The 137,493-nt window shown below is 55.5% G+C and overlaps 5 protein-coding genes across 7 annotated transcripts in view; 3 read left to right on the plus strand and 2 right to left on the minus strand.

The window, feature by feature from the left end:
* EIF3L (eukaryotic translation initiation factor 3 subunit L) overlaps positions 1 to 20,038 on the plus strand; it is a 26,844-nt gene extending 6,806 nt beyond the window's left edge. For both annotated transcript variants that reach the window (XM_047065818.1, XM_047065819.1), the window contains 9 exons: positions 2,692 to 2,753; positions 6,368 to 6,437; positions 6,650 to 6,723; positions 9,199 to 9,370; positions 11,232 to 11,386; positions 12,136 to 12,306; positions 13,055 to 13,552; positions 18,603 to 18,683; positions 19,822 to 20,038. In XM_047065818.1, coding sequence (XP_046921774.1) covers positions 2,692 to 2,753; positions 6,368 to 6,437; positions 6,650 to 6,723; positions 9,199 to 9,370; positions 11,232 to 11,386; positions 12,136 to 12,306; positions 13,055 to 13,552; positions 18,603 to 18,683; positions 19,822 to 19,860 — 1,322 coding nt within the window. In that variant the 3' untranslated portion in view covers positions 19,861 to 20,038. The remainder of the gene's footprint in view (positions 1 to 2,691; positions 2,754 to 6,367; positions 6,438 to 6,649; positions 6,724 to 9,198; positions 9,371 to 11,231; positions 11,387 to 12,135; positions 12,307 to 13,054; positions 13,553 to 18,602; positions 18,684 to 19,821) is intronic.
* Positions 20,039 to 34,355: 14,317 nt separating this feature from the next.
* On the plus strand, positions 34,356 to 60,054 carry MICALL1 (MICAL like 1). 2 transcript variants are annotated; one of them, XM_047065395.1, is made up of 16 exons: positions 34,356 to 34,575; positions 38,905 to 38,953; positions 39,440 to 39,581; positions 44,064 to 44,152; positions 45,495 to 45,637; positions 47,011 to 47,456; positions 48,082 to 48,139; positions 49,040 to 49,431; positions 50,860 to 51,269; positions 53,302 to 53,436; positions 54,060 to 54,186; positions 54,326 to 54,416; positions 54,581 to 54,654; positions 57,318 to 57,432; positions 57,618 to 57,664; positions 58,628 to 60,054. In XM_047065395.1, exons 1-16 carry the CDS (start codon positions 34,430 to 34,432, stop codon positions 58,747 to 58,749), a joined length of 2,586 nt encoding a protein of 861 aa, XP_046921351.1. In that variant the 5' UTR covers positions 34,356 to 34,429; the 3' UTR covers positions 58,750 to 60,054. The 2 variants fall into 2 exon arrangements, with proteins under 2 accessions (XP_046921351.1, XP_046921350.1); XM_047065394.1 differs by having other exon boundaries at positions 34,357 to 34,575; positions 50,860 to 51,275.
* A 1,504-nt stretch (positions 60,055 to 61,558) lies between these two features.
* On the minus strand, positions 61,559 to 68,504 carry CUNH22orf23 (chromosome unknown C22orf23 homolog). The gene is made up of 6 exons (XM_047065396.1): positions 68,402 to 68,504; positions 67,259 to 67,321; positions 63,528 to 63,710; positions 62,752 to 62,883; positions 62,435 to 62,535; positions 61,559 to 62,290 (listed from the first exon to the last, which is right to left on the minus strand). Exons 1-6 carry the CDS (start codon positions 68,502 to 68,504, stop codon positions 62,219 to 62,221), a joined length of 654 nt encoding a protein of 217 aa, XP_046921352.1. The 3' UTR covers positions 61,559 to 62,218.
* Positions 68,505 to 69,102: 598 nt separating this feature from the next.
* POLR2F (RNA polymerase II, I and III subunit F) lies at positions 69,103 to 78,495 on the plus strand. Its single transcript, XM_047066875.1, has 5 exons — positions 69,103 to 69,216; positions 70,834 to 70,903; positions 73,579 to 73,709; positions 77,756 to 77,827; positions 78,319 to 78,495. Exons 1-5 carry the CDS (start codon positions 69,197 to 69,199, stop codon positions 78,407 to 78,409), a joined length of 384 nt encoding a protein of 127 aa, XP_046922831.1. The 5' UTR covers positions 69,103 to 69,196; the 3' UTR covers positions 78,410 to 78,495.
* Positions 78,496 to 83,242: 4,747 nt separating this feature from the next.
* On the minus strand, positions 83,243 to 91,625 carry SOX10 (SRY-box transcription factor 10). Its single transcript, XM_047066874.1, has 3 exons — positions 91,159 to 91,625; positions 86,241 to 86,509; positions 83,243 to 83,946 (listed from the first exon to the last, which is right to left on the minus strand). The coding sequence occupies exons 1-3, from the start codon at positions 91,608 to 91,610 to the stop codon at positions 83,243 to 83,245; spliced, it is 1,425 nt and encodes a 474-aa protein (XP_046922830.1). The 5' UTR covers positions 91,611 to 91,625.
* Between the last annotated feature and the right edge of the window lie 45,868 nt (positions 91,626 to 137,493).

Raw genomic sequence — 137,493 nt, forward strand, 5'->3', positions numbered from 1 at the left:
CAGTTCTTGCCCCTAACCCCTACATTGTTCAAGGGTCAGCTGTGTATAATTTTATAGGAAAGTAATCACAGGACCTAATAGTGAAAAAAGAGATTTGGTATAAAAATCACCCCCCTCCCCTTCCATCCTCAAGTCTTCAGTTTCTCTAGAGCCGTCTAGTGCTACCACTTTCTTTTCTTATCCTTCCCATGATGGTCTATGCATACATAAGCAAATAGGAATACCTCTTTTGTTTCTTTTTTACATAGACTAAATGCCATTTCTTTCCCTTGAAAAAAAATTAAAAAAAAAAATTTTTTTTTAACGTTTATTTATTTTTGAGACAGAGAGAGACAGAGCATGAATGGGGGAGGGTCAGAGAGAGGGAGACACAGAATCTGAAACAGGCTCCAGGTTCTGAGCTGTCAGCACAGAGCCCGACGTGGGGCTCGAACTCACGGATCGTGAGATCATGACCTGAGCCGAAGTTGGCCGCTTAACCGACTGAGCCACCCAGGCGACCCGAAAAAAATTTTTTTTTTTTAAATTTTTTTTTTTCAACGTTTATTTATTTTTGGGACAGAGAGAGACAGAGCACGAACGGGGGAGGGGCAGAGAGAGAGGGAGACACAGAATGGGAAACAGGCTCCAGGCTCTGAGCCATCAGCCCAGAGCCTGACGCGGGGCTCGAACTCACGCACCGCGAGATCGTGACCTGGCCGAAGTCGGACGCTTAACCGACTGCGCCACCCAGGCGCCCCGAAAAAATTTTTTTAAAAATCATTTTTTTAGTTTTTTTTTTTTGAGAGAGAATGAGAATGAGTGGGGGAAGTGCAGAGGGAAGGAAAGAGAATCCCAAGCAGGCTCTGCACTGTTAGTTTGGAGCCCGACACGGGGCTTGAACTCACAAACCGTGAGACCATGACCTGAGCCGAAACCAAGAGTCAGATGCTTAACCCACTAAACCACCCAGGTGCCCCTCCCTTTTTTTTTTTTTTAATGTTTATTTATTTTTGAGAGAGAATATGTGTGTGAGTGGGGGAGGGGCAGAGAGAGGTGTAGACAGAGGATCAGAAGCAGGCTCTGTGCTGATAGCAGAGAGCCCAGTGCAGGGCTTGAACTTTGTGCTGATAGCAGAGAGCCCAGTGCAGGGCTTGAACTCATGAACCACGAGATCCGTGACCTGAGCTGAAGTTGGATGCTTAACTGCCTGAGCCACCCAGGGGCCCCTTTTTTCCTTTTTAAAGTTAATTATATTTTTGGAGTGTATTCTGTATCTCCAGGATTTCTTTTTTTTTCCTTTAATTTTTTTTTTTAAATGTTTATTTTTGAGAGGGGCAGAGAGAGAGGGAGACACAGAATCCGAAGCAGGTTCCAGGCTCTGAGCTGTCAGTACAGAGCCCGACACGGAGCTCGAACTCACAGACCACGAGATCATGACCTGAGCTGAAGTCGGACGCTTAACCGACTGAGCTACCCAGGTGCCCCTGTATCTCCAGGATTTATAAGACCACCCCCAGGTTTGGTGGTTGGTATAGCTGTATCCACAGCTATGAAGGTTTACAGCAAATGGATACAGAGCAAAATCAGCAAGGGGAAAGAAGACATAGACAGGAATCTAACGGAAACCAGGTGCATGTTACCAGCAGTCCCTTCCCCTGGAGTCACATGGGATGTGCTGTTCCTCAAGCAAGCAGGGAATTGTGACATGTGAAAAGTTGTCTGTCAGAGAGGCTACTTACAGACTTGGTGTCCAAGGATTTTATTGGGTGTTGGTTATGTGGGCACATCCTCTGCCTAGCACGTACCAAAATTGCAGACCCCCAGAAGGAAAGCAGGAGTTCAGCATGAACCACTGTTGCACAGTTTAGGCATAGCAGACCACTCTTATCAGGGTGGTGAGGACCTTCCTGAAATCCAGGTTCCCAGATGCCAGCCAAGGACCAGCTTTACTAGCCAAAGGATAGAAGTCTCACGCCTGCTTTGTTAGCTCTTTTCTGCTCAGTGTCAGTATCCAAAGAACCCTTCCTTCCTTCCTTCCTTCCTTCCTTCCTTCCTTCCTTCCTCCCTCCCTCCCTCCCTCCCTCCCTCCCTCCCTCCCTCCAGTGTTCTAGTGGTTAATAAGGTAAGTTCTTTAAAATAGGATTTGTGGCTCAGTCAGTTAAGCATCCAACTCTTGATTTTGGCTCAGGTCACAATCTCGGTCATGGGATTGAGCCCTGAGTCAGGCTCTGCACTGGGCGTGGAGCCTGCTTGGGATTCCCTCCTGCCCCCCTTTTTCTTCGTCTCCTTCTCCTCCCCCCTCCCCATGTGTTCTCTTTCTTTCAAAAAAAAATAAATATAAAAAAATTAAATAGGATTTCTAAATAAAAGATACCCATATATTTCCGATTTTGATAATGTGACATTGCTTTCTTGGGAGCTGTTACTATTTATTTATGTGTTGGTTTATTAAACAACTGGATGGCAAAATATCTTAAATGATGACAGGAAATGAGTCTGAATGAGATGAAGATGAGATTGAAAGATAAAACAAGGTGAATTTTCTTGTTGCACGTATTCTTGGGGTGTAAGTGTTAAAATTTAAAATGTAGATGTCGTTTAGTCTTTTAAATCATGTTTATCCCTTTACTCCCTTCAAAGGGGCTAGAACTGCCTGAGGACCCTGGTTGTTTGTGGATTACTAAAGCACCCCTTTGCCATCTCTTTCAGATGCTGTCTTCCTGATTTTGTACAAAGAATTATACTACAGGCACATATATGCCAAAGTCAGTGTGAGTATCTGAGTGTTGTTGGCGTTGTTTTAAACTGTGTGTCGTTTTTGCGTTTGGAACACAACCGCTGGTTTATATTGGTTCGGTGTCCGAGAGTGGTTGGCATGTGTTCTCAGCCTTCTTTTAAGACATAAGGCGGAGGGGGGGGGGGTGCCTAGGTGGTTGAGTAAGTTAAACGTCTGACTTTGGCTCAGGTCCTGATCTCACAGTACGTGGGTTCGAGCCCTGCGTCACAGTCTGGAGCCTGCTTCGGATTTCTGTCTCCCTCTCCCTTTGCCCTTCCCCTTGTTCACGCTCTGTCTCTCTCTGTCTCTCAAAAAAAATAAACACTAAAAAAATAGTAATAATAATAACAGAGGGAATGATTGAATCTAGCAAGCTGGGTATCTATTCCAGACAAACTGTAATAGGTGATAGCTTTGCTGTCCGTTTTAATGTCTCCATCCCCACAGTTTCTGACTTGCACTCATCACATTGATTGGGTTGTAGGATGCCATCCTAATAGTGTGTTCCTGAGCGCCTTCTTAATTTTTTTTTTTATGTTTGTTTATTTTTGAGAGAGAGAGAGAGCACAAGCAGGGGAGGGGCAGAGAGAGAGGGAGACACAGAAGCTGAAGCAGTTTCCAGGCTCTGAGCTGTCAGCACAGAGCCTGACACGGGGCTCAAACTCATGAACTGTGAGATCATGACCTGAGCTGAAGTTGGATGCTTAACCGACTGAGCCACCCTGGGGCCCCCTGAGCACCTTCTTTTGTCCCTGCCTGTGATGTCCTTGCTTTTTTAACTCCAGTGCATTGCCGTGGAGTCTTCGACTCTGAAACATAATGTGAAATTGTCACCGTGTGTCAAGCATAATACTTGGCACTTGACATGCGTCTATATTCTAATCCTCACCGTAATCCTGCAGAGCAGGCAAACTGAGGTGGTTTTTCTCAAATTCATACAACTAGTAAGTGGCCAGACTCCTTGAACTCAGGCCTGTCTTGTTGGAGTACCAGTGTTCTCCCCCTACTTTGGGCACCTGTTTGATTCTTCTCTGATTTCTGAATTTTAGAATGACCTAAGTCTCTTAAAATACGATCTGTACTATTTATACACACGATGACTAAAAATCTCTATTATTAGCCCCAGTGTCTCTAAATCCATACTTGCATATCCAGCTACCTATTCCACGTCTCCAGTTGGTTGTCTTTCTGGTCATCTCATCTCAAGTGTAACATACCCCAAACTGAAGTTTTCTTTTCCCTTTAAACCTGTTCTTCCCATGTCAGCCAACTCGCAAATAATACCACCGTGCATCCAGGTGACTTGGACTGAAAACCTTGGCCTCTTTCTTGACTTTTGTCTCACTTGACTTCTAGCCTTTCAGCAAATCCTGTTCAGCTCTATCTTCAACATACTTCTTGAAACCACCCACTTATCACCGCCACCACTGCTGCTATCCTAGTTCAACGCATTATCGTCTCTTGCCTGGACTGTGTAGCTGCTTACCTGGTGTCCATTTCCACTCTTCTACTAGAGTTTATTCTCAGCCTGGTAACCAGCATGATCCTTTTGAAACATAGTCTCACCAAGTCACACCCTGCCTCCCAATCCTACCGTGACTTGCTATCATACTTAGAATAAAATCCCAAGTCTTACTCATAGTTCTGCTTGATCTGGCTTCCCCTCCTTTCCTGGGCTCCTGGCCATCCTCGGGCCATCCTCCTGGCCACACTTCAGAGCGTATGTACATCACTAGCTGACATCGTATTATTTGTTTACTAGGTTTTTGTTTGCTACCCCCGCTAGAGGGTAAAACTCCGCCAGGGCATGGACTTGATCTTGTTCACGGCTGTAATCCCGTGCCTCGTCACTGATGGTGACAGGCTAATTGTTGGAGCATGCGTGTGCACGTGTAAATGAAGGAAACTGGCACCGTGATCTCTCCTTAGAGTATATCTGCCTGGTCACAGCTAACTCCGTTCTCGTCCCCCTGAGGGGTCAGCTTGACCTGACTAGCGAGCTCTTGCTTTGCCGTGGGAGCCACCATGAGTGCCAGCTGGAGGCGTTCCCGTTGTCAGAGTACTGCAGGGGCTGTGCTTTTCTGGCATCCCAGTGAGAGCTCTCACTACTTTGAGAGAGAGTGAAGATGCCCTCCTACACTTGATGCTTTGACTCAGGTACTGTGTGGGCCATGCTGAGTCTAGCTAGCCTACATAACACGGCTTTCTTGGGAAGACCATGGCATCAGAACCCATAGTACAAGTGGTTCTACCATGTCCAGTCTTACCTTTGGTCTGTAATAAAGATTCAGCAGAAGCTTATTGATCTTGTAACCTCTTCATTAGGTACCACATGGGGTACATTCACATATGTGGCCAGTGTTAAATCTTGTGGGGGCGTTTCATTGAAAGAACACTTCACTATATTGGGCACTTTTACGACATAGTCTCATTCTACAGAGACATTGAGTACCTTGTCAGAAGCTCAGTAAGCAGTGGGGCTAAAACTCCAGGGCTGTGTTCTTTCTCCCCCATTACAGATAGCATCGTGTTATTCCCCAGCTCAGAAGCCTTCAGTGGTTCTCCGTTCCCAGCAACATGAAGTCTAGATTGGGGGTCAGCAGCCTTCACTATAAAGGGCCAGATAGGTTTTTTTTGGCTTTGAGGCCATCATGGTCTCTGCTGAATGTGTTCAACACTGCCTTTGTAACAGCCGTAGACAGTGAGTGCAGGGCTCTGTTCCAGTTGAACTTTTTATTGACAAAAACAGGCGATGGTGGACTTACTGACCCCTCTGGCCTAGATTTCTGTTGACCTGAAAGACCTCTACATTCCTGGCCTCTTCTAGTCTCGTGTAGCCTAGTGTAGTGTTATCTGCTTTCACCATTCTTTGAGCACTGTGACCTTACCTTTTTGCTCTTGTTAGTACTTCTTTCTTTCCTTCTTTTTTTTTAATGTTTGTTTTTGAGAGGGAGAGAGGGAGACACAGAATCTGTAGCAGGCTTTATCTAGGCTCTGAGCTACCAGCACAGAGCCTGATGCTGGGCTCAAACTCATGAACTGTGAGATCATGACCTGAGCCAAAGTTGGGACGTTTAACCAACTGAGCCACCCAGGCGCCCCAGTACTTCTGTCTTTCTGCTTCACTAGATCTGCATGCTTGTTCTTTAATGGTCAGTTGGGGTTGTTGCCGTAAAACCTGAACATTACGGTCTGATATTCAGTGCCCCTTTGAACTGCTCTAGCTCTTACGGTCTTCCCTCTGACTTGAGTGCTCTTTGCATCCTCAGAAGGAGAGAGTCACCGTCAGTTCTCATGGGTCTTTAGCCGTCATGGTAGACCATGAGTAAAATACATATATTTTATTTCTTAATATTTATTTTCAGAGAAAGCACTCATGCAAGGGAGGCAGAGGGGCACAGAGAAAGGGAGGGAGGGAGGGAGGGAGAGAATCCCAAGTAGGTTCCATGCTGTCAACACTGAGCCCAGTGTAGGGCTCAGACTCACCGTGAGATCATGACCTGAGCTGAAATCAAGAGTCTGATGCTAAAGCAACTGAGCCACCCAGGGGCCCCGAGTAAAACACATTTAAATTAAACATCTGTGCTGATGTCTCCTTTCTTTTTACAGGGAGGGCCCTCCTTGGAGCAGAGATTTGAATCCTACTACAACTACTGCAATCTCTTCAACTACATTCTTAGTGAGTTTGAGTTTGGTTAAGGGTGTGAGGCTGTGATGAGGCCCAGTGCTGGCCTCTAGCTTTTTGTTAGCAGAATTTTAATATGCAAGTGGAAGGGGGGATGTCCTGTTATTCATGGTCTTTTTAAGAGAAAAATTAGAAAATGTATTCTATATATAGCCTTACCAAGTGGGCATAGTTTGCATCTGACTTTGCTGTGATCTCCCACGCAGATGCCGATGGTCCTGCTCCCCTTGAACTACCCAACCAGTGGCTCTGGGATATCATTGATGAGTTCATCTATCAGGTATTTGGCCAGCCGTGATCTCATTTGAAATAACTAGTCCAACAAAGGAGCAGCAGTTACCATTGTTTGCGTTGTTAAAAAGATGCTTGGGATAAAAATGTCCCCATCATGGTTGGGGATATCCCCTGGTGGCGGTCCTCAGTGTCATGGTTTTCTGAAGAGTCAGTGATGCATAAGAGCTCTGGGTATCAATTTGGTAGTCGAGCTGACTTTCACCAAGCTCTTACCTGACCTTGAGAGTTGGTCTGATAGGGAGAATAAAGGCTTCCTAGGCTTTGGAGTCAGGTAGAAGTGAGTGGGTGCTGGTGTGGGGGCTCCCACCTGGTAGTCTGTAACGTGGACATGTTGTTTAAGCTCTCCCAAGTTTTACTTTCCTCTCCTAGGAAACAAATGTTGTATGCCTTGACTGTGATAGTGGTTATATGCTAGACAAGAATAAAGTAGAACATTAGCATCAAGGCGGAAACATTGCCTGTCTTGGAGTGCTCCTATGGAGGCTCCACCAAGAACTGGGTCAGATGTCAAGTACAGCAGCTGTGTAGCCCAGGGGTACACTTTTCAAGTCTTGCTGTTCACTAACCTGGGACCCTGGGCAAGTTACTTAACCACATTGCCTTGGTTTCTCTAAAAGCGGGATCTGGGGGGTAATTACTGGAAATGACATCTAAAGTGCTTAGTGCAGTGCCTGTCACAGAAGAATTACTCAATAAATGTTGCCTGGTTGTTGTGATGGTCAATATTATCATTATTCTTTTCCACCTTTTTTTAGGTCAGTTTTATTCTTTAAAAATAGAATATAGACTTAAAAAACACAGAATAATTGAATTTGGAGATACTTGTTTCCTGTGAGTTTTATGAGGACTGGATAACTCTCACTGGGAATTTCCGGAGAAATCAGATTCTTAATAAAGCCGTTATTTGAGCTGCACAGACCAGAGACTTAGAAAGTGTTGGCAAGTTGTGATTGGTGGGCTGAGAAAGCCCTCCCAGGGCCCTTTGGGAGAGGCTTTCTGCTTAAGATGAGGCTTTGGTGCCTTTTGTGCAGTGAGGGCCACAAACCACACTGGCCTGGTTTGCCCTTTCTGGCTTCTTGGCTTGTGTCAGCCCCTTCTTTGGCATATTTTAGAAGGTTGGTGGTCCTGTTGACTCACAGCAGGTCAAGGAGGATCATCTGTGCTAAGGTTCTTCATCCTTCTTAAGATTATCATAATCCCTTGGGTTTAGCTGGTGCTCTCTTAAGGGGCTTAAAGTGCTCTCACCGGTAACAAAGCCTGGCCAGTGAGGGCCAGGTGGGATTCTGCCTGGCCAGGTAGATGTCACACGGGTAAGTGGCTCTTTCCCGCCACTCTGCTTTCATTTACTTTTATCAGTACAAGTAATACATCTATATATTGTTACTGTTTAAAAACTTTGTCTATTTCAGATTGCAGATAAAGTGTCTTCCTCGCCTTTGTGGAGGCATCAGTTATTGTCTGGAAAGATAGACACTATGTTAATGTTTCCCAGGGTTATATACATACAAAAGTACTCCATTTAGAAATGGTTTAATAATATATTTATGTAATTTGTTACGATATGGAACACTTAACATGTCTACATAGAGACAGCTTTGTTTTTTTCTGCTTACTACAAGATCTGTGTAAACTACCTTTTTGGTGATGAACATTTATGTTTTCAGTTTCTACTGCTACAGACAGTGAGTTAGTAAATATCCTCATTTATGTCACACATAGGTTCATCTCTAGAGATCACTAGAGGTAGAATTGTTGGTTGAAGGATATTTGCTTTTTACGTTTTTTTAAATCAGCTTTATTGAGTCAAAATTTGCATACAGTAAAATACCAATTTTAAGTGCACTGTTGATGAGATTTGACAAATGTGTACACCGCCACTGTAGAGATCTAGAACGTGCAATCCCTTTGGATTTTAAGAAATAGTAACATCTTGCCCTCCCCGAGGGCTGTGTCAAATTACACTGCTGTCAGCAGTATTTGAGAATTTCTGTGCTGTGGATGTTACTGGTCTAATTTTTGTCTGTTTGATGGGAAAGAAATGGTGATCTCATTTTAATTTGCATTTCTCTGATATCTGAAGAGATCAAGCGTTTTCCCTGTTAATTGACCAATCTTATTTTTCTTTGAAGTGATCATCAGTGTCCTTTGTCCATTTTTCCATTGGATTATCTTGTTCTTACTGACATAGAATCTGTTCAGTATTCTGGATAGTCTTCTGTTAATTGTAAATCTGGAAACATTTTCCTACATTCTTAGAGGAAGATGATATTTTGGAGTTGAAGCTCAGTAACGAACAAAGTTCAATTTAAACCAAGATGGCTTTGCAAAAACAGGTAGCGCACAGAACAGTTTGGCATGAGCAGTGGTAGCCCCGGCCCTCCCCTCCCAGTCCAGAGCCCCCCGCCACGGCCTCATGTTCTGCACCGGGCGCCACTCTGTCTCTCTCCCTTCTTCCCGACAGTTTCAGTCGTTCAGTCAGTACCGCTGTAAGACCGCCAAGAAGTCAGAGGAGGAGATTGACTTCCTTCGTTCCAATCCCAAAATCTGGAACGTTCACAGCGTCCTCAATGTCCTTCACTCCCTAGTAGACAAGTCGAACATTAACCGGCAGCTGGAGGTGTACACGAGCGGAGGTGAGTGCTGCTTGCCATCTGTTCCCGGGGAAGAGAGGCCGCAGAGGGGTCGCTGCGGCTTAGGGAACCGGCTGCTCCCGTTTGGTGTTGGACGTGGGCAGTAGCCAAGTGCTGATGTCGGGGGCTGTGCGGCTTGGCAGCCTGTCGCCGACAGACTGAACCGGCACTCGTGAGACCAGCATTTGCAGGCACTTGTACTGTCTCCAGGGCCTTTGTTTAGATCAGCGATTCTCCCAAGTTTTTGGTGTTGGGACCACTTTGCAGTCTTTGAAGATTGAGAATCAGCAAGTTGAGCTGTATAAATTTTGCCCCTGTGAGAAGAGTATCATTTTCTCAAATCACTTTGGCACCGGGTTTCATGGAAGAGAGCTCCGTGTGCTTCTGCCTTCTGTCTGTTGCAGTTACAGTCTGTTTTAGTTGCAGTAGATGAGGGAGACCGGGCCTCATCCAGACATGGAGACGGGAAAGGGAGGAGTATCTCAGCAGCCTTTTCAGTCTTTGCGTTCTTTGCTGCTACATCAAAACTTGACAGCGAGGGGTTCATACCCGTTAACTGCATGAGGATTCTGAAAACGTTAGCAGTGAACTTTTACTTTCTCATACTAAAGTTCATAGGTTTATCCTGCAGCTTGAATGGATCTTTTTTTTTTTTTTTTCTTACTGCTGCATGGTTTTGTAGAATACTGGTTCATGGAGTTATAAAGATTTTCTGTTGACAGATTTTATTATATAATTAAAAAAAAGTATTTTTAAACGTTTATTTTTGAGAAAGAAGGAGACAGAGTGCAAGCTGGGGAGGGGCAGAGAGAGAGGGAGACACAGAATCCGAAGCGGGCTCCGGGCTCTGAGCTGTCAGCACAGAGCCCAGCGCGGGACTCGAACTCACAAACCGTGAGATCATGATCTGAGCTGAAGTCAGATGCTTAACGGACTGAGCCATCCAGGCGCCCTTTTATTAGACAGTTTTTAAAGACCACATCTGTTACTTTTGTCACAGTCCCATCAGACAAGGCTTTATGTGGAAGGCGTTGAACTCATAGTGGCAGATACAAGTTCTTTAAGACTACAGTTTTTGCTTAAAAGCTCATATTTTCATTGGCAGTGAAGTGAGCACTGTCCATTTTGTTGTTGAAATGTAACAGGTTCACTTCATTCAGTTTTGGAACGTGTCTGCTAAACACCCCAATCTGAATTTATGGGCCATACTTTCAAGTAAAAATAGTATTTTGTGAAAAAAGTGGCTGGTTCTTTTCCTGCATGTGGTGGGAAAGAATACAGTAATTGCAGTGCCACTGCCTGATTTATGCTGAGTTGTTGGTAGTTTTACCCATGTTCTCGGGTGTTCGGTGCAAGTGTCAGTTCAGTGAGAAAGACAAATCGCATCTTAGTGTTATTAGGAAAATAGCTTTGACCTCAAGAACTTCCTGAAAGCAGTGGCCTTGGTGAGTAAACTGCTCCTGATAAAAAGGGCCATCTCTTGGTGTCTTGGGACCAAAAAAAACAAAAACAAAACAAAAACAAAAAAACTGTCACCCCACTCAGGCAACTCTTGTTGGTAAATTTAAGATTAGTTTAAGGCCAGGGAGGCCTAGCTGGCTCATTCGGTGACGCATGTGATTCTTGATCTCAAAGTCATGAGTTCAAGCCCACGTTGGGCATAGGGATTACTTTAAAAAAGAAAAGGTTAGCATCAGGTCAAGTGTGCTGCTTCTTGGTATTTCTTTGAGGGCAGTGAATCTCTGTTGCGGGAAGCTTTAGAGGCCGCTGGTAGGTGAAGAGGTCACCGAGTGACGTTCAGGGCTCAGGCTTACCTTCTTTCACCTGCCCCTGCGGAAGTGTTCACGGTATCTGTTTCTCTCAGGTGACCCCGAGAGTGTGGCCGGGGAGTATGGACGGCACTCCCTTTACAAGATGCTTGGGTATTTCAGCCTGGTGGGGCTCCTGCGTCTGCACTCCCTGTTGGGGGATTACTACCAGGCCATCAAGGTGCTGGAGAATATCGAACTGAATAAGAAGGTGATTACCTGCACCTCCCTCCCCTCCCCACCCCCTTCCCGAGCCAGAGGGTCTGCTTCAAGAGACACTCTGATCTATTAGGATACATTTCAGGGAGAAGAAAGGATTCATCCCCAGGCCAGTTGAAAATTGAGAACTGGGGAACCACTGTACTGAAAATCTGAGCCTGGGCAAGGTGCTTTCTCTGTGTTAGTTAGTAACACTTGAACTATTCAGCAGTCTTTGATTCTGTTTTCAAAACAGAATGACAATGGCAGATTTTTACCATTCAGGTTTCACTTGTTAAGGAATTAACAGAAGATTTAGTTCTAAGATGGTTAGATAATGGTTATTAGCTGTGGTGGTTTTTCTTAGCCACAGAAAAATTGGTGCCTTTTTGACATGTGTGTATCTTCCAGTCTTTGTTTATCTGTTCCTTTATCAAGTTTATCTGGAAAAGCAAGGAGTAGAAAGCAAGGAGGAATATGTGACTGAGGTATAGAGGGATTTGGATCTGAAAGAAATTTTAAGGTTACCTGATTCAGGCCCCCCCGCCCCCTTTAAAATATCTAACAAAATGAGGTTCTCAGGTCACATAACTTAATCGGTGAATGGTATGGTGTGTACTCAGAACCTCTGACTTGACCTGGGGCTTCCCCTGGGTGGTCCAGGGCTTCTGCCTCAGCTGACACTGGGCCCTGCCAACCTCCAGACTCTCTCTGGGGTGGATCGGTTCTGGGACTCATGGGTGCTTCTCCCTTCTTCCGCAGAGCATGTACTCTCGTGTGCCCGAGTGCCAGGTGACCACTTACTACTATGTCGGTTTTGCCTATCTGATGATGCGTCGCTACCAGGATGCCATCCGGGTCTTTGCCAACATCCTCCTCTACATCCAGAGGACCAAGAGCATGTTCCAGAGGACCACATACAAGTATGAGATGGTGAGGAAGCCTCCGACCGGCCTGACCCCTTGGCACCTATGCCAGCAGTTTTGGGGAAACGCCATCCAAAATGTTACTCTTTGTATGCCTTTTCAAGCTGGCATGCTCTAAGTTTCTTTTCTTTGTGTCTCTTATCTCAGATCATCAACTCCTTAACAATAGGGACGATATCTTCCATTTTACTTTTGTCCCGCAAGCGTTCACTGGGCTGTCAGTGTTTAAAAAGGAGTTAGATGTGGGTACCGCCCTCACGCAGTTTGCCGTGGAGGAGGGTGGGTCCAAGACGTGCACAGCATTGAGGTTTCTAGGCAGAGAAAAGGTGTCGAGACTTAGAAGTATGGTGATGTGGCACCACGATAGACTCTCTTGTCGGGGCGGGGGGGCAGGAGAGTAGTCAGATTGGGGTGTCAGGTTCTGGAGTGGCCTTCACCACCCAGCTAAGCTGTTTGATCGTTACAGGCATTACGGCGCCATCCAAGTTTCTGGGTGACTCGGTCGTAAGTGGTGTGGGAGGATTGATCTGGTGGCGTGTGGGGTGATCCAGGGAGAAGGAGGCCCCAGTAGAGAATGCAGGAGCCAGCTAAGGAGGACCTGGAAGTGGGCTGGGGAGGTTCACTGGAGCTAGAGGGCACATTGGGAGAGACTGTGGGAAAGCGAACGGACCCGGGAGGGTGTTGGGGCGACGGCGGCAGGGACTTCCAAAAGTCCGTGGCATTTGACCCTGCGGCGATTTCTCTCCCACCCCCAGATTAACAAGCAGAACGAGCAGATGCACGCGCTGCTGGCCATCGCGCTCACCATGTACCCCATGCGAATTGACGAGAGCATTCACCTCCAGCTGCGGGAGAAATACGGGGACAAGATGCTGCGCATGCAGAAAGGTGACCCACAGGTCTATGAGGAGCTCTTCAGCTACTCGTGCCCCAAATTCCTGTCGCCTGTGGTGCCCAACTACGACAACGTGCACCCGAACTACCACAAGGAGCCCTTCCTGCAGCAGCTGAAGGTGTTCGCCGATGAAGTGCAGCAGCAGGCCCAGCTCTCAACCATCCGCAGCTTCCTCAAGCTCTACACCACCATGCCTGTGGCCAAGCTGGCTGGCTTCCTGGACCTCACGGAACAGGAGTTCCGTATCCAGCTCCTCGTCTTCAAACACAAGATGAAGAACCTGGTGTGGACCAGTGGCATCTCTGCCCTGGACGGCGAGTTTCAGTCGGCCTCTGAGGTGGACTTCTACATTGATAAGGTACGGCTGCCCCCCGGCCTGGGTCTCTGGGGCCCTCTGTTCACACACCCCGCGATAAACACTGACCGGGCGCCCACCGCGCCGAGCATTTGGGACTTGGCGGTGAACAAAATCCACAAGGATTTCTGCCCTAGTGCTGATGTACTAATTTTAAGAAAATAGACACTAAGTGTTCTGATGCAGCGAATCAGGTAGTAGGTGTCGATGCGAAATGAACAAACCCACTTAATTTTTTAAGAAAAAAAGTTCTGTTCGAGTCCGCGTTAAGACAGCTGCCTGAGATGCACAGTCTCCACAACGTAGAGAATGCTCCAGGGAACGAATGTTTGGTGTGAGAGTTCTATATGGTTTTGTTTTGTTGAGTTACAAGTCGCAGTGAATGACCTTCCAGAGAGTTACAGACTTTATGTTACGTGCAGGGCTGTATGACTTTAATCTTACAGGAATCCGGGAGTTTTTTTTTCTATTTCTTCAGCCCACATTCTTTTTTTTTTTTTTAACTATTTTTTTTCTATTTCTTATCTTTATGTTTGGAATGCTTCTCTCTCTCTCTTTTTTTTTTAAATGAAGTAGATGTACAGAGTTTGCTTGGGGCAGAAATAGAACCCGTGCTTTGAGGTTTTGCCAGGTCATTTTGACCTTAGGTAAGGGTTAAAGTATAGCTTTCCTGAGAGCCCAGGAGCAGGGCCCACAAACACGGAGAGGTGAAATTTTTCCTTTATTTTGTGGTAGGTTAGAATCAAGTGCTACCCAGTTACCGGTAGTGGTGGTGGGAGGCAGGGGTCGCAGGACTGAATAAGGTGCTCGGGACAGCCTGTGCTGAGGAAGGGAAATCGAAGCTAAGACTTGAGGGAGGTAAAGACATTAGCCAGACGCACATCTGGGGGAACAGCCGTCCACGTAGAGGGAGCAGAGGCCCTGGGCAGGAGCGAGGGGACAGCTTCGGTGTGGCTGGAGCGGCCCGTGAGAGGAGGCTGTGGCCGAGGGAAGGCTGGAGAGGGAAGAGGGTGGGTGCTGTGTCACATCTTCCATCTTTTTTTTCCCCTCTGTTCTTAATTTCCTTTGGATATATTGTTCTGTCCCTGTTCGTGTCTTCAGCTCTGCTTTTGCTTTCTCTGATTTTTTTTTTCACGGTTCAGTGTTTCCTTAGATGCCTTTTTTGTTTTTTAAACCTAGGACAACCGTTCATTCTCCTAGAGGGGATTTGCTTTTGCCTCTTCAAGGTGCCTAGGGAGATTACTGGTCCGGGACCACCGTAGACCAAAGCCTCAGGTTTTCTGGGTGGGACCAGGTAGCAAGCCCAGGCTGCAGCTGCAGATTGTCAGAAGAATCACCTCGTGTTTATAGTATGTTGGGGATGGGTCTCTTTCTGTTACGCTCCTTGGCCAATTTGGTGAGCTTTGCTTGATGTCTGGAGCAGGCAGTTTTGTCCGTGTCCGCCTTTAGCTTCAGGGTGTAGCCCTTCAGGGTCCCAGCAGTGCAGGGAGGGGTTTCTGTAAGACGCCCCAGCCTTGGTTTGTCCCCTCTGTGCAGGTCTTCTAGGATTGATTAGCGAATGTCTTCAGTGCAGAGGGGGCTTCTGTGTTTTACTTAGGATGGTTTATTTTCTCTTAAGTAGCTCCGTATTCTCTTGTCAGCTCTTTGATGTTATGAGGAGGTTTAAAAAAATTATTTTGTTTAACATTTACTCATTTTTGAGAGCACGCAAGCGGGTTGGGGCAGAGAGAGAGGGAGACACAGAATCAGAAGCAGGCTCCAGGTTCTGAGCTGTCAGCACAGAGCCTGACGTGGCGCTGGAACTCACGAACCATGAGATCATGACCCGAGCCGAAGTCAGACGCTTAACCGACTGAGCCACCCAGGCGCCCTGATGTTATGAGGAGGTTTTTAAATTTTTTTTTTTTTTCAACGTTTATTTATTTTTGGGACAGAGAGAGACAGAGCATGAACGGGGGAGGGGCAGAGAGAGAGGGAGACACAGAACCGGAAACAGGCTCCAGGCTCTGAGCCATCAGCCCAGAGCCTGACGCGGGGCTCGAACTCACGCACCGCGAGATCGTGACCTGGCTGAAGTCGGACGCTTAACCGACTGCGCCACCCAGGCGCCCCGAGGAGGTTTTTAAAAATCATTCTGTATTTTGGTTGTTTTAAGAAAGTGTGCTGGTCTAAACATACTGTTTTTTGGGGAGTTTTTTTAAGGTATAATTTGTATAACAAACTTCACTGTTTTTTTTTAAGTGTTTTATTTATTTTTGAGACAGAGACAGAGCATGAGCAGGGGAGGGGCAGAGAGAGAGGGAGACACAGAATCCAAAGCAGGCTCCAGGCTCTGAGCTGTCAGCACAGAGCCTGACACGGGGCTCGAACTCACAAACCGAGAGATCATGACCTGAGCCGAAGTCGGACGCTTAACTGACTGAGCCACCCAGGCGCCCCAAACTTCACTGTTTTAAAGGGTATAATTCCAGGGGTGCCTGCGTGGCTCTTGATTTTGGTTCAGGCCACGATCTCACAGTTTGGAACTTTGAGCTCGAGTCCCGTGTCTGGCTCTGCACTGACAGCATGGAGTCTGCCTGGGATTCTCTCTCCCTCTGTCTCTGTCCTTCCATTTGCTCATGTGTACGAGCTTGCACGCTCTCTCTCTCTCTCTCTCAAATAAATAAACTTTTTTTTTAAAAGGGTATAATTCCATGGTTATTAGTATATTCATAGTGTCACACAACCATTTCCACTGTCTAATTCTGCAACATTTCCCACATCCCCCAAAGAAGCTCCTACTCATTAGTGGTCATTCCCAGTTCCCCTTGTACCCTAGTCCCTGGGAAACCAGTAGTCTGCTTTCTGTCTCTGTGGACTTATCTCTCTCTCACTTTTTTTTTAAAGTTTATTTGAGCGTGAGAGAGCACGCATGCAAACAAGGGAGGGTCAAAGAGAGGGAGAGAGAATCACAGGTGCCCAACCAACCGAGCCCCCCAGGTGCCCCTGGATTTGTCTATTTTTTGACATTTCCTATACATGGAATCATAAAATATGTGGCCTTTTGTGTTTGACTTGTTTCACTGAGTGTGTTTTCAAGTTGTATCCAGATTGTAGCATGTATTAGTACTTTATTCCTTTTCAAGGCCGAAAAATACTCTACCGTATGGATATACCGCTTTATTCATCCATTCATCAGTTGATGGACATTGAATCGTTTTCGCCTTTTGGGTATTGTGGATATAGCACTGCTGTGAATTTTTGTGTGCACATAATCTCTTGGGTGTATACCTACTTGTGGAATTGCTGGGTCAGTTTGGGTAGTTTGTTTTGAAAGCTCATCTTGCTAAACAAACCGTGTCATTCGGAGTTTATGACTTTTGGAAGACTTAATGTTTGGCAGAACTTAGCTATCTCTGACGTGAACCAAAAGTAGAAACATCGGAAGTGGAAGTTTTCCAGTGTTTTATTCGTGCTTTTAAAAGTCAAAACTGTCCCTTGCAGCATTACATCAACTACCTAAGGTCCTTTTTGAGTTTATTCCCAGTACCTGACACATACACATTCTTTGGCAATGTCAGTAACCTGGTCCATCCCTCTGTCGTCTCTTTGTGACCCAGCTGAACTAGTCCCAACTATCTGGATGGTCCTTAATAAAATACTTCTCCCGGGGCGTCTGGCTGGCTCAGTCAGTAGAATATACAACTCTTGGGATCAGGGTTGTGAGTTCAAGTTCCACGTAGGGCATGGAGATTTCTTTTCTTTATATAAATGTGTGTGTGTGTAAAGAAATATATGTATGTAGATATATATGGTAATGTATATATATACATACACAGATACAAGTAAACGCTTCTCCCAAGAATTAGCCATTTAGTTATTACAGATAAAATTTTGTCATGATTTGTTATATTCATATTGTAAGTTAATACTGATTAATAAGTCCGTATGTGAAAAAAATTTCGGGGATATTTTTCTTTTATTATTGTTCCTCTTACTGGTTCAGGTTCATCTTTGGCAAAACGCTGCTTTCTGTTTTGTTCTCAGTAAAGATTTTATTTTTGAGTAATCTGTACACCCCTCCGGGGCCCGAACTCATAACCCAGGATCAAGAGGTGCATGTTCCACTGACTGAACCAGTGAGGCACCCCTGCTTTCTGTTTTTCGGGCTTTTCTTTTTTCATCCTTGACTTGAAAAAGTCCTCTCAAAGAGATTCAGAAGGTTCTTGGGTCTTAACCTAGATTATGTAGGAATTTACAAGTAAATTGGTGTTCAGCCACATTTGAGCTAAAACACACAATTTAAAATCTGGACTAATTTGAAACATTACCCTCCCAAACAGTGTTGAGAATAAAATGTGGAGGATGCCTGGCTGGGTCAGTCAGTGGAGCACGGGACTCTTCATATCAGGCTTGTAGGTTCAAGCCCTTGTTGGGTATAGAGATCACTAAAATAACAAATCTTAAAAAAAAAAAAAAAAAAAAAAGAATAAAATACTGTCTTAAATGTTTTTATTGCCGAAAGAGTCCTATTCATTAAAAAAATAAAAACAATAAAAATAAAATTTAAAAAATCTTGAAAGTAAAAATAAATGGGGTGCCTGGGTGGCTCAGTCATTTGAGTGTCCAACTCTTGATTTTGGCTCAGGTCATGATCCTAGCGTTGTGGGATTGAGCCCTGCGTGCTGAGCATGGAGCCCGCTTAGAATTCTGTCCCTGTCGGTCTCCCTCTCTCTGGCTCTTGCTCTCCTTTCCCTCTCCCCTCCCCACCCCACCCCCAGCTCATGGGCGCGCAGGCCCTCTCTCACACTCTCTCTCTCTCTCTGAAATAAAAAAAATTAAAAAGGAGAAAATAAAAATAAATGAATTAACAGGAAGAAAATAAAAATCAACCGTTTAGAAAGAAAGAAAGCTGCTATCAACTGGTTACGCTCCCCTATAGGCTCCCCCCCCCCAAACACACACCTATTTGCTTTTGAAAAGCACGGTAGGGGGTTATTCAGCAGCATGGTTACTTGCGAGTCCATTAGTGGCTCTACCTCACTGCCCCTCTCTGATTCTACTTCTTCCGCAGGACATGATCCACATCGCAGACACCAAGGTTGCCAGGCGCTATGGGGATTTCTTCATCCGGCAGATTCACAAATTTGAGGAGGTGAGAAATCTGAGAGAGTGTGGTGTGTGGGCTGGGGACCGAGGTTAGGACCTTGGTCGGGGAGTTAGGAAGTTTTTAAATTTTTCATTTCAGCAAAGCCCCAAGTTGGCCCTTGAAGTTTCTGAGCTAGACTGGCTGGCTGCTTGGGGTTTGGGGAGCGGGGCTGGGCCTGTAGCAGTTGCTGTGTCAGCCTTCTCCAGAGCATCTCTTTCCAAGATCCCTCTCTGCGGGTGGCCGGCTCTCCTCTCTCTGCCTCCCTGGTATTTCCTAATATGGGCGGATTCACTGCCTACTCTTACCCATCCCTCCCCATGTGGCAGTAACTCTCTTAGACAGGTCTGGCCGGTTTCTGCAGGCAGGGGACAGGAAGCTGTGTTTTGACAGACTGGGTGCATTCCACATCTTGCCCTGGGAGAGGTCTTGTGGGTCAGGCCAAACACTGGGAGGGTGCAGGGTGCAACGGCGTGGGGGTCTCTTTGTGGCCATAGCTGGAGCCACTTCGTCCTGGTGTTCTGAGTCCTCCAGCAGAGGTCACTGTTAAACGCTCTGGTCCGTGTCACCTGGCTCCTCCTGCAGGAGGCCCTGGCAGGCTTAGCCTCTCTGAGGCCTAGAAAATGGGCCAAGCCATGTATGGGGTGTGTGTGTGTGTGTGTGCGCGCGTGCATGTGTGTGCGCACGCGCGCATTCTGTGTGAAGGACAGGTAGAAGAACAGTCTGCATGAAATTTTTTTAAGTTTATTTACTTATTTTGAGAGACACCACAAGCAGGGGAGGGGCAGAGAGAGAGGGAGAGAGAAACCCAAGCAGGCTCCGTGCTGTCAGCTTAGAGCCTGATGTGGGACTCGAACTCACGAAACATGAGATATGACCTGAGCTGAAAGCGAGCCGGACGCTGAACTGGCTGAGCCACCCAGGAGCCCCCAGTCTGCATGAATTAATTGCGCACGGCCACAGGTGTCAGGATTGGAGCCCCTAACTGAGGCTGTATACACACACAGCCGACACCTACGCCCGCATCAGAGACGCCCTCCCTGACTTCAGAAGGGCGGCCCAGGGGCTGGGCCTGGTGATCGTGTGCCCTGCAGGAACAGGGTTGGTGAAATCTCCATAGCTAACTTTGCTTTTCTCTTTCTTCTAGCTCAATCGAACTCTGAAGAAGATGGGACAGAGACCCTGAGTATTTTCGCATTGTTCTTAGTCAGGAACCTACTCTGATGTCTTTGTAGGTGGGGTGTATTTTTGTCACCGTGAAGCCTTTACCTGGATCGGCCATCAGCTGTTCAGCTGAGTTGAAGTTTATTTGAATTCAGGACTGAAATGTTTTAAATAGGCCTCAGTAAAAGATCTTCTTTGGAGCCAGATTTGTCATCTAATCATTTTTGGGGGGAATCTGTGGTTGAGGGCAACGGTATGTGATTTCCTCTGATTTTCTCCTGATGCGTCGGTTACTGGTGTTTAAATTGAACTCACAGTTTGTGGGACGTTTTCACGGTTGGTATCTGATTGACCCCTCTCAAGAATCCTGTGAGCGTTAGTGACCTGTCACAATTCGCATGCATGAAAGCTGAAGTGCTGCGTCTTGGGGAGAAACTCGGAGCCCTCCTACTGGCCTGAACCTGAACCGTGCTAAGAGGAAGCTGTGTATGCTGCTCACGCCTTACAGCGCGGGTTCAGCAATAGTATCCTCACTTCGCTGGTGAGGAAACAGACTCGGGTTGTAAAGTGCCTTGATCAAGGTCATATAGTTATAAAAAAGCCAAGACTCGGCTCCAGACTACTTTTTTCTGCCATCTTCTGCCATGTCTTTGATTCCTCCCACTGAAAACCTTGACCTGTGTTGTGTGCAGCCTCTCCTACCCTCCGTGAGTTTGAAACGGCTGCCTGTCAGCACCTTTATGGCCAGTCACGACTGAGTTGGGTCTGTTTTTCACTCTCTCTGCCATTTCTTCCTTACACGCCCACGTGGGATCTGCCATCTCGGGGGCTTCTCTGAGAAGAGCTACCTCCAAACCTAGCAGTCTACACTGTTTTCAGAACCAATTTCTAATCTTCTAACAGCACAGATAATACAGATCTAGGATTATTGAAAATTTCACTGAAGATGGTTATCTCTGGCATCTCACCTGACCTAGTCGTCAAAGATCAGATGTGCTTTAAGTCTTTTTTTAAAAAAATGTTTATTTTGAGAGAGAGAGCACGCACGCGTTGGGGAGAAGCAGAGAGAGAGGGAGAGGGAATCCCAAGCAGACTTGTGCAGAGCTTTACACGCGGCTCGATCTTAGGACCATGAGATCATGACCTGAGCCTAAATCAAGAGTCAGACACTTAACCGACTGAGCCACCCAGGCGCCCCGAAAGATCAGGGGTTCTTGTTGCTGCAGAAACTTTGTATTCATGAGTAAATCCTCAGGTCTGTATAAAATTTATGCATTATCTTACTTTTTCCGGAGCCAGGTATCTTGATTTTATTGTTGAGGAAAGAGACTTGGGGTAACTAAATAGTTTGTCCGAGATCAGTCCAAACTAAATAGTATGTCCAAGATAGTTTGTCCAAACTAAATAGTTTGGGTAGTGAAAACAGATCTTTTGTGTCGCACACCTACTTTGACTTTAGAAAGTCCTACCCTGAGGCCGGCAGGGAGAGGTCTGAAACAGCAATAGACCAGCCATAAAAATCTACATGGCGCATAAGCCCTAAAGTGAAGGCGTATTTCCTGGAACTTGGAAGGACACAAATAGTGAGGCTGCTCCATGTGTCTGGTGACTGGGTTGCTAGGAATTCTCGAGCTAGACTGCACTCACCTGGTGTGTGATTGGTTCTGTTTGAGTTTTCAGATGGTGAGGGAGCTTAACATGGAAAGAGCCATTGACACCTGGGTTCAAGTGTGAATTGTGTCCTTGGTGTATGCTGTGTGACCCCTCTGGGCCGGTAGCCTTGTCTGGAAATGAAGCTGTCTTCCCAGGTCGTGCGATGGAACGGCTGTGGGAGTGCCAGGTCACCCTGAGGTGGGCACCAGTATGGCCTTCAGGGCGGAAGCCCTTCCTTGAGAGTCAAAGATAGGAGTTGGCGTTTTGAATAGGATTCGATAGAAAAGATCCCGCTGCCGGGTGTCATTTGGGCAGAGACCTGAAGGGGGCGAGGAGGCAAACGTTGAGCCACCTGTGGGAGGAGTGTACCAGGAAGAGGAAGCTGCGAGCCCACAGGCCACGAGGCCAGAGCGTGTTTTGTGTGTTGAGAGAATGTGGTGAAAAGGCCGGTTGGAGCAGGGTGAGCCAGGGGGCCGGAGGAAGGGAGGCCGGAGGCGGCCGAGGCTCCCGGTCAGGTATAGGCTACGAGGACGGTGACTGAGACTGAGTGAGAGGGGGAGGTTTTCACCAGGCCGGAGCTAGAGTGGAGCCAAGGATCGAACCCGGGTCAGCCCACTTCTACAGCCTGCACTGTCTCTGGGACAGCCAGCCGACAACTTGGCCCCACTCCCAAAGAGGGGAAAAAAACCAAAGCCGCCTCTCTGTTAATATGTAATAAGTCCAAACATTCACCGAGCTCCTGCTTGCTTTGCAAGCACTTCTTCATCTGTTAACCTTGCTGGATCCTAACAAGTGGCAGAGTCGGGATCCTGCCGCGCGTCGTGATTGCCAGGCCGGTGCCAGCCAGGCCTTCCCCCCACTGCAGTGCCTGCCTCTGGTGCCCTGGCCCAGCACCGCCTCTGAGGCCGTTCCCCCACCGCCAGTCCTGACATTCGGCTGTGGTGGCTCAGGAGTTTAGACCCACCTGAGCCGCCTCCCCGCCCCCGGGGCTAACTTGTTTTGGATTCAACTCCAGAGTCTCTTGTAGCTCATGTCAGAGGCTCCGGTCTCCGTCATTAAAGTGGTGCCAGGTCAAGGTGTGCTGTGCCTGACACAGCCTGTCGGCACTCTTACTGTGCCAGGAGACGGGCCATTTCAGGAGCTCAAGGTCACACAGACCCAGTGTGAGCGCCTGGCGCGGGGCCACTTCCCAGTAGCTTGGTCCAGGCCCAGCAGCCGTGCTGGACAGCCAGCAGCCCTCGGGAGGGGGCAGGCACAGCTGAACTCTGCCTGGTACCGCGCGAGGAATGCAGGGCATTCGGCAGCTGCAGCCAGCTTGCAGGAGTTTTATTCCAGCTTACCCAGAATGGAAGAAGCAGGGTTATAATCCTCCCACACATAAGGGGAGCACAGGTTTTGGTAGGCAACGGAGAGCGCTGGGTGGTGCCAGTTACCAAAGTTGTGCGCCGGTGAGAGAAGGCAGCATGGCAAAGTGTGTGGGCTTGGGTTCGGTCAGATCTGGGTTTGAATCCCGACTCCCTAAACTGTAATCGTGGGCCAAGTTACTTAGCGCCTCACTATCTCACGCACCTACCTCAGGATTGTTTGTTGGTTAAATTACACAAAGCTCTTAGCGCCTGGCCATTGTGTGATTAGGCAGTGAAGGCCATTATTAGCTGGCTGTGACCTTGGAAGTCACGTGTGGATCAACATGGCTGGTTCATGGTGGAGCTGGGACCCCCGGCCTCCAGACTCACCCAGGGGCTTCCTCCGTTCCTTGTTCTCCGTGCCCCGAAAGCAGGTGTGTGTAGAGACGCTGAAGAGACCAGTTCACAGAAAGGCTGAGACACTTGTGTAGAGTAGCCCAGCCACAGAGGAGCTGGGCCTCGTGTAGTGGCAGCAGCAGGCATGGGGGGAAGTGGAAGAATTCAGGAGCGATCTGGGGAGGTTACAGAGGACAGGACTCGGTAGATGGGTGGATGTGGAGGGGAGACAGATGCCCAGTCCTCTGGCTTTTGCAGCTGGGATGATCGTGGACTCAGATGGGGGGTAGGAGGAGCAGGTTAGGAGCAGGAGGCATGGGTGGAGAACTGGGTTTGGACACGAGTTCGAGGGTCCTGTGGGGCATCCAGGTGGAGATGACCAGGGTGTAAGGATTTGGGCAGTGAAGAGCTGGGGCTGGAACCCCGTTCTTCAGGCCCCGACGCTAGAGCTCGTTTCTCAGTACGTGGACCAGCCTCTGGAGGCCCTGGCTTCCTTTCTACGGTGTCTCTGGCTTCCTCATACACTGGGCCGTGAGCCCAAGATGGGGCTTCTCTTCCCAATATGGCCTTGACCTTGGGTGGCTACCGATCGCCTCCTTGTCTGCAAAATGAGGCAGTGAGACCAGCTATTGTCCCGAGGGCTGCAGCATTCTGGGTAACATACTAGGATTCGGATGGGCCAGGAGTCCCAAGAACACATGAGGAAAGACAGGGCTTAGCAGTGGCCTTTGCATAATGAGAATTCGTTGAATGAACGGCGAGTGCCTGAGGGAGTGAGGGGATTGAATGAAATAACGCAAGTATGAATAAGTGATGGAGTGTGCCTTAAATCCTTTCTAGAACACATAAACGAAAGGCATAGAACGAATAAAGGATGAATGTCTGTACTATCCAGCAGTCTTTGGCCAATGGAAGTTGTGGCTGTGCCTGCACTGGCTCCTGACAGTGGCCTTTCATCCCCACCCCCAGCCTGCCCTGCAGCCTGGGGATGGGCTGGAGGGAGCTGTTGCTCTGGTCGGGAGCCGGGAGCCAGCCTTCACTGTGGGGGAAGGGCATCAGGAAAAGGCTGGGGCGGGGGAGGGGGGTGGCAACCTGAAGGTCCATAGCCTGAGCAGCAATTTCCTGATGTTTTCCGGAGGGAAGGGGCTATGGGAAGCTGCAAATGATCCTGGTTCCTGTGGCTACACATTCCTGTCAAGCCTGCAGCTGAAATTCCCAGCTTTTCCTTACTTCTGGCCCCACCCATCCCTTATGCAGCAGCTTGATCAAGATCAAGGTACTTCCCTTCTGCCCTCACCCCCACCCCTTATGTCCCCCGGGGGCCAGTGGACTCCTCTCTGGTCTTGGTTAGGATGGGGCAGGGAGCCTCGGTTCCAGTCCTGACACCGCCCCCCTGGTAAGCAGGGACATTTCCGGTGCGTTGCTCAACTTCTCCGAGCCTCTGCTTCTGTCCTCAGAAGTGGGGAGTAATTCTCCCCCACCTGCCTCCCCGGGCCCTCTCGGCCTTAGCATATAAAGCTGGAGGATGTCTAGTGTCACATCTGTCCCCAGCTGCATTGTACTGTGTCGCCTGGAGGTGAGGCGTACCCTCTCTAACCTCTGTTTAGAGGAAGAAGCAACTTTCAGAGCTTCCACAGAAAAGTGTCACTTTCTGTTTCAGACAGGAAGAGCTGCCTTGCTTGCAGTTCTGTGTAGATAGTCAGGTAAGTGGGAGACAAACAGTCCTTTTCCAGGCTCTGACAGTCCCCTTCCCTGTCAACTGGTCCTTGGGGGAGAGGTGGCCTTCCTGTGTCGGAAAGGCTCCGAAACCATTTTCTACTCTGCTTGCTTTGCTTTTCACCCGCAGAGCTGGCCAGGTGGGTAACGAGGTGCAGCCAGGAGGGCTGCAGCCTTCCCAATCTCCACCATAACCCCCTGGTTGCTGCCGAAGAGCCCAAGCGTTAGCAGGGCCACTTTGCTGACCGACTCCGCTCTAAGTCAGGCCTTCCAGTCTCCCTGCTGCTCCTTCCTGTCAAATTTCTGCCCCAGAGTCCCTCCTGGGGAGCAGCAGGACCCCAGCTGTTAGGGTCTTGAATGCTAGATCAGCATCCGAGCAGGAACCCTGCTAGAAGAATCATGTTTATTACAGTCGGAGGCGAGATGGAAAGTCGCAAAAACGCCTGGGCTGGAGGCCTTGGGGGCTCCCCGTCCAGGGTTGGCCTCTGGCATTGTGGACAGGGCCTCTGGAGGCTTGGAGCTGGGGATGTGGGAAGGGTTCTTGCTCACCAAGCTCATGGGTAGGTAACAAGGAGTGAATTGAGGCGCAAACGTAGTTGTGCCGTGGTGAACTGGACACATTGCCTGCCCCAGTACACCAGTGACACATCTTCGTGGTGAAAGTTCTTTGTGGAGTTAGAGCCAGGCAGTGTGGCTTCAAACAGGCTCTGAACTCTCAAAACCTTATCCTTTTTATCAGTAAATGGGGATCATGTGATAGTCCCAAGCCTACAGAGTTGTCTCGGGGAATCAAGGAGGTAATGCACTTTAACAACAAAAACAACACACACACACGCGCAATGTCTGCCATATGTGATGTGTGCTGAGTAAAGGTGAGCTGTCAGTATTACTGAGGATCTCACATTTTACTGGGAAGAGACATATATGCACAAATAAATGCCACACAGTGTGAACAACCATCCAAATACCGCCTTCTCCATGCAGCCGTCCGGGATATACCCTCAGTCCCCAGGCAGGAGATGAGAGGCTCCTTCTGGAAGCCCTGTTGCCCTTTGCTTGTTTCTTATTTCTTATTCCTCCATCGTATCCCTTGTCTTTCTGTGAATGTTTATTGCAATTGTTTACATACCTGTCTTCCACACTGGTCTGCCAGTGCCTCCAGGGGAGGCGTGTGGAAATTCCTTACTGAAATCAGCACGCGTGTCCCCTCTAGGTTCCATCTAATTGTAAGGGTGAGATTCTGTGAGAGGGCCTGGAGTTGTGGCTTCAGGGAGGAGGTGATGTCAGAGCTGGGCCTTGAAGCCTGTGCAGGTTTAGAACAGCAGCCACAGGCGTTTCAGGGGCAGCCAGAAGGGGTGAGGGGCACGGTAGCAGCCTGTAGCACAGAGAGCGGGGGTCAGGGGGATGGGGTACAGTCCCAGCGTCCCCTCTCAGTGCCTCCACCACTCTGGGCAAGCACATCCCCTCCCTGGGCTCTAGTTTCCCGTCAGTATTAGGAGGGGGCTTTGCTAGGTGGATATTTAGTCCTGATGGTCCTTGCCAGCTTGGATGTTTAATGACCCGCCTCGCCTCCTACTTTGATGGCAAAGTAGGACCCGCCTCGCCTCCTACTTTGATGGCAAAGTAGGAGTATTTTCTGGCTCAGAGAGCACCCTCCCAATGACAGGCAGCACGTGGTCTCTCTGTTCTGGAGAGTTTAGTTGGAAGGTTGTTTGGTTTTAGGGTAAAGATACAAGCCCTCATGCCTAGTCCCAGAGGGCTTTCCCTGAATGTGTATATGTGGGGAGCAGCATGGCCTTTGAAGAAAGGCTTGGGATAGCTGGGATTCCAGGGCCCCGAGCTCACCCTGGCCCCAGCTCTGAGGTCCCACAATGCTCCTATTGTCCACACCTCTGCCAGGCTCCCCCAGGGAGCAGCTCTGAGCCAAGGGCCTGGGCAGGGCCCTGATTCCTGGGGGCACAGCCTGGGCAGAAAAGCACAGCCATCAGGCCTCCATGGAACTTGGAGAACCGTAGAATCCGGCAGGCAGAGACGCTTAGAAGGAGGAAAGCGTACGATGAGAAAACCACGGGTACTGAGGCTCCAGGCGGTGCAGACGGGAGGGATGGCCCCGCTCCAACATCCCGCTCCCTTGGCTTATTTCAATTTTTTCATTATAGAGTTGTACTTGGTCCCCCGGATCTACCCAGATTTCTCATCTTTCCAGTGATCCGCCTTGTTCCCCTGGTGCCTTGTGGACGAATTTCCTCCCTTGGGGCCAATTTTGCTTTATTTTAAAAAAATTGTAAGTTTCTTTTAATGTTTTTTAAATTTATTTTTGAGAGAGCACGAGCGGGAGAGGGGCAGAGAGAGAGAGAGGGAGACACAGAATCTGAAGCAGGCTCCAGGCTCTAAGCTGTCAGCACAGAGGCCGTCTGAGGGCTGGAACTCGTGAACCATGAGATCAGAACCTGAGCCAACCAACTGAGCCACGCGGGTGCCCCGAGGCCAGTTTTGTTTTCGAACGAGAGCCCGCTTTTCTTCTAGCAATGCCGATTACGTTGTAAACAAGGTTGTGTTGGTAGGAGAAAGTTAAAGTGATTGTTTTTCGATGACTGGTTAATACTACGTGCAGAATAAGAGTTTAGCACTTAACAAATGCTGTGTGATTCCACTTATATGAGGGTCAGAAAGTAAAATGGTGACTGCCTGGGGCTGGGAGGAGCAGGAGAGGAAGTTGGCAGTGAGTGCCAATGGGTACAGAGTTTTGGGGATGGATGAAAAAGTTCCAAACTAAATAGCGGTGAGGGTTGCACAACTCTGTGAATATATTAAAAACCACTGTACCCTTTAACAGAGTGGACTTCACGATATGTGAATTCTCTCTCAAAGCTGTTATTTTAAAAAACTATACCTGCTGTTACAAATTCAAACCATAATGACTTCTAAAAAGTGAGTCTTGGGGCGCCTGGGTGGCGCAGTCGGTTAAGCGTCCGACTTCAGCCAGGTCACGATCTCGCGGTCCTTGAGTTCGAGCCCCGCGTTGGGCTCTGGGCTGATGGCTCGGAGCCTGGAGCCTGTTTCCGATTTTATGTCTCCCTCTCTCTCTGCCCCTCCCCCGTTCATGCTCTGTCTCTCTCTGTCCCAAAAATAAATAAACGTTGAAAAAAAATTTTTTTAAATAAAAAGTGAGTCTTGCCACGTCCCCAGGCTTCCTCCCCAAATTAACCACCCCCAGCATTTGGGCAGGCATCCTTTCTCCCCGATGTTTAAAAATTCCCTATGAAAAAAGACATTCCATATGTAGGCTCATGTAAATGTTTAGATGCAGAAATGTATGGGCTAGATCTATCAGATACATATACATTTTGTTTTGCAAAAATGGGATCCTGTTATATACCTCGAGCAGTTTGCTTTGTTCACTTCATTTGAAGATGTATTTCCATGACATTCTTGTCAACAGTTGTGTGCTTTTCTGTTGTTTAAGCCGTGCTGAAACGTAATTACCCAGTCCCTTCCTAATGAGCGTTTAGGTTGTTTCCAGTGCTTTGCTGTCAGCAAAGAACATATTTGTATGTGCATCCCAGGGCCCCGGGGATAGTATTTTGGAGGACAGAATCCTCTCCACGTGTTATAGGTGTTGACATTGAACCTTAGATGACATCTTTGTCCAGGGTCTTCTGGCAAGGCTGCAGGGGAGAGAGGTGGTGGGTGAAACGGGGCCAGCAGGCATCCCCTCCCACACCCAGGAACGCACATACATACACACACCTTGGACCACTGGCTTTTAGATGCAATCCACCAGCCTCCAAACCGACGCAGAATCAGGTGAACTCAATAGGCAGAGGTGCCCGGGGGCAATGATGAAATTCTTTCTCCCCATAGCTTCTCCACGTCCCCTCCAGGGCAATCCTTCCCCCCCCCGCCCCCACCTGTTTTGTTTTGGTTTTTTTAATGTTTATTTTGGAGAGAGAGAGGGAGACAGGATCAGAAGCAGGCTCTGAGCTGTCAGCACAGAGCCCGATACGGGGCTCCAACTCACAAACTATGAGATTATGACCAGAGCCTGATGCTTAACCTACTGAGCCACCCAGGCGCCCCTCCCCCTTCCCCTTTTCTTAATCTCTGCACCCAACATGGGGCTCAACTCTTTTTTTTTTTAATTTTTTTTTTTTAGATTTATTTTTTTGATAGAGAGAGGCAGAGCACAAGTGGGGGAGGGGCAGAGAGAGAAGGAGACACAGAATCCGAAGCAGGTTCCAGGCTCTGAGCTGTCAGCACAGAGCCCGACACGGGGCTCGAACCCACAAACTGTGAGATCATAACCTGAGCCGAAGTCGGACGCTCAACCGACTGAACCACCCAGGCGCCACTTTTTTTTTTTTTTAATTTTTTTTTAGATTTATTTTTTTGATAGAGAGAGGCAGAGCACAAGTGGGGGAGGGGCAGAGAGAGAAGGAGATGGGGCTCAACTCTTGACCTGGAGATCAAGAGTCTAAACCAGCCGGGTGCCTCCAAGCCCTCTCCCTTTTTTATCTTTCCAAAAGGTACCTTGTGATCTGTGTGGGAAAGCAAATCTAAACGAGGTCATGGTCATTCACTTGCTCTTTCATTCCCACCAGCGTTCATTCTATCTTAGCTTCTTTTAATGTTTGTTTATTTTTTTAAAAAATTTTTTTTCAACGTTTTTTTATTTATTTTCGGGACAGAGAGAGACAGAGCATGAACGGGGGAGGGGCAGAGAGTGGGAGACACAGAATCGGAAACAGGCTCCAGGCTCCGAGCCATCAGCCCAGAGCCTGACGCGGGGCTCGAACTCCCGGACCGCGAGATCATGACCTGGCTGAAGTCGGACGCTTAACCGACTGCGCCACCCAGGCGCCCCAATGTTTGTTTATTTTTGAGAGAGAGAGAGAGAGAGAAAGAGAGAGAGTGAGCAGGGGAGAGGGAGACACAGAATCCAAAACAGGCTCCAGGCTCAGCTGTCAGCACAGAGTCCGATGCGGGACTCAAATCCATGACCTGAAATCATGACCTGAGCCGAATTTGGACACTCGACCGACTGAGCCATCCAGGCGCCCCTATGTTAGCTTCTTCTACCTAACCTGGTTCTGTTTTTGGCATCCTGTCTTTGCCTCTGCCTCCTCCGCGGCCCTTCTGCAAAACGCGTTGGCACGAAGAATGGCCAGCGGGAATGGCGTGGCCATTCCCAAAGTGGTCTGGGAGCTCCTCTGGACTCCTGGCTTCCCTTCCCCTGCCCTTTATCATGCTAGACAAAGATTATCCAGGAGTCTGTCTCACGCACCAGACTAGCCAGCCCCTGCCCTGCTCCTGGGACCCCTGCAGCTGTTACTCTGGAATAAACTAAGTTTCCAACTCTACCTGCAATGACCTCTCTCACTGGCTTGTATGCACCTTGCTTTCTGGGGGGATGGGTGTCATTTCTGGGGGGATGGGTGTCATTCAGCTGGCATCCCCAGCTCAAAGATGCCTTCCCTGGCTGCCCCATCTGTCTCCATGGCTCTATCACGGTGTCTGGCCGTGTTTTTTTTCCCAGCACCACTCACCATCTGAAATTATCTTTGTTGATTTGTTTTCTTGTCCCCTGCCTGCCTTCCCTGCTAGAAAGCTAGCTCCATCAAGGCAGGAATCCTGTCTTGTTACTCCTATCTCCCCTTGAGCGCTCAAGCTGGGAAGCAGGTGCTCAGTAAATATTTGTTGAAACCATGGGTGGGTTTTTGTTTTTGTTTTTTTTTAATGGGGTTTTAGAAGTAGAACGCTTTCAGTTCGTTTTGTTTTTTTTTTTTTTTAGTTTTTTAAAAATGTTTATTATTTTGAGAGAGAGACAGAGCGTGAGCAGGGGAGGAGCAGAGAGAGAGACACACACAAAATCTGAAGCAGGCTCCAGGCTCTGAGCTGGAGCACAGAGTCTGTTGCGGGGCTCGAACCCACGGACTGTGAGATCATGACCTGAGCCGACGTCAGATGCTTAACTGACTGAACCACCCAGGTGTTCCTTGAGACCATGTTTGCATACAAATGCAGAGGGTCCGTTTCAAACTGACAACTGGGGCCGGGATTGAGGGAGACAAACAGGAACGTTAGCTTTTATTTTTAAATAAAAAAGTTTTTTGTAATGTTTGTATTGTTTGAGAGACAGAGCGTGAGCAGGGGAGGGTCAGAGAGACGGGGACACAGAATCCAGAGCAGTCTCCAGGCTCTGAGCTGTCAGCACAGAGCCCGACGCGGGGCTTGAACCCACAAACTGTGAGATCGAGACCTGAGCTGAAGTCAGAGGCTCAGCCCACCGAGCCACCCAGGCGCCCCGCCCCTCTTTCTTCGTTTTTTTTTAAGCAAGCTCTACCCCTAACAGGGGGCTTGAACTCACAACCCTGAAGATCAAGTGTCGTATACTCCACTGACTGAGCCAGCCAGGCACCCCATGCACAGCAAGTTTTTATCCATTATCTCACCTGATTACCCACCACCCTGGGATTCAGGGAAGGCAAAGTTTATTATCCCTATGTTACAGGGTAGGAAACTGGGGCTCGTGGGGGTGAGTCGTCTGGGCTGCGTCACACAGCAGTGGTCATGCAGGTCCTTATTCCTATCGTGGTGAGCTGACTCAGATAATGAGCTTATAAATGGGCTACCCACAGTTGGACTAATGGGGGCCCAGAGGGCTGTGCCGTATAAGTTATTACTATGGCAACCGGATCAAGGTCTGATCTGGGGCTGTCTTCAGGGACTTGAAGGGAGCCCCTTAGGCTGGTGAGTACAGGGATATAAGCCCTCTTGGGGGGCGCCTGGGTGGCTCAGTTGGCTAAGCGTCCGACTTCAGCTCAGGTCACGATCTCGCAGTTCGTGGGTTCGAGCCCCGCGTCGGGCTCTGGGCTGATGGCTCAGAGCCTGGAGCCTGTTTCGGATTCTGTGTCTCCCTCTCTCTCTGACCCTCCCCCTTTCATGCTCTATCTCTCTCTGTCTCAAAAATAAATAAAAAAAAAATTAAAAAAAAAAAAGCCCTCTTGAGTATTAAAGACAGAGTCCTGGCGGCCTTTGAGGGCCAGGGTGGGTCCTGAGGCCAAGTCTCTGATTTAGTGAAGGAACCTTCCTTTCCTGGAGTTGCTTTCCCACAGGGGAAAGGGCAGGATGTACGGAGCTCAGGGCTGGTGAGGGGCCAAGAGGTCTGGCTAGGCAGGCTGGCCCATGGCAGCCACTTCCTATGTGGCCTCAGAGTCCCCATTCTGGGCCAAGAATGTGCCTTCCGGCCTTGAACAGATCTAAGATGGGAGGCTGGCCCCGGTTGGGGTCATGATGGCATTCTGGGCTGGGGCTCCGAAAGTCCTTGAGGAGGTGGGAATCCCCAAGTGGGCTTCTCTCCTCCACGATTTACCAAAAGGCCCAGGTAAGAAACTGGATACAAACTGTTTCTAATCCATTTTACCTCATGTTTACCGCGTACCAGATAACAATAATTAGAATTTATGAGTGATGACCGAAAGGTCTGGCACATTATGTCTTAATCCTCTCAGCCACTTTGTAAAGCAAGAATTATCCCTATGTTTTTTTTCCATTGGAGAATAATTAACACGCGGTGTTACATTAGTTTCAGGCGCACGATATAATGATTCGACAATTCTGTACATTACTCAGGAATTATCCTTATTTAAAAAAATTTTTTTTTAACATTTATTTGTGAGACAGAGAGAGACAGAGCATGAACGGGGAAGGGGCAGAGAGAGAGGGAGACACAGAATCGGAAGCAGGCTCCAGGCTCTGAGCCATCAGCCCAGAGCCCGACGCGGGGCTCGAACTCACGCACCGCGAGATCGTGACCTGAGCCGCAGTCGGCCGCTTAACCGACTGAGCCACCCAGGAGCCCCTAAAAACATTTTTAATGTTTTTTTATTTGAGGGAGAGGGAGAATCCCAAGCAGGCTCCATGCTATCAGCGAATGGCCTGACTCGGGGCTCAAACTCACCAACTGTGAGCTCAGGACCTGAGGCGAAATCAAGAGTCGCTGCTTAATGGACTGAGCCACCCAGGTGCCCCTGTCCCTGTTTTTAAGATGTGGAAACTGAAGTTCAGGGAGGCCCATCACTGGGCCGAGTGAGTGGGGGGAAAACCAGGATTCCAAGCCCGGGTGGATAGGACCCCCAAAGGCCCCTTCTTTCCAACCTCCAAGGGCTGAGTGGTGGCAGAGGTGACTAAGACCCTGCCCCTTCCCTTGGGAGGTGGAGCGACAGACCCATCCCAGCTAACTATTACATTGGTCAGGGTGACGTCACCACCATGGCAGCTGAGTGGGAGGCTGATTCATCTGAGGTCTGGATGGGCCTCTGGGGAGGAGTCCCTGACCCGGGTCTTGGAGAGGGGAGCAGAATATGGCTTGGGGCTGAGGCCCAGAGCCCCGCTTGACAAGGGCCTGCTTCCCACCGGCCGGGCCCACGGGGGCCCCACCCGCCACCACTGTAATCCGGGCTGGCGAGGAGGAGATCCCCGAGCCTACACAGGGGGAGAGAACCCTGGAGGACCCGTGGCTAGGCTCAAAACATCGCTGAGTGGACACCTAGGCTGACGGGGGGGGGGGGGGGGGGGGGAGGGTGGGAGGAGGGGTGGGGGGGCATGGAGGCTCCCGGGCAGGCAATGGGGGGAGGGGACGGTGGCAGACAGGGCTGTGGAGGTCAGGGGTGTTTGGGAGTGGTGAGACAGGGTCGGGGAAGCTGGTGGCCATCTGGGGGGCGCTTTGCGGCCAGCAGGGGAACGACCCGACGGACCTGACGTGGGGGTAATGCCGGCGCCAAGTTTCGGGCCAGGAGAGCTGAGCGGGTTGAGGGAAATCAGTGTAGGGGATCTGCACGCAGGTCCTTAGGCCAAAGCGTGGGAAGAGAGCAGAAAGGAGAATTCCAGGGGGGCATCGTGGTGGAGGTAGTGGGATGGAAGAAGTCATTGTGGGCCGGGCGAGTCTCCAGGAGGTGACGGGGCTGTCCCGGAGTTGTCTTTTGAGGGCTTCCCGAGGGGAAGCGGTGGCCGGGACCGCGAAGCCGAGGGGGGCTGTGGGCAGTCGGGCCCTCGGGCGGGCGGGGGCGCGTCTGGGGGCGGAGCCGCCGCTGGGTGGGGCGCCAGGCCCCCCGCTCCCGGCGGCCGCGGGCGGGGACCGAGGCCAGCGGGACGCCCGCGCCCGGCCCACAGCGAGGGGGGCGGGCGGCGGTGAGTAGGCGGCGGCCGGCCGGGCCGGGCCACGCGGGCGGCGGCTGCTCGGGCAGGTCCGGGCAGGGCCGGGCAGGGAGCAGCGAGCCGAGCCGGGACCCCGCGCCGGAGCCGGAGCCGGAGCGCGGTCACCCAGGCCGCGGCCCCGCCTCCTCCCCGCCCTGCGCCCGCCGCCCGCGGGTCGGCGCCCGCAGCTCGGAGCGGCGCCGGAGCCGGAGCTGGAGCCGCCGCCGGAAACCGGCCCGAGCGGGGCCCGGGGGTGAAGCCTGATCCCGGCGGCGCCCGGAGCTCATGGCGGGGCCGCGGGGCGCGCTGCTGGCCTGGTGCCGCCGCCAGTGCGAGGGCTACCGCGGCGTGGACATCCGCGACCTGAGCAGCTCCTTCCGGGACGGCCTGGCCTTCTGCGCCATCCTGCACCGGCACCGGCCCGACCTGCTGTGAGTGCCGGGGTGGGGGGAGGCGGGCGGGCCGGGGAGTAGGGCGGCGCGGGCCCGAGCTGGGGACCCCCGCCCCCCTCAGTGACGCGGAGCCCGGGCGGTGGCAGGCGCCGCCCCCCGGAGACCGAGACGCCGACCCTGCCGACAGCCCCGAAAGACTTTGGAGGCACTGAGCACCCGCCACCCAGGGGGGGCCCCCCTTCCCCACGAGGCCCCGCCCCGCCCACTGGGACACCGAACCTGTCCCCCATACTGGTCCGTGGCCTAGGGGCACCGACCCCGCCCAGAGGGCACTGATTTCCGCCAAAGGGACGCTGAGCCCCCGTAGGCCTTGACTCTCTGAAGGGGAACCCAGCTCTCCCTGGGGACCCTGGGCCTTTCCCCGCACCACAGTGCTCTCAAACAGGCGCACTGAGCACCTCCCTCCCGGAGAGGGAGGCATTGAGGCCCGTCCCCTCTGTGAGGGGTTCCCCTTGCTCACTTCTGTGGTTCCCCCAGGCCGTCTTGTCTCCAGCCCGGCACAGAGGAGACCCCGCTTAAGAGTGGTTGGACGGGTGGATATACACCCCCTACCTCCCACCGCAGTTAGGACACACACACATCTGCCTCCCAAGTGTGTGCCCCACAGCCCTGCTGTCCTCAGTGGGACAGGGTGGCTGAGTGAAGGCCACCACGGGGCTGCTCCAGGGTGGGAAGTGGCCCCTTCTTACCCCCAGCTGCCCAGTGGGGTTCTCATGGAAAAATTTATTCCGACCCCCACCCCCCCCAGCAGTTGGCAACTTGGGGCTTTGACCTCAGCTGGTCCTGCCTTGGGCCCTGGAACCTCTTCCATTCATTCATTCACTCATTCATAAGACACCAAGTGAAAATTAAGCTGGGGCCCGCCACTTCTTGGGCTTCCTGTCTCATCTGCAACTTGAGACCAAGAGGTCCTTGCCTCTCTTGCGGACGGCGCCCCCGACAGGGCTCCCCCAGCCAGGCGGGCTCTGCGGTCTTTCCGTGTCTGTTCCACTGCAGACCTGTGCTCCCCCTGGGAGCGTCTGGGGGGGCTCTGATGAGGGAGAGAAGGGAGGAGAGGATTGCCACAAGGATTCCATGGTGCAGATGCGCGTGGTTCACTCTGTACCGGGGGGTACAACGTCTGCGTGCCGTGGGGCCCTGTGTTGGACCCTGGAGCAGAGGGTTTGGGGGGACGTGGACGCGAAGCTTCTGCCTGCCGTGGGACAGGTGACAGCTGCAGTAACACAGACACAGGGTGGGTGAGCTCAGGAGTGGGGCTTGGAAGGAGGGAGGAGAGGGGCACCCACATTGGACCCGTGTGTTGGAAAAGAGGGCTCACGGGATCTTCTGTTTGGGCAGGGGGCGGGCCTCGAGGCGGGAGGCAGGGGACAGGGCCAGTGTGTGAAGGGACCTGAGAGTCAAGCTAAGCTTGTTGGGCCTGAGCTTACCAGTATCAAAGTGCAGGCTGTTGGGTTTTGTTCAGCTCCCACGTGTTCTAAGTGTGTGACCTTGGGTAAATCACTAGACCCCCCCTCCGGGCATCAGTTCCCTCATCTGTAAAGTGGGGTTGATAATAGGACCGACGTCACAGGATTGGTGTGAGGCAACGAGCGTGCAATTAACAGTAGTTATTGTAAGTTGTGTGATTAGAGAGTCGAGTATGATGAGTGTGTGTTGTTCCTTCCTTTACTCAACAGTGTTACAGAGTCACCACTCTGTGCTGGGCCCTGCCTGGTGGCGGAGACGGCAGGAGCCAGGTGATGGCAGGTGCCAGCCAGAGGGGGCCACCTGAGCAGAGACCGGGGGAGGGAGCACTGCTGGGGCCTGTAACGCGTGGCAGGGGGGACCCGAGATACAGCCGGCCCGGAGCGCCAGGCTTGCTGGCTCAGGAGGGGGGATGGAGCCACGGGGAGCTGTGTGGGTTTTATTTTATTTTATTTTATTTTATTTTATTTTATTTTATTTTATTTTATTTTATTTTATTTATTTTTTTTAACGTTTATTTATTTTTGAGACAGAGAGACAGAGCATGAACGGGGGAGGGGCAGAGAGAGAGGAAGACACAGAATCAGAAGCAGGCTCCAGGCTCTGAGCCATCAGCCCAGAGCCTGATGCGGGGCTCGAACTCCCGGACCGCGAGATCGTGACCTGGGCTGAAGTCGGATGCTTAACCGACTGAGCCACCCAGGCGCCCCAGCTTTGTGGGTTTTAAGCAGGGGAGGGCAGCTCCCCTTCTGAGAAGAGATCCGGAATCCTGTCTAAACATTCATTTGTAGAGCAGGCCAGTGCCCGGGCCACCAGCCCATTGCACAGCAGAGAAACTGAGGCCCAGCTGCCACATGAGGCGTAAGGAGGATCTCCATGAGAGTAGGGGCAGGGTAAGGGCCGAGGGCAAGAATCATCTGGAAGGTTCAAGCTCTTGGAGCTGTGGGCCCTGCCTCCGCCAGGGGGTGGGGTTTGCCCTCCTGAAGGGGCTGGTTCATTGTTCCCCACCCCTGCCCCCCTCCCTTGAGGACAGAGACCATGTGGGTTTCATTTTTTGGTCCTTGGTCTCCCCCAGAGCCAAATAGAACTTCCCAGGGTTTTTGAAAACTCTTAGAGAATATCTGTGTTACTAAAGTCCAGATGTTGATGAGGGACAGAGATGGGGGTGGGGGAAGAAGCCAGAGGAAAAACTAGTATCTCAGGGGCCCTTATAGTTTTCACACTGTTTCCGGAATGTATTCATTCAGTGAACATTTATCGAGCACTTACGAAGTACCGGGAATGACACAGGGCATTGAGGGCACAGGGTGAACAAAATGTGACCCCAGCCTTCTAGGAACACTGCCAGGGAGGCTGAAATAAACTGCCAAGACTAGTTGCCTTTGTCTCATTGGGTCTCTGAACAAGCTTTTGCTGGGGCTGGGCTGGCGACTGCTCACCTATTCACAGAGCAGGAGGCTGAGGTTTAGGGGTGTGAAATAGCTTGCTTATGGCCAGACTCTTAGGCAGTGGCAAAGCAAGAGAACTTAGGGACCCGGCTTTGGGGTCGGGGGAGAGGGAAGCGAGCCGGCCAGATGTGGCAAAAGGGCTGAGGCTCATACGTAGTCAGCTCCCCTGTCCTAGTCCACCCAGCCTTGGGGCACCTCCCTCTGGGGTTCTCAGGCTCCCCTTTCCTGCCTCTGCCCACGGTTCATTGTCTGGGGCAGGAGGAGAAAGGCATGCCGAGGCCCGCCCTTCACCCCGCCCAGACTCAACCCTAACCCTCCCCACCAACCTGGGAGGTGGTCTTAGAGCTCCCCCAACATACAGATGGGAAAAGGGAGGCCGAGACGACTGGTGACCTGCCCAAGGCCACACAGCCAGGCCCGGAAGAGCAGAGCCTGGGACTCTGACCTTGGAGGTGGTGCTGCCTGCTCTGGCCTCTGGGCCCACCGTCTGGGAGAGTCAAGGCGGCACTTTTCATCCATAGAAGGGCAAGGCTTTTGGCGGGGGCACCCGGGAGGCTGACGCGCAGGAAGGCTGTGCGAGTTGGTGTGGCCTCTCTGGGTTTGTGATATACAGAGGAAAAGTCCAGAAATGTGGCTGCTTCTCGAGGCCGAGTGGCTTCCCCTCTCTGGGTCTCAGGGTCCTCATCCGTAAAATGGGATAAATACCTGCCAAATAGAGTTGCTACAAAAATAAATTCCAGACAGGAACTCGGCACAGGTCAGCTATCTGTGGCTGTTTCTGTCGTTACAAACATTAGTCCTGGTCTTAGTGTTGTCTTTTTTTTTTTTTTTTTTTTAAAGCTTATTTGTTTTGAGAAAGGGAGAGGGAAGGGGAGAGAGAGAGAGAGAGAGAGAGAGAGAGAGAGAGAGAGAGAGAATCTCAAGCAGGCACAGCACTGTCAGTCCACAGCCCAACTCGGGGCTCGATCTCACGAGCCATGAGATCATGACCTGAGTGGAGATCAAGAGTCAGACGCTTAACAGACTGAGCCACCCAGGCGCCCCTTAGTTTTTTGTCTTTGCCACTGACTCAGGACTCGGCTTTCTGGTACAGTGAGAGGAGGGCTCTTAAACTTGAAAGCTTGGACTTGAGCCCCGCCCCTTCAGAGTGATTTCCAGCCTCTGCTTGGATGCCGGAGGGGGCCATGAGCTCATCCTCTGCCCCCTCCTGGCAGACCTGGCTTTGTGAGCGTGTGCCCGTTGCCTTGGTTTCCTCCTTGACTGTCCACAGACCCCTCCCGCAACCCTGCTGAGGCCCACACTGGGTGGGATGAGGTCGGGGCCGCCGTTCCTTCCGGACTCCATACCCCTGCCCCAGTCACCCCCTCAACGCTCCTCCTCCCTTTACCTTTTACAGAGATTTTGATGCGCTTTCCAAGGACAATGTCTTCGAGAACAACCGTTTGGTGAGTCCCCAAGCGGATGGAAGCTCTGTGGGCTTGTAGAGGCTGTGGGCGCGTGGAGCGGGGTGGGAGTGGGCAGGGGTGTTGCAGGGCAGGAGCTGAGGCAAGGGGATCCTGGACCAGCTCCCTGAGAAGCTGCTTTGCACTGGGGCCCTGCCTGCTCCTCTCCCCACCCCCTTCTTCCTTCTGGCCCCCCTGTGTCTGGATTACCAGCCGGCCCTCCTCCAGGCCATCATGTGGGGCCAGAGGGGAGCCTATAGTCTCGGACCCTTCATCCCACTGAGGGGAGCTGGGCCTAGGCTGAGGGGCGCCCACTAACCCTGCCTCCTCCTCCTCTTCCTGTTGTGGCTGCTTTCATACCCACTCGTGCACCTGCCCCCGCTCCCCCCACTGCCTCTACCACTCCGCCTTCCCCCACCCCCGCCCCCACTCCTACCCTTGCACCCTCCCCTCTACCCCCCACTCCACCCACGCCTGCCCTCACCCCAGGCCTTTGAAGTGGCCGAGAAGGAGCTGGGGATCCCTGCTCTCCTGGACCCCAATGACATGGTCTCCATGAGTGTCCCTGACTGCCTCAGCATCATGACCTACGTGTCCCAGTATTACAACCACTTCTCCAGCCCGGGCCAAGGTGAGAGGGGACCAGCCCTACAGCGAGGCTGGTCCTGGGGGTGGGGCCGGGGATGTGCAGGACTGTTTTTCTGAGCGTTCAAAGGGGCAGCGGGGGAGGCAGCACATCATTTATTCACCAGATGATTCATTGAGGCACTGACATATGGACCGAGTACAACAGCACCGCGCTGGGCCCCGGGGGTGCAGCCGTTCACGATCACTGCCCTCGTGCAGCTCACAAGTCTCCTGGGCAAAAAACACCCAAACCAATCGCCGAACAAAATGAAGGTAGAGAGACAAAGCAGGGCGAGTTCGTTCGCTGCCTGTGAGTTCACCTCTCTGGCACTCGCCCTCACTTCCTGTTTGCTGATACTTCCCTGGGGTTTTTCCTCCCAAGCCAGCGAGACCTTCAAGGTCTGAACGCTGAGAGGCTGGGGAACTGGAGGTGGGGCTAGGGAACTTGGGGGAGCTACAGGGTACTTCTCTGCCCTGAGGTTACTGGCTGCTGAGCCCCCTGCCCCGGGGCATCCTCCTGCAGAAACCTCCCTTGAGGACAGCTGGGCCTCTCCTTCTGCTGAGAAGAAATGGGCCCAGGGGCCCAGAGGGGAAGCGAGGAGCTCAAAGTCACATAACAGGAGAGCTGAATGGCTAGACAAGAATCCAGCTGTCCTGACACCTGTGCTGGGTCCCCGGGGGCCTTGCCTCCGCTCTCCATGTGGACCATCGCAGACAACCTCCTTAAAAAAAAAAGTGTTCTATAAAGACAGATTTTTTTTTTCTTGCTAAGAGTAAAATATACTTCCTATAGAAAAGGGAGAACATAGAGAAGAGCATAAAGATGAAAATAATCTGTTACCCACCCAGCCATAGAGATCGATAGTGTAATTGAACAGATACCACTATGTGTGTTTTGATAGAAATCAAAATGAAAGTATTTCCTGAGCACTGAGTCCTTGGTGAGAGGCAGTAGGGTGGGAATTAAGAGCACGGACTTAGAACTTTAGCTTTGCGGCCACCATGGCCCTCTGCCTGCCTCAGTTTCTCCTTTGCGATGGGGATAAGAATAGCACCCGTCTCTTAGGATTGATGTGAGGAGCGAGGACCTGCGAACCTGTCTGGTCCTTATTTAGGACTCAAGGTTGATACTATGACTTCTTTATTTCGTTGGTTAGAGTTTTAGCCTGTTTACCTAGAATTACAATTCAGTCTTACCTTCTGGAAGGTCCCTTGTTTCCAAACCCTCATCTCTTTCAACTGAGCTCTTTTCTGGACGGCCACCCTTCCGAGGACCTGTGAGGTGGGAGGGGTGGGGAAGGGCCTTCCACAATACTGTTGCTCGTGCCCGCTGTATTCTTGGGTCCTCACCGGGCGACCCTGGTGGGCCCAGCTCCCCTCGCTGCGTCTGGGTGGGATCACCCCCGTTCTTATCGCTAAAGGCACAGTTGGTGCTTTTCATACAACTTGGCCCCTAAATGCAAACCATTTTTATCCCACCTGATGTTCAACCCATGGAAACAACAGCAATGTGTCCCCACCCTGGGGGCAAAGCTGGCTGTCAGACTTCCCCAGATGGTCCTGTACTGTACTTTCTGGGCAAGTAGAAGGATTTCAAGGGCGATTTTGACTAGACTTGACTTTCGCTGGACTGGGTAGCTTTGGAACCTGGCCCTGGCTAAGACACCACAGCACCGTGCCGAATGTCCCCCCTGCACCAGGCTCCGTGGTGCCAGTGACCCTGGGCACGGCAGCTGACCCCTGCCCTCCAGCAACCACGGCGTGTTCTGGAACCAGAGTGTGAGTGAAGGAAGCCTGGTGGCTGTGCGAAATGGGCAGTCACAGGGTGGCACGGGTGAGGGTCATCCTTCTTTTTTTTTTTTTTTCAACGTTTATTTATTTTTGGGACAGAGAGAGACAGAGCATGAACGGGGGAGGGGCAGAGAGAGAGGGAGACACAGAGTCGGAAACAGGCTCCAGGCTCTGAGCCATCAGCCCAGAGCCCGACGCGGGGCTCGAACTCCCGGACCACGAGATCGTGACCTGGCTGAAGTCGGACGCTTAACCGACTGCGCCACCCAGGCGCCCCGAGGGTCATCCTTCTTAGTGGGGCCCCTGAGGGTCTCTCCCGTAGCTCAGTTTGAGCCGCTCGCTGCCCCAGCCATAGTCACAGTGAGTTGTTTTGTGTTTTGAGTCTATCACATCCCTTCTCTGCGAAGCCTTTCTTCGTGGTGATCCCCCAGCCCCAAACGCCATCTTCTTTTCCACTTTTCCCACCCACAACGTTCTTTCCTACCCACCTTCCCATCTTCACATTTTGCCTCCTCTAAGCAGCCTGCCCTGATTTACCGCCCCCCCCCCCCCCGGTGCTCTTGTGGCTCCCTGCCCTGTGGTGAACACGTCAGACTCTGTTCATAATATTTTGATCACTCCTCCCTCTTCCCCTGCAGACCATCTCTGTCCGGTTCACGGCTACGTAGCCCCAACACCTGGCACTTGATCATTCATTTAACAAGTATTTACCGAGCCCCCTAGGGGGTGTGCCAGGCGCTGGGGAGAGAGCCGAGAACAGGAGGGAGGGAGAGAAAGCACAGGTTAACAGTAGGTAGTATAACTGCAAAGAAGTCTGATGAAGGAGACAAATCACGGAACTGGGGTAAAAACCAGTGGGAGGATGAAGAGGCTACTGGACGAGTGGTCACGGAGGGTCTCTCTGAGGAGCTGACATCTGAGCTGAGCGTTGGACAGAGAGAAGAAGGAGGGCATTTGAAGATCTGGGGAGGAATGTTCCAGGCAAGGGGCAGCACAGGGGCCTGTGTGCTTCAGCGGGGAGTGGGCAGGACAGAGGGGATGAGGACAGAGGGGGATGATGGAGGGTGCTCCTCGATTAGGCTGCCCCGCTTCCAGAATCTCTGACGGTGACTCATCACACACGTTCCCATCACAGTCCAAGTTCACGCATGTGCGTGTCACTGAACCAAGTTTCAGGAAACGATTCTTCCCCTTAATGACATGTGATACACGCAGGGGCGCCTGGCTGGCTCATTAGGTAGAGCACGTGCCTCTGGGTCTCAGAGTTGTCAGTTCAAGCCCCACGATGGACGTGGAGAGTACTTAAAAAACACCACCACGGCCGTGGCGCCGGGGCGGCTCAGTTGAGCGTCCAGCTCTTGATTTCAGCTCAGGTCATGACCTCAGAGTTTGTGAGTTTGAGCCCCGTGTCGGGCTCTGTGTTGATGGTGTGGAGGCCGCTTGGGATTCCCTCTCTCTGTCTCTCTCCAAATAAATAAATAAACCTAAAATAATTCTTTTTTTTATTAAAAAAAAAATTTTTTTTTTCAACGTTTATTTATTTCTGGGACAGAGAGAGACAGATCATGAACGGGGGAGGGGCAGAGAGAGAGGGAGACACAGAATCGGAAACAGGCTCCAGGCTCTGAGCCATCAGCCCAGAGCCCGACGCGGGGCTCGAACTCACGGACCACGAGATCGTGACCTGGCTGAAGTCGGACGCTTAACCGACTGCGCCACCCAGGCGCCCCTCTAAAATAATTCTTAAAAAAAAAAAAAAAAGTTTGTCAAGTGATATTTTAGACTACAGTAAGGAACTTGGGTTTTATTCCTAAAATTATCAAACCATAAAATTGACTTGTTGGGGTATATGGTTTTCTGAATTTTAAATTTTTATTTTATTTTATTTTATTTTTACATGTTTATTTATTTATTTTGAGAGAGAGAGAGAGAGAGAGAGAGAGAGCTTGCGCACAGCATGAGCAGGGAGAGGGGCAGAGAGAGAGAGAGGGAAAGAGAGAGAGAATCTCAAGTAGGGTCTGTGCTGTCAGCACAGAGCCCGACATGGGGCTTGATCTCACAAACCTGAGATTGTGACCTGCGCTGAAATCAAGAGTCAGACGCTTGACCCACTGAGCCACCCAGGTGCCCCAGGTTTTTATTTGAATCATGGGGTACAGAGTAGGCGCTCAGTGGATATTTGCTGAAATCGTAAAGGAGTGGAGTCTCAGAGGGGGCTGGTGGGGTACGGTGGGTCTTTTTTGTTTTTTTTTGCTTGAGGGAGTACAAGCAGGGTTCTGGGCCACACCAGCCCATTTTCCTGAATCTTCAGACCAGCGCCACGTGCCTCGTCTCTTTTCCTTCCCTCCAACCCCCTTCCCCTGGTGGGAAGGAAGCCACTGGTCCTGCCGCATACTGGGTGCTGCTAATTCTGTGATCCTACTGTTGCCTTAGCGTTTACGCTGCCCCTGAGCGGTAGGAGTCACTGTCCCACTTAGTGGAGGCTCGGGGAGGTTAACTAGCTTGCCCTTGCCCTTGGCTCGGAAGAGGAGGTGTCCGCTGGCCAGTGTGAAGTCGGGGTCTGCTCTGGTCCAGCTGTGTTGGGTGGTCTGCCCAAAGGCGATAGCTGTGGAGCTCAAGTTGTAGGCCAGGTGGGGGCCTCCTAGGACTTCAGGGTCTCTACCTGCCTCAGGGTCTCCCTCCTGTCTCTTGGCAGCTAGTGTCTCATCACCTAGAAAGGCCCAGGCACCCTCCTCCCCGCCATCCGGAGCACCTACTCCAGCACAACCAGGAGACAGGGCTCAGGTAGGCAGATGCCTGGGGTGGGCGGGCTGGGGCCACTGCGGGGTTCATTCTTGGTGCTTGTCCCATTGGCTTTGGCCGTAGAGCCTCATTGGCCAGGGTGGGTGAGGGGGCATGGGTCAGATTCCAGTCCCGTTCTGTGAGCAGGGAGCTCCTTCTCTTTCTCCAGGGCTTGGGGTAGAATCAGGAGCTGCCAGGCCTGGGAAGGGGGCATGGGACAGTCTGCAACACTGACTTTGCCCTCGTGGCGCTGGCAGGATTTACACGTTATCATACAGCAAATACTCCCCAGGTTCCTGTTGAGACAGGGTTTTAGCTTCCCAGCATGATTGCACTGTATCCTCTCCACACCTCTGGGACGTCGGTATTATGTGTCGAGAAAACTGAGGCTCCGAGAGGTTTCTTCACCTGTCCAAGGCCGGTCCCCTGCTCCCAGATGTTTAGAGGAGCCACACTTCAAATGTGGATAGCACTTCCCGGTGTGCAAAGGGCTTTTCCCCCTTCCCAGCTTCCCCTTGCTGGAGGGGCTCCTGAGGGACGGGGAACTGGTGCAGTGTGGGTGCCCGGTGAGCTGGGACTGAGACAGTCAGGGGTTCTAGGATTCCGTCTGCAGGAGGGAACCCAAGGCACAGAGGATATGAGAAGCAACCTCAAGGTCACAGTGCTTGGACGTGGAGAAACCGGGATTTAAATCTGCAGCCCCAGGAGGGGAGGCAGAGAAGGCAGACGAGGTGGGCCTACAAGGACAGTCACCCCTCAGGGGCCAACCTGCAGGGATGAGAGAGGGGAAGGGGTAATACAGCCAGGAGCCGTCTTTCTGGCCGGGAGGGCCCCAGAAACCGGAAGTCAGGATTTTTGTTTCCATTCTGACCCAGTGACCTTGAGCCAGTCTCTCCCCCTCTCGGGGCTTCAGTTTCCTCATCTGCAAAGTGGTGACTGTCTCCCTCTGCTCCTCCGGGGCTCTGATGAAGTACATTACTACCGCAAAGCTGATGCGGACGTGGGGGGGTTGGGCAGTGGCTTTTGGAGGGGAGGGGGACTATTCTTTAAAAAAAATTTTTTTTAGAGAGAGAGAGAAAGAGACAGTGCGAGCAGGGGAGGTGCAGAGAGAGAGAGAGAGAGAGAGGGAGACACAGAATCCGAAGCAGGCTCCAGGCTCTGAGCTGTCAGCCCAGAGCCCGACGCGGGGTTTGAACCCACGCACCGTGAGATCATGACCTGGGCCGAAGGCGGACGCTCAACTGGCTGAACCCCCCGGCGCCCCGGAAGGGGGCTTTTCTTAAACAGGGTGGCTGGTGACCACACCTCTACCCACCCCCCCCCCCTGCCCACCCTGTCCCTGCAGGGTGAGGAGCTCTCCTCCGGCAGTCTGTCAGAGCAGGGCGCCCACCGGACCCCCAGCAGCACGTGCGCGGCCTGCCAACAGCACGTGCATCTGGTGCAGCGTTACTTGGCCGAGGGCAAACTATACCACAGGCACTGCTTCCGGTGAGTGGCGGGGGGAGCCTGGGGGGCAGCGGGCTTCACTCCCTCCCAGCACCCCATTTCCAGGGAGGGAGATTCCATGGATTCAGCACCTCAGGGGGCCAGGCACATTGTGGGGCTCTTCGTGCCGGAACATCTTCCTTATCCCCATTTTACCGATGAGCACACTAAGGCTTAGTGAGGGGAAAAGCCTTGCGCCGTCACGGAGTTAGGGAAGGAGCTGAGCTCAGGGGTTCTGCCTCCGGCGCCAAAGCTCTCTGAGGCTAACGACCTACTGACAATTCAGGAGCTGCCTTAAACGCCCTTGAGAAAAACAAGAAGGGTTTTTAAAAAATCACGACTTGTTTTCAATGTGTGGCTCCCAGGGAAAGTCAAGTTTAAAGAAAATGGAATAAGAGACAAGAAAAAGACAGATAACTTAGAAAATGTAGAAGAACAGTTTATTTATTTTCAATTTTTTTTAATGCTTATTTATTTTTTGAGAGAAAGAGAGAGAGAGAGAGAGACAGAGTGTGGACAGGGGAGGGGCAGAGAGAGAGAGAGAGAGAGAGAGGAGAGAGAGAGGGAGACGCAGAATCCGAAGCAGGCTCCAGGCTCTGAGCTGTCAGCACAGAGCCCAGTGCGGGGCTCGAACCCATGAACCACGAGATCATGACCTGAGCCAAAGTCAGATACTTAACTGACTGAGCCACCAGTCGCCCCGGGAAAACATTTTATATGTTGCGAAAAAGCAATTAGAAAATAGTTGAGAAGCCAGTGACCGAGTTACAGAACATGCATTCGACTCTGGGTTAGTTTGTGTCTATGTGAGTCTGTGTGTGTGTGTGTGTGTGTGTGTGTGTGTGTGTGTGTGTGCGCGCGCGCGCATGTGTGTGTGCGCGTGTGTGTGGTCGCATGATGGCCGGGCCTGGAACCCCAGGGGCCTGATGGCAGAACTGAGGTGTCATGAGGCAAAAGTCTCAAGCAGGCCCATCGTTACACCAGCACAATCACCTTTGGCCACGAGCGCGGTGTTTTAAAGACTTTTCACAGTGTCTTCCAGTGGAAAACACGTTTGACACTGTGAGAGTTCTGACACGTGCCTGAATAAAAACCTGTGTAAACAGGTGCGCAGCTGGCGTTAGAGTTCCCTAAAACGATATAGTCTCGCTTGTGCGATACACTCTGATGTGTCGTATTTCATTCTATTTCATAAAACAACACCAGCAACAAAACCCACGTTGCCTGGAAGTCCAGCGTATTGAGACAGAATCTAGGCTGGCAGATGGCAGGAGGGGAGGGAGGGAACGGCCTTGGCTACTGGGGGAGGAATAGCCGGGGTCCCAGGCCTGGTGCCCGGCTAAGTCGACGCGCCCACCCCACCTTCTCCCCGGCAGGTGTCGGCGGTGCTCCAGCACGCTGCTCCCTGGAGCTTACCGAAGTGGGCCCGAGGAAGGCACCTTCGTGTGTGCGGAGCACTGTGCCAGGCTGGGCCCGGGTGGGCGGTCGGGGACCAAGGCCGGGCCGCCTCTGCAGCCGAAGCAGCGGCAACTTGCAGAAGAAGCCGAGGATGTGGACGGAGGCGGCCCCGGCCCTGGTGCACCTGTCGGGGCTGAGGTGGATGTGCCCAAGGCCGGCCCCGAGGCCCGGCCCCAGATCCCCACCAAGCCCCGGGTTCCAAGCAAACCGCAGGAGCTGGGCAGCTCTCCGGCCGGCCGCCCCACGCCTGCCCCGAGGAAGGCGTCTGAGAACACGGCCCCGACGCCCCCCACGCCCCGGCCCCGGTCCAGTCTGCAGCATGAGACCCCGGGGGAGCCGGGTGGTGGCAGCGGCTTAGTAAATGGTGAGCGAGGGTTCTTTGGGGGGCCGGGCGCTTGCAGGGGTGTGTCTGGGGTTTGACTGTGCGTGTGCACTGGGAGCACTCGTGGAGGCCTGAGCTGGGCCCTGGGGCCGGACGTCCTGCTGAGGCCGATCTGTGCCTTCGAGGCACTGCCAGTGTCAAGGGGGAGATGGGCACAGACGGAGGGGTTTCCGGAGAATGTGGGAGCCTGTCACGACGGGGGAGGGGGGGCTGTTGTGGGTTGCATGGAGGCCACTTGGGGGTCAGGGGGAGCTTTGAGGAGAAGGTGATGCTGGGCCTGAGTTGAGGCAGTGTTTCCTGTCCGCACTGGGGACGTGTCCGCGGGCCACTCGCGTTCCCCCTTCTCAGCTGAAATGCAGATGGGGTTTCCGGGTACCCTGGCCTGGCCCCTATGACCATTCTTTACCCGTCACCTTCGGTGCTTATCTAATGTCCCTGAGTGCCGGGCCTTGGAGGTGCAAGGTTGCAGGTGAGGTCGCCACGGCTACCTGGAGTCCCGGATCTGCCAGCTAGAAAGGGAGGGCGCCCCAGGTTCCCCAGTGCCCGACTCTGCCGCCTTGCCCACAGCCGCCCGTGGAGGCCTGTCTCACTCTCCTTTCCCATCTAGGAAGGCTGCACGAACCCCCCATCCCCAAGCCGAGAGGGACCCCCAAGCTGTCTGAGAGGTACGCTGGCTCTGAGAGGCTTTCCTGCACCGGAGGCCCTGGTGGTGGGAATGGGGGTGTTCCTGGGGCCTGGGGGCGGGGGGCGAGGCCTCCCGTGGGCACATGACTCACCAGCACACGCTCCCGAGGACGCACAAGGCTCACTCTGGGTGGGGTAGGAGCGCTGTGCCCGCCTCTCCTTCCCTGAGGCTCCCCCCGGGGTCCCCACTTTGGGGCAGTAGTCTGGTGGAGACAGTGCCCCCGGGGCCCCTTTACCTCTCCAAGCCTCTGCTGCCCTGTGAACATGGGAGAGCGAGGCCTCACTCAGAGAGCTGTTGTGAGAATTGGCAGCTGAGTATAGAAAGACCCAGAAAAGCTCAGCTCTGTCCCCGGCTCAGGCCCTCCACCCCGGGACCCTGCGTCCTGCGTGCGGGCATCTATTTCCAACTGTTCTTTGGAGCTGTGCTTCCCCTGTGTGGTCTGTGAGGGAGAGGGTGGGCCCCAGCTGAAATGGGAGTGCACTCAGTGAGCGCTTGCTGTATACAAGGCACTCTGCCCATTGGATCCTTATAATAACCTTGTGAAGTGAAGACTATTGTCCCCCTTTCATAGGTGGGTGACTGTGGAGAGAGGCTGGGTGACTTTCTCAGCCTCATGCAGAGAGCCGCTGTGAGTCCTTTCCTGGGCTGGGCTCATGGAGGCTGTGTGATGTGAAGGTTCACGCTCTCTGGGCCTTAAGGGGCCCAGCCGACGTGTGACTGTAACAGTGCATTTCGGCCTTGGACCCAGACTGGCCCCCCCTGGGCTGGGAGAGAAGGGTGCGGTTTCTCATCTACCTCCTTGGAAGGAACTGTCAAGAGAGAGGAGGCTGCTGTCCCCCCGCCCCCTGATGGTTTCTGCCTCTTCCCCACCTCCGTCCAGGACACCAGCCCCCAGGAAGGATCCCCCATGGATCACACTGGTGCAGGCAGAGCCAAAGAAGAAGCCAGCCCCCCTCCCCCCGAGCAGCAGCCCCGGACCTCCAAGCCGGGACAGCAGGCGGGTGGAGAACGGAGGCGTGGCGGAGGTGGCCCAGCAGAGCCAGGTGACAGCTGGCCTGGAGCCCAAGCCCTACAACCCCTTCGAGGAGGAGGAGGAGGAGGGGGAGGAGCAGGAGGCGTCCCCAGCTGCACCCGGCCTGGCCACAGGCCCCGCCCTGGCCCACTCGGAGTCCACACCCAAGTCCCTGCACCCCTGGTATGGCATCACCCCCACCAGCAGCCCCAAGACAAAGAAGCGCCCTGCCCCCCGAGCGCCCAGCGCCTCCCCACTCGGTGAGTGCCATCTCTGGGGGCCCCCCCGGACAAAACTCGGGGCTCGGCTGCCTGGGTCAGCCCAGGGCTGGGGAAGTGTGTGTGGTGCGGTGGGATCCCCGCCGGGCCAGGGGCCACGTGTGTCCTCTCATTTAATTCGAGAGCAAACCGGTGAGGTGGGTGGTCACACTCCCATTTTGCAGGTGAGGGAGCTGGGGCACAGAGAGGGTAAGTGATTTACCCAAGGCCTCATAGCATGTAAGCAGTAGAGGCAGGATGTGTCAGGCAGGAGGCTCCAGACTCTATACTCCTAACCCTTCGTAGTGCGCCCGCAGGTGAGGTGTTGTGAGGGTTATATGTGCGCCCCAGCCAGGGGTTCAGCGCAGCCCGGCTCGCGGAGAGCGTGCGGCAGGGGTTGGCTTGAGTCCGCCTGTCTAGTCACCACCCTCCAGTTGCCGGGCACCTGGGACTCTGACCTGGCTGTGTGTGACACACGCGTAATGACCTTGAGCGGTTCCTTCCCTGTGTCCGTCTTCAGTCTCCCCGTCTGGAAGGTGGAGGTGGCGGGCCGGCTCCAGGGCGCTGTGCCCCCTCCGCCCATTGCGCCCTCTCGCGTCCAGGCACGTCGTAGTTTTTGTCGCTCGCTGTCTTGCGGTTTTCTCAGGCCTTGGGCCTGGTGGCCTCCCACCGCGGCTGGGGGGTGGCCCTCAGGACCTCAGCGGGGGCCCCTTAGACAGTGGGACTGAGAGCACGTGCTCAGTTCCCTGCTCCGGCCCCTGCTGGAGCCCTGGGACCCTGGAATTAAGGGTGGCTGGCAGCTTCCGGATGCTTCGGGCGGGATGAGTGCTGAGTCCCACATAGCTGTGTCAATCCCAGCCCTTCCCGGGCAAGTGCCTTCTCTCTGGGTCTGTGGCCTCATCTGGAAAACACAGATGGTGGTACTTTGAAGCACGGTGTCCATCATCCACGTGAGGACTAGCGCGACACGGGGCGGTGCCTGGCCAGGGCCGGCCGCTGCGAGGGCTGCTGGCTCCTTCCCTCTCCTGCTGGTCGGGGCAGAGGAGAGGCCAGCCTTGATTCCGTCTGCCCTCCCCTCCTCTGGCAGATCTGCCCCTTCCATTGGGCTTTGCCCTGGGTCAGATCGGACGTGGGCGGGGAAGTAGGGGCAGGCGCCATGTGCACGAGGAAGTGGGGAACAATGAGGAAACCCGGGGCGACAGGTGTGCCACGAGGTGGCACAGCACATCCCAGAGTGTGGGGGATGAACGCGGATGATTTGGCCCCTCCTGACCTGGGTCCTAGCACGTTGCTGTTCTCTGGGCCCCGGCCTCGACTGGACACGGGAGGACTTGGATTTCCAGGGCCACCCCCAGCCCTGTGGAGAGTGGGGGGCGTGAGGTGAGGCTGTACCTCCTCATGTGGCGCTCACGCGCTCATTTGTTTGCCCAGCTCTCCACACCGCCCGCCTCTCACACTCGGAGCCTCCCTCGGCTACCCCGTCGCCAGCCCTCAGCGTGGAGAGCCTGTCGTCCGAGGGCCCCGGCCAGACCCCGCCTGGGGAGCTTCTGGAGCCACCGGTCGTGCCCAAGAGCTCCTCAGAGCCTGCAGTCCATGCCCCTGGCACCCCCGCGACCTCTGCCAGCCTCTTCGCCAACTCCTCCCTCTCCTCCTCTGGGGAACTGGTGCAGCCCAGCACGGACCGGATACCCCAAGCCAGCCCTGGCCTCGCTCCCGACACTAGGGGCAGCCCGGGGCCCCAGCCAGCCAAGCCCTGCGGTGGCGCTGCCCCCACGCCTCTCTTACTGGTTGGAGACAAGAGCCCCGGGCCTTCTCCTGGAACCTCATCCCCGCAGCTCCAGGTAAAGGTGAGTTCTCCCCGCCTGCTAAGAGCTGCTGTCCTGTCCGGTGGATCTGTCCGGTGGTCTGACTTATTTACTGACCCGGATGTGTCCCTCGGCCCATTCACGACTGTATTTGCGGAGGCACGGATTCATCCACCCGTCCACCCGTGCGTCCGTTCCCCTGTCCCCATACCTGGCCCTTCATGTAGTGATGCGTCCGGGCCCCTGTTTACTTGCCTGTCTCATGTACTTGTCTTCACATCCTTCTGTCCACCTCTCCATTCTCTGAGGCCCTGCTTCTGCCAGAGGCCCCCTCCCAGGCTCACCCCAGGCTCTGTCTCCTCTTGGGGGTAGAGTGGGCAGGGGGCTCGTTTTCCAGGTGACCTTCGTGCCTGTTTGTGTAACTGTTTCTCAGTCCCGTGCCAAGGACTGGGGGTCGTTAGGGATCAGGACATTTCCTCTAGGCGGCTAGTTCCTGAGGGCACCTCTCTTGTAGCCACAGTCCTTTTGGGCCACCAGGTTCTGATGGTCCACATCTGCACACTCTCTGTAGCCCGCTGGGGCCCAAGGCTCGTGCAGCCCCGGGGGCAGGGTGGCAGGACAGCTCATGGGGGTGGGGGGTGGTGGCCGTCGTCATGGTCTGACGGACCTGACAGAGGATAAGTCGGGGGAGAGGGCTGAGCTTTCGGTCCAGACAATTTAACCTGCCCCGGCCTGGGCAACGGCGTCCTAGCCAGCTCTGCCACCCGCCTGCTGTGTGACCTTGAGAAGGCCCTGCCCCTTCTGTGGGCCTCGGACTGCTCTGGGGAGGCCCAGGGTTCCTTAGGAGGGGCAGGTAGGGGAAGAGGTCAACTTTGGACACCTCCCCCTTCAGGCAGCTCCTTTGAAACGTCTTCTTCCCATCCTGGGGCGTGTGTAAGTTTGGCTTGACAGTTGGTGCTGGAAGGCTGAGAACCCTGAGGAGCTTGGGGGCCTCGGGCTGTTTGGTCCTGCTGGGCCCCTGCGGGCGCTGCCCTGTGGGAACCAAACCCTGTCTCCTTGCCATGCCTGGACTCAGGCCCTGGTACTTTCCCTGCTTTAGAAATCCCAGGGCAACTGCCAGTCCAAACGAATCCCTGGGCCGGCACAAGTGAGGGGAGCAGAGCTCCCTCCAGCCTCCCTGAGCTGCTTGGAGAAAGTTGGCTAAACACTCCTGGGAGCACTGCAGGCCTCAAGTGAGACCTTTCCGTGGGGCCCACGATGACCCCTCTGTTTCCGATGAGCTGGGGAGAGCAGTTGGAAGACGCTGGCGCCGCTCGTATTGGCAGGCGAGGCCCTGTCCCAGTGCTGGGGCGGCCTGGCTGTGCTGGCCTCGGAGGGGGCAGGGGTCTCCGCAGAGGGTCAGACAGATGCAGGGCTGTGGAAACGTGGAGGGGGGTGCAGCAGAGAGAGGGTAGGGGTCTTTCCTGGACAGGGAGGAAGCCACTCTTTTCCTCCATCTACTGGCCAGATGGAAGGTGGGATATCTGCTTTCACACTTCCTGGCCGGGCGGTGCTGGGCAAGGAGCTTCGTTTACCTCTCTGAGCCCGAGTGCCTGCTAGAAAAGGGTGGTTGTGAGGCCTGAGTGAGCTGTCTGGCCCTACGTTCCATGTCCTGACCACTGCCCCGGTGCTCAACAGCTGCCCTGGCCCTAGCTTGGGCCCTTGGGAAGTGCATGACCTTGAGCCAATTAATTAACCTCTCTGAACTTGAGCGTCCTCCGCTATAAAATCGGCCTTCCAATACCCATTTCGCAGAGAGGTTGTGAGAACAAGAGTGTAGAAAGGCATCCGGGGCAGCAACTACGTGTGGCAGGTGCTTGGAAGTGGAAATGTTTGTTGAATGCCTCAGTGCATCCGAGACTGAATGCTGGGAATCTCTCTCTGCCCGGGCTGCCTCCTCCCAGGCTCCAGGCCATGGTCCCGTAGTCCCGTAGTGATCAGGCTACAGCAGGGGGCCGCAAAAGGGGGGCAGGGCTTGTCTTACTGCCTCTTCCCCAGACTTATCCTCTGCCATTCTCCCTGCCTTTAGTCTTCCTGCAAGGAGAATCCCTTTAACCGGAAGGCGTCACCCACAACATCCCCAACCACAAAGAAGGCGACCAAGGGACCCAAGCCAGCCAGGCCACCTGCCCCAGGACACGGCTTCCCACTCATCAAGCGCAAGGTACCAGCCACTCGGCTGCCTGGGCCCTGGGGACCCCTCCCTTGGCCGCCTCAGGCATCCCCGGGGGCTCTCCCAGAGGATGGGCTGTCTGGGCAGCTGCCCTCGGATGCCCGAGGGTGGCCTGGTCCGGAGGTTTAGCTTGCAGCCAGGGGGATTTTGAGCAGACCAGCTGTTCTCAACCGGGCGCAATGAGTGGTGCATTTAACTTGTTACCGATAATAGTTCGAGGATCAAAGCACTCACGTGATATACTTCTAGTTAAACAGATTAGAGCGTTCTCGAGTTTATCTGCCCACTAGGGTCACTCTCTCACATTGTGGTATCATTTCTGGAAGGGCAGAGAAGCGGGGGGGAGGGTTGCCACGAGAGGCAGGAAGTTGTGCCTCCCTCTGGGTGTGCCTGTTGGCCCTGGCTGGGGCCAGGGGCATCAAGGGGCTGTGGCTGTCCCCACCGCCACCCTTCCCTGCACCGGGATCCTGTACCTGGCCACGCTGGGGGGTGGGACACAGCCTAGGGCCCGGGTCTGTGGTGGCCAATGCTGGCCAGAAATGGCTAAAGCTCCGGGAAGCGGGCAGGTGGGAGGAATGGGCTGTCCTTCAGGTCACCGGGGCATTGTCGGGCAGGTCCAGGCTGACCAGTACATCCCCGAGGAGGACATCCACGGAGAGATGGACACTATTGAGCGCCAGCTGGATGCCCTGGAACACCGTGGGGTCCTGCTGGAGGAGAAGCTTCGTGGCGGAGTAAATGGTGCGGGGGCTGCTGGGAGGGCCTGGCGGGTGGGACTTAGGGGTGACGGGAGCCTCTCTCCCTGGGGGCAAGCCCCGATGGCTTCTTTGGGGGCCGGAAGCGCCGCCAGCCCTGGCCTCAGTGGGCATCTGGCTTCCAGAGGGCCGTGAGGACGACATGCTGGTGGACTGGTTCAAGCTCATCCATGAGAAGCATCTGCTGGTGCGGCGGGAGTCTGAGCTCATCTATGTGTGAGTCCCCGACCCCCCCCCCCACACTTGGCCCCCTGCTCCGGTCCCCAGAATCCGCAGAGATTACAACGGAGAATCTTCCCTATGTTCCCTCGTCGCTGACAGCACAGGGCAGGGCAGCCATGCAAGGGGCAGGGTTAACAGTCAATGTTCCTGCCTTCTAGTTTCAAGCAGCAGAACCTGGAGCAGCGCCAGGCGGATGTGGAGTACGAGCTGCGGTGCCTTCTCAACAAGCCCGGTGGGTATAGGCACACGTGCTCCTCTGGCACCCGCCCGGGGGCCTGGCGACATTTAGGAGTGGGCTGGGTGCTGACCCTCCAGACTGGGGATAGGCAGACACCGGAGCAGGGCCAGAGGAGGAGAGCGCCGGGGGGTGTCGTCTGGGTCACGTAACAGGTGGTACGCGGGCTCGAGCGATGGCAGGAGAGGGAACAGCATGGCCGGTGTGGGGTTGTGGACTCATGTGGCATCAGGGGTGACAAGGCTCTCAGGCAGCACCAGGCCTGGGAGCAGACTGGCCTGTTTGGGCTGCTCCCTCTCCTGGAACTTGTGGGTAGAGCGGCACCCACTGGGGAGGGCCTTCAGGCTCCAGGGCCCGGGGCTGCCCCAGGTGAGTGGGTGACAGCAGATGCCTGGCCATCAGGCTAGAGCATGGCAAGATTGCACCAGTGGTGGGAGGGAAGGTGGGTCCCCTGCACAGTGTGGCTCAGCGGGACCCTGGGAGTGGCTCTGGGAGAGGCACAAAGGGCCTAGAATGGTGGAAGGGCAGCGGGAGGGATCAGGTGTGTGTAGAGTCACATGGTCCTGTGTTCTGCCACTAACAGGCTGGGAGCAGTCCCACTTGGGCTCAGGTCATGATCTCACGGCTCGTGGGTTCGAGCCCCGTATAGGGCTCTGTGCTGACAGCTCAGAGCTTGGAGCCTGCTTCAGATTCCATCTCCAACTCTCTGCCCCTCCTCTGCTTGTGCGCGCGCGCTCTCTCTCTCTCTCTCTCAAATATAAACATTTAAAAAAATTAAAAAAAACATGCTGGAAGCAGAGGATGGGGTGTGTGTGTGGGGGGGGCGCTGGTTAGGCAGGTTTCTTAGCCTCTCTGAGTCTTAGTAGCTTCAAGTGTAAGACAGGATGAAGGTACCCACCTTGTAGAATATTCCTGGGACCAGGAGACAGTGGGTATGGAAACACTCCGTGCCCTCTGAGGGGCTGATGGTTGATGGTTATTATATGTGGCCGAGTTGGGGTCTTTGGCCATGACGTGTAGTTGAGCCACAGCTAGGCAGAGAGATCAGAGGCATCAGGGCTCTTGACCACTTCTAGGTCCAGGCAGTGGACCTCACTGTTCCCATTTCACAGATGAGGCAATGGAAAGCTGGAGGTTGAGAGTCTTGCCCACTGGTGGGGGAGCTGGGCTTCTAATCCAGGTCTCTGACCCTGTCCTGTTCCTGGACACACAGCCCTTCCTGTCTGCTGGGACAGTGGCCCTGCCTCTCCACTGACTGAGGAACGTGGGGGGCTGGGTGAGACCCAAGGCAGGAGTGTCTCTGGAAGCCACTCCATTGCCATCTGTGAGTCATTCCCAAATCTCCTGGAGGCTGGGGCACAGCCCCCACCCCCGCCCCCCCACCATGCAGAGGGAGCCACAGTGACATTCTGTGGCTGGGGTGGGCGCAGCACCTGCACCCCCAGGCCAACCTGGGCCTGGGCATATTGTGTTGCTTCTCCAGCCTTCTGTGTGATGGCAGCACGTCCTGGGCTTGTCATCCTGTCCCAGATGTTGCGTTTGCAGAGATGTTCCCTTTGGTTTATAAGGCCCCAGATGAGGTAGGGACCCACAAAACGCCATAAGGGCTGTGGCTTGGGGGGTGTCAGGTTCCCCGGGCTCCAATCCTGGCTCTCCCCTTGCTGTGTGATACTGGTCAAGGACTTAACTTCCCTGGGCCTCAGTTTCCCCACGTGTAGGTTAGGGACATAACCTCCCTGGGCCCAAGGTTTGGGAAGCGTCAGAGTAAGATTTGATTTGGGCCGTGACTCAGAAGCCCGTGCTGTCCCCAGAACTGTGCTGGGCCACCTGCTCCTGAGCTTTGGCAAGATGAGGTGTTAGGACATTGGGAGAGGACTAAGGGGCCTCAGGATGTTTCTTTCGAGACAGGGAGGCCTGTGGTGCCAGATGTCGTGGAGGGAAGGCTAAGTGTGGGCACCCTTCCCCTGGGAAGCTATGGGCTGGATGAGAGGTAAAAAGGCACAGGTGGGCCCCTGGGTGGTCCTGTGGGATGGCTCGGGTTCTTGGGAGGAGGCTGGTGGGGCAGTAGGTACGTGAGACCTCAGGGACACCTCCTGTCTGGGCTCCCCGCCCCTAAGTTCCTGTCCCCTCTAATCTGCCCTCCTTCATGGCATTGTGTTAAGGTCCCGATGTGCCACTTGGGTCCACACACTGCCACACACTGCTTCTACTGTGCAAGGACCTAGGAGTCCCCTGTTGTCTCCCCCCCCCCCCCCCACCGCCCCACTCTGGCCAGCCCACCCTTGGAGACTCTTAACAGGCCCAGCCTGAATCCTGCCTCTTCTAAGAAACCACCTAGTGAACATTTGTTGAACAGAAGCAGGAATGCTTCGGCAAGAGCTGGTCTCTGTTCTCAGAACGTGTGTTGTACTTGCCCTCCTGGAGCCCCCTTGAAAGGTTTTTTGGTAGGCATCCTAGTATGCTTTGTCTCTGCCAGGACCGCCTTCGTTTCCCCCAGAACTTGTCATCCCCACCCAGCTGGGCCCCTCCTTTCTGTCCTCATAGGATCCAGCATGGGGGCAGCCCGCAGCCGCCTCAGCACTTAGGCATTGGTTCCTGGCTTCCTGGGAAGGCAGGCGGGTTTCCCACCACTCATGCCCCCGACCTTTCTCCCTGGGCAGAAAAGGACTGGACAGAGGAGGACCGGGGCCGAGAGAAGGTGCTGATGCAGGAGCTCGTGACCCTCATCGAGCAGCGCAACGCCATCGTCAACTGCCTGGATGAGGACCGGCAGAGGTGACATGGCTGGGGTTCCTTGCTGGAGGGGTCCGGAGGAGCAGGCCCGGCCAGCCCTGTCCTCACTGCCAGCGATCCCAGCGCACCCTTGCTCAACCCTGTCGGAGGGACTCAGAGGCTGGAAGGGACTGAGAATATCCGGGCCTTCCTCCTGTGGGACCCTCGGCTTCCCTTTCTCGTTTCAGGGAGGAAGAGGAAGACAAGATGTTGGAAGCCATGATCAGGAGGAAAGGTGAGGCCCTCCTGGGGCTCTGGTTCACCAGAACGGTTGGCGGGCAGGTTGAACAGAGGGTCGGAGCGGATGCTACAGGGACGTTGTGTGCAGACTCCCAGCCTCTCTCTTGCCGGGAGGGCCGTGTGTGGCGAGAAGGGCTATGGCCTGGGCTGGGAGTGGGGGGCTACGGGGAGGGCTGTGGTGGGCAAGGGGCACTTTCCTAGGGTGGCTGCCTGAAGCCAGGCATTCCTCCTTGACATCTGGAGCTGATCTCGGAGGAGTTGGCGGCCTCACACAGCAGTGCCTACCAGAGATGAGACGGTGCCTGGAATGGTGGAAAGGGCACTGGCCGGGGAGTCAGGAGACCCGGGTTTAATCTTGGTTCCACCAGTGACTCATTCTGTGGCTTTGTGGTTGGGTCTGCACTCTAGTCAGGCTGCTTGGGTTCCAGTCTCAGATCTGGAACTTACTAGCTGGGTGACTTGGAGCCCCAGCCGTTTCAGCCCTGTAGACCTCCCCCTCCTTGTCTGCAGATTGGGGGTGATTGGGGCACCCCTTCACGGGAGGGCTATTCAGATAATGCATGTAAATAAAGCACTTAGCCCCGGGCCTGGCCACTACAAAGAGCTCTGTTCGTGTTAGTTCATTTCAAAGGCCCACATTCTCGTGGTCTATAAACTTGGGGGTTAGGCAGATGATTTCTGAGGTTCCTTCCAGCTCTGTCCGTGTTTGCGTTGTAACCCACAGAGCTGAGCACCAGCCTAGGGGTCGGGCCTTTTCGTGATAAATCTTGGCCATGCTTCAGAGTTCCAGACTGTTTTCACATTCGTTTATTTCCGGATCCTTGCCAGAAACCCCATCCTGTAGGCCCAGAAAGGTGAAGTGACCTGCCCAAGGTTCCAAACGAGGTGGAGGGGCGGAGCTGGGCCTCTGTCACGGACCCTGGCCTCTCCCGACGTACTCCCCCTTTCTCTTCTGCAGAGTTCCAGAGGGAGGCTGAACCCGAGGGCAAGAAAAAGGGGAAGTTCAAGACCATGAAGGTGCTGAAGCTGCTAGGGAACAAGCGTGATACCAAGAGCAAGTCCCCGGGGGACAAGAGCTAACAGCGAGGGCAGCCAGCTGGGACTTTCACCCCTCCTGGCTCAGCCCCTGGGCTGTGCTCCACTCGAGGGTGGCGGGGGGGTGGGGGGCTCCCTGCTTCCCATCAGGATCAGTCCTGAGGAAAGATGATGCAAGGGGAGGGGGCCTCTTGGTGACAGCCTCTCCCTCCTCAGGGTCCTGTTGCTGGTCTGGGCCAAAGAGTTTTCTTCCCCCTTCTCTGAGCCGTAGGCAGCTGTGGCTCAGCTCTGCCCAGTCTGGTTCTGGTGATTCCAGATGCTGCGACTGACCCACGGAGCGAGCAGGGTCCTGGGTCCAGGATCCAGGGAGGGGCCGCGGCCCAGCACACCTGCCTTGCCCACCACCCAGCCCCTGCTGTGACGGGCAGCCCCTTGGTCCCTCCTCTTCCCTTCTGTACTGTGTCCAGATGGGATTCTTAGCTGTCACAGTTCTGACCTGGAGGTCTTTCCGCCCGCGTGGTCCGCCCATGGCGGACCTCCGGCCAGGGTCTCCTGCCTTCAGGCCTCTGCTGCTGTTGGCAGGCCAGCACTCAGGGCTTGGTGGCGCTGGCTTCTTCCTGCCCCAGCCCTGGCTCTGCGTCCCCGTTTTCCTTTCTGGTGCAGGTGGCCCTGAATCTGTTTCTCCTCACTCAGGAGCTCTATTTATGAAGTCTAATTAGGTTTGAGCTCATTACTGTGTCCTCAGACACAAACGGGCCTGATGGACAAATCCCTCCCTCTGTCCCTCAGAGTTCTAGGAGGGGCCTCTCTCATTTCCCCTGGTTCCATAGGAAACCTCACCCCCCGGAGCCACGGGGCTGGGCGGCCACGCCGGGTGGATGAGGGTCTCTGGGAGGCAGGCCCCATGGCAGTTCCGGTCCCCGATCATCAGCCGAGGGAGGATGTTTCACAGAGGTGCTAATCCTGGTTCCTTAACACATTGTAGTCTGACCCCTCACTTAGGCCTCCCCCCACCTCCCCCAGGGCTGGGGATGGCGGGCCTGTTCCTGCGTGTGGCCGTCACCAGTCTGTCTACTCACACTCGACTGTTGTCCGTTCTCTCCTAACTTGTTCCCCCGAAGGACTGATGGCCACTTACCCCACTGAGATGGCCGGGGGAGAGGAGGAGCCGATGGGGACAATGGCCTTTTCCCCAGGGAATGTGTCCAGCAGCTCTCGGTCAAAGCACTGTTGCTATAAGCTATCTCTGGGGTGCTCCAGGGCATCCCCCTCAGCACACCTCTGGGGAAAGTACGCACTGTATTAACTCACGAGGGTTTTCCTCGCCAACAATAAACGGAGACAACCTCAGCTGCCGGTGCCCCGGAGCCTTGGGTGCTTTGCCCTTAGCCAGGTCTGCCTACTTCCCTGTGTCCGCCGCATGCCGTGGCCGGACATCTCTGGTCACCTGGGCGGGACCTGTGGGGCCGTCCCTGCCAGGGAGCCTTGGTCCTCAGTGCCTGCCAATGGGCAGGACTCTTCTGCAGCTGGGAGAGGTGGCTCCCGCACCCGCACAGCCCCTGGCGGTCTCCTTCCAGACGTGCCTGTTGACCTGGAGCTGGTCACCAACTCCACAAAGGCTTTCAGGGGCCAGGCAGGTCACATGCATGACCAGGCGGGGTATAACCTGAGGAGTGGCTCTGGCAGGCTGTCTGGGTGTCTGGAGACTCAGGTGGTGGGGACTGGGGTGAACTGGGGTGTCTGTGCCCCCAACTAAAGGGGGAGGTTCTTCGTTACTTAAGTGAACTGTAGTTTGTGGGAACGTGGGCCCAGTGTTGCCAGACTCTTCCATTTCTCAAAAGAAGCTAGAAATCCAGATTGCGTGTGCGTGTGATTTGTAAACGTTGGCAACGGATCTGAATTTAAATCAAGGGTAGGCTGTATTGTCACGGGTGGCCAAATTTGTCCTGGCATTCTCCAGTTTGCTGCCTCTGGGCTATGTGAGGGGGCCTTTGAGGTGGAGGACAGCTGTCCTTGTCATATTATACCCTCTGCCCTCAGGTTCTGGAGGGTGTGTGGACACAGGCCTCCCATGGAAATGTTCCTGAGCCAGCCCTTCATCTGGCCTCTTCTACTTACCTGTTTGGGGCTACGGGGCCATGTTTGTTCTGCAACCCAAAGCTTGGGTCATGTGTGTGGCCTGTAGGATGATTGATATGCATCCCTCCAGGTGGGAGTGTTGGTTGAAATTGCCAAAAAAATTTTTTGGGGGGTGAAAAGGGGGATTTTGTTAAAGCACGGGGATGGGACCCTTGGGCAGGAAGAGTGGCCCAAATTTCCAAAATATTTTGACGTGTGCGGACAGGAAAGTGTCAGAATACCGGAGAATGTAGGGCTCGTGGCTGTGAGAAGAAATGGGGACGTCCATGTGCTGTGTGCCAGGCCTGGGGGGCTGTTCTTGTGGTCGGAGGTCTCCGTAGCCCTCTGAGGCAGGGCTTCGTCGATGAGCAGTTGGAGCGGAGTCTGGGGTGCTGCCCAGGCTCGCAGAGCACAGGCTGGGATCGGAGCTCCAAAGCCGGGCTCTTTTGGTCTAACTGTCTCCCACCCTTGTGTCTCTGTGGGCCGCGGGTTTAGCGGAAAGACCGAGAACTAACTTCTAACCCTTAGTGGGCTACTTGAGTTGAATGACCTTGGTTACGGTGTCCTGGGGAGCCTCAGATTTCACACAGTGGGTAGCAAGCTGTCCCAGGGCTTTATTGAGCAAACGGACCAAGTGAAATTCAGCACCTGCCATGGTGCCCGGCCATGGGGCGTTCAAGAGGCGTTGGTTCTCATTTCCACTTGAGACGTGCAAATGGCTAAAAACCATCCGGGCTTGAAAAGTCCTAACTCCTTGAACACATAAGCCTTCCCTCTGAAAACAAAACAGTGTGTGTGATGACCTAGGGTAGAGGTGTCTTACTGGCCAGTTAATGGTAGTCGTTAAACATTTGCCCGAGGCTGTAAGAAGTCAAATAAATAGGTCCTAAGACAGGTAGGTCGAAAGGACTCCCATTCATTCCTGGGTTCTGAAAAGCAAATGCGTAGGGCACACAGGGGGTGCTGGGTGGGGAGGAAGGGGCCCGTGGGATGCCCTCTGACACGTGGCCAAGAGGGTGCGATTGGGCCTCGCCTTCACTGTATGTGGGCTCTTTCCCCGAGAAAAGACTCCAAGTCATGTGTGCTTATGTGTGTGGTGTGTGCTGGGCATGTCTGTGACTCTGACTGTCGGTCTCAGTGGCTCAGCCGACCCAGGCTCCCTGCGCAGAGCCTTGAGGCGAATCAGCTCATTCTCAGAGATTGGGCCATTTTCTAGGGTGCTGCGTGTGCCCAGGGTTCCCCGGGCCAGGGCAGTGCCGTGTGGCCATCTGACGTGGCTGAAGGCCAGGGTAGGTGAGCTGATGGGGGGGGGGGGGCGCGGGGGAGCCTGCTTGGCGATGGGGTGGGGCTCCAGTGGTCCAGGTTGGGCTACTCTGCTCCTGTCTCTGGAGGCAGATCAAGGGTTGGCAAGAGCCTTCCTAAGTTCCTCACTCCTCTTGTGGTCAATGTCTTCCATTTCCCGCAGTTTCTGCAAAGGGCATCGGGGAAAGCTGGGATTCAGGGCCAGGACCTGAGGAGCCCCAAACCTGGGCGACGGGTGCCCTGTCCACTCACGTCTCATGCTGCGCACGCACGGCAGACCCTCCCCCCCCCCCTTCCCTGTGGCTTCTACCTGGGAGATCTCCGCAAGGATGATCCCTCGGTACTGTCTGCCCTGTCCCAGCGCCTCCATGTCAGCCAGGAATTCTTTCCTGTCCTGGATTTCCTTTACCACTGGACAGGGGAGAAGGGCCGTCAGTGTATAGGGCAAGGGGGGCCGCCAGGCTCCCGGGAGGGGTGGCGGGGACAACGGGTTGCTCCCTTGGGGAGAGGAAGCGTTTCTGCGGTCCGTGTTCCCCACTCGTTGGCCCTCAGGGTTACTCTCCATCCCCCCTGATTGTGGACCCCTCTGCCCACCTTCCCGGCCTAGGTGGCCCATCGGTGGCTTACATTCTTCAAACCGGTCCAGCTCAGGGGCTGGGTCCTCCTGTCGCACCGGAGGGGGCTTCCTTTTCCGTTCCTCGGAGTCCTTCCCGGTGGCAAAAATGTTTTGGAGTCTTCGCTTCTCTTTCTCCAGATCTCCTACAGGGCCCAGAAATGGCCTAGTTAAGGCAGGCGAGGCACCCCACTCGTGGTCTGAGCTCCTGGTTGGGCATGCTTGTTCCGGGGTCCCGGCGCCTTGAACCCCGGGAACCCCTGAGTTTGTCCTGTCCAGACAGGCAGGAGGGGGAAGGGCCGAAAGAACTAAGGTCAGAACCCACACGGTCTGGTGCAGAGCGAGGCTAAGAAAACTGTGGTCGCCGTGGAGGCGGCCTGCGTGTAGAGGCCACGTGGAGCTGTCGGCAGGTCTGGGCCAAGAGCTACACCGGATGCCAGGCAGGGAGCGAGGCAAAAGGCTCCAGGAGGTAGGTTGGCGTGCCTACTGTGTGGGACTGTGTGACCTTAAGAGAGCAGGGGCCCTGAGATCTGACAGCCAAACACTCGTCAGGGACTGGTGGACTCTAGTTAATCATTACAGAATTCTAAAAAAAATGAAAAAGGACCAGTTCACCGGTTTCCTCTACACCCTGAACACCCCCAAGCTAACAGGTGCCCAGGCTCAAGTACATTAGTACAAACAGTGAGAGAATTTGGTCAGACAACTTGCCCTGCCCTACGGGCCGCTTGGCCCCCGGCCCCCTCGGGGAGGGAGGTGGAAGAGGGGCTCTCGAGGCCCTCTCACTTACGGGTGGCTTGAGGCTTGAATGGTTCCCGGCTATAGGCCCCGCCGGCTTGGCACACACTGGCAGGCCGGAGGTGGGGCCGGGCCACCAGGATGGGAGGCAGGTAGATGGCCGAGGCCGGCTGTTTGGGAGGCAAGACCCTCTGGCTGGATGTTGGGCTGCACTGGAGGGGCAGAGTGTCTCCTCCTGGGAAAGGAAGGTTCGAGGTGGAGGGGGACCCACCTGGCTTTTTTTTTTTTTTTTTAATTTATAAAAGTCATACCTGTCTGTTACAAGCAGTTTAACAGTGTAGAAGTCTTCCCTTCTCCCCTCCAGTCCCCCACCCCTACCCCATAACGAGCAACTGTTATAATCTGGTGGTCTCGTTCCAAACTTTTTGATGTTAATACAAACATGTTCAAAGATATGTGTGCATATATGAGCTTCGTTTTTCAAACACTGGACCATACTGTATTATATTCAGTAATTGGCTCTTCACTTAACAATTGATCATGGACAGTTTTCCAGATCACTTCATTTATACAGAACTTATTTTTTATAGCTATATACTAGTTCGTAGAATGGATACATTATTTATTCAGCTAGTCTTTTAATTTCAGAAACTCAGGCTGTTTCCTTTTCTTTTTTTTCCTGCTACTTCAAACAATGCTGCAATAAACATTCTTGTGCATCAAGCTTCTAGACTGCTGCTTTTATTTCTATAGGCGGATTCCTAAAAACTGCTTGGTCTCTAGGCAGGGAGGGATGGTTCCGATGGTGATACACACCAGTCTCCCTGACTGTCCTTCCCTGCTGTCTCGGCCCAGATCTGGGGATCCCCCCTCCAGGCCAGCCAAGTGTATCACCTCCTACCTGGTTGACTGGCCCCTGCTCTCAATTGCCCCAAAGCCCAGCTCGGAGCAGCCCCTCCCCTGCATTGTTTTGATCTGGCCCCCCATCTACCACTTCCACCTTTTCCAGCCTTCTATCACCCACCCAGCAAATACGTACTGAGTATCTGCTCTGTGCCGGGCCTAGGACACTGGGGGTAAAGTGGTAAGTAAGACAAAGTCCCCTCATGGCACTTACATTTGGGGTCGGAGGAGTGTGGATGATGAGTAAGTAAAATACATGGTTGGTTAGTGACGGTACAGGGATGGAACAGAGGAGGTCAGAGCAGAATTTACAATTTTAAAGAGGGGAGGCAGGGAAGGCCTCATGATGAGGTCAGCCCCCAAAATGGTGAGTTGCTCTGTCGTGCAGATATTTTGGGGAAGAGCATTTCGGGCAGAAAGAACAGCTGGAGCAGAGGCCGGGAGGTGGTCACGCGCCCGGAATGTCTGAGCAACAGCCAGAGGCTAGGGGGCCAGGAATGGAGTGAGCGAGGCAGGAGTATAGTGGGAGCAGAGGTCAGAGGTCAGGGAGGGCAAGAGAAGTTCAGGGACCGGCAGGCCTCCGGAAAGACCAGCTTTTACTTTTTCTTTTTTAATGTTTGTTTATTTTTAATGTTGACTTCTTTTTGAGAGAGAGTGAGCACATGAGAGCAGGGGAGAGGCAGAGAGGAAGGGAGACGGGAGAGAATCCCAAGCAGGCTCCGTGCTGTCAGCGCAGAGCCCGCCTCTGGGCTCGAGCTCACGAACCGTGAGATCGTGACCTGAGCCAAAATCAACTGGCTTTTACTTTGAGGTGGGAAACCATCGGAGGGTTTGGAGCAGAGGAGTCACATGACCCTTTGGTTGCTGCTGAAAGTACCGTGTGGGGGGGCCCGGGGCAGAGGTGGTCAGAGTCAGGATATGGTTTGAAGGTCAAGCAGACCCACGCTGATAGGTTGGATGTGGGGTCGGGGAGAAAGACGAGAAGGAGTCAGGGATGATTCTGAGGTGTCTGTCCCATAGGCCTGGAAGATGGAGTTGCCATTTTTCCCCACAAACGAGCCCCTTCTCATACCCTCTACCTAGAGCCACACCATGGCCTTCCTGCTCTTCTCTGGAGAGACACCGTGCTTCCCAGAATGTCCCTCCTGCTCCCTCCGCTCCCTCCTTCCGCCTGTCCGGTGCGGTGTGCCGTCCCATCCGCCGGCCTACCCTCAGCAGATGATTATGGCCTGAGTAATTCTGGGAGGTCAGGTGAAGGAGAGGAATTTGTGGCTAGCAACAGAATTTGAATGAAGCCTCAACACAAGTAGGATTTGGTTAAGAGGAGAGAAAACGAGACGGGATTCCAGAAGAAAGCAGACCCAACACAAATGAATGTCTGGAGACAAGTTTTTAAAAAGAAAACTTAGCAGAGTAAAACTGTCAGGCAAACCAGTTACTTGCCTAATGAAATCAGTCCTTCAGTAAATATCGAGCACCTAGGTGCTGGGGGTCCTGCGGTGAACAAGGCGGACACAGTCCTTCGTTTCCTGGAATTTATTGGAATTTCTAGCACATTCTCTTTGCAGTCCTGCTAGAGGGGCCACCAGATTATTAGTGGATTGCTGAGTGCGGAGATAGAGTTACATGATGCAGATGTATGAAGGCACCAGGCTCTGACAGCCTGGGCTGTCCTTGTCCCCAATAAGTCCCCTGGCCACTGCTGGAGCGGCACTGCTAATATTCGCCTCTCTGACACTCTCTTCCCTTCGCTTCTGTGGCTGCTCAGGTGCCCTCCCACAGGCACCCTCTTCCGTACGTAAGGCAATCACTTCTGGTAGATTCAATAGAGAAGGTTCTGACGTTCTCTCTCTCAGAGGCAACTTCACAGGTCTCTGTTCCGATCCATTAAATGCTGATTCGGTGAGACCTCAGAAAGCAGGGTAGTTTTCAAGATCTCAGGGCGCACCTTGCTACCGTGCCCATGTACTTACACTTTGTTGTTTTCCTTAAAAATAACTAATACAATGGGCAGTCAGAGGTGAGCGGTGGGAGGCCTTTGCATACTCCTCCTATGTTGGAATCCTGCCACTTGTCTTGCTTCTACTAGCTAAGCTGTGAATGAATAAAAGTAGGAGTAAGACACACAGTCCTTTCCTCTGGAGAGCTCATACGGTATGTGTGTAACAGACTGCAGACATGACCACGTGGAGACTATTTTGGTCGGGCAGGATGTCTCAGCTGGGCTGTGATCTCTTGGAAGGATGGCTGGAGACAGATGGCAAGGGCTTGTTGTTGTGCTAGGACCCGTGTCCCAGAAAGAAACAAAGGCCCTGAACGATCAATTCCCCAGGAGCAAGGGTCAAAAATACTATTCAATTTTTTTGGTCTTTTTTTTTTTTTAATAGAATTTTTAAAAGCTTATTTATTTATTTTGAGAGAGAGAGAGAGAGCGAGAGTGAGCAAGCGAGCCAGGGAGGGGCAGAGAGAGGGAGGGAGAGAGAGAATCCCAAGCAGACTCCAGGCTATCAGCGTGGTGCCTGATGGACCTGAGCTGAAACCAAGAGTCAGTCGCTTAACCAACCTAGTCACCCAGGTAACCCTTTTCGTGGTCTTTAAGAGATTTTTTTCTTTCTGAGAGCCCAAGCAGGGAAGGGGCAGAGAGAGAGGGACAGAGGCTCTGAAGGGGGCTCTGCGCTGACAGCAGTAAGTCTGATGTGGGGCTTGAACTCGTGAACCGTGAGATCATGACCTGAGCCGAAGTCAGGCGCTCAACCCACTGAGCCACCCAGGTGCCCCTGGTCCTTTTAAACGAGATCCCCAACCCCTGAATATGGAGGAGCATTAAAAGTGTGGTCCAGAGTCCCTCCGCCCAGGAAGCCTCTGTGGATTGCCTCTTACTTTTCATGGTGTCCATGATGTGTCGCTGTTGGAAGTTTGTCAGTTTGGATTCCTTCATCATCACTGCAAAGGTAAAGCACCGCTATGAGGTCTCCCGGACGGCAGACACAGCCCTTCATCTCACCTTATTCTAGTGTAAAATTGTATCCCCTCCTAACCCCATTCCGCACCTCAGTACTCCTTCCCTCCCTTTCCTGCTTCATTGTTTTTTCTGTAACACTTACTATCATTGAAATTCTATATACTTACTGTCACTCCTACTAGAATATGAGCTCATGAGAGAGCAAGATTTTTCGCTGTTTTTTTTTCTTTTCATTTCTTTTATTATTAATTTAAATTTTTTTTAACGCTTATTTATTTTTGAGACAGAGAGAGACAGAGCATGAATGGGGGAGGGTCAGAGAGAGAGAGGGAGACACAGATTCCGAAACAGGCTCCAGGCTCCGAGCTGTCAGCACAGAGCCCGACGCGGGGCTCGAACTCACGGACCGTGAGATCATGACCTGAGCCGAAGTCGGACGCTTAACTGACTGAGCCACCCAAGCGCTCCATTTTTTTCTTCTTTTCTTTTTAACTGCTGTGTCTCTGGCACTTAGAACAATGTCTAAAGCACATTAAGCAGGTTTAAAATTTTTTTGTTGTTGTTGAGTGAGTGAACCAATGGACAGTATTTTATTAAGCATGTGCCAGGTGCTGGAGCTACAATCGTTGAGCCCAAACAGGCACAATCCCTGCCCTAATGGAGTTCGTGATCTAGAGGGGTAGGTGGATATTAATTCAGTGGGAGACAACTAAATATCTGACTCCAGGTTGTGTTGTCCATTGAGGGACAGGGTATTTGGTAGTGTGAAAGCACGGAACTGTCGGTTCCACTGTGGTGGCGGGTGGGGAGGAGATCAGGCTTCCCTGGGGAAATTGAAAGCGTGATCTAAGGGACGCGCGGGAGTTAATCACTTCAAAATTCTTATTTCTTTGACTTTTGGCCACTTGCAAGTTGTAGGATCCCCAAACCTTTCTGAACCCCAGGCTTCTTATCTGTAAAATAAAAGTAGCAATTGCTAAGCACAGATCATGTAAGGGATAACTGAGTTACAGAGGGTACCTGCTACCAGCACTCTTCTCCGGTCCTTTAAACACACTGACCTCTGAGCAGCTGGCAGGTCCCGGGGGTGTAAGTGGCTGGCTTGGAGCAGCGCCAGAACCCTGTTCCTTTGGTCACTGCCTCCACCCTTTCCTGGGAAGCCATGGAAGGGCCCTGAGGAGGGAAAAACGCAATGACAACCCCTGTCTCCCAGGCCCAATTTCTGCTCCCGCGCCCCCAACCTCCTCGACGCCACCCAAAGTCCGGGAGTGGGGGGTCGAGTCTCAGCAAAAACGTGACTCGTTGCCGTCAGTATCGCGATAGTGCCCTTCCCCCCCCCCCCCACCCCGAACAGATACACAGGCAGATCCTCACACATGAACGGAGACCTCATCCTGACCCGACGCCTGTGGCAGGGAAACAAACCCTCTCTGGCGGAAAGGGGAGGTTAGGATAAGCCGTGGTCCGGACAGAGCCCGTTGGGGGATAAACCAAAATGGAAACCTCACCCTAAAGTAAGACCCCGCTGGTGCCTCCTCCCCACAGGGAGCAGCTGGGCTCGGGAGACCGTAACCACGGCCTCGCGGCGGTTGTGCGGCGCCTGGACCCCGCGCGAAACCCTCCGGACCTCAGCGACTAGAGCCCGCCCCCAGCGGCTCCGGCTACCATGGGAACGGGCACACGCCTCCCGGCGCGTGCGCACAGTTACGGCTTCGGCCTGCCTACCGGAAATACTTGCCTCTGGGTCACGGCGCAGGCGCAGAGTACGCGTGGCGCCGCTCGAGGCGGAGGCGCGCTGTTTTCGGGTGTCCGCGCGGGTCCCTGGCGCGGAGTGGGGTCGCTGCGGCGCCGGCGTCATGTCAGATAACGAGGACAAGTGAGTGCGGGAGCTTGGGAAGGGGCGGGTGAAGCGGGAGCCTGGGTCGAAGGAGGCCGAGGAGCCAGGCTCGAGGGGCAGTGTCTTGAGGGGACTGCGGGTGCTGAGTGGGCCCGCGGAGCTGCGGGGGAGAAGGGCGGGGGGCCGGGAGGAAAGATCCATCCAGAGGCCCGGCTCGAGGAGCAGTGAGAAAGGTCTTTCAGCCGACTTCCAGCGAGCCGGGCTCCGTGTCTTGTAATGAGAGTATTGAGGTGAACTAGACATAGTCTCTCGTCCCCGGGGGCGCCCTTTCTAGAAGAGGGGACAGGCCCACAAACAGATAATGCAGGGTCGTGTGAGAGTACGTGGTAGACGTACGTAGTAGAGAAGGAGTCCAGGGGAGAGTCTGGCGAGACTCGGGGGGTGGTAAAGGTCTGGAAGGGTTGCAGGAATCTCGGTGAGAAGGTCGTGGCTTGGACTGGGGTGGCACTAGGAGAGGTGGTGACGGCAGGTGGTGTTGAATTCTGGATCGATGTTGAAGGTAGAGCCCAAAGATTTCCTGATACGTGGGGTCGGAGGAGATGCGTCTTACGAAGATGAAAATAGTGGAGTCATCAGCAGTGTGTATATGAAATAGAGTATACTGTATTTAGTCAAAACTAAGAATCAGGTGAAAACCTCAGGGGAGTGTCGGTAGAGAAGAAGAGATGGCTGGGGACTGTTAGGGCATTCCAGCATTGAGTGCCTGTGGGGAAGAGAGGGGGAAACCAGCATAGGAGACTGAGATGGGACAGCCAGTGAGGTGGGGGAACCCCAAGAGAGAGGTGTCCTTGTAGTTAAGTGAGGGCAGAGTATTGAGCTGGGGAGTGTGTGTGTGTGTGGGGGGAGGTGGTCTGGTGTGCCAACTGAGAGATTCAGCTAAAGGAGAACAAGACTTGTCCATTGGATTTAGCAACGTGGCAGCCATTAATGAACTTGAGAAGGCTGGTTTTGCTAGAACTGTGGAGGTAAAAGCCTTGCTGGCATGAGATTATGACACAACTGGAGACAGAAGAGGGACAGCTTTCATGAATTTGGCTCCCAAGAGGAGCATGGACATAGGGCTCGGTGGGGGGTACAAGCGAAATAAGTTTTGTTTATTTTTTAAGATGGGAAACTAACTACATGTTTATATGTTGATGGGAATGATCCAGTAGAGAAACAGTGATGATGAGTGAGTCCTAGCGAAATTTGGGGGCTGATGGGGGTAAGGATGGAAGTAAAATGGAAAAGAAGTTTGATTCACTCATTAAGTAGTTATTTACTGAGTCAATTCTACATACTGAGTGAGATACGGGTATCTGCTGTCTTTAAAAAATTTTTTTTTAACATTTATTTATTTTTGAGAGACAGAGTCTGAGCGGGGGAGGGGGAGAGAGAGAGAGACAGACAGACAGACAGACAAACAAGATCTGAAGCAGGCTCCAGGCTCTGAGCTGTCATCACAGAGCCTGATGCAGGGCTTGACCTCACAAGCCGTGAGATCATGACCTGAGTCGAAGTCGGATGCTTAACCGACTGAGCGACCCAGGCGCCCCTCTGCTGCCTTTGATTCTAGTAAGTGATGCTCCAACTAACTGCCCTCTTCTTCTTGTACAGTTTTGATGGTGACGACTTTGATGATGTGGAGGAGGATGAGGGGCTGGGTGACTTGGAGAATGCCGAGGAGGTCAGTATTTAGCTGTGGACTCCCCTTTTCTGCAGTCCAAGCTGCCAAATAACCCGGCCAGTGATAATCGCCTGAATGAATCTGCCTCTTGCGGGTCACATCCCCTGCCACAAGCACCCCCAGTTAGAGTGAGCAGTGTTCCAGTCCTGGGTGGAGGAAAAGTCCTACAGGGTGGGCCATAGCCTGTGGCTTTGGGGGCAGTCGGTTTACTGATGCGTGAAATATCACCTTCATTCATTCAGCAAGCGTGTGTTGATTGTTTGTTATGTGTTAGGTGCCCTATGGGCAGGGTTTACTTAAGGAGCCCTGGGGAGAGTGATCTGGGATAAAGCTGGAGAGGTAAGGGCCCACATCAGGCAGGATTTTATAGCCTAAAGGCACTTAGAAGCCACCACGTGTTGTGGTTTTTTTAAATATTTTTAGATTTATTTTTTTAAAGTAATCCCTACACCCAGTGTGGGGCTGTGGGGCTCAAACCCACAACCTTGAGATCAAGAGTTGTACTCTCTACGGACTGAGCCAGCCAGGCGCTCCCACCGACAAGTGTTGAGCCGGGGAGTGGCACTATCCCGTGTACACTTTAGAAAGGGCATTCTGGCGTCAGAGTGACGAGTGAGTTGGGGAGGAGCGGGAGTTAAAGACAGAGACCTTGAGGGTCTCTCCATCTAGGCGAGAGACCCGTGGCTTGGACTTGGGTGCTGGTAATGTAAGTGATAAGAAAATGGACAAAAGAGGTATTTTTGGTGGATTGGAGATGGAACTAAGAAAGTGGGAGGTGACAGGGGTGACCCCCAGGTTTCTGACTTGTGTCACCAGGTGGACGGGTTACGAATTTCATGAATGACATTGGGCTTTCTGTGCCGTGACTGATGGAGGAAGTGCTTTATAGCTCCTGGAAAGGGAGTGATCCCTCAATTATTTTAGGCTTGGAAGCCGAAGCCCCCATTTTTGGATTTTCTCTTTCTTCTGCACGGCACTCTCGGGTACCTGTTCGCTGAGTCAGAAACGTCCTCCCCTGTCCTGGTCCCCTACCATCCCTATTTGGTTGATTTTGCCTCCTACACATGGTCCAGCCCTGTTGCTGTTTCTCCATTCTCAGTGCTTCAGCCTGGCTGAGGTCTTTATTCCGCTTCACTCACTTTGCTGCGGAAATGTGTTACTGCTCTTCCTGCCGTCAGTCTCCCACCACTCTGCTGGATTGGCCATTCTGCTGCCACAGTTTCTCTTACCTGCCTACCTGATTGCTTACTACTCGTCTTCCTCTATGGTCTGCTTCTGCCCTTACCCTCTACAGGATATGCTCGACAGAGCATCTGTAGGGATACCTTTACTTTTTTTTTTAAGTATATTTATCTACTTGGGGCGGGGGGGGCGGGGGAGAGAATCCCAAGCAGGCTCCATGCTGTCAGTGCAGAGCTCACACAAAGCTCGATCCCCTGAACCGTGAGATCATGACCTGAGCTGAAATCGAGAGTCAGATGCTTAACTGACTGAGTCACCCGGGCGCCCCTCTTTAGTTTTTATACCACGTATGTTATTTGTTAATTTTCTTATCTCTTGTAATACAAGCTCTATAGGGGAAAGAATTTTTATCTGTCTCACTCTTCTATTTCAGGCACTTAGAACACTGACACGTAGTAAGCACTCAATAAATATTTGTTGATTTAATTCTTTTTTTGTTGTTTATTTTAGTAATCTCTACACCCAACACGAGGCTCGAGCTCATAACCTCGAGATCAAGACTCACATGCTGTATCCACTGAACTAGCCAGGCGCCCCTAATTCTTTATTTATTATAGAATTTATTCTCCTGCCTAAAACCCTTTGCACACCTTTTGCTCCAATCATACTTCACAACTCATTCATTGTCTCCCACCGCTGTGCTTTTGTGCCTGCCACTCAGCCTACCTGGACTGCCCTTCTGTTTCTCGTTGGCTTGGCAGCTCCTACTCCTTCTGGAGTTGCTTGTTTCGTCTCTGGACAGCCTTCCTAACCCCCAGCATGAGTGTGATGTCCCCCCCCACCTTCTCGTGAACTTCATTGTCTACTTGCCGACCTTTGTAGCACCTGCTGCTTTGTTTACTCTTGTCTCCTCTCCTGACTGTGAATTCTTTGACAGCAAATGCTTCACTTGCTGTCTTATCATCCATTATGATGTTTGGCACATGACAGATCCTTCATAAGTAATTGTTGAATACACGTGAGCGCCTGTGTATCCTTGCCTTCACTTTGACTTTTTAGCCACTTGACCTGTTGATTCAGTTACCCTGTCTGAAAGATGGGGTGCTTATTCCTTGCCCCCTACTTAAAGAGACTTGTCTGTGCCGAAGGACTTCTTGGCATATGGCTAATGTTCTGGGGCCACCCCATCTCCAGGCCATCTGCTTCCCTCTTCCGGATGAGGCAGTTGGCTCTGGAATCCCAGTCGTGGTTCTTCTTTTTCGCTAGGTCTGAGACTTTGACCAAGTTAGCTAATGCTCTGAGCCAGGCACTATAATGGCCACCACGTAAGGTTATCGTGAGAATTAGAGGAGGTGTCACTAACTGCAGGTGTGCATGCTGGCACGTGATAAGCAGTAATGGTAGGGGGGATTGTAATCATTGTCATTATCGTCCTGCCCCTCAACCCAGAAAATACACCTGAGACTTTCCCTCTTTTCTGTCTTGGCGTCCAGGAGGGCCAGGAGAACGTCGAGATCCTCCCCTCTGGAGAGCGACCACAGGCCAACCAGAAGCGAATCACCACACCGTATATGACCAAGTATGAGCGAGCCCGTGTGCTGGGCACCCGAGCCCTCCAGATCGCGTGAGTATATGCCCTTTCGTGATCTTTTCTGTCGGTCAGGCCACAGTAAGCTTCCGAGCTATTGATGTGGCCCAGCCGGCACCTGAAAACACTCTCCCTGCTCTCGCATGCTAAGCAAGGGTGGTGCTGTCTCTGTGTGCCGGGCACTGTTCTAGACTCCTGCCCTCAGGGAGTTGGTGATCCAGTAGGAGAAATAGGACGTGAACATCTGAGGAGCCAAATAACAGTCCAATAGAAACATAAGGAAAGTACAGAACTCGGGTGCCTGTTAGGTTAGTGAAGCAAAACAAAGAAAAAAAAGTGTGAGTTCAGGGAGCTATAGACCATCGTGGGCTGGTGGATCAGGGCTGCTGTGGCAGCACCTGTCTGGCTTAAGGTGGTTCTTGACCCGACGTGGACGGTGGCCAGCCCAGAGGAGTGGGGAGGCCCTCCATGTAGAGGCCAGGCTAGAGGAGCGAAAGCACAGAGCAGCCTTGCCTTTCTCCTAAGTTTGAACCCAGGAGAAGAATGAGAAGGTTCAGGAACTAGCCAGCGGACAGGTGATTCTGTCATCTGAACGTGAAAATGTCCGATGGCTGCACATGCCCCCTGTCGGCCATAGGCACTGTGGGCATCTGGAGCCTGTGTCTGCAGGGGCCAGCCAGCCTGCCTGCCAAGGCTGTGGGCGAACAGACCTGAAAGCACCCTCTCTGTAGGCAGGTGGCTTTGAGAGAGCAGGGACTGTCGACGCTGGGCCACGGACGCTTTTCCTCCCACACTCCCTCTTGGGAGTTACTCTTCTTTCCTACGGAGCAGTGAGTCCGGGAACAGAGGGAGGACACACGTGCTCTGCATACTCTAACAGGATGTCCTCCCGAGGGAGAGACAAGGCTGAGGAAATGAACCCCCACCCCAACGTCTTACAAGCTGGTATGGGAGATGGGTGTCTGGTCGGATGGGCGCATCAGGTAGGGAATCGTGGAGAATTGGCCAGAAACGCTGGGGTCAGCTCTGTGGAGTGCTGATGCTAAAGGAGATTCTAATCTGTGTGTTCCCTCATTTGTTTTCAAATAGCACTCGGCTTTATCCCCCTTACTCCTGTGGGGTAAAGATGACCACCATGTGCACTTCGAACAGGGTTTTATGGGTGGGTAACCCTGTTCCTCGCCTTCTCTAAAGCAGTAGACCTCTCCCCGGCCTGCTTGTACTCTTGGCTGGTCTGGGCGGAATTAGGGCTGCACTGAGCATGACAGTTGGGATAGTCGCTGGGTCAGGATCCCGTGGGTCTGCACCATCAGTTATGGCAGCCGCCTGCCGCACGTGGCCATTTATGTTAAGTAAGATTAAGTGAAATCAAAAGTTCAGGTTTTCAGTCTCATTAGCCACATTTCAGGTGCTCAGTAGCCACGTGTGGCTAGGACTCCATAACAGAGAGCGCGGATAGAGGACGTTTCCATCATTGCAGAACATGCCAGTGGGCAGTGCTTGTCTAGGCTAAAAACGATCCAGCGGAAAGAACTTCTCAATTATCTTTCAAGCAAGGACAATGATCGTATGCAAGCTTAAAGTCTTTCAGTGCTGACTGAGGTAGGGTGCTTGCACCCGGTGGGGATGCAAAGATGATTCCAGATGGCCACAGTCCCCCCACCCCTCACCCCCCCCCCCCCCGCCCCCCAGCCCAGTCCTCCAGGTGTTTGCTGCCTTGGGGGAGATGGCTCACAAATAACCAGAACCCAAGGCAGACGGGAGCAGTGCTTTCCAGAAGGCACGAGAAAGAGAAGGGAGTGGTTGTAGGGGTGACTGGGAGAGCCTCATGAAAGGATTAGAATTCAAGAGGGATGGGGAAAGGCAGGTGGTTTTGAGGGTGACCCAGGTGCCAGAGACAGTGCGAGGAAAGACAGGCAAGCGTGGATTGTGGTGGGGGAATGGCAAGTAGCTAGGGGCACAAGGGGCTGGAAAAGATGTCACCGGTGCCTTGAATGACAGGTTCAGGGGATCGGCATGCGTTTGGTGGACAGGGTGGGGCACTTGAAAGTTTGGAGGCGGACGTTCAGCACGCTACCAAGACCCGTGTCCTGCTTTGCTTTGGGAGAGAAGCTTGGTTCAGCTTAGTTGGGTCTGTTGTGCCCCTTCCAGTTAAGGGTTAGGATGCCGTCTGGTGGTTCCCAGCGAGCCGTAAGCCCTCAGACAGCCAAGGGCTGGATCTCGTCCCCTAGTACCAGACGTGCGATGCTGCAGCTTGTTGGTGCTGAACAAATAGTTCTTGGATTTTTTGGATGAAGTCTCACTCTGGTTTTTTAGCACCACCTGGTGGCTGATGTTTGACACAGCCACTTCCTAAGGATCGTTGCCAAGTTTGTGGGGTCACTGGTGCAGACGTAATACCTGAGGGCACACTCATGATTCGCACATTGTGTGCACAAGGCTGGATGAATGAACTTGGATTATTCCTATCTTGAAAGAAATAAGGTGTAGGCAGATTAGGAAAAACAGTTTGCTACGTTTTTTAAAGCTTTAAATGTAGGGAAGGACTTACATACTTGAGAGGGGATATAGGGAAAGTTAAACATTTGGTCCCTGCCGCTGCGAAATTTTCAGGGCTTTTGGAAGTAACAGAAATCAAAATAGTAATAAGATTAGTCAGTTACATTGTGTAAACTGGTGGCTCTCAGACCGGCTGATGATCAGAGTCGCCTGGTAAGCTTTGCAAATGGAGGTTCTCAGGCTCCTTCACCAGAATTGCTAGTCAGGGGGTCTGGAGCAGGAGCTGCGAGCCTGTGTTTTTAGCATGCTCTCCTAGTAATTCTGGTGATTGTTAGGTTGGGGATCCGTTAGTATAAACTTGTGCTGAAATCATGAATGGTGGCTTCCTAGAGGAGGTAGGCCTAGAGTTGGCATTCCTCCTGTTCATTTTTAGAGTCTCTTCTGAAGAGCAGTTGTTGTTAGGGCATGTGGCCCTGGGTCACAAGGTGCTCTGGTCCAATGCAGAAAACTTCAAATAAGCAGCTACAGTACAGTGAGATCGAGAAGCTTGTGTCAAATGAGTCAGGGCGCTGAGCATTTTCAGGGCGGACGATTTCCAGAGTGGAGACATGTGAGCCCCTCCCAGGCTTGTAGGGAGAGGAAGAGCTTACAAGAGGATGCAGAAGGGAAACAGCAGGGTGTGTACAGGGAGCCTTGGGGGCGTGGTAAGGCGGGAACGTGGGATAAGTACAGGCAAGTAGCCTGAGAAGGTGCACCGAGAAGGACGAGCAGGAGCCAGACTGGGTTCTGGCTGATGGCCGTGGGGCGCCATGGAGGGTTGTAGGCAGGTGCGTGCCTGATCGCAGGCCCCGTATGGAGGCTGAAGAGTAGGACGGCGAGGGCTGTTGCCGAGGTAGAGAAGGAAAATGAGCCGGCTGGGCCCTGAGGCAGGCCTGAGGAGTTGGGTTAGAGCGAGCCTTTGCCTGGCCATTCCTTGGTGCTGGAATACTCTGCCGTGGCTGCCGGGCCCAGGAGTCTGTGGTCGGCCCTGCCTTTCTTAAGCGTATGGATCTTTAACTTACGGATCTTTAACTTATTAGTGGGAGGCATTACAGCACAGTGGGTAGGAACATGCGGGATTCAAATGGCTGTGTGATCTTGGCAGATTACTGATCTCTCCGTGCCTCAGTTTCCTCATCAGTAAAATGGAAATAATAGCAGTACTTACCTCAGAATGGGGTCATCCCCATAAAGAGCTGAGAACAGCATGTGGTTCTTGGTGAGCCTTTACTTGTTAGTAACGTCTTAGTGTCGTAGGTGAGGCAGGACTGTCTCCCGTTTTCAAATGAGGATACTGAGATTTGGAGAGAAATTCGGTGTGTCTTTGGAGGCAGAATTTAAATCCAGTCTCCTGGTTCCCACTTGCTTCTCCTCACCATGGCAGTGCCCCTGAACACGTTCCCACCCTCCCATGCCTGCCTGTCTCCCTGGAAGGTGACCTTTCTAGGTGAGGACTGGGATGCTGATCTGATCCTATCTGTGAAGTGAGCCCCCTGATTTCCTGCTGGGCCCTTCTCCCCCAACACCTGTCCCTGTACCTACAGGATGTGTGCCCCTGTGATGGTGGAGCTGGAGGGGGAGACAGATCCCTTGCTCATCGCCATGAAAGAGCTCAAGTAAGTCACCCAGATCGTGGTTCACTGCTCCTGAGCCCTGCGAGGTATCCCCCAGGTTCTCTGCTGCACACCTCTGCCCCACACCCCTGCCTGGGAGGTGAGATTCTTGTTCCTCTTGGTCCTTAGTTTGTTCTGGAGTCAGCCCGCCAGGCAGGGGGGTGGGAGGGGGCAGGCAAAGGGGGAGGGCTTTGACGAGGCAGGGTCCTCTCCTGTCTGTCAGAATCTCCCTCTTCCTGCTGCACTTGGCCTTACCAGTATCCCTCCACACTTCCCCTCCTCCCCTCTTCAGCCCTCGGATGGCAGAGCCTTTCCAGAGCCACCGTCCCTGGGACGCAGGAACTCTCTTTTTATTGCAATTTCTTTTCCACACCTAGTCCTAAGAGGATGCTGCTACGACTTCCCTCCCCTTGCATTCTGCACACAGCGTGTCCCTTCTGCTATAGAGCTCGGGTCACCAGCCCTCATATACTTGTGACTTCTCCCTGCCACAGGGCCCGAAAGATCCCCATCATCATTCGCCGCTACCTGCCAGACGGGAGCTATGAAGACTGGGGGGTAGACGAGCTCATCATCACCGACTGAGCTGGAATCATCTTCCTGACTGTGCCTCATCCTAGTTTCTATTTTCACATTCTTTATACATGTAAATAATAAACCGTTCAACCTTTCATCCCCCTCTGCCTCCAGCTCTCTGTGATGCCCCCTCGCTCCTTCCCTGATAGCACCCTGCTGCCTGGCGGGTGCACCCATTCCTGTGGCCCCGTGACTGTCAGCTCAAGAAGCACCAGGGGCCTTACTCCTTGTGGATCCCCCGCATCCCTCCCTCCATCTCCCTGTTCACCAGCGCAAAGGCTGCTGCAGGGAGACACCTCAGCTGCCTTCCCAGCAGACAGACGAGTCTTTGTGCCCAGGGAACTGGTTGCCACGGAAACCCCCAATTTCCTTTCCAGTGGGGACTGGCTTCAGGGGCTTCTCCCTTCTCAGGAGTATCACAGAGCAGGTCTCATCAAGCCACCCATTGTTTCCTGAGGACCTGCCTCGAGCCTCTTATCGTGGGCTCGGATCCCCTTTCAGGAGCTAGTGCCCCAGCAGGAAGCTTGGGGATGCAGTGATCTCCCGCCCTCCCCAGGCAGAGCCCTGCTGGGCAAGGCAGCAGCTGGAGCGAGGACTGAACACCTGCCCACCCCTGTCCCAGCCCTGTCCCCACTCCCCAGGTCACCGCCTGTACACTGCCTTCCGTGGCCTTCTGGTCCGCCTCCGCCATCCTCTCTCCTTCCCCACCTCTGGAAGATGTCCTTTCCCTTCTGTGTAGGGCCCATGCTCCTCCCAGACCTTGACTGGGATGATGGTGGGCAGGGAAGCAGGGCTCCTGGGTTCCAGGTGTGACATTAAATCGGGACTGGAGCTCCCCTTCCTCTGCCCTAGGCTCTCCTGGGTCCTGTTCTCTGCACCCTGCTTACCCAGCTTGCAGTAAGACCAATCACGTTGCTTCCCCTCTCCCTTGTGGGGACAGGAAGAGGGTGTATCTTGATACCAACAGAGATAGAGGGGACGGTTGGCTCCCTGAATATTCCAGCCTTGCCCTCCATTCTGCTGTCAGCTCCCCTTCCAGGAAGAAGAGGGGCAGGCTTGCCTGACTTCTGCAAGAGGCAGGGCCTCCTGGGTGGGTGCTCTGTGGACAGAGTGGGAGTAATGAGCGTCCCCGGGGGGCGGGAGGGGTGCCTGCCACTCTGAAGAAGGGTTAATCCGGGGAGCAGTGGACTTCGCACCCCCTTCCTCCCTCCTCCAAGCCTGTGGAGTCCTTTAATCAAGTTGGGTGCTGAAATTCCAGCTCTGAAATGCCGCCTTTGTGCTGGCGTCCAGGCGGCCGCCCCAGAGCGCGGGGTCACTTTCTCGGCCCCGATCCTCTAAATGGTCTCTTTGTTCCTGCTGGGCCGCTCAGTATCAGATGTGATTAAAGGGAGATGGGGTTTGGGCGGGGGAAGAGAGAAGGGGATGGGAGAGGGAGTAGGGGGTTAACCCTTAGGGGATAGGGTGTAAGGGAGATGGAAAGAGGGGTGGTTTTCCTCCTGTCTCCCTTCCCCTCTTCCATGGAGTCCGTCCCTTGCTGCTCAGCTGGCCAGGCTGGGGCATAGCCTCTTCAGTCCTCGCCAGAAACATGTGGCCCCATCTCTATGCACATGGGGCCACTGCCTTGCTGAGGCCCAAGCTCATCCAGAACCTTAGGTCTAAGGGGTGAGCACAAGCCAGGTCTTCCAACTTCTCCAGGGTCCTTTGTCCTCTCTGGGGCCACTTTCCCTCCTCCCGTATCCCCAGTGACTTCCCGGTCCATCTCTGTCTCATGAGAGGCAGGGTCCTGGTGGTGGCAGTTTCATCTCGATGAGGCCCCTCCCCTCTGCCCTGCTGGCTCTGTGTCCACAACCCCACTGACAGCAGGAGCAGTGAACGGACTGGAAATGGACCAACCACCTGCTCTTCAATAGAGGGGAAAGGGTGGGTTGTAGAAACTGCGAGCACCTAAGGTTAGTACTGATTGATCCCTGACAAAATTCTAGAACAGGTTGTTGCATGTTTGAAAACACATAGCTAATAAAGAGGAGATCCAGGAGCTGTCAGGGTTTCTAAGAATATCGCCAAATGAGCCACATTTCCCTTTCTCAAAGGTTACTGGTCTGGTAGGTTGGTGGGATAGAGCGAATCTCGATTTTAACGAGGCATCAGGCCAGTCTCTGCATACAGCTACAATGGAGAAGTTTGTACTTCTAAATAGATTCAAAATTGATCGGACAGTCTTCCCCTAAGAGTGCAGATAATAGAACCGATGATGGAGAATCTTCAGTAGTGTATACGGGCCTGTCCCTGTTCATTTCAACCTTTTTTTTTTTTTCTTTTTTTTTTAAATTAGTGACTTAGGATATTCAAGTCTGCAGATCCATAAAGCTCGGAAGGAGCGCTAATAAGTTGGACCCAGAATTCCAAGACTTAATAGAGGTGGGGAAATGGTCGGATCCCACAAGATGAAATCTATTAAAAATCAGCATAAAGTCCTGCATTTGTCCACAACATAACAAACGAAGACCCCAGAGAATAGCTTCTGTATAGTTTGGGCTGGAGCCCACAGATCGAAGAAACAGATGAGGGGGCTGAGGATGCTGGCCTGCAGCAGCAAGAGACATATCACCAGGTTACAAGCAGAAGTGTGGCCCGCAAGCCATGGGCAGGTGAAAGTGACAGTGGTTCAGAGCACAAGCTCCAGAGTCCCCTGGCTTCAGATTCTGGCACCAGCCCTTCTCAGCACCCACCTCTCTTAGTTTCGCAGCTGCCCACGGGGAAAATAGGGAGAATGAGCGGGTCCACTCTCTCCTAGGCCTGAATGGCAGAAACCACTTGGCCGAGCACTTGGCCAGGGAGCGCTCAGTGCATGGTAGCCGTTGGCTGTTGCTACGCGCGGGGTCTAAGGAAGACTTCCGACCGCCAGAGCCACCCATCGGTAGAGCGTGGCGGTAAAGAGGTTTCCCTGGTCCCTGAGAACTGTCTGGAATGGCACCGAGGGGAGAGCTCTTGGGAGATGAGCCCTGGAGGATTAGGTCGCGTGTCTGCCATCCCGGGTTTATACCCAGACACAGGCAGCTGCCACGAAGACTTGGCTTGATCCTGGAGTGGACCAAGGTGTGTGTGTGTGTGTGTGTGTGTGTGTGTGTGTGTGTGTGTGTTAGGGGAGAGGGGGCACAGAGAGGGGCGCAGTGAGCGAAGGCCCATCGACACATCCTAAAGGACAGGCCTGCTGGCTGCAGGCAGCCAGATGTCAGGTTTGACCCCCGCCCCTCTTTCAAATTCCCACCCCCTCTGCCAGGCAAGTAAGAGGGGCTCCTTGGAAGGTGCTCTTGCTGAGTTCCAGCTGGACGGCAAATGAGCCACCTGCAGCGTGGGCACAGCTGGGCTGGGGGAGAGCTCCCGGCTGAGGCCTCAACCCCGAACTCAACGCTGAGCCCACGGGGATGCCGGCCGTCCCCATACCCTGCCTGGCCTCCGCCTTCTCAGGGGAGAGAGGAGTCCTTTGGGTGATCTGTCCTTTGAATTCCACCCCTAGGCCACTTCCAGAGAGCATTTGAGGGAGCCCAGTTGAGGGATAAGAAACCAAGAGACAGGCCAGGTCAGGCCCACCAAGCAGGTAACCGGAACCTTTAATTTTATTATGTGGAAGGCTTAATGCAGAGTTAATAGGGGCTGGAGTACCTAGGACGGGGGCGAGGGGAGAGGGAGCTACTGAGATAAATAAAAGGGGGCAGTCATGAGTTACATGTGGACTGTGGGGGCTGCAGAACAGGAAGATGGGGGCAGACAGAGCTACATACTTTATTCAGATACCACTGGGAAGCACAGGGCAAAAGGCCAGGGCAGAATGTACATGTCGGGAGTTTAGTGTCCTCGGCCTGCTCCCAGCCAGCCACCTGGGCGCCGGGCCCCGCGTCTCCTCCCGGAGCTGAGGGTCAGGGCCTGAGCAGCTACAACACTCTGGGAAGCCTGAGGAGTTGGGGCTGACAGAGCAGGGACCGCAGAGCCTGGTGAGGGGCGAGGCGGCAGGGAGCCTGGGAGGAAGGCTCTGTGAATTGTCTCTGAACCCTTGCCTGGGGCCCTGCCTCCTCACCTGGGCTGTGCCTCCAGGTCTGGGAGGCTGTGGCGGAGGAGGAAGAGAAGGACGGGGGCCTCTTTCTCCGTTAGACGAAGAAGGGGGTTTGGTGGGCACAGAATTGCATCTCGAGGCCTCTGTATCAACTCCTGCCTGTGTCCGGAAGGGGAGGGGGCGCTGAGGGGATAAGGAGACCTCCCTCTGAGACCCCTCCCCTCCCAGGCTTTCAAAGCTGTCCTCCCCGGGGGCGGAGGTAGCCCACTGCAGGCATCATGCAGGTCTCTGGCTGGCTTTGATCTTAGGCACAGTGGCAAGGGCTATGTCAGACCCCTCATTCTCCACGAGAGCGCGAACATGGGCACAAGGTACGGCAAGGCCTCCGGTTCCTGCCCAGCCCCGGCTGCCTCCCCCACCCCCAGAGGAGGGTGAGAGTGGGTCTTTCTCAGGTCCTGGGATGAGGGTCATTCCGGGGGGGGGGGGGGAACGGGTGGGGGGTGGGAAGGTGCGGCCCCTCATCGTTCAGTCTAGGGGCGACAATCAACCTCCTTCTCCTCTGCCCAGCCTAGGAGCCCGGGGCTTTGCCTGGGCTGGAGCCTGGATAGGACGGGGTGGGGTCATCAAAGGCAGTGAGCCAGACAGAAAGCCTTCTCTCCGCTGTCAGCCTCTGCACCCTCCTCCACGGCCCACCACCAGGTCTGAGATGGGCGAGGAACAGGGCACAAAGGCTGGGGGACGGGGCATGCTACCCAGAGGGGCCGGGCAGGGTGGTGATGACAGGGCCCCCTTTAAGGCCGGGACAGCGTCGTGTATACTGGCTGCTCCCAGTGCGTGGGGCTGTGGGACTGGGGCCCTGAGGGGCTGGGGTCAGAGATGGCCGTGTAGAGGGGCCGCTGCGAGGGCCCCATGTAAGAGAAGGCCGAATAGAGGCCAGAGGCCTGGCCTGAATGGCCGTAATAGGGTCCTGAGGGCTGATGGTCAGAGTAGTCAAACTGGGGGCGGGAGATGGAGGGGAAGGCAGAGCCGTAGTGGGGCAGGCTGAGGGAGGTGTAGGCGATCTGCGAGGTGGATGGCTGGTCGGTGTAGTGCGGGGGGCCCTGGGGCCCCGCGGTCTCCGTCTTCACCTGGGCTTTGGCATCCACACCGGGTGGCGAGACCGTGGGCAGAGCCACACCCGGTGGCTTGGAGATCCAGGCGGAATGTCCACTGGCCACAGCCAGGGCGCTGCCCAGCCCGTAGCCGGCTGCCGAGTAGCTGCCCACGTGGCCCGGGTGCCCGTTGGGTGGCAGGTACTGGTCCAACTCGGCCACATCAAAGGTCTCCATGTTGGACATTACCTCGTGACTGATCTCACCGATGTCCACGTTGCCGAAGTCGATGTGAGGCTTCCCGCCCTCCCCCATGGAGCGCCCATCCCGCTTGGGGTCTGCCTTGCCCGACTGCAGCTCTGTCTTTGGGGTGGTCGGAGGGGTAGGTGGACCATGGCTCTGGCCTGGGGGGGAAGGGAGACAGAAAGCAAGCGGGAAGCCGGGTCAGAGGCTTCTGGATCCTGACGGCTCACCTTCAGAAAAGCTGCCTCCAGGAGGCCGAGGACCCATCACTGCGTGACCTCGTGGGTTCTGCGTGTTTGGGCAGCCCGAGTTGGCATTTCACTTATTTAATGGTCCAGGGCTGGTCTCCAGTTGTCTCTGAAATTCCCCATTCTTAGGGGCGTGTCCTGCCTCCCGCCCAGAGCGGGGGCTCCCTCCGTCACCCATGTCCTGGAGAGGCTTGCTGCATTTTGAAAAGCCCTCTCTGTTGGGGAGTTCTTCCTCATACCGGCTGATGTCGGCTCCCCGCCCTGCTCCCCTGCCCCTTCGCTGTCGACCCCGACGGGTCTGGCCCTTGGTCTGCACTTGTCTGATCTCTTCTGCGCATGCCTGGCTTCTGCCAGCTGCTCTCCTTGGTGCCGACCTCTCCTGCCCTCATGGCTCTCGACTGCTTCACTTTTGCTAGCTTGCCTGGGCCCCCTCCCCCACCCTCCACCCCCACCCCTGGCCCCCAAACAGCCATGTGTCCCCTCCGGCCCCATCCCTCCTGCCAAAGCCAGCTCAAGTGCCCCTCACTCCAGGAAGCCTTCCCTCCGACTCTGCCCCACCAGCCACGCTCTGTCCCCCCACTCCTTGCTCAGCTGTGCTGCCCCCAGCCCTCCAGCAGCTTTTCCTTGCTGGATCAGGAGGACACTTAGATATCTAGCTGACTTGCTCCACCCCTCTTCCAATGTCTATTTTCTCACTCACATTGTCATTCACCCGATGCTTAGGGCGGGGGGCGGGGGGGGGGGCAGCGTGCCAGGCACAGGGCATACAAACGTAAATCAAGTGGATCCTCTCTTCATAAGCTCAGAGTCTTGGGGGAGATCCAGAGACGCGCACAGTAGTGGAGGGCAGCGTCAGAAGTTACAGGGTATGCAGAGGGCTCAGGAGACTAGAGGAAGGTGCCACCCCCACCCCCCACCTGCCCTGGGGACTTGGGGAAGGTCTCACTGAGGAGGGGTAGCTGAGCTGGGCCTTGGAGAAAAAAAGCCCATGCCCACAGTTAGAGCCTGGGGTGGTGGTTCTGTACCTGGTCCGGGGTCTTCTGATGTGTGTGTGTGTGTGTGTGTGTGTGTGTGTGTGTGTGTCCCTGAGTCTCTGAAGTAAAGTATACGTGTGTGGGGGAGAGATGGCAGGACCGGGGATCCCCTCAGAGAGAGAACACGTCCACAGTCTACGAGGCCAGGGGCTCCTTGAGGGCATTTCTGTGTCTCTCCCCGCCTCTCCCACCACTTCAGACCAGAGGCAATGCCAAGTCGTGCCCCGGCCAAGCGCTCTGGATTTTGAGACACCGCCTGGGTTTGAATCCTGGCTCTGTCACTGTGCGATTCTGGGGAAATGCCTACTGTCTCTGACCTACTGCCTTATCAGTAAAACAGAGATGACGGCAAGCGGCTCAGACGCGGCCTCCTTCTGGGAGGCTCTGGCTTCACGCACACTTGTGTCTTCTTCATGCATTTGTTTTCATCCCTGCCCCTCCCTCTGGACTGTGGGGACTCCCACCGCCAGGGACCGTGGTGGCTTCTCTTGTTGATGCCCCTGGTGTCTGCTCCCAGGCCGGGCACAAAGGGGGACGCCAGGTGTGTCTTCTGAAGGTAGAGCTGTGCTCACGCAGGCTTCTGAGCCCAGGCGGCGCGGCTGCCCTAATCACAGTTTGGAGTGACTGAGTTAATACTCAGTATGGCAATCAGCAGGGTGCCTGGTACACCCCGAGCAGGTGCTCAGTTAATGTCAGCCTTACTTGCGCTAGTGGAGATGAAACAAGATGGCCCTATGTCTGTTCCTCCGTGGCACGATCTCAACATCCCATGCCGTGGCTCCCCCATCAGACTGAGAGGTGGGCAAGAGGCAGGGGTCTCTCCTCCATCTGATCTCCCACTCCTCAAAAGCATCCTGTCTCTGCTTTCCCTGCTGTAACTCACCCCTGCGCCTTCGCGGCCTCCTTAACTGGCCTCTTGGTTCCGCAGCAGCGCCCTCTTCCATTAGCCAGAGCCATCGTGCCCAGCCACTTCCTCTGGCGCCTCAGCTGCCACTGAGGTCCCTCTGGGCCCCTGCACCCCAGCTGGGGCAACGAACGAACGGCACAGCGCCGCGAGCCTCCCCGGCGCCCAGGGCGGTTGTGGGTCATCAGAGTCTCACGACGGCCAGCCTTCGCCCCTCCCCAGCGCCCCGGCTGTCCCCGCCCAAAGCTCATCCTCAGCCCAGCGCTCACCTGAGGGGTGTTCAGGGTTCCCGTCTGACATGGGGGAGCCCTCTCCGGGGTGCCGGTGGTCCAGGTGGGCGCTCTTGTAATGGGCCTGGATGGCGGCGGCCCCACCCTGCTCGGCCTCGCCGCCGGGACACTCTGACTCCCCCTGGGCCGCCTTCCCATTCTTCCGCCTCCGGGGCTGGTACTTGTAGTCCGGGTGGTCCTTTTTGTGCTGCATCCGGAGCCGCTCGGCTTCTTCAATGAAGGGGCGCTTGTCACTCTCGTTCAGCAGCCTGGGGCAGTACAGTTGGGGGAGACAGCAGAGGGGCCAGAGTGAGTATCTGCCCTGGAAGAAATGAGGTCCCTGGATGGGGAGCCCAGCGGGCAGGGCCCGGTTCTTTGATTTACAGTCTGGAAGATGTGAGGCCCAAGGAACCACAGGCTTCTCAGAAGGCTGTGATCTCTGTCCCTAAACTCAGGAGCTTTGGTGCGAGAGAGGTGTGAGAGCGGGATTAGGCTGCTGTTTCTGGCAGCCCCCGATGATGGAGTTAGCAGTAGGAATAGAGCATCTGAGGGACGCAGAGCTTCGCTCAGTTCAAGGAAAGGAAAAAACTTTCTCGTCATCAAAGCTGTCCGCCGGTAGAACACTGGCGGCCTCCTTAGGGGGTGAGCTCCCCGGAGCTGGAGGTATGCGAGCCGAGAAGCAGCAGAGTGCGGGGGAAGAGCCCAGTCTCTGCTACTTGCTAGCGTGTGACCGTGGACAAATCACTTCTCTGAGCCTTAGTTTCTTCCTGTCACTTCTCTGAGTCTCAGTTTCTTCCTATCAAATGAGGATGATAAAGCCTACCTCCCTGGGTGTGGGATTGGCCAAGGTAGCGTGCGTGAAGCACTCTGCACTGGGCCTGGGGGCGGGGAGGGTGGGCACCTTGAGGAACAGGTGCCGTGCCAGTGCTGGGGGTAGGCCCTCTCAACTCTGGAGTGCTCATTTTGTGAATTCCAGTGTGGTGCGGCTGGAGGGGCAGGACGTGAGCCCCCTTCCCTCTGTGGGGTCACTGCATCCTGGGGGAGATCCTATCTCCTTGTCCAGGGGGTGACAGAGGGTAGAGGAAGCTAGACTTTCTCCCCAGACCCTGGGACAGAGGCAAACAGACCCTCTCCCCAGTCTGAGACCAAGCTTGGAGGAAAGCCTTGAAGGCAGTGCCCCTGCCCTCCCAGCTCCAGCCTCGGGGCCCGGGCTGGAGGACGGTGGAGGGGGTGATGTTTAAGGCTCCGATGCCCCAGGGTGAGGAGGGCAGGACAGGGTACCTTGCAGAGGGAGCGGAGGGGAAAGGACGGACTCCTGAGTCCTACACAGGAGGGACTTTGTGGGCGCGGCTCTGTCCCTCTGCCCAAAGGGCCTCTCCAGCTGCCCACCCCCTCCGCAGTGGGTGCTCTCTTCCCCCAGTCAGCAGAAGCCGAGCCCTCCTGCCCAGGATGGGAGGGGGTGGTCATACCAGGCACCTCCTAGCCGGTGGCAGCATTCCTGTGCGGCTTAGCTTCCCCGGCTGCCCCCCTCCCCCCAGGCTGCCGGCACCCAGCCTAGCGCACCCAGCCTAGCGTAGCCCAGCTTTTGCCAAGGGTCCCTCCGACTGAGTGATGGGATGGAGACCCCAGGCCAGCGCCCCAGGGGTCAGAGAGTGGGCTGCAGCCCCAGGCCGGGCCCCTGGGAGGCTGGGCCTGCGGAGTGGGTGGGGCGGGCCCGAAGGGGTGTGTGTGTTGGGGGCGGGGAGACAGCGGTACTAGAGGGCGCAGAGCAGGCCCAAGACCCCAGCTCGGAGGCTCCGGAAAGGCTGGGGACCCTGAGCTTCCTGTCCCACCCAACTCTTCCTTGTGCCCTCTGTGTAGCTGGCAACTGGGCGTGACTCAGCAAGAAAATGGCAGGGGGCACGGAGCGGGGGCACAGGCCAGAAGAGAGGGAAACTTCCAGTACCGCGCTCACTGTCACCTCCCATGCCGGGTCCCAGCAGTACCCTCACCTTGACAGAATCCGCACTTTCAGTCCTCCCCACCCCCACGCGGTTGTCGGATGGCTCCAACCCCAACCTCACACTGACCTCAATTCTATTCACTCCCTCCTAACCCCAGGCCCATCATCTGGCCCCACCTTGCAAACCCTCTCAAATCTAATCTTGACCCCAACACCAGCCTCACTGGGCATTGCCCCCCTCCCAGGCCCCAGCGGTGCCCACAGCTCTAACTGCAAACCCGATCCTCATTTGCCACCCGGCCTCTGTCTTCTACGTGTTCAAAGTTTGGAATAGAGGATATGGAGGGTAGACTGGTTCCCCCCCACCCCGGGAAAACTGGAAACCCCGGCCAATGGGTGGGGGGCTCCCAAAGTGGGGCACTCACTGCTGCTCTCCTGTTAGGGAAGGGGCCTGTGGGCTTGGGGGTCAGGAGAGGCTCCAGCCTGTGACCCCCTTTCTAGTCTCCTGACTCTATTCTCTCCAGACAAATCAACCCATATACAACCGTCACCACGCGATCGGTATCTAACAAGCCTTTCCCAGGCGCGCACGGAAGGTTAGCTCGACTGTCGGAGCTCACGTCGCCACTTAGGAGCCAGGACCTGGACACTGGTGTGTCTGACCCCAACCTACTTCCAGCACCCCACACATGCAGCAAGTCTGCATGTCTTGCTGTTTTCGGGTGTAGGGCCCCCGTTTCCCAGTTCTGTCTAACCATCCCCCTTCCTGATGGCCTGGGAGTCGTGATCCTGGGAGGGCTTTCAGGAGGAGCCCCTGGAGGGACTGGCCAGCCCAGCCCAGCCCATCTTTAGATGCCTCTCAGGACCCCCCCGCCGGGATCCTGGTAGCCCGCTGGGCGTGGGCATGGCCTTGGGTCCTTGTCAGAGTCCAGCCACCGTCCTGCCCCCTGGGGCTGGGTCCTGGGCAAACAGTGTCTGCTTTCCCGATTGCCCAACTCTAGCGTGGCCCTGGAGGCCAATCGATGATGGCCAGAAACCGAGCCCAGGGCTCTGGTCTGGGGGAACGGGGACAGGGACGATGGAAGGTCCGGTCTTAAATCCTTCGCAAGGGGTGAGGGAGACGTGGGGGGGTCTATCCTGGCTTTGATGCTATCACTGGGCCGGTGCCGTGGGCTGTTCACAATCCCCAGGGCCTGCTCCGTCTGCCTGCCTGTCTCCCTTCTGGCTCTCTGGCTCTCATTTGCTCTTCTCTGTACCAAACTGGCCCCGGGCTGAGCCCTACCTGGGTGCGGATGGACCTTGGGCAGAGCTGGAGCCTCTGGGTCCACACAGCAGGCTGGCCACTAAGCCCAGGGCCTGCCTGCCCAGGATGAACGGAGCGCCGAGGGCGGAGACGGGGAGGTGAAGGACTACCAGGCCATCAGCAAACACGTGGCCAAGGACAGGGCCACGGGACTGGATGTGAATCCCTCTCGGTCTCTTGGGGGCCCTCTTCAACCTTTGGCCTTCTAGGCCCTTCCATGATGCTGGGGACAGCATGGGGACGGCAGCAGCAGGAGGGAGGCAGGCTCCCCTGAGAAGCCCAGACTTTCTGAAACTCGGGTGCGCCTCGCTCCTGCCCTCCCCATCTCTGCCTGTCCGCCTCACTCCTGACCACACCTTGGAGTGAAGGGGTAACCCGCCACTGTCACCAAGGACAGTGTGGGGGGAAGACCTCCAGATGAAGAATCAGGAGACCTGGGTTTGGCCCTGCTCTGCCACCAGCTGTGACGCGGCCTTTGCGATCCCTTTGCCTTTGTGGGCCTGTCTCTCGGGCAGCGTCCTGGGGAATCAGGTGGCCTCTGTGGGCTCGTACCTCCCGGAGCCCCTGTTCTTTTTCTGAGCTGCCCAGGATGCCTGAGGTCGGGGGTTGCTGCCCTGCTCAACATATCCCAAGGGGCCGGGCTGAGCCCGTGACCTGAGCTGAGGGGGGCCCCGACTTCCTCCCTGGGGGGCATGTTCTTCCCCAGAGGTTTGGCCCCAGGGAACCTGGGACTCTGAGGGACCCTGGGTAGGAAAGGGCCAGGGTTTCCTCCTGGGTAGGGCTCTCAGCGCCAGCTCTGGGGCTGAAGGGGTAGGAGGTTACTCAATGCTGGGTGGGGCCCTGGAGAAGAAAATGGCGGCTGGACTGGGAGAGGGAGGGGGGGAGGGAGGGAGGGAGAGGCAGGCCTGGCAGCTCTGGGACAAGGTGGGAGGGGAGACTTCTTTCTGTGTGTCCCCTTTCCTAGGGAATGAAGAGCGCCCCCCCCCTTCCTCCCCTCCCCAGCCTGAAGGAGGAGAGGATGAGGAAGGCACCGTGAAGGTAGCTGGGACGGGACGGGATCCTGCAGTGACAGATCCTTGGTGGTTCTTCGTCCCTCACTCTTTCAAAGACTCCTGTCCGAATTCCTTGTTTTCTTGAGCTGCCCCCTCATGCTCCAGCTGGCTGCCTCAGTTTCCCTGCCTCTCCAGCCAGGCCTTCAGCTCTTTCCCCAAGCATTCCTCGGGCATCCCCCTGACCACTGGGACTGGTGGCCGTGGCACCGCTGAGTGTGCTGTGCCTGCGGGAAAGCCATGAGTGAAGGCCTTTGGTGTGGGCCGCGCGGGATCCTTCCCTCCCCCTGGCCTTCGCTCCCCCAGGAAGAAGCTCAGACGCTTCGCCCTCCACCCGACAGAATTCCAGCCACGAGGGGGCGCCCTCTAGCCCGCTGCCCCAGGTGGGGAGCCGTGCCTAGGCCGCAAGAGTTCCAAGCCAGCGCCACCCCAAGGGGGTACTCGTGGGGGAAGGGCGGGCCCGAAGCCCACACCTGGTCTTCCAGGCCCATCAAAGCGGTGGCTCCCCCCCCCACCCCACCCCCCACCCCGGGAGCGGGGCCCGGGCAGTGCCCGTCCAGCCTGAATCCACCCGCAGCCAGGGGGCCCGCGGGAGCTCCCCGGAGGCGAGTCGAGGGCGCTCACCTCCACAGCTTGCCCAGCGTCTTGCTGAGCTCCGCGTTGTGCAGGTGCGGGTACTGGTCGGCCAGCTTCCTGCGCGCCGCCTGCGCCCACACCATGAAGGCGTTCATGGGCCGCTTGACGTGCGGTTTGCTCTTGCTGGCGCCGTTGACGCGCACGGGCATGGGCACCAGCGTCCAGTCGTAGCCGCTCAGCACCTGGCTGACCGCCTCGCGGATGCACACGGGGAACTTGTCATCGTCCGCCTCGCCGTCCTGCTGCTCCTTCTTGACCTTGCCCAGCTCGCCGGGCCCCGGGCTGGCTCGCAGGCCCGATCCGCCGCCGCCGCCGCCGCCGCCGCCGCCGCCGCCGCCGTCGGGCCCCAGCGAGGGCGCGCTCCCTGGGGACAGGCAGCGGGGCTCCTCGGAGCCCACGGGGCTCAGCTCCACCTCGGACAGGTCCTGCTCCTCCGCCATGTCGCCCCCGGCCGCCGCCGCCTCGGCCGCCTCCCCGGGGCCCGCCGCCGGGGTCCTGGCGAAGAGTCCAACGCCCACCTGGACGGGAAGGAGGGAGCGATGGAGCGGCGGGACGCGCAGCCCCGACGGCGGCCCCGAGACGCGACGCGGGCACAGCCCCGAGGTGGCGCCCGCCCTGCTCCCCCTGCACCCGCTAGAGCCCCTGGGGCCCGCGCACATGCCAGCCCCGGGCTCGGCCTCCTAGCGCCCGCCCTCCTCGCCTTCCCACCACCTGGTCCCAACCGTCTCTTGGTGTGGGTGGGTTTGGGTTTTTTTAAACCTCCTTTTGGGTGGAGGTTTGTTGATGGAAAGGAAGAAAAACGGACTCTTTATTCTGCTCTAATCCTGGCTCCTGGAATTTCCCACCTTTTCTCTCACCTTTCCGGCTTCCCTTCTGCCAGCCCCCCGATGGAGTCTAGAGGAGCCGGGTGGGGGGCAGATACGGGTGTCAGTCACTCCCCACCCAGCCCGACCCCGCAGGGGCCCAGGCCCGGGCCCAGGAAGGCAGGAGCGGAGGAGCGGGCTGTGCACTCACTCACCTCCTCGGACCTCTCCTCCAGTCTGGGGCTCGTCCTTAGGAAGTGGAAAACCGTGTCCCAAGGTGTGCGGTCCAGCTCGGGGCTGGGGGGTGACGCTGGTGGGCTGGGAGGGAGGGGCTGGGGGGCCCTGAGCCTCAGGCCGCGGCCTCGTCAGGACGGAGCCTGAATCCTCACCACCAACCACCCTGGCCGGACAGCCTGAGACTGACTGAGCACTGAGCTGCTGCGGAGGGCTGGGAAGGAAGGAGGGGGAGAGGGGGAGGGGGAGGGGAGGGAGGGAAGGGCAGAAGGTGGAGCCTCCAGCGCTGTCCTTCATCCCCAACACTCAGGGCTCCTCCGCCAGGCCCCCCCACCCCAGCTCCAGGCGCTGCTGTCCCAGGCCCGTCTTGGGGCCTGGACTTAGGGAGATAGAGGAACGGGGGTGGTCAGGCCAGGAAAGCCAAGGGATGTAGGTGGGCAGGGTCAGAACCGGTTGCTTGCAGGACCCCTTACCCTCTGCCAGCCGGGACCCCCAGCCTCCACCTCAGGCAGTGGGATGGGCAGGTGGCAAAGGATGGGGGCTGCGTGAGAACGCGGGTGAACTTTCGGTCGACGTGTGAACTCGGCTGGCCTGTGTCGCTTCCTTTAAGACGTCTTACGGAGAGTGCCTACGGTGGCCAGACGCGGCTTCTCAGCCTGCCTCACCTGCCACCCGCCCCCGCCTAGGCTGCCCTCTGCCTCAGCTCATATGGCAAGAGAGAGAGCATGCAGGCCCATACCTGGTGAGGTAGGGCAGCTGGGCCCCCCACCCCCACCCCCTGCCCAGTGCAGAGGCCCCTGCTCCACCCCTGGGCCCTTCTCACCAGACACCCAGCACATGTAAGGGCTGGGCTGGCTCAGGTACAGAGGCAGGACTCAAGTTCCCAGGAGGCTGGCCAGGGGGCTGGCCTGGGGGTCCACTCCAAGTAGGTCTGAAAGGCGTCTGGGGCCCCACTTCCTGGGCCCCAACTCCCTCCACGCTGGAGTTCATGCTCTCTTGGTGTGTGTTTGGGGGGGGTGTCTCGGCCCCCGGTTAGTCCCCCACCCCTCCACCCCACGCCCGAAGGGTGGGGAGGTGCCCTGCCTCCCTCTCCCACCTCTCTGCCCACTTCTGTCCTCAGCCACCTCCCCAGTGGGGTGACCTTCCTCCTTTTACTTTCCGGCCCATCACCCAAGTTCCTCTCCTCTTTCCTAGATCCCTCCCCCGAAGGCCACAGCCCCTCTCTCTTCTCAGAGGGTGGGTGTCGAGGGAGCGGCAGATAGAGCCCGGGCCATGCTGGCGGCCACGTGCAGTTCTGAGCTCAGTGGCTGGGCCAGGCCCGAGGCCCACCCCAAGGGAGTCTTGTCTGGAGTGGGGCTGCAAAGGGGGTCTAGGCAAGGCCTCATGCTTGGGAAAGGCCAAGGGGGTGGGGGTGGGTGGGTAATGGGACACAATGAGGTAGTCACACGAGGCAAAGGCATGTTGGGGGTGGGGGGAGCGGACATTGGAACACACACACGCACACACACACACACACACACACACACACACACATGCTCGCACACACAACCAGCCAGACAATTGGGCCAGTGTGTCTGGGGCCTCGGAGCCCAGTGAATTAGGAGTTTGATAAGGGTTTTCTCTTTCTCTCGCTTGCCGGCCTTGGACAATCTCCCCCCAGTTTTCCTCGACGCCACCCCCAGCGCTGCCAACCCTCCTCCCCCCGCCTCCCTTCTCTTCCCTGTGCCCAGACTCTTGTTCGGGGCCTTGAAACAGTGAGCTGTCTTTGTTCGAAATACAGGTGAACGGCAATCATGTGATTAACACACACACACATAAAAAGCTTTTTAACAGCGCCCGCCCGGCCTCAGAACCGCCCAGAGAGGAGCCGCCCTGGATGGACAGAGGGACGGAGGGACGCCCATCCAGCCGGTCGCGTCCAGCTGCCCGCAGCAGTCTCCGACACTCGCTGCTGGCTGCCCGCTGCCCGCCTGCCCGGCATCTCTCGATCCCGGTGGGTCCCCACTCATCCTTCCGTCCTCGGTTCCTCCTCTAAGAGGGAAGGACTTCCCGGCTTCCCGCGTCTGCCATTTGGCCTGAGACCCCCTGGGGCGGGAGGGGCGGCTGTGGCGGGAGAGGGCCCAGGGTAGAAAGCTGGGTGTGGGGTCCCACAGCGCCCCTCTCCGGCTCCCCGCCTCCTCCCTCACTCTCCGTGGCCCATCTGTGCCAGGATGGGGGTGGGGTAGCAGTGGGCGCTCTGGGTCTACTGAGGAGCCACACTGGACAGAGGGGGCCTCTCTCTCCCCCTCCCTCTGTCTCCCTCTGTCTCTCTGTCTCTCTCCCCCTCTCCTCCTGTTTCCTCAGTGCTGTGCTCGGGCTTTCTGCCGAGGGGTGCTGGGTGAGGCAGGTGGGCCTACAGGGGTGCAGGGAAGGGTGCCCAGAGCTGTGGGCCTGGGGGGACCCCCCTGCTGTGACGACCCCTGTGCTGGCAACTGGGACCCCCTCCATTCCATCCCAGGCCCCAGGGGCCCAGCTTTCCCAGCAGAGGGCAAAGGCCCCGTAGCCATCCCTGGAGAGCAGGGAGTTTGGAGAGGGGGTAGGGATCCTGGATGAAGACCCCTGGCCTCTGCCCCTGGCAGAACAGCCACACCCCCACCGAGCCCGCCCGTCCTCGTCCTCACTGAGGTGTGGTGGCCGGTGGGCTCTGTGACCTGCGCTCTGTCCCCAACAGAGAGGGGCCCGCCCTGCGAGTGTAATGGTGGAGATTCAGGCGAGATCTGCCCTTTGGTGGGGCAGGGGCTGTGCAGGGGCAAGGGGTGGTGCCAGTCAGGTCGAGGCTCTGCTCCAGCCTCAGTTTCCCCGGGTGGGCATGAGACCCTTCCTGACTGAGGACCAGAAGAGGGGACACTGGGGAAAGCACTTTACCACCTTTAGGCACCTGCTTGGTCCGGAGGCTCCCATCCTTCAGGTCTGGGATGGGACCTGAGACTCTGCCTTTCTGACCAGCTCCCAGGCAGTTGGCTAGAGAATTGGTCCTAATTCTCGCTGAACTTTAGAATCATGTGTGAAATTAAAAAAAAAAAAAATAATAATAATAATACAGAAGCCTGGATCTCACCCCAGACTGGCTAATTCCGAATCAGGGGTGGGGAATCCAGACGTGTTTGCTTTGCGAACTCCCTGACCCTTGCTGTCCTTCACTGGGTCTCTGGGACCCTAAGGCTGTCGTGACCCCCTGCAGAGCCTGAAATCTCCAGGGAGAGGGGAGGGAGCCAGGGCTCTGGACCCCAGAGCTAGAGGCCAGAAGTGCAGTCCCACTGGGCTGGGTGGGGAGTTGGGGGATGTGGCAGGGGAGGAGCTACGCGCTGGGGAGAGGGAGGGCTCAGGGGTCACAGGTCAGGGGTCAAGGGTGTGGCCGCGAATCGGTTCAGAAGCTTATTCTGTCTGGGTGAGTGCATGAGGAGTATGGGAGCTCCCTCGAGCATTTCTTATGCTCCCACCACCTCTGGACAGGCGGCGTTGTTCTCGGTTTGGAGTGGCGTGGAAGGAGCACCGGACTTGGAGTCAGGAAGTCCTGCCATTAGCATCCACGTGGCCTGGGGCAATTTATGCCAGTTGACTTCTCAGGCCTCGGTCTTCGCCTGTGCAAAATGCTGATATTATACGTCACTGCGTCCCCGAGAGGATGGGAGAATTGAATAACGATACATACGTGCACGCGCGTGCCTAGCTCAGTGTTTGTGTTTGATGTGCCGTAGCGATTCAGGTGCTGGCAGGAGGGAGCCGTGCTCGCGTCGGTTCAAGTGCACGGGTGTTCGCTGAGCTGCCCCTGTGGACTTACTTGCCTTTAGGAGTTTATAATCTGCCCTTTGAACCCCAGCGTCAGACCAGGGGGGTGCGTGGTAAGCTCCACGGGGGGTGGGGGGGGTGGGCCTCCCCTACCCTGTGCCCACCCTGCCCAGGCTTCCCTGGGGCCAGGCCAGCTCTGAGCGCTTCTGTTGTCTCAGCAACCCAGGGAGTAGACGCTTTTGGTATTCTCCTTGGGGGAAGGAAACTGAGGCACGGGAGGTTCATTGACAGGCCCGACCTCACCCAGCCAGTGATGGGAGGGAATGTGCTGGCACCTGCGGTTTACCTCCTGAGCCCGGCCTCTGACCACTCTGCCTTCCTGCCACTAGGCCCCAGGTGTGGCCACAGGCCAGTTGTGGCCTCCCCGGCCTCCTCCCACCCACCCCCTCCGGCCCCAAGGGGCCTTCGCACTTTCTCTGCACTCCCTGTCACTGCTCCTGCTCGCAGCCCGCCCCCTTCCCCAAGGCCCAGCATGACCTCAGGGAGTCTTTCTTGAGTTGAGTTGCTGTCAGGGTTCCGAGGAGGAAAAGATAGGCCGGAGGGGGCCGACTGGCTTCTGCCCTCTTCTCAGTAGCCTTCCAAGAAAGGGACTGCTTGTTCCTGTCCTCCAGACCCAGCTAGCTGCTAGAAAGCCCTTCCTGGTGTCTGCCCTGTATCTCTCAGGCTAAGGTGAACTTTCGGGAATGTACTCTCTGTAGGGAGCACGGGAGCTCAGAGTTTGATGGGAGAGGCCTACACGCAAACCTGGCTCCTTGGCACAGCCGAGAGCCTCCACAGCTGTGCGGGCGACGAGGACCCCCGAGGGCTGGGCTCAAGTCCCAGATGGGCTATGGAGGCCCTTTGTTGCTTCGGCCACCTCTGCCCTCTCCTGGCCTCAGTTTCCCCATCCATAAAATGAGGGGCAGACTAGGTTTTCGCGAAGGGCGTTTCCAGATTTGATAGCCCATGAATTGTGTTTCGAAACAAGAGGCCAACCCGTGACCCAATGTTTCCACGACTCGGTGTGCCTCAGACGCGGATCGGCATTTCTTGAAAGGACCGTTTGGTGCGCAAACAAGCACTGATTTCCACGTCCTCTTTTTAGAGACGCAGGGCCTGGTAGGGGGGTCAAGAGCTCTAAGTTCTGCAGTTAAGAGTGGGTCTTTGCTTAAAATACTTATCCCCGACCCCTCTGCCATGTGCACTCTCCCCACCCCCCGCCCCATGGCCCAGGCCCCAGCAGGCCAAGCCTTTGCTCCGGATACCTTGCCTGTTGGCCTGGCCCCGGCCTCTCTCACCTTTCCAGCAGGACACTTGTCCCTGCTGGGGTGTGGACCACGATGCCTGGCACGTGGAAGGCGCACAGTGATACAAATGAATGAACGACTCCCGGTAGCTGAACTTACCCCGGCAGCCACACGTGGTGCTCTTGAGTCAGACGGGCTCCGGGTTTGAATCCCCGCACCCCCGCTGATTAGCTATGTGTCTGTGGCAAATGACGACGTTAACATCTCTGGGTCTCGGTGGTGTGGGGAGGGCTAAACCGGATGATGTATGTAAGCATCTAGGGTAGTGCCTGGCACGTTACAGGGCTCGGTAAATGGCAGGTATTGTTATCAGCACCCAGGGACCCGCCCTGGGAGGGTGGCTGTCCGTTGACCTTGGGTTTGATAGGAGTCATTGCTTCTTTTCCCATCCAAGTGCTGTTGCTGTTCCTGGACATTCTCCCATCAGCCCCTGGCCACGGGAGGCAACACGGGGAGGATCTTGATCCCACTGGGCAAGAGCAGAAAAGGAAGGGATTGGCTGGGACTGGCTGAGGCCACATGGCCGTTTGGTCTTGGAACGTGACCTCTCTGCCATGACTTTGTGCCCCGGGTTTCCCGACCACCCACCCCCTTGGCCAGGCTCTGCTGTCTGTGGATGCTCAGCTCGTCATCGGGGAGCTTGTCAATGAGCAGGGAGTTGGGTCACCCATCCGTACGTTCCGACGCACGTATTAGGGCAACAAGGCGCAGACACGAGTGAGGATGACGGGAGCGGAGTGGGGAAGGTGGAGGAAAGAAAGGAAGGGTGGGGGAGGGCCGAGTGTGGCTTTTTTTTTCAGCGGGGACCCTGGGATTGACCCGGAGGGGGCTGCTACTGTCAGAGCGGGGTGGGCCACGTGGGCTAACGAGGGTCTTTGAGTTTCTGTCACTTGGCTGCTACTGTCAGAGCGGGGTGGGCCACGTGGGCTAACGAGGGTCTTTGAGCTTCTGTCACGTGGGCAGCGGCTTGTCCAGAGTGCCCAGTTTCGGAGGTGACTGTCTGCCCGTGCCCGCTCCCCTGTCATTTCGCTCCGTCATCCAGGGCATTACCAGGGACCGGGGCTATGGATACCGAGGGACAGGGGACCGGGCTGGGTGTGAAGGAAGGCACGGTCACCCATTTGAGCTTGGTATTGTGAATGCGTCTCTGCTCTTGCAAAGTTCCCCTCTGTCCTCTGAAAGTGAAAACAGGGTGATCCAGGGGGATTTCAGTGTTTGCATGAGCCCAAAGGGGCCTCTTCCCAAGGTTACTTTACCCCTTGAGGATGTCACTTTATTTACTTATTTCAGTGTTTATTTTTGAGAGAGAGAGTGTGCGAGCAGGGGAGGGCCAGAGAGAAAAGGAGACACAGAAGCCGAAGCAGGTTCCAGGCTCTGAGCTGTCAGCACAGAGCCGATGCGGGGCTCGAACTCACGAACCGCGAGATCATGACCTGAGCCGAAGTCGGACGCTCAGCTGACTGAGCCCCCCCCAGGCGCCCCGCGGATGTCACTTTACAATGACAAGGGAACTGCGTGATGAACTTGAGATCTGGAGCCGGAGAGGCCAGGGTTCAACTCTAGTCGTGTCCCACTAATCTGCTGTGGGATTGGGCCGCGTACACATCTCTGTAACCGATGTCTTCCTCCGTCAGGGGAGGATACCAATTCTCGCTTCCTGGGAATGTTGCAAAGATGAAAACAAAACAAACAAACAAACAAACAAAAAACAATGAGAGGGGCGCCTGGGTGGCTCAGTCGGTTAAGCGGCCGACTTCGGCTCAGGTCATGATCTCACGGTTCGTGGGTTCGAGCCCCGCGTCGGGCTCTGTGCTGACAGCTCAGAGCCTGGAGCCCGCTTCGGATTCTGTGTCTCCCTCTCTCTGACCCTCCCCCGTTCATGCTCTGTCTCTCTCTGTCTCAAAAATAAATAAACGTTAAAAAAAAATTAAAAAAAAAAAAAAACAATGAGAAATAGCAAAGACCTTGCACGGTGCCTGAGACAAAAGGCAGACACGGTCATGACCTTCTTTCATCGGCTGGTTGGTGTCCAGCGTTTTTCAGGTCGGATGGCTACCGTATTGGGTATGATAATGCCTTGGAGATAATACGCTCAGGAAAACCTCTTCCCTTTCTAGGGGGAGGAGACGTACTTAACCGCGATGAAAGCAAGGGGCTCGGGCACAACCCTGGGGGTGTGCTCACGTGTCCAGGAGCTCCGGTTCAAGCAGAAAGTGTAATGTATCCGCGAGGCTGCCGGACGTGGGGATTTTGTCTGTCTTGCCTCCCTACCGGGTGGCAGGTTGGGAAGTCAGAGAGCTTGAACGTCTCCCGTTTGGGGCTAGAACCCGGAGTGGAACAATCTCCGCTTTGGCAGGTGCAGTGGGAGTTGCTGCTCCCAGCCCTGCCGAGGCTCCAGACTCTTGCTGTGTGACCTGGGGGCAATCGGCGGCCCTCTCTGGGCCTGCGTGTCCCTTCCTCTGCCCAGTGAGAGAGCTGGCCTCAGATCCCTGGGGGCTCTTTCAGATTTCCTAGCAGGGGGTTGGGCGTTCTATAATAGGAAAAGGCCCCGATCTGGTTTTGTCTCGATCTGGTTTTGTCTCCCCGGGGGCAGCTGCTCAGGGCCTGGACGTGTGAGCATACAGCCGGCACCCCACCAGCGCTTGTCGAACCCCCCCCCCCCGACCAGGCAGAGAACCCGCCGGACGCCCTGTGCTACTTCTCCTCTCCCCAGGCCTGGTCATACCATCCCCATCAGCCCCACAAGTTCACGCCACAGTCAGCTGTTTGCTTATTTGGCCTAAAGCACACAGATGGGGCAGACACCCGTGCACGTAGGGAAATAATACTTCCGATCACAGACGGATCAGGTAAGTATTTCCTGCTCACGGTTCTTAGGATCCAAATCCCAGACCTTCAGCCTGGCCCTCGTGTCCTCGCCCCACGCTCGTCCCGAAACTCTAGCCAGAGCGGCTGCCGAGCGTCCGCAAATGTCCTCCCTCCAGTGGACACGCATCCACCGTCGCCCCGCTTGGCTCCTCCTGGGGGCTCAGCCTAAAGGCCGGGTCTAGAGACACCTCCTGATTCTCCAGCGTCGGTTATTCCCAGACAGCAGTCCGGCCTTTTCCTTTATAGCACTCCCTGCAATTTACGATGTTGTGTTTATTGTGAGATTAGTTGTTCATGGTCTTCCCACAAGGATGTCACCTCTGGGAATCCCTGGCGATCGGCTGATTGCCCGATGAACGAATGGGCGAATGAATGAATGAATGAATGAAGGGATAGGACCGGTAGAGGAAGGGGTGGGAGGCCTGGAGAGGTGAAGAGAGCAAGGAAGGAGGCTGGGTCTGAGGGTTAGAGGGAGGAGACTGGTCCAAGGTCTCTCACGGGATGGAGGCAGGAGAGGCAGGTGGCCTGATTCCCAGTCCGGGTTCTTCCTTCTCCGGCAACTGGGGCCGCTGGAGGGACGGGCTGGGTTCAGTGAGTCGCCAAGCCCCTGAGGACCTAGGGAAGGGGGATCTCAGCCAGCTCCCCAGCCAGCTCCACCCCTTCCCCCAGCAGGCAGGAAGGACAGGGGCAGATCTGTCAGCTTCAGACACCATCGCCCCAGGGGACCCAGCCCTGAGTCCGAGGAGGCCAAGGGAAAGAGGTGGGGGGGGGGCAGGAAGCAAGGGGGTCTTCCCCTCCTCCCTCCTGCCCCGCCCTCCGCCCCCATCTCTGGCTAGAGCTCGCAGCCCCAGGCCTTGGCACTAGGGCGACGGGGGCGGGGGGAAGGGGGGACAGAAACGCTATTCTGGCCCAACGCCTTCCTCCTCCCCGTTCATTTTCTGGGCCTCAGGATGGCGACTGACCTGGCAGCCCCTGAAAAGCTGGGCCCTGGCCTTGAGGCTAGAGGGACAGAGGGAAAGGAAGGGGGCACTGTCCCCTTAAGCCCTTCCCGCGTGCCTGGCACCTTGCGGGACCCACACCCTGCAGCCCCCGGGGCTAGGACCTGGGGGGCCTCACCGCGAGGCTTGGCCGTGTAGGGGATTGTTGTGTGGCCATCAGCGTCCCCCTCATCTGTCCGCATGGCCCACATCTGGGCCACGTGTCGCTGCCAGCTCATGGGAGAGCTTGTTGTAAATACAGATTCCCAGGTCCCATTCCAAGTTATAGACTTAAGTGGGACTCTGTTTTTATTTTTAAGTTCATTTGTTTATTTAGAGAGAGACAGAGACAGCACAGGTGGGGGAGGGGACGAGGGAGAGAGAGAGAGAGAGAGAGAGAGAGAGAGAGAATCCCAAGCAGGCTTCGAGCTGCCAGTGCAGAGCCCGACGTGGGGCTTGAACTCACGACACCGTGAGATCATGACCTGAGCTGAAACCAAGAGTGGGACGCTTAACCGATGGAGCCCCCCGGGCACCCTGGGGAATCTCTGTTTAAAAGCCCCATGTGATTGTGGTACAGCTGGTGGGGGAACTAGGGGAATAGATGGTCTCTGGGTCCCCCCTCCCCAGTCTCACAACGCCCACCCCCCGGGCCAGGCTGTCCCTCTGGGCTTCTGTGGTGCCCTCCTCCCTGCTGTGCGCTGAGCCCCGTGGTCCTTGCGCTGAGCGCGGTGTTCGCAGGGATCAGGGGCTGGGCGGGGGTTGCGGGGACCTGCCAGGGCTTCAGGGGAGCCTGGGAGGGCCCCCTTCCTCCTCCCTTCCCCTCGTCTTCCTCCAGACTTTGCTTGCTCTCTTTTTTCCATGCCTGTCTCTGCCTCTAGTCTTATTCTCGGCCTTGATTTCCTCCTCTGTCTCCATTGCTTTCTCTTCCTCCTCTTTTCTGCCCCCCCCCTCCCCCCACTCCCCTGGCCATCCTTCACCTGCCCTGGCCCCATCTACCTGGAAATCTGGGGAGGCTGCCAGGGGGCGGAGGGCCCCAGGAAAACGAGGGAGATGTCAGAGGTGACAACTTAGAGAAACTAAGATATGTGCACACAAGTGCAGAGCGGCTCTTGGGTCTCAGGGCCCCGGGCCGCCCGCCCTGACCTTCTAGGTCCTGCCGGCCTGGCTCCAGGCCACGTTTCCGCTTGCCGCTCCCCAGGCCGCCTGGCCCTGGCCACCTCCATGCACTGGCCGCCCTGCTGCTCCCTGGGGCCTGTGCCCGGCACCCCGACCCCCTCTTCCTATTCCCTGCCTCCCCACCCTCCCACAGACCTGTCTGGGGGGGGGGGACGGGAGGAGGCAGAGGTGGCAGGATGGGTTCACGTCTTTCTGGGGTGGTCCTCACTGAGCTGCGGACGGGGATTTGTACCTTGTCCTGGGGCAAGAGACACTGACCTGACTGTAGGGCAGGTGTTTATGCCCCCTTCACGCACGAGCTTTCCACCCCCCAGAGAGCCAAGGTGATGGCGCTCGAGGTCACACAGCAGGCGTGCAGAAGAGGGTCAGTGGCAGGGAGAGGGGGGAAAGTGGGAATGGAGGGGATAGAGAAGGAGAAAGGGTCTCGATTTAGAAGCTAGGGACTTGAGTCCTGACTTGAGTGCCACTGCCTTGTGGAGGGACGGAGGCCACGCGGCCTGGGCCTCAGTTTCCCCATCTGAGCAGGGAGTGACCGGCCTCGATCACCTCTGAGGCCCTTCTGGCTCCCATTGTCCACGCTGGAGGGGTGGGGACAGGCGAAGAAGACAGGGTGTACTTTGACTCAACAGACCAGCTCCTCCTCCGTCTCCAGACTCAAAAGGCTCAAAAGGCCACGCACCTCTCGTCTCTGTCAGTGACCTGCCTGGTCGGGTGGCGTCCTGCCTCCGGTCCTGTTAACCCCCTCAGGGCCAAGGCAGGGCCGAGGGCTGAGCCTGCCAGCTGCCCCGTGAAGGGGCCTCCCTGGGGTCCAGAGGCATCAGGCCGGCCCTGGCGAGGCCAAAGGCGCTGGGCCTCCCATGCTCGGGTCGTGAGGCCTTCTGGCCACCAGGGCCTGGCTGAGAGCCTCAGGCGAGGAGTTAGGGTCAGGATCCCTGGGGAGGTTGGGTGGTCCTGCTGGCCTGTTCTGGGGATTTCATTCCAGGACCTCTGGGCCGGAGGCGTCCCTGTTTTTCCCAGACTCCCTCTCTGCATCCCGCCTCCCGCTGGCCCCGTGGCCCTGGGTGTGGGGACACGCGGGGGAGCAGCCGGGAGAAGGGTTAAGTCAGGAACTCTTGGGATGGCTTTGGCCACGGCTATTCCTCCGGGAGAGGAGAACAAGGAGCCCATTCTGTGTGTGGGAATTAATAGCAAAGAGTCATCTGGGGTGTCATTCAAGCCCTGATCAGCTCCCAGAGGAATGCGAGAGAGAGAGAGAGAGAGAGAGAGAGAGAGAGAGAGTTGCTGGTGGGGGTGGTGCGGGGAGAGGCCTGAGGCAGAGATGTCAAAGGAAGGACATCAGGGTCCGCCCTGGCGGGTGGGCCCGCGGCCCTAAGATAGGAGTTCTGCTTTTCATCACAGATGGAGCCCTGTTCCCGCTTGGGATGGGGACCCCTCCTGTCATTCCCTCACCAAGGGTCTCCTCCTTCTGCCTTCCCGCTTTCCCAGGATGGCTACACCCTCCGCCCCCATGTGACTGTCTCCCCTGAGGCCTGGTGCCCGGCCCAGGCTGTGGGCCTGTCAGGGCGGGTGACAGGCCTGCTCTCCCGGGTGCCCCTCGTCTGTCCCCATCTTTGCCTAGGGGTCCTTACTGTTCCCTGTAGGAACAGCCCTGCGGCCGGCACTGTGGAGTGCCAGCTTGGGCTCCTGAGCTGTACCCTGTGTCCCAGGGTCCGTGGCGTGGCTCCGGGTTCAGCTCAGACGCATTCCTGCCAAGGGACCGCAGGCACCTTCAGCTGCCTGCACGTGGGAGGCCCTAGGGCATGTCAGCAGCCACAGGGGCACAGCCCCCCACCTCGGCAGCCTCAGCAGTGGCCTGGGGGCGAGGCCCGCCGGCCTCTGGAGACATCTTGAATGTCACGGCCTAAGGAAGGGCCTTGGTGAAGCTCTCGGTCACATTCCTGGTTTTACACACGAGCCGGCTGAGGCCCCTGGCAGGCACCTGCGTCCTTCTGGGTCACCTCTCGGCCCCGTGCCCTGACTCTGGCCCCCCCGAGGCCCTTCCAGGCCGCTGAGCTGAAAGGCCAAGCCGCTGAGTGTGTTGCCGTTTTTATTGTGTTGATCCTTACTACTGGAGGTGTGGGCATCGCCACTGACCTCGGGCCGAAAGGCACCCTGTGTGTGCTGTGTCGCTGTCTGAATCTGTGCCTGGCAGCCCGTGCCCCCTTGGGTGGGTTTGAGGAATCCCATCGCTGGTGCCGGTCTCGCTTCCACACCTGGTGACTCGCCCTGCCCTTCCCGGAGGGTTGTGCTGTCTTTCTCCCCGACGGAGCGGTGCCGGGACAGGGTGCAGGCACTGAAAACCACCAGCGTGCCGTCGGGGGCCTGGAAAGATCTGGGCCTTAGTTTCCTCCTCTGTAACATGGCCAGCCTCCCTCACCAGGCAGGCTTTGGGCCATGTTGAAGCCTGAAGGGGTCTTAGAGGTTGTCCGGTCCACCCCCCTTAGAGCACATACAGGGAGCGGAGTTTTCTGAGATGCTGGGGGACTCCTGGGTCCCGGCCTGAACTCTGCCTCTAGGAGCCAAGGGGACCTGAATGATTCCTCACCCACACCTGGGATGGGAACATCCCATCGGCTGAAAGAAAGGAGGTAACGCCTCCTGCCAACTGAAAAGTGCTCTATATTTGGGGACTTTTCAGGAGGGTCAATTTGGGACCCCCCTGGCCTAGAGACTCCAGGAAGAGGGTGGCGGGTCGACCAGGCCTCTGTGTCCTTCGACAAATGCCGTGTAGGGGTCGAGGGTGGCCGGTGCCCCCGGCACAGAGGCTGCCCCAGCCACACTCAACAGGGGTGAGAGACGGGGCGGCCCAGGGGCTCCCTGCCTGGCTTGAGAGGTGGCGGGTGTTTGCAAGTGACATCCTCCAACATCCTCGAAGCAGAGGGTGGGCTAGTGAGGGCCCGCCGTCCCTCTGCTCTGGGCTCAGCCTCTGCCCTTCAGGAGCTCATAGCCAGGTGACCCTGGCATTCTTTATTTTAGCGCCGGTTCTCTGCACAGTGCTTGGCACGTCGTAGGTGCTCGGGAAATGTTGGTGGGAGGGGGCGGAGCGCTCAGACAGCCCCACGGCTGGCACGATGGTGCATTTGGCGCAGGGGAGGGGTCTGCATCTTGCCTGGAAGCAGAGGGACGGATGGGGAGCAGGCGAGGAGTGATGGCTGGCAGTGGGATCTGCGAGCGGCAGGGGAGGGGTGTTGCGGGAGGCAGGAGCATGGGGAATCACACAGTCTATCGTTCATCATTTCCTCACTCCAGCGACCTCTTACTTGCCAGCTCGTTCCCTGCCCTGCGCCTCAGTTTTATGACCTGTGAAACATCGACAACAGGATCTACCTCGCGAAGCCGTCCTGAGGCTCAGGAGAGGTGGCGCGTGGGCGCATAGGAGGCTCTTGACCGCATACACATTGAGCACTTGAACGGTGTGATGAGGGGCGCCCGGGTGGCTCAGTCGGTGAAGCGTCCGACTTCGGCTCAGGTCACGATCTCGCGGTTCGTGGGTTCGAGTCCCGCGTCGGGCTCGGTGCAGACCGCCTGGAGCCTGCTTCGGATTCTGGGTCTCCCTCTTTCTGTGCCCCTCCCCGGCTCATGCTTGCCCTCTCTGGCTGTCCCTCTCTCTCTCTCTCTCTCTCTCTCTCGAAAAATACATCAACATTAAAAAACAAAAAACGGTGTGTGCGAACAGAGATCTTTGGAGACGATGGACATAAATTGTAGAAATATTTCGTAGGGACACAATTGACAGATACGTAAATAAATACAAGTTGCGTTATGGTAGATTCATAACGAAGAAAGATTTTTAGGGGAAATTCCTGAATTTATTCATCCTATGGACGGTGCCTGAGCACCGCCTTGCTGGCTGTTGGCCACCAGGGACACAGAGAGGAGTCAGGCACTGGTTCCTGTGGCCCCTTGGTCCGCCACAGGAGCTAGGTCGATAAACACCTAACTTGCTCCAACAGTGGCCAGCTCTGGGTGCATTCTTCTTAACCTTTGGCAGGGGGAGTTCAGGCCCCAGGGCCCGGAGGCTTTTGATCACCCCACAAAAATGTTTGAGAACTTACGCCAAAAAACACCGGCTTTAAAATAAGCAAAGAAAACAGCACAGTAGAAATTAATGAAAATGTCACACGAAAAATCACAAAAATCTCTTGAAACTTATTTGTACCCAAACAATTGTTCTTAGTATGTGATGTGGGTCCTAAAATTTTTTTTTTGTTTTAAATGCTTATTTACGTATTTACTTTACTGTATTTTTAATGTTTATTTTGTTTTTTGTTTTTTTTGTTTTTTGTTTTTTGTTTTTCAACATTTATTTATTTTTGGGACAGAGAGAGACAGAGCATGAACGGGGGAGGGGCAGAGAGAGAGGGAGACACAGAATCGGAAGCAGGCTCCAGGCTCTGAGCCATCAGCCCAGAGCCTGACGCGGGGCTCGAACTCACGGACCGCGAGATCGTGACCTGGCTGAAGTCGGACGCCCAACCGACTGCGCCACCCAGGCGCCCCTTAATGTTTATTTTTGAAAGAGAGAGACAGAGTACAAGCAGGGGAGGAAGAGATAGGGAGACACAGAATCTGAAGCAGGCTCCAGGCTCCAAGGTGTCAGCACAGAGCCCGAGGCGGGGCTTGAACTCACAAACTGTGAGATCGTGACCTGAGCCGAAGTCAGATGCTTAACCAACTGAGCCACCCAGGTGCCCCTTGGGGGTACTTTTTATTTTGTTTTATTTTATTTTATTTTATTTTATTTATTTTTTAAGTTGTTTAATGTTTTATTCATTTCCTGAGAGAGAGAGAGAGAGAGAGAGAGCAGGGAAGGGGCAGAGAGAGAGAGAGGGAGACACAGAATCCGAAGCAGGCTTCACAGCCCGGAGCCTGATGTGGGGCTCAAACTCACAAACCACGAGATCATGACCTGAGCTGTAGTCAGACGTTTTAACTGACTGAGCCACCCAGGTGCCCCTTGGGGGTACTTTTTAATATGTTGATGTGATGTGGGGTCAGTCTGGCACCTACAAGGCTCTTAGGAAATGATCCTGTGCACCAGGGACTGAGGTTGCTCGGCAAAGGGAGCTGTGCTGGGGCAATCAAGGAGGGCTTCCCAGTGGAGGGGATATTTGGGTCAAACCTTAAACAGTAAGGTCTGAACAGAGGAAAAAGTGGCCTAGTGGTAACTGAAGAAAAAAGAGATACATGAATAAAAGTTCAGGGAGAGGAAAGCATATGGAGAATTGGGGAGAAGTGTAAGATATTTGGAATGAATGCAAGATATTTTGGACTTAGGGTATGGAGAACAGGGGAGGGGCCAGAGTGACCCTAGAAAGGTTGGCAGGGGCTCGATCCCGAGGACAATGAATCATGGAGAAGCTTTAAGAAGGAGGAAGTGTTAGACTTTTCTTTTTTGGTTAGACTTTTCTTTTCTTTCTTTTTTTTTTTTTTTGAAGTTCATTCTCAAAGCATGATGGAAGATGCTTGCCGGGCTAGGAAGGAGGGAGGTGCTGGAAGAGACCGGACACAGGGAGGCCAGTTAGGAGGCTGAGATGTGAATCCTGGTGAAAGATGGTGGGACCTGGCCTGGGACAGGGCCAGAGGGGAGAGAGGAGAGATTTGAGAACCAGTCAGGCAGTGTCTGGAGTGAAAGACCGGAAGGCGGCTGGGAATATCCAACCCAGCGCAGTTCCCTGGGTGCTCACCGCGGGCCCCAGACGTTCTGTGACGTATCTTCTGGATGAACCTTCGTCATCTCCCTCATGCAGACAGAGACGGGAGGCAGGCTTCGCCGAACTGAAGTCTGCGTCCCATGAACCTTCAACTAACCAGAACCCTCTACGCCCTGCACTTAAAACCAATGTGGGAAATCATATAAATGATATACTTCCACTGTAGACAAATTAGAAAATACAGGGACACAAAGTCGAGGAAGTAAACCTCCTAATCCCTTTGTCCTAATCCCTTTTTCCAGGCTTTTATCTCTAAGCATGTGCATCGAATGTGTGTGTCTGAGCAGGGAAGTGCTTGGCTCTAGGCGGAGAACCGGGTAGATGTTTGGGGTGCGTCTGAGTACATGTATGCCTGGGTGTTGGCTTTCATCGACTCTGCGGTCAGCCAACCGTTCTAGATTGTCGCTTTTGCTCATTCGATCTATCAGGAGCTGCGAGAGACGGTCCAAGTCTCCTCTTCCCAAAGTACTTCGATTCTCCTCGAATCTCTTATGGTTTCTGCTTTGTGGATGTTGATGCTATTATTTGGTGCATCGATATTTATATTTAAAAATATCTTTATAACGGCACCTGGGTGGCCCAGTGGGCTGAATGTCCGACTTCGGCTCAGGTCAAGATCTCATGGTTCGTGAGTTCCAGCCCCACGTCAGGGTCCGGGCCATGGAGCCTGCTTTAGATGCTCTGTCCCCCTCTCTCTCTGCCCCTCCTCTGCTCATTCTCTCTCTCTCAAAAATAGACATTAAAAAATATCTTTATAGGGGCGCCTGGGTGGCGCAGTCGGTTAAGCGTCCGACTTCAGCCAGGTCACGATCTCGCGGTCCGTGAGTTCGAGCCCCGCGTCAGGCTCTGGGCTGATGGCTCGGAGCCTGGAGCCTCTTTCCGATTCTGTGTCTCCCTCTCTCTCTACCCCTCCCCCGTTCATGCTCTGTCTCTCTCTGTCCCAAAAATAAATAAACGTTGAAAAAAAAAATTAAAAAAAATATCTTTATAATGTTTAGCCTTATAAAGTCCATATTCCCATCATTTTTAATGCCCTTGGCCTAACTTTAACCTTGTTGTATCATAGGGTTGCAAGCCCTGTGTTTGCTTGGTGTCTCTTTACCATCAGCAAACAAATATACAGTGTAGATAGTATTATTATTATTATTATTATTAGCGGTAGTAGGATCCATGCCCAATGTGGGGCTCAAACTTACAACCCCAAGATGAAGAGTCGTACGTTCTACCGACTGAGTCAGCCAGGAGCCCCTACCGTGTAGATGCTTAACTCCAGAGGCCAACAGAACGGAGCTAGAATCCGGATTCTGGCACTCGCTGGGTGTGAGGCCTTGGGCAAGTCCCTCAATGTTTCAAATCTCCGCTGTGGGTGAAGAGGCTGACAACCACTTGACAGAGTTGTTGGTGACTGAGAGAGAGAGAGAGAGAGTGTTGCGTGACAAAGGATGGCTCTGAGTGGGCGCCCACGTCCGCAGGGGAAGACGAGGCCTTCTCAGCAGTCCCTTAGAGGGTTTGTTGGGGGAGAGCACGTTCATGTGCAGAAATGATAACCGTGCCCGTTGGGGCATCCACTTCTTCATAAGTGGCCGGGACGGGGGCTTCTGGAGCTCGGAGGACAGAGGCAGGAAGCCCAGCGGTCTTCCAGGAAGGGAGCGGGGAGGAGAAGCTGGGACCGAGAGCATGGGGAGGACAGGGCTGGCTGGAGAGGAGCTGGGGCCACGGTATTTCCGGCAGGAGGCAGTCCTGATGTGAAGAGCGTGTGCAAACCTGTGGCTGCGGTGGTCCGCGTGGATGCCGGGTTTGTGGGGAGAGTGAGGAAGAGACGGGGCTGGGGAGTCTGCAGGTCCGGCTTCCGGAAGGAACGTTAGGTCCAAGAGCCCAAGCCCTAAAGGGGAACCACGAGGGATTTCAGTTCGGGGGCTGTGGGACACACTTCAGAGCATTGCCAGGCTCACCCTGGACGGGGTTGGGGGCCAAGGCCAAAGATGGGAAAGCGGGGTTCTGGCTGGGGTGCCAGGGATGAAGCGTCCCGCCAATGAGACATCAGGATGGAAACAAGTTGGTGACCCATTGGTCTGTGTAGGTGGCGGGGTGAGGGGTTGTCAGGCAAAGCGGGGATGGGAGGGGTGACTCTGTCACCGAAATGAGGGAATCCAAGAGTAGCGCCCCTGCAAGTGAGGTCTACAGACTGGTACCTTAGAAATTCCTAGAACAATCTGACATAGGTATGATTTCGGGGGGGGGGGAGGGATGACATTTTAGGCATTCGTTTTTTCAAACCTACTTTTTTTAATGTTAATTTTTATCTTTTGAGGGAAAGAGAGAGAGAGAGAGAGCAAGCATGCGAGGGGCAGAGAGAGAAGGGGGACAGAGGATCCAGGCTCTGCGCTGACAGCAGGGAGCTGGAGGCAGGGCTCGAACTCACGAACCGTGAGATCCTGACCCGAGCTGAAGTCAGACGCCCAATCTACTGAGCCACCCAGGCGCCCCAGTAATTCATTTTTATTGTAATCGACGAAAGTATTGGTCCACAAAGCATTGGGTTTCGAAAAAAAAAAAAAAAGTTTGTCCTTCCCTCCAGTGAGCTGGAGACGTGTGGTCCAAATGGGCAGCTGGTGTCCAGGGAGGGTAGTGAGCCGGCCAGAGAAGGCAGGGAGCGGGGGGTGGGGGTGGCTGTGCATACGACCCAGGGACCTTGGGATTATTTGCAGGGTCAGAGGGTCAGTGTCATCGGCCGTAGCTGACCACAGCTGCCGATCCCATAGTGAGGTCCATCTTCTTCCAGCCATACTTCTTTGGTCATTCATTCAACAGCCATTTATTTATACAACACAGGACAGGTGCCAGAGCACATTTTATTTTATTTATTTTATTTATTTTTTATTTTTTAAAAAAAATTTTTTTTTCAACGTTTATTTATTTTTGGGACAGAGAGAGACAGAGCATGAACGGGGGAGGGGCAGAGAGAGAGGGAGACACAGAATCGGAAAGAGGCTCCAGGCTCCGAGCCATCAGCCCAGAGCCCGACGCAGGGCTCGGACTCACGGACCGCGAGATCGTGACCTGAGCTGAAGTCGGACGCCTAACCGACTGCGCCACCCAGGCGCCCCTTCTTTTTTTTATTTTTAAAGTTGGCTTAAAGTAATCTCTTCGCCCAACACGGGGCTTGAACGTACGACCCCAAGACCAAGAGTGGCACGTTCTTCTGACGGAGGCAGCCAAGCGCCCCATTTTACTTTTGGGGGGGCGCCTGAGTGGCTCAGTTGGTTAAGTGTCCGACTCTTAGTTTCGGCTCAGGTCATGATCTCAAGGTTTCGGGGGGGTCGAGCCCCACATCGGGCTCTGCACTGACGGTGTGGAGCCTGCTTGGGATCCTCTCCCTCTCCCTCTTCCCCTCCCTTACCTGCGCTTTCTCAAAAATAAATAAACGTTAAAAAAAATGATTTTATTTTTAAGTAATCTCTACACCCAGGATGGGGTGTGGACTTACAACCCTGAGATCAAGAGGTGCCTGCCCTACTGACTGAGCCAGCCAGGTGCCCCTGGAGAGAACTGGGTTTTACTAGTTATAAGTGCTCTATTTCTCAGTGAATAAAAGCAAGAGGTCCAAAGAGGGCAAGGGGTGCGTCTGAGGTCACCAGACCAGGGTCAAGTCCAAGAGTGGAACTTGACCCTGATTCCTGACTTGAGGTCGCGCATACAGTGCGGGGCACCCGGGAGCCCTCGAGGAGCTATGGGAGCACTCAGACGGTGGGGACCATGTCTCTGGAACCCTCAGTCCCTCTTCAGTGGGTCTCCTGACAACAGGACTGCGGCTGTGAGGGGGGCACCTCCTGAGAGGGCAGTGGGTGGGGGAAGGGAGCAGTCTCAGTGACAAGGGAGAGAGGCTGGCAGGCCTCTGTCCTTGCGGTCCCTGGCGTGGGCCCCTCGCGACAATGCTGAGTAATGGATAGTGAATAAATGAATGTCTACGTGAAGGAGGAAGGGAACTAAAAGCAGTTTAGCCGCGGCCGATTTCCATCCCAAATGGCCAGCAGGATTTGAATTCCACACGGAGCGTGGTCTGTGTATTCCCCACTGCCCTTTGGGACCCTGCCCACCTTTCCCCGTCGTCTTCCCACCTGTAACTCCTCTGCCCCTTTTCAATGAAGCCATTTGTATTTTACGTACCTTCTCTTCCTCACGCCCCTCTTGGACCAAGGCAGAGAGAACACCCAGGGGAACCTAGGGAGGGTTATTATTCCTGTTGCCGTTATAAGATGTGGTTTCCCCTCTGGAATTGGGAGAGGGGGCCTGGCAGGAGAAATCTGGTTATAGATGCCAGGGTTATAGATGCCAGGGGTGATCAGGACCTCCAATCAGGTGACCCCACCCCTGGGGAGACGGCAGAGCATGCTGGTTAAGAGCACAGGGTCTGGAATAACCTTGAGCGTGCTTAAGTCTCTCCACATCTCAGTTTCCCCATCTGGAAAGTGGGCAGAATTATAGCACCACTTCTGGGGATGATTGTGACCTATGAAAAGCACTCAGAACAGTGCCTGGTATGCGTTAAACATTCCTTTTTTTCTTTTTTTAGTTTTTTTTTTAAATTTATTTATTTTTGAGAGACAGGGAGAGACAGAGCACACGTCGGGGAGGGGCAGAGAGAGAAGGAGACACAGAATCCGAGGCAGGCTCCAGGCTCTCAGCTGTCAGCACAAGAGCCCGGCACAGGGCTTGAACTCACAAACCACGAGATCGTGACCTGAGCCGAAGTCGGACGTTTAACCAGCTGAGCCACCCAGGTGCCCCGCATTAAACATTCCTTTAACATGGGAATGCAAGCTGGTGCAGCCACTGTGGAAAAGAGTATGGAGGTTCCCCAAACAACTAAAAATAGAACTACCCTATGACCCAGCAATCGCGCTACTAGGCATTTATCCGCGGGATACAGGGGTGCTGTTTCGAAGGGACACATGCACCCCCATGTTTCTAGCAGCACTATCGACAGTAGCCAAAGTATGGAAAGAGCCCAAATGTCCATCGATGGATGAATGGATAAAGAAAATGTGGTATATACATACAATGGAGTATTACTCGGTAATCAAAAAGAATGAAATCTTGCCATTTGCAACTACGTGGATGGAACGGGAGGGTATTATGCGAAGTGAAATTAGTCAGAGAAAGACAAAAATCCTATGACTTCACTCCTATGAGGACTTTAAGAGACAAAACAGATGCACATAAGGGAAGGGAAGCAAAAATAATATAAAAACAGGGGAGACGAAACAGAAGAGACTCATAAATATGGAGAACAAACTGAGGGTTCCTGGAGGGGTTGTGGGAGGGGGGGAGGGGCTCCATGGGGAAGGGGCACTAAGGAATCTGCTCCTGAAATCATTATTGCCTTAGATGCTAACTAATTTGGATGTAAATCCAAAAAAATAAAAAATAAAACAAGTAAAAAAAAAAAAAACCATTCCTTTAACAAACATTTATGAACACCTACCTGGGACCCCTAGACTACAACACTGACTTATATAACAAAAATACAAATTCCGGTTGAGGGAAACAAACCAAACCCGAAGTAAGTTAATTTTATATGGTATGATATGGGGTGGGAAGGAGGTTGAGCAGGGAAGAGGGTGTCTAGAGTAGAGAGAAGCATGGCTCACAGGGTTTTTTGGTTTTGTTTTTACATTTTTTTTTTAATGTTTACTTATTTTTGAGAGAGACAGAGTGTGAGTGGGGTAAGGGCAGAGAGAGAGGGGGGCACAGAATCTGGAGCAGGCTCCAGGCTCCACGCTGTCAGAACAGAGCCCGAGGCGGGGCTCGAACTCACGAACCTCGAGATCACAACCTGAGCCGAAATCAAGAATCAGATGCCTAACCGACTGAGCCACCCAGGCGCCCCATGGCTCACAGTTTCAAGCGCGGTGATTAAGGCAGGCCTCACTGAGAAGGCGGCATGGGGTGAAGGTTGCTCAGGTAATTAAGCGTATGGGTACCTGGGAAAGAACATTCCAGACAGAGGGAGCAGCCACGGCATAGGCCCTAAGGTGGGACAGGAGCAGTCACCCCAAAACATCCCTCCTGCCCCTTGGTCGTCTCTCCCTGTGCCCCCCCCGCCCCCGCTCCCGCCGCCTTCCCCAGACCGCCATGGGTCTGCCTTCAGTCACTATAGATTCAGTCACATTTTCTAGAATTGTCACTAGATGGAATCATACAGTAGAGAGTCTTTTTTGGTTTGTCTTCTTTCGTTCACAGTAGTTGTTTTGACATTCATACATGTTCACGTGTGTTATCGACAGTGTATCCTTCTTCCTACCAAAGAATATTCCGTTGGACGGATCGACCACGATTTGCTTATCCGTTCACCTGTTGATGGACAGGTGGGCTCTTTCCGGACTTTGACGATTCTACACAAAGCGGCCGTGAGCATTTGTGCGTCTGTCGTTGTGCGGACGGGTGCTTTCATTTGAGCAGGTCGATGCTTAAGGTGCGAAACGGCTGTGCTGCGCGGTAGGCGTGTGTTTCACTTTTCAAGGAACCATCCGGCTCTTTTCCGAAGGGGTTGTGCCATTTGGCATTCCCACCAGCAGCAGCCTGAGACCGGACAGCCCTTGGTAGGGTCAGTTGACATTTCCCTGATGACCGGCCACCATGAGTATCCTTTCACGGCCTTCTTAGCCACCTGCGTATCTTCTTTGGCGAAGTGCCTGTTCAAATGTGTTGCCCATTTAAAAAACTGGATTGTTCTCTTGCTGAGTATGGAGACTTCATGTATTCCGACTACAGTCCTTTATTAAATATACAGCTGGCAGATATTTTCTCCTGGCCTTTGGCTTGTCTTTTCATTCTCTTACTTGTGTCTTTTTTTTTTTTAATGTTTATTTATTTATTTTGAGAGAGAGGGTGAGTGAGAGCCCAAGCAGGGGAGGGGCAGAGAGAGGAGAGAAAGAATCCCAAGCAGGCTCCGTGCTGTCAGCACGGGACCCGATGCGAGTCTCGATCCTACAAACCGTGAGATCATGACCTGGGCAGAAATCATGAGTGGGACTTTTAACTGACTAAGCCACCCAGGCACCCTTACTTGGGTCTTTTGAAGTGCAGATTTTTGCAATTCTCATGAAGTCCTACTTATCAATCTGTTCTTTTATGGGTTGTGCCTTTAATATTCTATCTAGGGAGGGGTGCCTGGGTGGCTCAGTCGGTTAAACGTCCGACTTCTGCTCAGGTCTTGATCTCAAGGTTCATGGCTTCGAACCCCACATCAGGCTCCGTGCTGACAGCTCAGAGCCTGGAGCCTGCTTCAGATTCTGTGTCTCCTTCTCTCTCTGCCCCTCCCCCGCTCCTGATCAATCTCTCAAAAATGAATAAACATTAAAAAAATTTTTTTTAAATTGTATCTAGAGAATCCTTGCCTAACTAGGGTCCCCAAGATTTTCTCCTCTATTTACTTCTAGAGGTTTATGCGTTTTTTTAATTGTTAATTTATTTTATTTCATTTTTTTAAGTTTTATTTAAGTAATCTCTACACCCAATGTGAGGCTCAAACTCACGACCCCAGATGGAGAGTTGTATGCTCTTCTGATCGAGCCAGCCGGGGTCCCCCGGAGCTTTTATAGTTTTAGGTTTTACATTTAGGTCTGTGATCTGTTTTGAGGTTGTTTTTTTTTTTTGGTGTATTACATGAGATAAAGGTCACACTGCATTTTGTTTTCTTTTGGTTTAGTTTTCGTTTGCAAGTGGCCATTCGGTTATTTGAGGCCCATTTGTTGAAAAGACTCTCCTTTCCCCGTTGACTTGTCTTTTGTACCTTTGTGGAAAATCAGTCGATCACATGTGTGGTGTATTCTTATTTTTTTGTTTTTTATTTTTTTAATGTTTATTTTTGAGAGAGAGAGAGAGAGAGAGAGAGAGAGACAGAGCATGAGCGGGGGAGGGGCAGGGAGAGGGAGACACAGAATCTGAAGCGGGCTCCAGGCTCTGAGTCATCAGCACAGAGCCCGACGCAGGGCTCGAACCCATGAACCGCAAGATCATGGCTTGAGCTGAAGTTGGACGCTCAACTGACTGGGCCACCCAGACACCCCTGTGTGGGTCACTTCTTGAACTCTCTATTTTTCCATTGATCTATATGTCTGTCTGTATGCTAATACCACACTGTCTTGATTATTATAGCTTTAGAGTAAGTCTTGAGATCAGGTCGTATAGTTCTGACTTTGACTAGTCTTGCTCCTTTGCATTTCCCTGTGATTTTTATTAATTTTTAATTTTTTTTAATGTTCGTTTATTATTTTTGAGAGAGTGCACCCGTGTGCCCGTGCAGGGGAGGGGCAGAGCGAGGGGGACAGAGGATGCGAAGCAGGCTCTGCCCTGTCGGCACAGAGCCCAGTGTGGGTCTTGAACTCATGAACCACGAGATCATGACCTGAGCTGACGGCAGATGCTTAACTGACTGAGCCACCCAGGCGCCCCTATTCATTTTTATTTTTAAATTTATTATGGAAGCATAGTTGACATACAATGTTCTATTAGTCTTAGGTGGCCAACGTGATATAATTCCATGCTTTATTCAGTGCTCACTCACCATCCATGTCAGTTTTAAAATCAGCTTGTCAGGGGCGCCTGGGTGGCTCAGTCAGTTGAGCGTCTGACTTCGGCTCAGGTCATGATCTCACGGTTCACGAGTTCGAGCCCCACATCAGCTTGCTGCTTGTCAGCCTGTCAGTGCAGAGCCCTCTTCAGATCCTCTGTCCCCCTCTCTCCGCCCCTCCTCCACTTGTGCTTATCAAAAAAATAAGTATTGAAAAGAAAAGAAATAAAATCAGCTGTCAGTTTTTCCAAAATAGCTTGCTGGAGTTCCTATTGGGATACGATGCAATCTATAAAACAATTTGGTGGGGGGGGGGGGACTGATATCTTAACAACATTGAGTCTTTCCATCAATGAACGGGTTTCATCTCTCCATTGATTGATGCCTTCCTTCATTTCTCTCAGCAAAATGTTTTATGGGTTTCATCTTTTGTCCAATTTATCCCTAAGCATTTGTATTTTTATGCTATATTAAGTGATAGGCTTTTTTTTTTTTTTTACTTTTTAGTTTGACATAATTTTAGACTGACAGAAGAGTTGTAAAGACAGTACAAAGAGTCCCTGTATACCCTTCACCCAGCTTCCTCCAATGTTCTGTTTTTGTCCCAGGAGCCAAGCCAGGCTCCCACATTGCATTAATTTGTCATCCTCAGTCTCCTCCCATCTGTGACAGTTCTTTAGTCATCTTTCCTTGTGTTTCATGACCTTGACATTTTTGAACAGTACTTACTGGTCAGGCATTTTTTAGAATGCCCCTCAATTTGAGCTTTTCTAGTGTTTTCTCATCATTAGACTGAAAGGATGGATCTGGGGGGAGAACACCATGTGGGTGCAGAGGATGTGCCCTTCTCGCTGCATCATATTAGGGGGTACACAGGACACGGGTACACCTTCACGGTGACATCAACCTCAACTTGGTGAAGATGGTGTTTGCCAGATTCCTCCACCGGAAAGACACCATATTCCCTTCTCATACTCTGTTGGAAGTGAGTCACGGAGGCCGGCTCACAGTCAAGGAGAGGGCAATGAAGTTCCATCTCTAGCTCCCCAGTGTCTATTCTAGCCTGTCCCCATGACTTATCTGTGACTAGGTTCCATGCCCAACGTGTTGCTTCTTCCTTTCCGATCTGTATGCCTTTTATTTCATTTTCTTGCCTTATCGCACTGGCTAGGATTTCCAGTACAGTGTAGAAACAAGTAAGATTGGGCATCCTGGATGTGTTTTGAAAATAAATCTAACAGGATTTTCTAAAGGATTGGAGTTTAGTGGTTAGTATGAACACTGACTTTCCCCTGTTGGAGAGAGCGCTGGTGCCCACACAGGATGCCTGGGGCCTCAGCAGGGATGGTGGGGGTGGTTTGCAGGGGGTGAGAGTCAGACTGTTGTCAGGAGGCCCCTGCTCAGCAGAGGTGAGAGGTGGGTGACGGGAGGTTTTCCTCCGTGTCCTCCTTCTTCCAGTTTGGGCTTCAATGTGAAGGATTTCATGTGATTTTTTTTTTTTTTTTTTTTTTTTTGGAGGGAAGACAGGCTAAAGCCAATTTGGGGATCAGCTCCCAAATAGGTGGGTTAGCATTCCTCTGTCGCTCAATCCCAGATTCCTAGTATTGAGTGTGTCCATCCCAGGGCAGTCGAGTAGGCAAGAAAGATTCCTGGATTGGGAGTATAGAGGCTGGGTTGGAATCCTGCCTCTGTAAATGCCAGCTGTGTGACCAGAGAGGAGACCCTGCCCCAGGCGGGCCTCAGCGTGGTTGTGAACATCCACCATGACCACGACCACCACCACAGTAATAATAGGGGCCACGCTATTGACCCCAACCATGTGCCAGGCTCTGTGCTATGTATCTTACGTGCAGCGTTTGATCTTCCCAAGTACCTGTGACGTAGCAATTACTATTATCCTCATTTTAGTAAGGAGGAATTGGTGGTGAAGGGGCAGAGGGGGGGTCGGATTCCCACTTCTGTGGGAACCATCTATCCTGCCTCTGCTGGTGCTGCCCCCTTCGCTGGAGCATCACCTCCCCCCCCCCCCAGAACTGTCCCCATCATCCTTCCGTCCACCTGCCCAGCACCAGCAACATCAGGCCCACAGCCTGGGCTCCCACTCACCCATCCCCTGTGCTCCCCGCAATCAGGGATCGTGTCTCACTCATCCCCACAACCCAGCCTCTAGCGAGGGACTCAGACTCGGCAAGGGCATCCGCGGATCTCCGGCCCTGAACACACAGCTCAGGCAGCAGCCTGCGTTGCCAGATTGTAGACTTAATTGTGGGCTCTGGCCACACCCTCGGGGGTCACTAAGAAGGCCTCCTGCCATGGGGCCTTCACTCTGGACGAAGCCCCAGGCCCCAAGGCATCTTGGAGCCGACTCCTCCCTCTGCGCCACCACCAGCCGGCCCCAGGACGCTCCAGGAAGTGCTGCGCATGACACCCGCCCCCACCGCCACCTCCCAGAGAAGGGACCATTGTGTCCCAAGGGTTAACAAGGGATGAGGGATGCGAGGAAGGGGCCCTTTAGCCATGATGCCCTCTGACCTTTCATAAATCAGAGGGGCTGGGGGCGAGGGGGCTGCTTGGCAGGACTTGGTGGGGTGGGGGCTTAGAAGCAGCTGCGCGCGACGTTGACATTGTTCCCACCATTCTAAGTGCAACAAATCCCTCTATTGTGTTCCTGGTTTATCTGGTTCCTCTTGTTTATTAGCAGGGCTCCTTTGGCAGAGGCTCCAGCCCTGGGCGGGTGGAAAGAGTGCTGGCACGCACCGCGGGGGGAGGGGGCCGAGAGGGGGCCGCCGTCAATGCCCGCATTGTTCCCGCACTTTTTGTTTCTACTGTAATGACATGTTGGAAGAGAGAGAGGAGAAAAAAAAAAAAAAAAAAAAGACGTGAGTTGGGGAGGGAAGAGGAGGGCAGAAAAGAAAGAGGGAGCAAGGGCCCTGGTGTGGATTGATGTCTGGGCCTGGGCGGATGTGCCGGCAGCTGGGCACTCGGGTGGATGGAGCCAGGCCGGGGTGCGGGCGGAGGGGGAAGGGGGCGGCGGTGCGAGGGGCCGGCAGCCCCCCGCCCCGGCCTCTGCCGCCTGGCACCAGGTGCCCCCACCACCCTCCAGCCCTCCTTGGGCATCTGTGGGGCCGTGCCAGAGTGGGGCAGGTGCCGGGGTCTGGGGTCCGCCTCCCGAGGTGCCCCTGCCTGGCTGTGCCACCCAAGGCAGGTCACTAAACCCCTCTGGGTCTCGATGTCCAGGGTCCGCGATGGGGATGTTGGGGGAGAAGGGCTATCCTAGCATCTTGGAAACGGTGGCGTCTCCTCCCCACTTCTGGGTCTGTACCTCCGAGCCTGGGGCAGAGGTCCACGGGACAGATGGCCCAGCACTGCTCCCAGAGTGATGGGGCCCAGTGCCAACTTGGCAAGGTGGGCCTCGTCTCCCATTTAGGCCTAGTCCGGGCCTTGAGGGGGGGGCGGGGGCGTAGGGAGAGGAGCCTGAACAGGGGAGGATGGAACTCCGGTCCCACCTGGCTCGCTTGGGTCTCTCCCTCATCAGTTGGCAGGACCCTGAGGCCCTTCCAGGCCTGGCTGCTGGGCTGACAGGGGAGAGAGTACAGGGCACCTGAATGAGACGTGACACCCCCTCGACATCTCGGGGCTGGCAGAGCCCTCGGAGGCTGTGGACCTGTCCCTGCCACTTCCTGGGCCTCTCTGTAGCACCGGCAGCAAATCACCCACCTCTGCTGGCACATCTCCAGTGATCCACAGTCTACACGCGGCTCCTTTGGTCCTGGCCCAGCCCAGACTTTTGGGAAATTCTTTTTTTTTTTTTTTTTTTTTTTTTTAGTGTTTATTTATTTTTGAGAGAGAGCGAGACAGCACAAACGGGGGAGGGGTAGAGAGAGAGGGAAGACACAGAATCCGAAGCAGGCTCCAGGCTCCGAGCTGTCAGCCCAGAGCCCGACGCGGGGCTGGAACTCACAAACCGCGAGATCATGACCTGAGCCCAAGTCAGAGGCTTAACCGACTGAGCCACCCAGGCGCCCCGGGAAAGTTCTTTTTAAATCTGTCTCCTTATAGCTTCTGCTTTTTGGTTCCAGTGCTATTCATCGGAACCACATGGAACAAGTTTAGCCTCCCTGAGAACCTGTAAAATGGGAATGATAGGCCCTGTCCTGCCACATGGCAATGGCTGTCGTGTGGGTCCTGTAGAAAGTTCTCCAGATCTTCTCAGACTGCAGCTAGGACTTTCTGTGCTTGAGAAAGCGGTGAGGACCATTCGTCATATGAATAGAGGCAGAGTATTTCGAGAAGATTGGCTTAAGGTTCAGGTTCGGGCTGTGATCAGGGTTAATACTCAGCTGGGGGCAGGACCAGGGCTCAGGCTGTGTATGGGCTCAGAACCCAGACTGCAGTCCGAGTTAGCACTCAGCTGGGGGCAGGACCAGGGCTCAACCTGGGGCCAGTGTCAGGGCTCCGGCTGTAGCTCTGGCAAAGGTTCATTTTGGAAGAGGGCAAGGGCTCAGTGTGGGGTCAAGATCAGGGTTCAAGCTCAGGCCGGGATAAGCATTCAGTCCGGGGTCAGGATGAGGGTTTGCAACAGGGCTCAGTTTATAGACAGTGTCACAGACGGCTCATTCTGGAGTCAAGTCTCAGGCTGTGACCAAGATAAGGGCCTATTTTGGGGGTCAGGATCGGGGTCCAGTCTGTGGCCAAGTTCGAGGCTTATACGCATTCATTTTGGGTTTAGGTTCAGGCTACAGGCCGGGGCCAGGGTCAGGGTCAGGCCTTAGGCTCAGGCTGGGGTCAGGGCTGAGGCTATCACCCAGGGTTGACTGACGTTCCCTAGCTAGGGTCGGGGCTCCCTCTGAGGCTCTGTCTTTGAGTGTTAGTTGACCTGCGTTGGGGCTGACCTCCTGAACAGATGCGCTTTTTTGCGTCTTGTTCCCTAGTAGCTCCGTGCACCAAGGTTTTCCTGGCAGACTCCGATCTCTGGAAGCCTTCAGCGGACCCGGCAGCACCCGGGAGTGCCAGGAGAGCACAGCAGGGCAGGGAGGAAGGTCCTGGCTCCAGGCAGCCCACGGAGGCCAGGGCGTGCTGTGTGTGATGGGGTGCTGGGGGTTAGACGCGGGGGAAGGGTTGGCCTCTGGAGGACCAGGATGGCCTGGGCACGTGAAATCCTGACTCTTCAGGGGCCCGAGAGCCAGCCCCCTGGCCTGGGGATTGCCAACAGATTGTTAGGGGTGGGAAGGGGCGGGAAGGGGTGGAAGAGGGTCGAACAGGAGAGAAAGGGCAGTCTTGGGGGCATCTGGCCCTTCCTCCTGTGCACGCGGGCAGGTGCACTTTGCATGGTGACATGTGAATGTACGAGTGGACTGGTGTGCGTTCGCGTGTGCTGGCAGGGTGTCAGTGGGGGCGTACTTGTGTCTGGGGGTGTGCTGATGACGGCACATGTGTCTAGGGGCACGTGTGTGGCTGTGGGCAGGGTCAGGATGGGCGGGGGGGGGAGGATGACGCCAGGTTTCGTCCTCTCGGTCCCTCCAGCCCCGAGCTGCCGGTGCGCCTTCTCCAGCCCCCAGCCGCTGCGTCCCCTGAGAGTCCTGGCCGTCCCACGTGACCGGCATCTGAGCCCTGGACGACACATCAGCTGAGGGCCTGTGACCCGCTGCCTGCTAGCGGGAGACTCTCAGGTTGGGGGTCCTGGTTATGACCCCCGTGGACCACACAGCCTTCCTCCCAGATGGCTCGGGCACGGCACCAGCCCAGGAACGGAGGGCCGCCCCAGGCAAACAGAGAGGGGTCCCCGTGGGAGGGCAGCGGTGGGCGCGGAGTTGGGGCACCAGCTGAAGTCAAGCCACTGGCAGGGGGGAGGGTGGCGTGCCCCCGTTGTGTGAGTGGGGCCCCTGCCGCCGAAGTCTGCAGCGGCCTTTTAAGAAGGTCGGGGCCGGACCTGCAGGATTCCTGCTACCCCCTCCCTGCAGGCCCGTTGACACTGATCTGTTTCTTGGTTCTTTTCTGCTGTCACCTTCCAGGGGCTGAAGAGGGGGAAGGTGCCCCTTTGAAGTCTCTGCCCCCGTCCCCTGTGTCTCTCTGTTCTCCTTCTCCTCCCCTTCTCAGCATCTCCTACCCCTGGGTTCTTTCTGCTCTGATGGTTGGCTGCATGTTCGCGGACCTCGGAGTCAGGGTCGCTGTGGGATGTCGGCGCCAGAAGGGGCCTCAGTCCCGCGCCCACGCGTACGGCCAAGGGAGGGCCCTCTGTGTGTGCGTCGCACCTGCCCCCCACTCACGACCATGCGCTGAGCCCTACTGTGCACCAGACCACAGAGGAGAGGCCTCAGGGAGCCCTCTGCCGCCCGGGGGAATGGGCAGCACGGGAAAGCCAGGCTAGGGGAGCCCCGGCTACAGAAGGGTGACCTTGAACTAAGGTGTGTAGACAAGGAAGAACTGGCCAGGCAGGGCGTGTGTGTGCGTGTGTGTGTGTGTGTTATGGGGGGCAGCCTTGAACTTGCTGGCAAAAAGGGAACGTGGCCACGGGGGCTGCCTTTGCCAAGCTCTTCCTCATGGTCTGGTGAGGGAGGACCTCCGCCAGGAACAGCGTGGTTTGGGGGTGAGACCCGGGGGGTTTGAGTCTCGGCTCTGACACCTTCCAGCCCCGTAACCCGGAGAAGCTCACGAACCCCCTGAGCCTTGCTTTCGTCACCTACAAAAGCGGGCTGGTGGCCTCTGTCTCCTGGCCGCGCGGGAACGACGGTCTCGCTTCTCCCGGCTGCTAAGTGGGGCCACAAGGCTTCACCACCCCCCTGGTCTACGTGGCTGACTTGGCCGTTTTTCATGGTGCTTCCTCTGTGAAAACATGTGGGCGCAAAGTCCCAGCACACGTACAAATATTCCTCACATCGGAGGTGGTTTGGCTCCTGAATCTGGAGGGCAAGAATCAGACGCTGGGGTGTGAGTCCTGAGGCCATCACTGAAATGCGTGTGGTTCCTGAGTTTCGGAAAGTGAAGGCTGGAAAAAGGAATTCCTCAGGATCTAGTTAGTTCCAAAGTCAGCTCTCAAGGCCTATCTATTCTATTCGCAGGTCATTCACAAGTACTATTGTATTAAATACACACACGGTAGAAGTTTCAAAACAACGAGGGAAGGGGCGCCTGGGTGGCTCCGTCGGTTAAGCGTCCGACTACAGCTCAGGTCACGATCTCACGGTCCGTGGGTTCGAGCCCCGCGTCGGGCTCTGGGCTGACGGCTCGGAGCCTGGAGCCTGCTTCCGATTCTGTGTCTCCCTCTCTCTCTGCCCCTCCCCCGTTCATGCTCTGTCTCTCTCTCTGTCTCAAAAATAAATAAACGTTAAAAAAAAGAATTAAAAAAAATAACGAGGGAAAGAATAAACACGGAAAGAGATTCTGACACTTTCTTTTGCACCCCATCGGGCGACTCCGTGTTTCCCCTGGGATGTCCCACCCCTTCTCGGGACGTTCCCGGTATGAGGTCGGAGGTGGTGACGGGTGACCCCAGAGCGCAGGAGGGCCCGAGGGAACCTCGTCCGAGAAAAGCCGTTTGTTACTGTCCCTCTGTCCCACTCACACCCCGCGCTGGGCCCAGGACACGAACTCCCCGTTCTGCGCCACCCCCCGCCCCCCACCGCCACAGCCGTGGCAATCACTGCCGTCTTTTGTCGCTGTGAGTTTAAGCGCTCTAGGTACCTCACGTGGGTGCAGTCAGACGGTATCCGGCTTCTGACATCCGGCTCTTTCGCCGAGCGTGATGTCTTCAAGGTTGGTCCGTGTTGTGGCCGAGTGGCAGCCCGTTGCCTGCACGCACCACGTTTGGTCGTCCATTCGCCTGGTGACGGGCACCCGGGTTCTCTTCACCCGTCAGCCACCGCGAGTCATCTGCTGGGAACACGGGTGCGCAAATATCCCTTCGAGTCCCTGCTTCCCATTCCCGGTGCCTTCTAGAGAGAGAGAGAGAGAGAGAGCGTTTGGACAAGTTTTTCCCATGGTTTGGGAATCACGGGTTTGTGGATTACCGCGTGCCACGAGGACCGTCATCGACGCGTACAGGTGAGAGCACGAGACGTTACAGGGCCGCGGGAAGGCTGTCTCCGAAGTCCCTGCACAGACTGGGTGTGGGGGGGGGGCGTCGAGGAGACTGGGCGGCAGGAGGGGAGCAGGGAGAGTGGGGGGGGCAGGGACAGCCCCTGGAGGGTGTGGCTGACCCGGCTGGGGAACCTGGGTTTCTCCTGGAGGGAGGACGAAGGCTCAGAGATCCTCTGATAAGCATGGGGGTAAGGGGGGAGGGGAGGGGACACTAGGTAAGACTTGCTCCTCCCCGGGGGGTCTGGCTCCAGTGCTGGGGCCACCTTGAACTCGGGGAGGCCGGGTAGAGAGGAGGCCTCCACCTCACGGCACGTGTCCCCCTTCTTGGTGTTTCCTGGCCCCTTGGAGGCCCCTGGTCTCCTTTCTGGCCTCTCCAGCCACCTGAGAGCACGCTCTCCAGGGCGCCGGGCTTCTGGACATTTTGAGGTTTGGCTTAGCCCCCTTTCCCGGAAAACATTCCAGAAGCGATCCCTTCGCGGCAGACCCCACGTGCACCCGGACTCCCGTGTTGACACGCTCCCTCCTGGGCTCACCCCCACGTGCCCCCGCGCGCACGCATCCGTGCCCCCGCGCGTGTGCTCGCACACAAGCACGACGCACACGCACGCTCGTTCACACGCGCGTGTGCTCGCGCACAACCCACACTCACACGCAGGCACAACTCACCCACTCACGCACGCACACGCTCACGACACCCGCACTCAGACCCACACCTCTGCGTGCAATCACAGCACACAACGTTCACCGCCGCCCCCCCCCACACACACACATAGTCCCCCTTCTCCCCCGTTCGCCCATCTCTCTCATTTCCAGACTTCTCTGGGGACCAGAGCTAACGTTTACTGAGGATCTCTGGAGGGGCTGAGACAATGGCTTTGACTCTTTTCACTCCTCATGACCGTCTTCCTGAATGGATGTCATCACCCCGTTGTACAGATGCACAAACGGAGCCTGGGTTGCTGAGGGTCTCACAGGAGCTGAGGGTCCGGGGGCCCCGACTCTGCACCCTCCTTTTGGCACTTTTCACGGCAGCGCGGTGGTTTTTGTGTGCGTGTCATAAGCTCGCTACGTCAAGTTGGCAAGACCCCCCCCCACCCCCCACCCCGGGGTCAGGACCACTTTTCCTCCTTCTCCTGCGTCTCCCACTCGGGCTGGAACTCGGACGATGCTCAACGAATGCTCTTAAATCAGCGCCTCTGAGTTCTGATGTCAGAGGAGTGGTCTCAGGACCCCCCCCCCCCCGTTGTGTCCTTGTGTCGTTCTGCTGCCTGGAGGCACCCCTCTCACTCTCAGACGTGCCCTTCGGGGCCCAGCCTGGGGGCTCTTCTCAGGACCGCCCCGCACACCCTGTCCTCCATGCTTGCGGCTGTCTGTTGGAGCTCACCTCTCCGTGGGACGGTCATGATAGGTAGTTATTATTTACTCTTCTGTCTCCGCTGTGGGACTAGGAGCTCCGTGGGGACAGGGCTGTCTCTGATTCGCCTTTGGGAGCCCAGAGATGCTCCCGAGACCCCACCCAGCGCCGGCTCCTGGAGAGAGTGCCTGGCGTGGGAGCACCATGCACGCACATGTGTTGGGCTCAATTCCCTGACCAAGGGGGCTCCCTTGCCTGCTCCTGGGAGAAGATTTTCGTGGAGGGTCCCATCGGGCCCCTCTGCCTGTGTCCCCCCCGGCCCCCAGGCATGCTGGCCTTCGGAAGTACCCGGTTGGAGATGAGGCGGGGCTTAATTGCCCATCTTCCTGGGCACTGAAGCTGGGCGAGCAGCTTGTGAGCAGAGCCACCCAGGGCGGCTGGCTTGGATGACCCTGGGACAGCAGGGTCCCTTCCCCTTCAGCAAGGACAAGGCGGTGCGTACAGCTGAGAGAGTCCAAGAGACCCGGGAGCCACCCTTTCCCTAGGGCCAGCACTCACTCTGCCGCCGTGACGCCACCTCTCTGGGCCTCAGTTTCCCTCTCTGTAACACCAGGGGTTGTCTCCCTGACCCCAGGGCCCTCCCCAGCTGTGCCCTCCTGCACCTGTGAGATTCTGATAGCAGAGGCGGGAAGGCGAGATGGCCCCTCTTTCTCCGCCGCCTCTCCCTGTCCCCCAGGGTCACCCCAAAGCTTCCCCCTCCCCCGGCTCCCTGGAACTTCCCCGCAGCTGCAGGCCTGGTGAGACAATTGGGTGTTTTAGAGAAATACATTTTTGGGCTAATTTGCCATGCATAAGTGTTTCTCTTACCCTTTAAAGGCGGAGAACAAAGAGGCCTTTCTGCACCCGGGCAGGCTGCTGGGGAGGGGACCGCAGCTGTACCGGGCCGGCGACCCTCCTCCCTCCCTCATCCCTGTGAGCGCCCCGCCACGCCGCCCACCGCCCCCCAGGAGAGACAGCCTGGACTTTCCCAGCCTCCCCCAGCCCCCTGCCCTGCTGCCTCTGAGGCCCCTCTGGTCCTGCCCCACCCCAGCCCCCACCCTCCCACCAGCTGCCCCGGGCGAGAGGGAAAGTGTGCGTGGGTGGGTGGGGGGGTGGATGGATGGGGAGGGGGCATGCCCGCCCGGAGACAGCGGCTTTCCACGAGACTCGCCAGGGTGGTGATGGCCCGGCTGGATGTGAGCCAGAGCTCCCGTGGCGTGTGTGGTGCAGTCACGGGGTGCGGGATGGTGTCGGTCATCAGGTGAATCACCAGTGTCTAGAGGGCATGTGGCAGTGACTCCATTCCTTCCTGCGTGCGTGCCTGCGTGCTGCGCGCGCGCGCACGCGCGCGCGCGCGCGCGTTCATTCCTTCATTCACTCAACTAGCGGTCAAGGACAGACAGGCGCTAATGATTACAGCAAAGCCCCCGAGGGTCACGTACCTCTTAGGGGAGGTGGCGCCTATGGGAGTGGCTGCACGGACAAGGCTGCGGGTGCGGAGGTGCGAGAAGCAGGTGCATCGCCCTGCGTGGGGCTGGGGGCCTGGTGCATAATGAGGGGGGAAAGGGCTTGGTAGCAGCTTCCCTTGCTGTCGGCGAGGGTCCTGAAATCGGCGGATTCAGCATATGGCTGTTCTGGGGCCACACCTCTTCTCTTTTGCGGGGGGGGGGGGTCCCTCGTCGCTCAGGGCATGGCCATCAGGGCCTGGCCCCTCAACCGTCCTGTGGGTCTCCCGCAGCACCTGCAGAGAGCGCACGTGTGCGCGCCCGCATCCACGCACCTGCACGGGGCACCGCTCTCCCCCTGTCTGCACCTCCCCTCCCATCTTCGTGAGCTCGCTGAGGGCAGGAGCCTTGGGTGCTTTCCCCAGCACCCAGCCCAGGGCGAGTGCACAGCCCTCGTCTAACCTCGTAACGGCAGCGGCTAAGGTTCAGCGAACACTTGCTGGGTGCCAGGCCCTGCGGGCGACGTCCGCTCGCTCGCCCAGGCATGACAGCTGCACGAGGTAGGCGCTCTTACCTACCACTGTCCTACAGACGGGGCCACTGAGATCCAGAGAGGTTGGGCTTTGGCTAACGGTCACCTGGCCCCCCGGGGAGGAGGCGTCAGAGTCCTCGCTCTAAACCATTCTACCCGCATCAGCCAAGAGGCCGCCCGCTCCCTGGAGCCTCCCGGGATGGACTGGGAGCTTGTCCTGCCGTCCTGCAGCTTGTTCCCATCCCGAGCCCTGCCTCTGCCCAGGGGCGTGTGAGAGCCGGTGAGAGGAGGTCGTCCCCACGAGAGCCCTGAGGGGCTCCGGTTACTTAGGGAGGCAGGGCCGGGGTGGGAGGCGTTTGGTACTTGGATTTCAGGACCAGCAAGGGGTTCAGAGCCCCTTCTAGCAACCTCACGTGGTTCCCCGGCAGTCAACAGACCCGATGGCACGAGTGACCCCTCCCGGTGCCCCAAGTGTCAGTACCGGGTGACTGGTGGGGGCTTCACGACCCTCCATGTGCGGGTGCGTGTGCACGCTTATGCACGCACACGCGTCAGTCTCTGGGTGGGCCCGTGTGTGGGTTGGCCTGTGCACATCTGTCTCAGGGGGTGCTCCGGAGACGAAGGAGAAGGCGGAGATTGAGAGAGGACAGTGGCCACAAGGTCCCCCGGAATTCTCTGTGTAGGATGGGCAGCCGTCTAACCCCACACACTCCCGAACATACGCATCCGAGGTTGGAGCAAAACAGGCAGAAAGCGAGATGTGGCTGTTGGCCCAGGGGGGTCGAGGGGGAGCCCCGCTGTGATGGGCAGGCGACTCTGGGCCTGTCTCAACAGGGACTCCCAGGTTCACAAAAGGCCCCGCAGGCCCCAGCTCCTCGCTCCATTGCAACCCATTGACGGGCACTTAAGGGTGCCGACTGGGCAGGGCCAAGGGTGGGCGGGCAAGGCCTCTGCCCTTTCAGGAACCCAGAGCCTGAGAGAAAAGAGCGCCCAGGAACCTGGAGTTCAGGCACCTGAGGCATGAGCGGTGTGGTCTGTTGTGTGTGTGTGTGGGGGGGGGGGAGGGGTGAAGGCTGCCAGGGAGGGCTGGGAGGTTCCAGAAGGAGACTTGAAGGTTAGAGACGATGGGGAGAGCGAGGACCCATATGCTCAGAATCCTAGAATGTGAAGGGCAGAAGGTCTTCGGAGGTTACCCCACCGAAGTCTAGTTTGTAAGGAGGGGGAAACTGAGGCCTGGGGCCAAGGGATGATTTGCCCAAGACCGCGACAGAGTCAATTCAAGCCCGTGGGGCACCAGGCTGAGAGCTCAGCCTTAAAGAAGGGCCTGTCTTGCCTCAGTTGGCTGTGGTCTGGTGGGGCAATGGACGCACAGACAGATAAGCACCGCCCAGTGCCATGAGTGTGACCATCCGGGCACGTGCAAGGCAGCAGGGTGAGCGTTAATGGAGGACTATTGTCTAGGCAAGACCGCTTGACCGAGGTAGCATCCGAGTTGGGCTTTGAAGGATGAACCTGAGGGCCGTCTGTCCTCCACGAGGGCCCCATTCTCCGGGAGACTACAAGCCGACTGGGATGGCGAGGCGGTTCTGGTGGGCTTCTGTCCTGAGCCAGGGGACAGGAGTCAGGGTCTCCCGGGGCCCCAGGATCAGCCTGGTTGCAGGGTGAGCCACTCAAAGAACATTTATGGAGCGCCACTTGTGAATAAACCTTACCCAGCGGTTAGGATTTCAGGAGGCAAAGAGGAAAGAAAGGCGTTCCAGGGGGAGCCAACGGCACAAGCAAAGGTGTGGCTTCGGGAAAGCGAGGGCCTATTCAACACGTAGCATCTTATTTTGTGCGGCTGGAGCAGGGGGGGCGCGAAGGGAGCAGTTGAAGACGCAGCTGGAAAGATTGGCTGGTGATGGAGCTGGAAGGGCTCTTAGGGAGAAGTTTGGGTCTTAATCCGGGGCGAGCAGAAAATGCTAATGGATTCTGTGCGAGAGCAAGTCCCTCAAGAGCCCAAGGCTGGGCCGGGACCTTAAGAGAACCCAGAAGCCTCCGGGGGAACCAGGAGAGGGCCCCCCCCAGACAGCGGTGTGCTTAACAGCCAGCTTTGTTGCGGGACAGGGTGGCCATGCAGGGTCGTCGTGGGCTGGAGTGAGGGTGCAGGGGGACGTGTGGGTGGGAGAGCACTGCGCTGGGAAGGCCTCGGGAGCCTGTGCGGTGAGGGGACCGGGGACGGGGTGCGGGACAGGGAGAGCCCCATGGGTGGCCCCGGACTACAGACCACCAGCGCCTCTGGGCCTTGAGACATGTCCGTTCCTCCTCCTGGTGCCTCCCTCTCCCTCCCTGTCTCTTGGAAAACTCCTACTCATCCATCAGGCCTCAGCTCCAGCGCCCCTTTTCCAGGAAGCAGGGATTAAGAGCACGGGAACCTGTGTGGCCCTGGGTAATCTGCTCAGTCTTTCTCAACCTCATCTGTAAAATGGGAACAACGATACCTCGTAGCTTGTTGGGTGGCGCCACGAGATGCACTTGGCACATACCCCCCGCTTCTGAGAATCGTGGTGTTGCCATCCCTCCTTAGTTACGCCCCCTTCCCTCCTTCCCCCATGTCCCTCCCAGGGAAGCCTGGCCTCTGAGTCCCCACCATGCCCTGTGGGGACCCCGTCGATCAGGTGGTAATCATGGCCGTGTCCCTTCCACCGGATAGGGAACCCCTGAAGGTGGGGGGTTGGGTCTGATTTGCCTGCGGGGCTCCCAAGCGCAGCCCGGACCCAGCCCGGCACCGGCCTCACACTATGTGTTAGGTGAGGGACTGACCCTGGCCGGGTCCCTGGCCTCGGCCCCGACACCGACCAGCTTGGTGTCCTGGCCAAGTGGCCACGCCCCCCCCTCCCCGCTGAGCCTGGGTTTCCTCATGTGTGAACTGGATGACCTCTGGGGTTACTTCTTCCCCCAAAAGCTGAGCCCATGTCCCAAGCCCAAGTCACCATCCTGCCCCCCCACCAGCCCCCCCTCCCCCCCCCCCACTGCCCTGCTCCATCAATGGCCCCACTGTTCTCCAGTGACCCAGGCGTGAAACTTCGGAGTCATTTTTGACTCATCCGCCCTTTCATCCCCTCACGGCTAATCAGCCACGACAGTTTTTCCCTCAAAATGTTGCTCACATCCGTTGTCCCCTCTCTGGTAGCGCGGTCCCCTGGGATGCTGTTGCCCACTTTCTAACCGGCCGGCCTCCCCTCCCCTCCCCTCCCCTCCCCTCCCGTCCCAGCCGTCTTCCCAGCAGAGCTGTTATGTCCCCTCCAGGAAAGGCACACCTGTCACCTGGCAGGGGATTAGCAGGCCTTGAATCTGTCATCGGGGGAGGCCGGGTGGGTCCAGGAGAGGCAGGGGGAGGGGCCCTGAGTGGAGTCTGGGGGTCCGCTTCCCAGGTTGCACCTGCTCACACACCTGTTGGGCCCGGTGCTGAGTGTGGCCCGGGAACTCCGGAGGGGTTAGCCAGAGCCCTGGCGCCTACCGTGGGGTGTAGGAGGGGTGGTGGGGGCTGCTCCCTCGGCCCCTGAATCGGGAAGCTTCGCGGGGGAGAGACAGTTGGTCTGACTCTTGAAGACGGAGAAACTGTCCAGAATGGTGTTTCAGGCCCGGAAGCAGCCTGTCCGTGTAGGAGCTATAAGAGGGCTCCGGAAGGAGAGGTGTTTCGGGTGGCCGGTGCTGGGAGGGGTGAGGCTGCCCGAGGTGGGAGGCAGGGAGGCTGAGCAAGGCTGGGTGGGCCGCGGAGGGGCCCTTGCTGGTCAGAGGGAAGCAACCGCAGGGACCCCTTACTCCCATCTGTAATTCACGTCCCCTGAATAGACTCTTCCCCCTGGGAGGCAACTCCTGTGAAAATCAAAGGGACAGTTTGTGGCACTGCCCTCTACAGTTTACACGGTGCTGTCCTTCCCCAGTTCCTCGTCTTTCTTTATCAGCCCTGTGAGGTGGGACTTCTCAATCCCATTTTACAGATGAGGAAGCTGAGGCTCATAGAGAGGGAGGGACTTGCCCAGGGTGACCAGCTAGTCCTCGGTAGAGCGAGGCCTGGAATTTCCCTGGCCCCGGATGCCCGACCCTGGAGATTGAAGGGAAGGAGGGAAGGGTTCGAGCCCCAGGGCCCACGTCCTCCCGGGGAGGGGCTGGCTCTGTGCGACCCAGATCGGGGGACAGGCCCAGCTGCTGGCATCCTGGGACCCAGGCAAGCCCTGCCGGGCTGGCCTAGCCTCTGGGGTAGAGCCCCTCCCTGGGTGCACGGGGTGGGGGTCGGGCCCGAGGGAGCAGGAGGGACCGGGTGGCGGATTTGTGTTTCCACTCGATTTCCCCGGTTGTTTTTCCGAGAGCTGTGGCAGGATCCCGAGGGGCGGGGCGGAGGCGGGGAGACCTCAGGAAGGCGCCGTGGCCCCCGCTGCCCGCCCCCCATGTGACTCCTCTGACTGACGACAGCGCCACATGGAAGGGCCTCGAGGCTTCCGTCCTGCGCTGGCAGGACGAATGTGTGACGTGGGCCAGGGCACTGGGCCCACACTGGGTGACTTCCCGCGTGACCCGCACTGACTCCGGCGCACTTTCCATCGGGGGCTGACCCCTTTGGCTGTGGGGTGAGAGAGGCCCGTGACCGTCGCCTGACCCCCACTCCCAGCACAAGCCCCAGGGGCGGGCACCTAGGGCCGAACCCGGGCAGGGCGCAGGGGGGTTGGGGGGTGAGCGCCGAACGCCGGGGCTCTGTGTGGTGACTCCCCGGCTCTCCCAGCCCCTCCGACCTCTCCAGATACCCCTTCGCAGCTCGGTCTGTGGTCCACAGCCGGTTCCCCTTCCTCCTGCGGCCCCCTCCCCCCCAACACCATTTCGGGCCTGCTGCCTTGCCGCAGGCCGTCCGTCTCTCGACTTCCCCGGGCCTGGCCACGCTGGGCTCGCTGTCCCCACTGGCTGCCTTTCCTGCCTTCCAGAACGGCCCGCACCCTGGTCCGCGAGCCCGAAGCCCGGCCTGGACCATACGGCTGTTTCCCTGAGGCTCACTTTCCTCCTCTGTAAAATGGGTATAATCATAGTTCCTTCCTCCTGGGACTGAATGAAATACTCCCATTCTCTACCTGGCCTGGGGTGAGGGAGGGCTTCTCAGAGGGGCCGCGGTGCGTGGCTCTAGACAGCGACTGGCCAGCAGAGACACGTGGTGGAGACCAGGAGCTTTAAGCCGAGGCTGGGAGGGGTGGAGGTGAGACTTGGGGGCCTGGCCTGGCCTGGGGGGCTATCTTGCCTCTCCAGCCTCTCACTTCCTGCTCTGCAACCTGGTTCCCTGCTCTGTGCCTTTAACTTGGGTGGTTCCTTCTGCGTACAAGCCCTGCCCATCCCTGGAAATACCAACTACAACTGGGAAGCCTTCCCTGCCCCCTGCCGCGGCCATCTCCCTCTCTCTCTCTCTCTTTTGTCAGCCTGTCGTACCAACCATGGTGAGGGATTATCTTGTAAATGGTGCCCGGGGCCTGGAGCCCAGCGGGAGCGCAGGAACCACCCATAGCAGCCCCCCATATGCCCGAACCTTCGCTAGGGTTCTAAGGGGCCAGAAGGGATGAGGCCAGGCAGTTGATGCAGAGGTCCCAGAGGCCAAGGGACCCACAGCAAGTTGGTGGGGGAGCAGACAGGGACACGGCACTCACTTGCACTTTCTCTCTCTGTCTCTCCCTCGCTCTCTCTCTGTCACCTGCACCCCCCCTCCCCCCAAGTGCCGAGATCCAGGCTGGGGCCTAGTAGGGGCATATTTCCTTTCTCTTCACCTGGAACTCCAAAGTCCGTCCTGCTTCTGTCCCTCTGGGCCATGCAGCCTTCCTTCCCCACCCGCCAGCCTGTCTGCTGTTGGAGGGTCCCCCGATATTGTCGCCAGTTTCAGAAGCCACCGTCCCACTCCGGCCCACATCACCACTCCAGGCACTTGACTGGGGCTGAGCCGAGGTACCCACAGTTGTACTGGGAACACACAGAGGGTGCAGGGAAAGCCCTGGCATTGGGGGTAGGGAGGCGCCGCCCCTCCCCAGGTGGTGACCGGGTGGCAACCGTGAGCCATCACTTACCTCTTCAAGCCCCAGTTTCTGCTCCAGAAGAATGAACTGCTGCTTTAAAAAAAATTTTTTTTTAATCTTTATTTATTTTTGAGAGAGAGAGCACGAGCAAGCAGGGGAGGGGTAGAGAGAGAGAGGGGACACAGAATCCAAAGCAGGCTCCAGGCTCTGAGCTGTCAGCAGAGAGCCTGACGTGGGGCTCGAACTCACGGAAGCAACTTCATGACCTGAGCTGGAGTCAGATGCCCAACCGACTGAGCCACCCAGGCGCCCTGAACTGCCGCCTTTTTATGCACGTATCAAACCTGCAAGGTGTGTGTGGTCTTACAGATGAGGAAACTGAGGCTCTGGGAAGCCAGGGACCTGCCTGAGGTGGGAGGCGGGAGGTAGGCCACCAAACCCCTGCTTTGCTGGGCCATTTGCAATATCACAGCACCGTGTGGGGCTCAGGGGGGCAATGTCCTGAGAGTTCTTGGTGAAGCTTTAAAAATTCCCCGAAGAAGAGGCTTTGTTCTTTTTTTTTTTTTTTAATTTTTTTTAACGTTTTATTTATTTTTGAGACAGTGAGAGACAGAGCATGAACAGGGGAGGGTCAGAGAGAGGGAGACACAGAATCTGAAAATAGGCTCCAGGCTCTGAGCTGTCAGCACAGAGCCCGATGCGGGGCTCGAACTCACGGGCCGAGAGATCATGACCTGAGCCCAAGTCGGCCGTTTAACCGACTGAGCCACCCAGGCGCCCCGAAGAGGCTTTGTTCTTAAACCAGGGTGTCCACGGCCAAGTTCACCCTCCCAGTGGTTCCACTGCGGGGGCCTGGAACCCCACCATTATGAACCACCCCTGGGGGCAACCTTGTTCTCTTTAGGAACCTGCCTGTTCCCAGCCTTAACATATAGCAGGCGCTAGGTCAACACTAATTCAAAGAATGACTGGACCATACTTATGAGAGGGTGGGCAACGTGGGGGGGAGTAGCCACCAGGGATGGGAGCACATAGGGCTTGGGGGGCTGTGGCAAAAGCCCTGGCAGGTCTCTAGCCCTCACCCTTGACCTTCTACAGTTTATTTCTTGCATGGCAGCCAGAATGTCCTTGTCCAAATGGAACTCAGACCACACCCCCGCCCCTGCCCCAAGCTCCAGTGGGACCCTCACGCCTAGTCTCCTCTATATTCCTCTGACCCCCTTTCCCTCATCTCCCCTGGTCCCTCTGCTCCCCTCACTCTGGCCTCCTCTCGGCTCCTAGAATCCCCAGCACGTTCCCTCTCAAGGCCTTCCCACGTGCTGCTCCCAATGCCTGGAACATTCCGCTCCCAGATACTCTTGCTCTCTACATTCAGATCTTTGTCAAATGGCACACACCCTTCCAGGGGCCTCCCCTGACCACCGTGTCTAATGTATGCCCTTCCTGTCCCTCCCTCCCCTGACCCGGCTTTGTTTGTCATCGTAGAGCCCGTGGCCACCTGACAGTAGCTTGTATATTCACTTGTTTATCGTCGTGACAAGAACATCCTCTCCGCGAGGGCAGGGGTGTCTGTTTTGTCCACTGCTGTAACCCCAGAGCTGGGACAGTGCTGGGTACATGGCTGGTGCCCAACTCATATTTGTAGGAGGAGGGAAGGAAGGAAGGGAGGAAGGGAGAGAGGGAGGAAGGAAGGAGGGAGGGAGGAGGGAGGGAGGAGAGAGGGAGGAGGGAGGGAGGGAAGGACCTCTTTCTTCTGCATATCCATGGAGTGCCTCCCATGTTGTGGCCCTCTGTTAGGTGTTTTTAGAATGAGAGCATCAGCAGAGGGGACAGCAGCTCCCTTGAGCCCAGCTGACCCCAAGGTAGCAATGGTCATTTAGTGAATACATACTAAGTGCCCAGAGCAATATCTCTTCTTATGTGCGTTATTAACCGATGGAGTCTCTAGGAGCCTGAGAACCAGGGCTGGTGGGTGGCAAGTGGGGGAAGGGGAGAAAGCTGGGTAGGGATGAAAGAGATTTAATTACATTTTAGGAAAAATTTTCTAATAGGCAAAACTGTGCACCAATGGAAGGGACTTCCCGAGGAGGAAATATGCTCCCTGTCAGCAAAAGGAGGCAAGTGGAGGCTGGGTGGTTCTGGAACCCGAAGCAATCAGCCCTAGGACCCGAAGCCAGAAGATGTAAAGATTCAGGGGAGTCCTCCCCAGGGTTGGGGTGGGCCAGGCCCTGGAACTTGGAGTAGGCATGGGTCACCCGTCTGACCAGACCCAGGCAACAGAAGCCATGGCTCCAGTCCCTGGGTCCAAAGGCTTCTGGGACTTGGCCAAGCAGCCATATTGGGCCTCTGGACCTATGAACCACAGACGAGGCCTGGGAGACAGGAAATGGCCCTGCTCAGGGCCCAAAAGCCCCCTTAGCATACCCTCACTCCCTCCCCGCCTCCCACAGTGGCCTCAGGCCCCTGCGCCCCGCGCCCATGGGGTTAAATCTCTCCCTGTCTCTCTCTGCTCCAAGTTGTTTTCCAAGTGAAGCAGAGAATGGTTCTCTTGTTACCAACATGGCTTCTGGGCATTGGGTAATGCGCTCCCTCTTCTCCCTGCTCCGCTCCACAAAGGGACCTTTTGTTCCTCTCCCTGCCCCTCTCTCTGGCTCTTCCCCGGCCCCCCACCCACCCCAACTCCCTCCTCCCCGCCTCCCGCCCCACACTGCACCCCTGGGCTGTGAGGAGTGACCATGGTCTGGCTGTGGTGCCCTCCCTCTCTCAAGGCGCCCAGGGAGGAGAAGGGGCCTTGTGGCCGCGGCGGCCATTTTGAGAGCGGCCATTCCAGGCGGTCCCGGGCTTCCGTGAGGCTTGCGGGGTTGGGGAGGCCACAGTGGGGTGGCTGGGGCTCAGCAGGAGGTCTTGTGGTGCACCTCCTGTCCTCCAGGGAGTGGGGGGAGGGACCCTCCCACCCACCACCCTGACCCGGGCCGCCTCCTTGCACTGAGACAAGACACCTTCCCATCCACCATCTCGCTTGACCCGCACAGCAGCCCAAGGGGCGGGAGTGACACCCCGTCTTCCACAGGTGGAGACTGAGGCTCAGCGGGGTAAGTGTCCTCCCCCACCAGGGGCTCAGTGAGCAGGTGCTGCAGCTAGACGGAGCTGCGCGCTCCTCCCCTGAAACCTCTCCAGGAAAGAGCCCTCAGAATGTGCCCTGACCCATGGGACACGCCGCGATGGATCTGGGCCACCAGAGGAAGCCTAAAACCAAATTTACTGGCGTTTTTTTGCAAACGGAACAGATTGTGCCCGAGATGGGAGTGTCAGGAAGCCAGTCAGATACTGAAGTGTCTGCTCTCAAGG

The sequence above is a fragment of the Lynx rufus genome, unplaced genomic scaffold (assembly GCF_022079265.1).
Source record: "Lynx rufus isolate CCGP_SWC_20201006 ecotype Redwood Valley unplaced genomic scaffold, mLynRuf1.p SCAF_7, whole genome shotgun sequence".
Lineage (NCBI taxonomy): Eukaryota > Metazoa > Chordata > Mammalia > Carnivora > Felidae > Lynx > Lynx rufus.

Excerpts from the sequence above, each read along its gene's own strand:
- MICALL1 (XM_047065394.1), top strand. The coding sequence starts at position 34,430 with ATGGCGGGGCCGCGGGGCGCGCTGCTGGCCTGGTGCCGCCGCCAGTGC. Across the intron at positions 49,432-50,859 it reads GCCCAGCGCCTCCCCACTCG|CTCTCCACACCGCCCGCCTC; the intron begins GTGAGTGCCATC and ends TTGTTTGCCCAG. Across the intron at positions 53,437-54,059 it reads TCCCACTCATCAAGCGCAAG|GTCCAGGCTGACCAGTACAT; the intron begins GTACCAGCCACT and ends ATTGTCGGGCAG.
- CUNH22orf23 (XM_047065396.1), bottom strand. The coding sequence starts at position 68,504 with ATGGCTTCCCAGGAAAGGGTGGAGGCAGTGACCAAAGGAACAGGGTTC. Across the intron at positions 67,322-68,401 it reads GACCTGCCAGCTGCTCAGAG|TGATGATGAAGGAATCCAAA; the intron begins GTCAGTGTGTTT and ends TTACCTTTGCAG. Across the intron at positions 62,884-63,527 it reads ATTCAAGCCTCAAGCCACCC|GAGATCTGGAGAAAGAGAAG; the intron begins GTAAGTGAGAGG and ends TGGGCCCTGTAG.
- POLR2F (XM_047066875.1), top strand. The coding sequence starts at position 69,197 with ATGTCAGATAACGAGGACAA. Across the intron at positions 69,217-70,833 it reads ATGTCAGATAACGAGGACAA|TTTTGATGGTGACGACTTTG; the intron begins GTGAGTGCGGGA and ends CTTCTTGTACAG. Across the intron at positions 73,710-77,755 it reads ACCCGAGCCCTCCAGATCGC|GATGTGTGCCCCTGTGATGG; the intron begins GTGAGTATATGC and ends CTGTACCTACAG.
- SOX10 (XM_047066874.1), bottom strand. The coding sequence starts at position 91,610 with ATGGCGGAGGAGCAGGACCTGTCCGAGGTGGAGCTGAGCCCCGTGGGC. Across the intron at positions 86,510-91,158 it reads ACGCTGGGCAAGCTGTGGAG|GCTGCTGAACGAGAGTGACA; the intron begins GTGAGCGCCCTC and ends GTACTGCCCCAG. Across the intron at positions 83,947-86,240 it reads GAACCCTGAACACCCCTCAG|GCCAGAGCCATGGTCCACCT; the intron begins GTGAGCGCTGGG and ends CTTCCCCCCCAG.